At 46.1% G+C, this 121,527-nt stretch overlaps 6 protein-coding genes and 1 long non-coding RNA gene across 11 annotated transcripts in view; 3 read left to right on the forward strand and 4 right to left on the reverse strand.

The window, feature by feature from the left end:
• LOC142560593 (dnaJ homolog subfamily B member 4-like) overlaps positions 1 to 2,475 on the reverse strand; it is an 11,397-nt gene extending 8,922 nt beyond the window's left edge. Inside the window, exon 1 of one of the 2 annotated variants that reach the window (XM_075672803.1) lies at positions 2,250 to 2,475. In XM_075672803.1, coding sequence (XP_075528918.1) covers positions 2,250 to 2,324 — 75 coding nt within the window. In that variant the 5' untranslated portion in view covers positions 2,325 to 2,475. The remainder of the gene's footprint in view (positions 1 to 2,249) is intronic. The other variant, XM_075672804.1, reaches the window with a different exon arrangement.
• Positions 2,476 to 8,569: 6,094 nt separating this feature from the next.
• Positions 8,570 to 18,076, reverse strand: LOC142559560 (dnaJ protein homolog 1-like). Its single transcript, XM_075671140.1, has 4 exons — positions 18,019 to 18,076; positions 11,790 to 11,835; positions 10,016 to 10,356; positions 8,570 to 9,013 (listed from the first exon to the last, which is right to left on the reverse strand). The coding sequence occupies exons 2-4, from the start codon at positions 11,827 to 11,829 to the stop codon at positions 8,777 to 8,779; spliced, it is 618 nt and encodes a 205-aa protein (XP_075527255.1). The 5' UTR covers positions 11,830 to 11,835; positions 18,019 to 18,076; the 3' UTR covers positions 8,570 to 8,776.
• A 2,245-nt stretch (positions 18,077 to 20,321) lies between these two features.
• On the forward strand, positions 20,322 to 27,129 carry LOC142560596 (uncharacterized). Its single transcript, XR_012823399.1, has 2 exons — positions 20,322 to 20,659; positions 26,974 to 27,129. It is a non-coding gene; the product is annotated as an uncharacterized LOC142560596 (long non-coding RNA).
• Positions 24,484 to 28,420, reverse strand: LOC142560594 (dnaJ homolog subfamily B member 4-like). Its single transcript, XM_075672805.1, has 3 exons — positions 27,996 to 28,420; positions 25,760 to 26,635; positions 24,484 to 25,346 (listed from the first exon to the last, which is right to left on the reverse strand). Exons 2-3 carry the CDS (start codon positions 26,627 to 26,629, stop codon positions 25,110 to 25,112), a joined length of 1,107 nt encoding a protein of 368 aa, XP_075528920.1. The 5' UTR covers positions 26,630 to 26,635; positions 27,996 to 28,420; the 3' UTR covers positions 24,484 to 25,109.
• A 393-nt stretch (positions 28,421 to 28,813) lies between these two features.
• Positions 28,814 to 51,188, forward strand: Sc2 (trans-2,3-enoyl-CoA reductase Sc2). Its single transcript, XM_075672806.1, has 12 exons — positions 28,814 to 29,043; positions 30,704 to 30,754; positions 30,893 to 30,944; positions 31,625 to 31,669; positions 32,758 to 32,861; positions 33,821 to 33,933; positions 38,140 to 38,245; positions 40,889 to 40,961; positions 43,159 to 43,202; positions 44,724 to 44,781; positions 45,804 to 45,938; positions 50,455 to 51,188. The coding sequence occupies exons 1-12, from the start codon at positions 29,038 to 29,040 to the stop codon at positions 50,580 to 50,582; spliced, it is 915 nt and encodes a 304-aa protein (XP_075528921.1). The 5' UTR covers positions 28,814 to 29,037; the 3' UTR covers positions 50,583 to 51,188.
• Positions 51,189 to 55,433: 4,245 nt separating this feature from the next.
• Positions 55,434 to 79,813, reverse strand: LOC142560597 (uncharacterized). Of its 2 annotated transcripts, XM_075672808.1 has the most exons (15): positions 79,473 to 79,805; positions 79,223 to 79,331; positions 75,302 to 75,443; positions 74,017 to 74,077; positions 73,041 to 73,153; positions 71,179 to 71,306; positions 70,196 to 70,356; positions 68,748 to 68,988; positions 65,984 to 66,249; positions 65,195 to 65,461; positions 64,354 to 64,462; positions 62,187 to 62,437; positions 60,294 to 60,396; positions 57,749 to 57,809; positions 55,434 to 55,640 (listed from the first exon to the last, which is right to left on the reverse strand). In XM_075672808.1, exons 2-15 carry the CDS (start codon positions 79,314 to 79,316, stop codon positions 55,595 to 55,597), a joined length of 2,043 nt encoding a protein of 680 aa, XP_075528923.1. In that variant the 5' UTR covers positions 79,317 to 79,331; positions 79,473 to 79,805; the 3' UTR covers positions 55,434 to 55,594. The 2 variants fall into 2 exon arrangements, with proteins under 2 accessions (XP_075528923.1, XP_075528922.1); XM_075672807.1 differs by having other exon boundaries at positions 70,196 to 71,306; positions 79,473 to 79,813.
• Positions 79,814 to 79,894: 81 nt separating this feature from the next.
• LOC142560598 (alpha-ketoglutarate-dependent dioxygenase alkB homolog 7, mitochondrial) lies at positions 79,895 to 109,802 on the forward strand. 3 transcript variants are annotated; one of them, XM_075672812.1, is made up of 7 exons: positions 79,895 to 80,221; positions 80,721 to 80,894; positions 83,490 to 83,614; positions 92,155 to 92,256; positions 93,830 to 93,884; positions 94,899 to 94,988; positions 109,355 to 109,802. In XM_075672812.1, exons 1-7 carry the CDS (start codon positions 79,901 to 79,903, stop codon positions 109,361 to 109,363), a joined length of 876 nt encoding a protein of 291 aa, XP_075528927.1. In that variant the 5' UTR covers positions 79,895 to 79,900; the 3' UTR covers positions 109,364 to 109,802. The 3 variants fall into 3 exon arrangements, with proteins under 3 accessions (XP_075528927.1, XP_075528924.1, XP_075528926.1); XM_075672809.1 differs by lacking the exon at positions 109,355 to 109,802 and adding an exon at positions 98,515 to 99,013; XM_075672811.1 differs by lacking the exons at positions 94,899 to 94,988; positions 109,355 to 109,802 and adding an exon at positions 98,515 to 99,007.
• Positions 109,803 to 121,527: the final 11,725 nt, after the last annotated feature.

Consider the following 121,527-nt stretch of genomic DNA (forward strand, 5'->3'; position numbering starts at 1 on the left):
CCTACAATTTCAAAATCAAACGACAACAGGGTCTTCAAAGAACGCCTTATCCGTCCAAACTGATTTGGTGACCCCTTGACGACGACACGCGTTTATCGTTCCCCGGTGACCGCTCTTCCTCGGCTAATAAATGCTAGACGTTATCGCTCGGCGCAGCACGCGCCTGCATGTGTCGGAAGTTTGCCGAGTGTTATCGACGATTCTACCCATTGTCTGTTCTCACCGAATCTCACTGTATGCGCGACGCGAATTGTGCAGTATTTTCTGGAAGGCACGCAGGTACTGCATGCAGCCATTACGCTGGAACGTTCGACGAGTCGTGCATGAAAGCCGAAGCGCTCGGCCGCACATCAGAATTTGGACGACCGTCCACTGTACTCGCCGCTATCGCTGTGCCTCGAGTGACTTGTTTTTAAGGGCCACATGTCGCAAAAAAATCTGGTGTCGGCGTCGTCTCGCGAAAAATCGTTGCGAAGCACAACTACACCACCATTTTCGAAATGTGCGCCATCATAGGCGCCAACCAGGGGGAAGGGGGGGGGAGCTTTGGGGCCCAAACCCCCTCCGATGTTTCCGAGGGAGGGCCGAACCCCTCCCACCGCCAGGTGATGCCGAAGCCTGCGCCCCCTCCCCCACACTGTCATTACAAGAGTTCTGTTATCTATATACATCATTTGAGATTTTTTTTCAGTTGCTTCTGCTTTTTCACTTAAAATTTTATTGCGGCGGGAAGCTTACTGGATCATTGTTGGCGTGAACGTACACGGCTTTTAATTCATACTTGCGCTTTTTTCTGCAAATCCTGGCAATTGGAAGACAAGCGCTGTAGAGGCAGCAGAGGTGGCTACCTCATCCGTATTGTTTCGCGTCTACATTTTCTTTAAATTTCCACTGTGAACGCCATGCACAGATACAATACTTTTAAATATATACAAAGGACAAAGTTGATTATATTTTTTAATTAGAAGGAGGTAGCCAACCAACAATTATTATTAGTGGGAATGAAAGTGGATGAAAAAGAAAGAAACTTGCCGCAGGTGTGGAACGATCCCACATGTGCGGTGCACTTTGATTTCCATTATCATTTCCTTAATTCACTTAGTAATAATAATAATATTTGGGGTTTTACGTGCCAAAACCACTTTCTGATTATGAGGCACGCCGTAGTGGAGGACTCCGGAAATTTTGACCACCTGGGGTTCTTTAACGTGCACCTAAATCTAAGCACACGGGTGTTTTCGCATTTCGCCCCCATCGAAATGCAGCCGCCGTGGCCGGGATTCGATCCCGCGACCTCGTGCTCAGCAGCCCAACACAACTCACTTAGTAAGTACAAGTGATTTACCCTATGGTGTCATTGGTGTCTGTTGGCTTCTTATGACGGGTCCCTCGGTTAAACCCCCTTTTCTCTCTCTCTCTCTCACACACACACACACACACACACACACACACACACACACACACACACACACACACACACACACACACACACACACACACACACACACACACGCACGCACGCACGCACGCACACGCACACACACGCACGCACGCACACACACAGAGAGATGGGTGGGGTTCGAAAAGCTTGTCAGCCCCCCACCTCCCCCTTTTCACACCTTTTCAACAAAACGCCGTTTTATGCATTGGAGCACAACAGTAATTCGATCGCCCATGTATTTCTTCGCAAAGTTAGGGAATTAATATCTCGAAACTGGTGTCAACGTGCGAATTCGTTCCTTGTAGATCCGCCTTGCGAACCACATTATTTGCACTTAGGCAATTAGAAGCCTTATTAATTTGTAAATTCTAGTCAACGAGACGATCATGCGTTTAAATTCCTCGCGCAAATATCGTCCGCCTGTTTGAGCAATCCATCTCAGGAATTAGAATTGTGCTTGCTATCTGCCACGGGTGACGTTTAAAAAAATTCGTAAGCGTCTTAGCCGAAAAAAAAAAAAAAAGCCCCGCATGTTTCAACAGGCGCGGAATCACGCGTCACATAAAGCTTTCATACCGCCCTGCGTCGATAAGCCCAGCCTGTCATTTGTTTTTCATCGATGTTTAATGTCACGTGACGGTCCCTTTTATGCAGCATTCTATGCTCTCCTAATCGCGGTTGCCTATTCCTCGCTTGTTTCCCGTGCACTTGTGCTTCCGATTAAACAAGCAGGGAGCGCATTCAAAAAAGTTCGCCAAGTTTTTTCGCTCTTCTCACGAACAGGCGTCAAAAAAAATACACGACTTACTTTCTTCGGCGTCCAGTGTCTAAGCTGTGTACGAAGCTCCCGAGTCGTTCCCTCCGCCCAGATACGCGTGCGCATGCGCACACGCCGTTTCACAAACGCAAACAATGCGTCCTCTCACGTCAACGAGTTCAGCTGCTTTAAATTGGCCGTCCGTCGCTGGAACGCTCCTTCGCGCAGAGAGAACCTGCAGAACAAACGTATCAGCGCGCCGTTGTTATCAGTCGGAGTCGCGATTCCGTACACCGCGTATTCGCGCACGTTCTTCCCCAGGGGAGGGGGGGGGGAGGGGGAGTGGCGGAAGTGTTACATAGGCGCCGACTACGGGGGGGGGGGGGGGAGGCTCCGGGACCCGAGCCCCTCCCGGAGTTTTCCAGGGTGGGCTGAGCTCCCAGGCGTTGCCAAAGCCCTCTCTCCCAACTCCAACAACCCCCCCCCCCCCCGCACACACAAACAGCTAAAGTGCCATTAGCAGAGCTTTTGTCACTGGCATCATTTGAGGATTGCTTTGACTTGTGTCGACCCTTTCACTTTGAAATTTCATTACGGCTAATAGCTTACTACATTATTGTTGGCGCGGACGTGCACGGCTTTAATTCGTACTTTCGTTTTATTTTTTGCAAATCCCGACAATAGGGGGACACGCGCATTAGAAGCAATAGCGGCCTCTGCCTCATCCTCATTTTCTCACTTCGACATTTAAATTTACACTGTAAACACCATGCACATACACAGGATATTTAAATATACACAGAGGACAGAGTTTATTATATATTTGAAAGAGACCAGAGGTAGACAATTAAAAATTATTTCTATAGGTATGGGTAGCATATGCCTAGAGAATGAATACGTTGCTGTATGTTCACATCGCTTCAAATTGCTTTGTGTGCTTCTTTGACCACGAAAAAGACCTACAGACTTCAGTGACCCCTTGGGCAGAGCCCTTTATCAACGGCGTGTGAAATGCACGTGAATGGTGTGTGTCTCACTATAGCTTCTCTTTCCACTAAGCAATGCTAACGACTGAGGAAAGAAAAAACATTTCTAATAATTTACATTTATTAGGGATGGAAACATCGTCAGTAGCATGCAAAGGTCGTAAATATATACAGGGTGCCCCAATTAACTATCACGCACCAACATTTGAAAAAAGAAGAGCAATGCGTTACTCGAAGAAAACCTAGTGCATATTGTTCACAGTACAGTGGAGTAGCGGCCAGTAACTTTTTCGTTACTCAGATTTAATTAGGTAATTATAATTATGTAATTCGAGACTTCCTATCCTAATTATCGAAGTGTCAATGAGGCGTTTGTAGGCACAGCCAAGGGACATCTACACTGCGGTATTTTCAGCGACATACTAATTACGCACTAATTTTTTTCAGACTGGTAAATAAACCCCGCGAAATATAAGGAGTGCCACGTGACTGCGATCCCACCGCATCATAAAGCAGCGCCCTCGAACAGGCTCTCTCTGAGTTAGCCAGAACGAAATAAAGGGAGAAGCATTGCGATATAGTTAGTGCCTTATCTGCCGCGCCCCGGCCGATGTAGCACGTCGCGTTTGGTGTTAGTTGGAAACAAGCTGTGATAGCTGTTGTCAGCGTATATAAAGCGCACTGATGGTTTTTTTTTTTCTTTTTTCTTTTTTTTTTTGCCGCAAGCATCGGCTGTCATCAGAGATTGTGAAAACCCGAGACAAACCGTCAGCATCAAGCTAGAAACAGTGGCGGAGGACTCCACACTTGAGTCCTAGCCTACGCACGGATGTTCTATAGCATTTATGGCCTCAAACCATCATGCTATAGCGTGCGGGACGTGGCCGCCTAGGTACCAATTTCCGAGGTATCAGTTTGGAGGATTCTAAATGACGGCCTTTCGCCCGTATACCACCTTAGCCAGCATCAGTGCTTGGAATATAGGGACCCGTAGAATCGTCTACGCTTCTCGAATTGGGTCCTCACAAAATCTGATCAGTCACCGGACTCTTCGAGCAACATCGTGTGCAGAGATGAAGTCAATTTTTCGCAGAAACGCATATAGGTAAATTTGCATAATACACACTATTGGTGACACCAGTACCCGTGGTCGCTCAATGTGTGGTTCGTAACTTAGGCCGGTGCTATAATCGGTCCCATCTTCTTCAATGACACACTGAATTGGACAGCGTTACGTGGACGAAATCCCTGAGGGAGTGATGGATGAGTTTCTCAGCGAACTCCCGCTATAACGTCTTCCCCTACTGCGGCATCAGCAAGATGGGGCACCCGCACACAGCAACCGAGCACGAGACTGGCTGTATGCGACTTTTCATGCGCAATAGATTGGAAGCCACGGCCCTGTAAATTGGCCGGCTAGGTCACCTGACCTCTCTCCACTCGATTTCTTTCTTTGAGGTTATGTGAAATATCGTGCTTACATGATCGAGACGGACGTCAGATTAGTTCAAGGCAAGGATAACGGATGTATGCCGTAGAATTCCAGCGTCGGTGATCAAGAAAGCGCCTGAAGATGTGATGAAGCGGACTCAGTACTGCGTAGCTGCAAAAGGAGACCTATTCGAACACGCCCTCTATAGGCAGCAGCTGGTTTTCAACGGAGCGTGCGAATTCATAGATAATACACTCTGAAATGTGGTTTTCTTTTCTTTTTTTTGCAGACAGTTTTGCTCACTTAGAAGTGGTATATTTACTTTCTTAAATACATCGGTTCTGCCTTTTCTCTACCATTGGTCGCTTCCCGGTCTGTTTATTTCGCTTTCATTTCTTTGACACGAACCTGTTTTTGCAGCACGTATACACTTTCATGAAAAATAAAACGGTCACTTTAATCTGGCTTTGGTCCGAAGCAAGTTTCTGCTTCGCGCGCACTCTTTCGATGCGGTGCGAGCAAAGCCGGGATCTTGAAACATTCTGTGCCTATAGTATACCTTGCTTTTCGCATTTCGTGCGCGGTCAGAGTGGCGTTTCGGCAGCGTTGTCAAGGGGCTTTTGTTATCAGTGAGATCAGTTGGCCTTGAGAGACGGATAATAAGTGTGACGCAAAAATGAGAGGAAGGAATAGCTGCGAAGCCGCGGAAGCTGCTGTTGGTGCCCGTTCCGTATACCATTATCAAGGTGACGCGCTGTCTCTTCGGGTTCTACGCGCTGTCTCGAATCCGGCAACATTGATGCCTTCAGGTAGCATATGTGGGTTTATTGACCAGTTGCCTTCACCCTAAAAGATCACGTTCTCGTGACGCCTGCGGCAAAAAAGACGTTCCACGTCCGCCGCCAAGGTCTGTGAGTGGTGGCACTGGCTAACACTCCCAGGGTTCTACTAGGACACATAAATACCCAAGAAAGTGGATGGGAAAACGGCGCCGCGGTAGCTCAATTGGTAGAGCATCGCACGCGAAATGCGAAGGTTGTGGGTTCGGTTCAGTTGTTCTTTCATCCACTTTAATTTCAATGAATTTATCGTTTCTTTATTTCATTTATTAAGCACAAGTAATTTCCCCTATGTTGTCCCTGGTGTCAGTGTTTCTTGGCTTCTTATGACTAATGAAAATCGGGCCCGGCCCTCGGTTAACCCCCTTTCTTCTCGTTATATATATATATATATATATATATATATATATATATATATATATATATATATATATATATATATATATATATATATATATATATGATGAAGGCCGGACCCCGGCCGAAACGTCAATAAACCACTTCATACGCGCGTCTACTTCACGAGTTCACATCTACATTTCGTATATATATACATATATACGAAATAACACTCTGCCGCAACAGGGTCCCTCGTTGAAAAAGAACGGCTGCGAACTGCAGCGAATCTCGCCCAAGAATACGTCAGCCAACGGGGACTAAATTGCTCCCCCGAGAAATATGAGCTTTTGCGAGTCTGGCGAGGCCGAGGTAACCCCACAGACCCAACAAGAAAACTCGCGGTTGGCCTCAACGGGGGCCTCATACCATAGAAGCCATTTCTCAGGGTGCTGGGCATATGGCTGCAGTCCAAGCAGCGGGCCACGCACACCTTTACACTCCTCAAAACCAGTGTCAAGGCGATATCACGCATGATCTCCCGCGTAACATCCAAGAACAGAGGAATGAAGGAAAGGGACACCCTCCGACTGGTCAGTAGCCTGGTGGTGAGCAGAATCACATACTACCACCTCACACAGTTCGAGACGAAGCAGGCCGACACACTTTTGAGGATGGCTTTCAAGACCGCTCTCCGCCTGCCGATGAGTACCTCGGCTGAAAAATTATTGGCGCTAGGGTTGCACAACACCCTCAGCGAACTGACAGAAGCCATTTACGTCTCGCAACAACAGAGACTTGCGCGGACTCGCACGGGCCGGCAGGTCCTACAAACCTCGGGGTTCCAAGCTATAACAACACGAACCCAAGAAACCTGCTCGATATCTCGTCACGTCCAGGACAGGTATTACGTTGCCCCGATACCACGCAACATGGACCCTAACCTACACACCGGCAGGAGGAGAGCAAGGGCCCAGTACATGGAGAAAGCATTCAGGTTAAATACCACGGCCCGTTTTACGGACGCCGCCATGTATGGGACGAACAACAATGGCGCAGTGGCAGTGGTATGCGACCACCGAGGCCACGTTACCTCCGCTGCATCAACCCGCCCCTGCACGATCACGGAAGCCGAAGAGCTGGCCAGCGCGTTAGGCATCCGCGAAGTCTAACACGCAAACAAACCACTGACGATCCTCACGGATTCCCAGCAGGCCTGCCGCAACTTACTACAGGGAAGAATTGGAAGACCTGCTGCACAAGTCCTAGCCGAAAGACTCAAGGAGGACCCCGAGGGCATCACCGCCCAAACCATCATCTGGATACCGGGCCACACTGGCATCACTGGCAACCTGCAGGCCGGCACAGCAGCTCGAGGATTCGTGCATAATCGAGCACTCATCATGCCGGCTGCAGAAGGCCCGGACCCCGTCGACCTCGAGTACTGAGCCATCGTTAACCACTACAGAGGGAGTCGCTTACGATATCCACTACCCCATTGAAATCTAAAGACAGAGGATGGCGCTGCCTGGTGTAGGCTCCAGACAGGCACTTACGCGAACCTACACATATTACGTCGCATATACACCCCATAGCCTACAGGGACGAATGCCCGTGGTGCGGGGCCACACCGACCCTATACCACATTAAGTGGGAGTGCCCGCTACACAACATAGAACACCCCGACCCGAACACCACGAATGAGCAATGGGAGACACTGTCGTCCAGCTCGGCCCTCGACGACCAGCTCAAGCTGATCCAGAGAGCTGAGAAGATGGCAAGAGCCAGCGGAGCCCTGGACTATCTATCTATCTATCTATCTATCTATCTATCTATCTATCTATCTATCTATCTATCTATCTATCTATCTATCTATCTATCTATCTATCTATCTATCTATCTATCTATCTATCTATCTATCTATCTACACAAATAGGGTCATTGGATGTGTTTCTGAATAGACAACTTGGACCCTTAGTAATGTGCAACTGGGCGTGTTTCATTAGGAATTAATTAATTAATTAATTAATTAATTAATTAATTACATCGGATGGTTGGACGGAGCCGTCATTGACGTAAAATATCTTCCAAAAGTTCTCTTCGAAAAGAATTCCGGGATAATCCATGTCTGGATGAATGTCGACGTTGTAATGCGATGGGCATTGAAGAAGTGTAGCGACACTCGACGTATAGCTTCCACCGAAACGCGTCCCGTAGTATGCGGCGTGTATGAAGCCGCATACACGCCTTGTTATTGTGCGAGTACAAGTCGATCGATTCAAGCCCGACGCCAATGTGAATATATATTCAGACAAGACTGCCTCAGTAAATACCGAGCGGGTCAGCTCCCGCCCAGCACCGGATATTTTAAAGGATTTTTTTTGTCATTGACGAGCCGAACACATACCAAAGGCACATACTCGGCGACCCCCCAATTTGGCGTGGAATAGGTTCAACGAAAGCGACACACACCCATTGTCCCCTGGGGAACATACCCATTGGCGCACAGTCTACGCAGTGGCAGTTAAACCCAAGTTGACAAGTTACACCTGACACCAAAGAGGTTTAGCACATATCCACGGGACCTACACCGTTTCCGGGATCGGCCCAGCACTGCGGAGGACTCCAACGCCGCAAAACTGAGTAACAAGCCCATAAAACTTTTTTTTTCTTTAATTTCGTCGACTCAGGTTAGCTGAACAGCTAGCGCAAGGCTATATCAGCACAGGGCGACGGCTATAGGGTGGCCGCCCAGCTTCGGGCATGAACAGCTTGGTCTCCGAAATAAAGTTTATTCACTCGCTCCGATTAGCTTTCCATAAGTGACACACGAGCATGAAATATCACAAATGTTGTCGTTGTACGCAAATGCATTCGCTTTAAAACGTGTTGTGGCTGATCAAAGAGACTTGAATGTCTACATCCGCTAAAATTCTCAACGGACAAGTCAAATTAAACACGAAGTTATCTCCGCATCGACGTTTCTCAGATCAGGAGAGCCATTGTGTTCCAGAGTAGCTTCAGAGCAGCGTCCGTCATCTGGCAAGGATACTCGATGTCGAAACTCAGGATCAGGTCGCCTCGCGTGCTGGGGTCGTCAGGGCGGCGAAGGCCTTGTCCCCGGATGCGGTTGACGGTAGTGGGAGTGACGATATCTGTCAGCGGCACAAGGATCGTGCCGTGAGTGATTGTGGGCACTTCCACCACTGTCCCGCGCAGGGCCTGTGAATCGGTGATGAAAAACAGGGGGGCACGCATTACGCAGAGTATACAGCTGAGAGGTGCGTAAGCAGGCGCTCGAAAACAAGGAGCGCAGTGCGGCTTTGCGCCCTCGGCCCACTTCCTATACAGAAATGGCGCCCTTGCAGGCCGTAGCTACTCGCAACAAGAAAAACAAAAAGACGCAGTTTCGCACGAAAGGCGAAGCGTCGGCTGCGACAGCAAGTTAGTATACAGCTATATGAAGTGTACGGATAGTACTTTTATCTGCCGCGGACAAGCTTCTAAACACATATAGGCATACTAACTAAATCAACAGGCACGGTGTCACGCGCGCACGGGCAAACATGAACGCACCTCACTCGATGACCGCGGAAACACGCTGTCAGAACGCTGGGGTGAGCAAGCGCGGCAGCAGCAGCGAGCGAATACGAGCGAATTGACCTTCGCGCTGCCTGTCGCTTCCACGCGAACGAAAAACACAGCGCACGGCGGACTCTGTCGCCGTCGCAGATGGCTTTCAAGAAACAGCGGTCTGGAGTAGAACGCGCCGCCTGTCCCTCCCCTCCCCCCTGGAGCCTTGCGCTCGACGGACGACGGCGCACTTCCTCCCTGCTTTTCTCCGTTGCGTGGGCGAGACTGAGCCGCGATAGCCGGCTCACCCTCGCACACCTTCAGTCGCGCATGCAGCATACGGCGCACGGCGACGATTTTATCGCCCTTGGACTTGATACGGAGCGCCACGGCGACGGCAAAAACGCGCCTGGAGTGTCCATATAATTGTTATCGCAATAAAGAAAACATCGCCCCCTCCCCGATCCCTCCCTCTTTTTTTACCATCAGTAATCAGTGCCATTGATGATGATCTCATGTTATGGCTCATACCCACACTGGCGGATTCCTTGCTTTTTGCTTTCTTTTTTCTCAGCAAAGGTGGTGGCAGCCCTTGGTGTACTCTGTATAACGAAGCGAGCACACTCACAACGAGAGAAACGTAACACGTGCCTCTTTGAAAGTGATCTTTGCGACGTAGCGGACATCCGCTCCATCCCTCTTGAACTGTCGGTGCGGCTTGTCACGTATGACGAACACGACGTCGGCGGGGATGCTGTTGGGAAGCCGGTCTCCTTCGCGGTGGAATCTGATCTTGGTGCCTTCCTTCCAGCCGGGCTTCACTACGACCTCGAACACCTTGGCTTCCGGCATCGGTGTGTGACCGTCTGGACCCGTCACCATCCTCGTGATCGTAATTTTCTTGGTGCAACCGTTGTACACTTCCTCGAGTGACACGTACACGTCGGAATAAATCGTCGGCTCTTGGAGTCGTTCGGCTGCTCCCGACATACCTTCAATCAATCAATCAATCAATCAATCAATCAATCAATCAATCAATCAATCAATCAATCAATCAATCAATCAATCAATCAATCAATCAATCAATCAATCAATCAATCAATCAATCAATCAATCTTTTACGCGCGCAGGGACAACCGGAGGTCTAAGTACTGGCGCAGAGGAAGGAAAAATGGTAGAAAAGCTAAAACTACAGCCAAAAGTTGTGGGTTAAAAATAGTAGAACGAAAAGCCAAAAAGAAAAGAACGCGATAAAGAGGTACATAATGAGCTACAATCCGGCAAAGGCACAACTGAGAGACAGAGTACAGACACATACAATAAATAGGTCCGACAATAAATAACTGAGCTTAAACACAAGTTGAGCAGCGCTTATTCAATGGGGTGGCCCACGGAAGGACAGATAAACAAAACGGGAGAGTAGTCTGATTGGCTAAAAAATGTCGCCACTACAGAATTTCACAATACGGCGGAATACGGCCAGGTAACAAAAATTGAAGCTGGATTGTCGCGGGGTCAAGACAAATTTAGATACATTGTTTTTTTTTGGGGGGGGGGGGTACTAAAGACACAACAAGTGCACTGGCACAACAAGTGTGGAACCCAGCTGGGCGACTGTAAAGGCGCAACAAGTGCCTGAGAGGCCAAGCCACCCTGTGCAGAAACGGGCAATGTACAGCAGAAATATTTAGGACGCTCTGACGCTTGCTAGCATTCTTCTACGGTGTTTGAAAGGTTTGCACCTTCTATATAAGGCGCCTATGCAAAGGGCGCAATCTCTCGTCCAACCCAGCTGCGAGGCGGGTTCGTCACCAAATATTACAGGTACTTGAGACGCACGTGCTGGCGCTCGAGAACTCTGAAGGTTTACATGCTGTGATGTGTGCGTCCCTGTGTGTCTTCTTTTGTCCCGTCTTTTAATCGCGCTACCCTACACCCCTTGAAGATGCATTACCAACAAGCCCACATTGCAACCCTCGTGTAGGAGAGTTCGGCAAGGACAACACTCCTCTCCCCCTCGTCACCTTCTACTCCCATGGCAACTGCTGGAGAGGAGGACAACACTCGCCTTCCACGCCGGCGCTTGCGATGCTGGAGACGACAGACACGTGAGGAATCTGCTCATATGCAGAACCAGGCGCGGATCCTTTCTTTTTTTTGATGGGGGGGGGGGGGGGGATTTGATTATGTGCTGACTGATGACGATGATTTCTTTTTTTGCACTTGGCGGGTTTTCTTCAAAAAATTAAACATTTCTTGACTCTCCAGAGCAAAATAAGAGCTATGGAAGGATAAGTTTACGAGTTAGTCACGCGCCGTACATACGCTGGCGCTGGGCACAGCGATTTTAGGCCTTTAAGATTTTAAGGGGGATGGGAGGTCAGGGCATCCGGCCATTCCCCTCTGTACCCGCGCATGCGCGTACCATTGCCGATGCCGAGGATCTTGTGGTGGTCTTGACTCATCGTCTCCTGCGAGGATAACAGGAACAAGCTGAACAAGGTGAACAAGCTGAACAAGGTGAACAAGCTGAGAAAGGTGAACAAGCGGCCGCAGGATAAACAGACGTGTTCCAGAGGCCAGGGTTGCACGATAAGTCTAACCTCATAGACGCGACATTGTTTGTAGACTAATTTTGGAGGTATTAGTGCTTTCGCATCATCCGCGATGAGTCGAATAAACTGAAAGTGGCATGACTAAGCCCTTGTCTGCAGCGTTAAAAGAAAACTAGAGAGAGAGAGAGAGAGAGACGATTTCCTCTGTTTCAGTAATTTAGCCTTCTACAGCATAAAAAAGCATCACTCCAACTACGATAAATGTTTGATAAGCCAGAAAAAGCGCAATAACAAAACACGGCTGGCAACGCCTCCTTGAAGTTGTTCCCACACCAGCCGGCTGTGGCGTCATGGAGTTTGATTGCAGCAAGTCGGTTGCGTAAGGGGGTGCGGCAAGTGGCAAGTCGGGTTCGGCGTTCGCCTCGGTGGTTGACGGCCGAGTTGCCCTCGTATCGGCCGCCGCCATTATAGACGCCGCAATACGGAAACAGCTGAAGACTAGTTGCGATAACGCTCGCTTGCGTTGGAACGGAAGCCATTTTCATAATTAGCGATAGCAAAACGGCCATCTGGAATTTTGTGAAGGGTATACGCACGCGGGTAGTCGAAGGCACGCGGATACTGTATGCTGCGATTACGCTGGAACGTTCGACGAGTCATGTATGAAAGCCGAAGTGCTTGACCCGCACATCAGATTTTGGACGATCGCCGACTGTACTCGCCGCTACGCTATGCCTCGAGTGACTTGCTTTTAAGGGCGCCGTGTCGCAAAAAATCTTGCGTCGGACGTCGTCTCACGAAAAATCATAGCGAACCACAACCAAACACCCTTTCCAAATGTGCGCCATCATAGGCGTCGACCAGGGGAAAGGGGGGGAGGGGGATTGGGGCCCAAGCCCCCTCCGATGTTCCCGGGGGAGGGCCGAACCCCCCCCCCCTCCCAAGTGATGCCGACCCCACCCCCAAACTGTCATTACAAGAGTCCTGTTACCTATATACATCATTTGAGGTTTATATTGAGTTGCTTCTACTTTTTCACCTAAATTTTATTGCGGCTGGAAGCTTACTGCACTATTGTTGGCGTGGACGTACACAGCTTTTAATTCATACTTCCACTTTATTTCTGCAAATCCTGGCAATAGGAAGACAAGCGCGGTAGATGCACCAGCGGCTGCTACCTCAGCCGTGTTGTTTCGCATCTACATTTATTTTTTAAATTAGCACTGTGAACGCCATGTACAGATACATTAAATATATACATAGGACGAAGTTGATCATATTCCTTTAATAGAAGGAGGTAGCCAACCAACAATTACTTATTATTAATGAAAATGAAAGTGAATGAAAAAAAAAAACTTGTCCTACCTGTGGAACAATCCCACATCTTCGCGTTGCGCGTGCGATGCACTTTCATTTCCATTAATTTATCATTTCTTTAATTCACTTAGTAAGTACAAGTGATTTACCCTATGGTGTCATTGGTGTCTTTGTTTCCTTCCTATGATATGGTTAATAAAAATCGGGCCCCTCGGTGTTAAACCCCCTTCTCACACACACACACACACACACACACACACACACACACACACACACACACACACACACACACACACACACACACACACACACACACACACACACACACACACACACACACACACACACACACACACACACACACACACACACACACGCGCGCGCGCGCGCGCGCGGCTGGGGTTCGAAAAGCTTGTCAGCCACCCCTTTCCCCTCTCTCCCCTTCCGGAAAATTGAAAACTTTAAGCCTGTGCGCACCGTCAAACTTCCGGTGAGTGTGCACTGTGGTTTCACTTACGTTTTCAACAAGATGCTGTTTTATGGATTGGAGCACAATAGTAATTGGATCGCCAATGTATTTCTTCGCAAAGTTTGGGAATTAATATCTCGAAACTGGTGTCATCCTGAGAATTCGTTCCTTGTAGATGCGGCTTCCGAACTTACCCGGCCAAGTGTCGTAGCCAGAAATGTCGATCGGGTGGGGGGGGGGGGGGGACTCACTTTGCAGCTCGGCCTCCTCCTTAAAGAATTTTTCGAGGGATAAAATACAGTAAACAGTAATAATAACTGAGTTGCCATCGCCAAAGATGCTGCAAACGAATTTTTGAACGCTACGCCCGGTCAAGACAAGCAAAATATTTTTTTTTTCATAAAAGAATGTACTCGTACGTCTCAAAAATTGTGCCCGAAATAACCGATATCAATGCTTCCATGTTTTCTGTATATTTATTAAGTAAAGCAAATATCAGACAAGCTTTAGAACTATAGCAGTTTGAAACCAGCAAAGCAGTGCATGCCGCTGATATGAAAAATGTAAATGCCATAAAATGGACAAGTTGAAGAGAAATATTTTATTAAAACTTTGTTAGCCTCCCTGCCCTACTCTCATTCGCATCTCTCTCTCTCTGTCATTGAAAAACCTTGTTTACATTTTTGTACATATGCAACGACCAGAGAAAAATCTCAATGACGCTGTCCTTTGTTAGAATGTATTGCGCAGGAGCAGCTGTCACCGGTCGTGTATTGTAATTGCTCCGAAATTATAGTCGCAACAGAGAGCACATATAAAAAGCAGGAGTTCTGCAAAATATACAAGGGCGAGTCAAATGAAAGTAAGCCACTGCGAATATATGACAAACGAGGTACTTTATTTAAGAGTAGTCTCCATGAGCTTTTAGACATTCGTCCAACTGACTAACGAGTCGCGTGATTCCCGTCTCATAAAACTCCTTGGGTTGCTGCTTGAAAAAGTCTGTAACTGACTCTTACACGTCATCGTCCGAAACGAATCTGATTCCCTTGAGGTGTTTTTTCAAATGCTACAACATGTGAAAGTCGGAAGGCAACACGTCTGGGCTGTATGGCGGATGCTGCAGCGTTTCCCGTACACATTAACTTTGCCAGTTTTCTATTAACCACATCAGCGACGTGGGGACGGACATTGTCGTGGAGCAAGATGACCCCATTCCTCAATTTTCGACGTCGTTTGTTCTTAATTGCGACATGCAGCCGATCCGACGTTTCACAATATCGGAAACGATTGATAGTCTCTCGTGGTTTAGCAAATTCGATGAATAATGGCCCCTGACGGTCGAAAAAAAAAGTCGACACCTTTCCGGCAGGAATGACGGCCTTTGCTATTCTTGGGGGTGGTGAATTCAAATGTTTCCGCTGTAAGCTTTGCCGTCGTGTTTCAAGCTCGTAGTAGTGGCACCATGATTCGTCCCCGGTCACGATGACAGACAAAATGTCCTCACCTTCATCGTGACACCGGATTAGATGAGTCAAAGCAGCGCCGAAACTCTCCGCCTCTCCATCCATTGCGCAAACTCTCCATCCATTGCGCACAAAAGAGCCGATAGCCGAGATGTTCATGAATTATCGTATGACCCGAACCGTGACTGATGTTCACACGCCCTACCAATTCATCGATGCTTATCTTCCGTTCTTGTCTAATCAGCCTTTGGAATTGTGTTGGGGGTGATTGCACGGTGACTTTGGCCCGGTCTTGAATCGTCTTTGTAACTTTCACGTCCTTCTTTGAACCGTGTGCTCCAACATTTCACCGTGGCCAATGAAATGCAATGTTCACCGTGCACGGCAGCCACACGGCGACGAATTCCTTTTTGGGAAACATCTTCATCTGTCAAAAACCTCACGACACCACGCTGTCCAACTTTTGGAGTGTCCATTATGTCAGACAACCATGTTCACCCCAGTGTATGAGAGCATTAAAGAACCTTGATCCTCAAACCTGCGTGTCCCTTTTGCAAATGAGAGATGCCTGTGTGCTACGCGCATGCCTCGCAGATAATGAACCGAACCATTATTGCGCATGGTGAGTTGGCTCACTTTCATTTGACTGGCCTTCGTACATTAGAAATGCGAAAATACAATAGAATGTACAAATGCGAAGATACAGCTTGATAAAGGGCAAAAAAGTCACTGGAAACAAAGTTCACTGCACATATACACAAAACCTTGCAACAAGATATTTAAGTATACGTATAAGTCTCCACTAAATCTACGTATTTAAGAAAAAAGTCAATATATATGATGCGTCAAACAAGGCAAATAAACATGTTTCGCAACCACAGATTCACAGATCACAGCCCCCACTCCCTCCATTCCCCCTATCTATCGCGCGCGACGGAAGGTGGCGCGCTTTCTCCCTGCTTTTCTCCCTTGCGCACACAAGACTTGGCCACCATCGTCGGTTCACCTATGATCCCCCTGCGACCATGCGACAATTCGCCGCTCCGCAACAATGTCTTTTTTCTTCTTCTTTTGTTGGGCGGGGGGCGCCGAGAAATGAAACAACGCAAAGGAAAGCATGTTGGCTACAACTGAATGCCTACTTTGGGCACCTAGTGTGGTTACCGAAGGAATATCGATGAAAACGTGAGACACTTAGTCCACAGAGAACCACACGCATACTGCTCGGTATTCTACACCGGCGAGACAAAATTTTCCGGAGAGGCTGCGCTCAAGTGAACGCGTTGTAATCCGTCGAGTCCCCACAGTGATGGCGGCGAGCGACCATGCATTGTTTCCTTTTCTCGTCTGCTAGCCACAAAGCGTCCAAAACTCTGCCAGGCGAAAATCCACTTGGCCAGAGAAAAACGAACGCGCATCGAAGTGTGCCGCGCGGTGGTCTATGCAGCACGAGAAAAACGCATGCGCTCTGGCTGGTTCGGCAGCCCGCGGGTAGCGAAAAAAGAAAAAAAGAAAAAGAGGCACAATGTGTCCTCGCGAATAGAAGTCCAAGTAGAACAATAGATAAGAACGTAGTTACCTTTGCTGGCTTTAGTGTCTTCACATAGATGCTTTGGCGCAGGTGACAAAAAAAAAAGTTGATATTCGTTTCTGTGACATGACGGCACGAATGAACCACCACAACGCTTCTTCTCATCGGACCTCGCTGCGTGCTTTGTCAACTTGTCTGATAGTGTGTTCATTTGGCTTGTCTCTTTGTATGGTCCGATGTACGACTTTAGGAAAGTCAATGCGCCTTTGGCGTCAAATATTTGTAACAACATATTAAACCTACATAGTTCCGGAATTGAAAATCTAAAGCACGACTTTGGAAATGTCAATGCACCTTTCGCATCAAACGTTAGAGAACTTTATACGCGTAAAGTGTCAGAATTGAAATCCAAGCGCTCCCTAGATTCCGCGGCCTCCGCGAGATGCCGCAACGCGCAGGTTCGCCATCCAAACGCATTTGAAACTTTGTGCTCGGATGGAGCTCCTTGCGTTACAATATCAGACTCCCGGTGCATGGGCGTTGCCGCGAATTGCATCGCAATGTTCGCGCTAAAGTGTCTTTTCGAGCGTGAAAAGGACATTCCAGAGAAAATCGAGCATGATTTCCGGCGCCGGGGGTGGTTGTTTTGGTTAGCGGCGTATGACAGCACGAAAAATTTCGGGGGGGGGGGGCGGAAGCCCCATACCCCCCTCCCTTGCTGCGCCCTTGACCCGGTCACATTATTTGCACTTAGGTAATCAGAAGCTTTATTAATTAGTCAATTGTAGTCAACGAGCCGATCATGCGTTTAGATTCCTCGTGAAAATAATGTCCGCCTGTTTGAGCAATCCACCTCAAGAATTAGAATTGCGCTTGCTATCTGCCAAGGGCGATTTTTTAAAAAATTCGTAAACGTCATTGCCAAAAAAAAAAAAAATAAGCGCATGTTCCAACAGGCGCGGTGTATCTGCACATCCTTCTTTTTTTTACCTCATAATTTACGCGTCTAACAAAGCTTTCATACCGCGCTGCGTGGATAAGCCCAGCCTAAGAGTAAATGTATCTTCTGATGTCATTCGTTTTTCATCGAGGTTTAAAATCGCGGGACACTCCTATTAGGCAGCATTATATACTCTTGTAATCGCCGTTGCATATTCCCCGCGGGCGTTGGATTTGTATTTGGATTAAACAATTAGGGAGCGCATTCGTAAGTCGGAAAAGTAGAACATAGGGGGCACGTCAGGAAATTCTTCACGACGTTTTTTTTTTTTCTTTTCACGAACAGGCGTCAAAAAAAAAAAAAAAGCGCGACTTACTTTCTTCGGAGTCCGGTGTCTAAGCTGTACCTATATGCTCCCAACACGTTCCCTCCGCGTGCGGATATATATACTGCTTCACAAATGCAAACTATGTCTCGCATCGACAAGTTCAGGGGCTTGTCACCGGCCGTCACTGGAACGCACTCTCGCGGTGAGATAACGGCCCAGACGTATTCGCACACCGTTATCAACCGGAGCCACGTACCTCGCGTGGCGCAATTCCGTATACCGCGTATTCGCACACGTTGCCCGCAGGGGAGGAAGTATGTATAGTCGCTAAGAATGCAGAGAGGTATATGATTTACCTATGTGGTTATTTCTATCTATCTATCTATCTATCTATCTATCTATCTATCTATCTATCTATCTATCTATCTATCTATCTATCTGTCTGTCTGTCTGTCTGTCTGTCTGTCTGTCTGTCTGTCTGTCTGTCTGTCTGTCTGTCTGTCTGTCTGTCTGTCTGTCTGTCTGTCTGTCTGTCTGTCTGTCTCTTTTGTTTCGAGTATGTAAGGCCCGCGTTACAACACTTATTGAAGTCGTAGAGCAGAGAGAACCATGGAAGCGACGACGACAAATTCCGAATTAACTTGTTGCAAGATAGTTGCGCTTTCTGCGCAGGCGCACCTCTTGCAGATTACTTTCTTTTTTTTAAAGCTAAGCTTTCTTTGGGGGGGGGGGGGGGGGGTGGCTCTTTTTTCGACTTTACCGCTGCTGCTGCTGTCCTGCCCGTAAGGGCGTACGGGAGTTCACGGTTCAATTCTGGGGTTTTGTTCCAAAAACATCTATGTTCAGAGGCAAACCGTTGTGGGGAACTCCAAAATTAATTTTGAGTACCTTTAACGTGCACTCATGTATACATGATTGACGGAAACAGTGCGGCGTGTGGTACATCCGTTCAGATATGTGCAAAACGCAGAAATATTTTTTTTATGAAACAACCGCCGGACCGATTTGATTAGGTTGGTCGCATTTGAAAGAGAAAGTGACTGTAGTAATTATAATCTTGATTTGGGGCCTGGGTGTTTTTTAAGCAAAATTTCCGAGAGCTGGAAAGATAAAAGAAAAAGAAATGTTGAAGTTCGAAGTTTACAAATATGTAACGCTGCACCAAAAATACATATATCGCAGTTAACTGCATCTGTTAGAGCGTGTAAGGCGGACTAAGTTTGTATATTAATTTAGAACTTGCGTAAAACTGTTGCAATGTTTACGATGGTTTTGCAAAAGGTCTACTCCCAGATAGAACTCGCCCTGTTTCCAAACAACGGGACATCACTTCGATTGCCCCTCTCATCCGCTGTACCTACAAAGTTGGCGCTGGTCGAAAAAAAATAAAGAAGACATGTTTTCACTGCGTAAGAGCGCTGCTTGTATGTCAGCTGCCGCGAACGTAACTCCGGCATATTGCTTTTTTTGTTTGTTGAAGTGACAGCATCTACGAAAGTTTCGTAAGAGTGTGCCTCTTCCGTAGATCGAACAGCCACAACAATCTATTGCGCTTCGAAAGGTGGGAAAATGTATTGCACTGTCGTGAAGGTACTCATTTTACGCTGTAGCTCTAAACGATACACAAGAATAAATTCGTCTACAATTATCGGCCGTAGACGAATTGCTTCACCGCACAGCAGAACTGTACCAATGCCGGTGCCTAAAAATTTTTGATCAGGGAAGAATGCAGAAACACTTATTAGCGTACTTTAGAAGCACGGTAAGAAACTCCAGGTAGTCCAAAATTAATCCGGAGCTTTCTTAAAAACCAACCTTCTAAAAACCAAGGGTGCGGCCTATACGCTGGTAATCTTTAAACATACTTCACGGGCGATGTTTTTTTGTTTACGAAGTTCTGGGTGCGTCTTTTACACGGGTGCGGCTTTTACACGCGCGTATACGTATGTGCATCACCACAGCATGAAGTCCACGCCATGTAGTTGAGTATAACAATAAATAAGAAAAAAAAACGTTCAGTTCTGCCAGAGTCCCGCGAGATCAGCGGTTTTAGCTTCAGTTGTTTGCCATGCGGGCACTCACCCGTGGTGAAATGTACGCAGGCAGCTTCGGAAGTGGCCAAACACGCTAATAGTGATAACTTTCAGTCGCTAGATTATGCTCAAATTAAGGTTTCTTAATTATTTTTTTCTGCACACAGCGCCGATGGCACCGAGATACATCCGCTCACTATTGGGGCCGAGCTCCACCACTGGAAACGCTGGCGCCACCGTCGGCGTGACGCGGCGTGAGGGATCACGCGGACACAGCGGCCGCGTTGGCTGCTCCGGAATTGCCGATGCGAGCTGAAAACGAAAGTTTAACGTCCCAGCTGCGCTGCGGTTCCGATTAAGTGGTGAGGCTTTACCGCCTGGGGTGTCTGCTTCACAACATTTGAAAGTACTATAATAGGTAGTGGGCTGCCTCTGGAGGCGCGCAGCATGATAGGCTACTGCTCGGTGCCGCAGTGCCGCGGACGTACGCAACGGAGCCCGGTGCCTTATTCACACGTAGCCGCAGGACAAGGAGCTGCGTGAAGCTTGGCTCGCGAAACTTAGAACCAACAAACAGCCATCGGCCACAACTCGGGTATGCAGCAAGCACAGACGCGAGGAACTTTTCTGCTACGGCGCCGCGACTACGATGTTCGGTGAGTAGCATAAAAAGCGCACCGAGACGCTCGCCCGCGCCCGCTGCCCGGCTAATGTCATGATGGTTTGGTCTATGAACCTGTTGATGCTAGATACTGACAAGTTCACTGGAACGGAAAGGGAGCGGTAAGACGCACATTAAAAAAGAAAGGCATGACATATGCTCATGTTTGCGTTATGGATTAATGCACTGCAGATTACGAAATAGAAGCGGAGGGAAATCGCACGCTGAGAAGACCGATAAACAGAGCGCGACGCAACTTGATAAATAATATTGAAACGTCCAAGAATTTAGAAAAAAAAAAAAGATTGAATCGTCGCGACGGCACATCACAGGCGCCGCAGGCATCGAAGTCTCATAACGAAATTATTCATAACGAAAAATATCGTCCACACAACAATGGCTGCTAGTGTACTGTCAAATGCTCATATGCTGCGGCCTCAAGCTCACGGCGCGGTGCGAAAACGCGCTCACAGCGAAAACAAAACATTGTGCGCGAACATGCATGCAGACGCGAAGTCGGTCGCTGCGAACCCGTGCGATCGCTGCATTGAGGCTTCATTCTGTTATGCTCCATTTGGTTATACAGACAGCCCACTATAAGGACATATTTCACATAGCTTGCTCTCGGCGTTTGCCTACCTTTCACGCAAGAATCCGGTTCGGGAGACTCCATCGCGGCGACCGCGTGCAGTGGCGTTCACTGTACATATTCGGTATAGAGATAGCGTCTGTAAACAATTCCGTGCTTTCAGTTTGCCCAAGATTATCGTTTTGACAGTAAAAGCTCCCCTCGTTTTGAGAGTACTTGCAGAAATGTATAGGAGGGCTGCCACGTGGTGTTTTTATTGAGCGCCGTAAGCAAAACCTGTGAGGAGCTCGCTGCGTTATCCCTCGTGCTATACAAGGGAGGCGCTTCCGACAGATGGCGACTCCATAAGTCCTTGCCCCCAATAACCATAGCGTCTCACTCATTACGGCTCCTGACGTTCTATCGGCGCCTGATCACTACGGCTGGCTTATAAGTTACTCGGAACACTCGTGCAGTCTCGCAAACGAAGTGGTAATCGCGTAGAGCGCGCGCGCGCGCGCGCTCGCACGCGCGCACACACACACACACACACACACACACACACACACACACACACACACACACACACACACACACACACACACACACACACACACAGTTGTTCGTTTGCCTACGCAAAGATGAGCCGATATCGTGGCTGCGTTTCCCCCCGCACACTTCACCACAGCAAATGTGGGCACACTTCCATGAAAAGGCCGATATGCTTCACCGCACAGCACATCACAGACGACCACGCGTGGTCCACGTTTGCCAGTAAGAAAAGGCCAGCGTTGCTGCACATTTTCATCGCGCGGCTTACCGCAAGCTAATGTTCCATGACACGCCATAATGCTAATCTGAATGGCTGGCAAGCAAATTTTGAAGGTGCACGCAAAAAAAAAAAGAAAAAAAGAAAAGCACGCGTCCACGTCTTTACAGCACTTTATCGGAGTGGTGTACGAGACACCAATGTTGCCCAATTTAGATATATTATTACATGCATTACAACACTTTGGTATTGTTTGTTATTTATTGCTGAGTTACAGTGTTCTAAACTTGATAGGAGAGTTTATTGGAAATGTTTAATTTTTAAATGTCTCTTAAAAACTTCGATTACCTACATAAATCCTCCCTTTGCTACAGTCTGAAACTATTTTTTTTATAATGCGACAAACCTTAGCAAAATCGTTGCAGTAGTTCACATGATAAACGCTGTATCCGTTCTGCTCATTACATCCGGCCTCGCCACCTGCAAGAATGCAGTGGTTTGAGGCACAAACTACGCCTCTAACCAGGGGTTTCCCCAGGAATCGAATCGAGGGGAGGCTAAACTATACAAACTGTTTCTTCCTTAGTCCACTAGTTAAATAACAGACGTCTTTTAACCAAATGCGCATCCCCGTGACGTACGTTTCCCATTTTCTCTATGTACACCTGGGAGGCAGTGTTTTCTATTTAATCTGAAAAAAAAAAACTTATTTTTTAGAAATTCAGTTTTTACCTAAAAAGGTTGGTATTCAGTTTTTAAATGTTTCACTATTTTTCAAATTATAAGGACACTGTCTAACTTGTTGGCAGGGCCAATGACGAGATTTAAGTTTTTGAAACAATGTTTAGGGAGTACAGGAATTATGCAGTACTTATAAAGCGGGCACCGATTGTCTTTTGACGCTCACAATTTATTAAAACGCCAGGATTAGCTTCCATAGCCCTTCGCCTCGCCAATTTTAAATATAGATGTTTAAAGAACATCTTCAAAGATCAGAGTTGTAAACAAAGAACGGCCCCGAATCAATGAAGAAAGTAAATTATATGTGTGTTTACTACACTCAGTTTAAGTCAAAGGTGGCTTTATTTCGTTATAAAATTTGCTTTAGGTTGTATCACTTGTTTCCAATAACGATTAGCGTTGTTTGTATTTAAAGACATTCTCCATTTATAGTTTTGTGCCTTGAACCACATCCTTTTTCTTTTAACCTGATGTCTACTGCAGCTAAAGCTTTCTACGAGTCTTAATATTCTCAGAGAAATTTGGTCCCTGGTTAGGAGTGAAACCCCTTAAAGTAGACAGGTGCATATTTTCCCTTTGTCTTGCTTTAGATGGTAACATGGTATTCCACTCCTCCTTTTATTGGTGCTTGACCAAGCTGCCCAGACATTTAATACAAGTATTGACAAGAGTAAAATTTAAAGATTCAAGGGGGGGGGGGGTCTACACACCCCTTAGGAGGTGTGTAGGGAAATCACTGCCGCCTCAAAGCATTGCAGTGGACTGGTTGGTATTTCTTGCTCCGACCCTCAATCGCTCTCCTAGTGCTCAGACAACTAAGCCATACTCTTGATTAAAGCCTATTCACTCAAGGCTGGAGCGTGATCACATTCTCTACTTTATTGCACATAGGAGCACATCTTAGGAATATCATCTTGATTATAGTCTATTCAGTTAAGGCTGGAGCATGATCACATTATATTACGCATATTTAAAATATAGGAACGCATCTTTCAAATATAATGAGTGCAGTGTCCTCATGCGGAATCGCAATGAAATCCTGACGAAATCAGTATCTGCCTGCGTTGTTAAATGTTCCTTTCTTCCATGAATTTCGCGCTACTTTTAAGCAGTTCCTGCAGGAGTTCGAAGTTTGCAATTCAATCATATAAGAGATACATAATAAAAAGAAAAGCACCACACTTATGAGGCGACCATATGGAGAAATAAAATTTGCTCTCAGCTGCTGGTTTTTCCAGTGTGTAGCCAAAGTGCCTGCTTGCAGAAGTGTGTCCATATGCACAGAGGGGCAAAAGGCACACTTAGCCTCTATTGTCGTTGCTATCGAGTCCAAGAGCTGCAATCAGGACAAGCTAGCCAATAGTTTCCTACCAAAGTTAAAAGCTGTGGGGCTAGTAGCAGGCAGAGATAAATTTCTCAGCTAGTGTGCAAGCCATCGTTGGTTAAACGCAACTGTGGCCTCCCAAGCTTGCGGCAGTGCATAACGACCTCGAAGGCCACCCTTCCTTGCTCGCTTTGATGTAGGACAGCACTGCTGGCAGATGGAAAAGTTGCTCTACCAAGACTGTCACCATTTTACCCGTTTGCAAAGAGGTTGCAAATCAGGACAGCAATTTGAGACGTTCTTTCCACAACAGCTATGTTCCTAGCCATACGTGTTATACATGTGCGGCAGCAATCAGCAATCACCTATGTTAATAGCGCGGAGGCGTCACACCAGGTTGAAAGAACAGAAAGCAAATCACAATGTAGCAAAGTGTTTATTTACAGCGACAAAGAGTACTCTCTGTACAAAGCATCACTAGTGTGCCACAGATATACTTTGGGCGCCCATATCTGTGCACACAAGTAAAAAAAAAAAAGTGCATGCTATTATTTACATTATGTACAAGGGCAGACGACTGCAGCACATGGGAACTTCACTGGACAAGTGGCTTGACGCACCGTGAAATGCAAATAGGGCTGCAACGTCTGCCAACCTTATAAAAGCATGTGAAGACGAGAGATCCTACAATGCGATGACGCAATGGCACCCACAAGGCATGGGTGCTGTGCAGTCACACTTGGTGCTGACTGCAGTCTTCCAGTCTGCAGCATGGCCAGGCATCCTGTGCAGCGATCCCATGGATCACTACAAGAGTTGCACTCTAGGGCCGGCTTCAGCCTGTGGTGTCCATCAGACTTGCAGAAGACCAGTATGTCCTTGTGGGGGCTCTGTCGAGGCATAAAGCCGTCCAAGCAAAAAATTTGTTCCAGTCCTAATGTTGCACAGAAATACATGTGACAGTCATCCCCAGCTGGCGACCTTAGGAAGGGCTTTACAAAAGTCACGTTATGTCCTCTTGCCAAATATCCATGCGGCTTTGCTCAGACATGGGGAGGCAACGTGTCCCAGAGTATTTGCCGTGCACTTTCCGTTAAGTGCTCAGGGAACTGGATGTCGAAGCCAACAAGCAAGTCACCACGCTTTGTTGGGTCTTTGGGGTACGGCAGGCCTTGGCCCTGGATCCGCTTGACTGTTGTGGGCTTGACGATATCCTTCAGTTGCAGAGATATCTTGCCCTTGGTCAATGTTGGCACCTCTATTGTCACTCCACACAGAGCCTGGAAGAAAACGGGAGCACATACATTCAGTATTGCTGTCGCAAGCGACATGCACCTAGCGAAGTTAGCACAACACTAGTTGGCTATGTAGTGCAAAGGTTAATTAAGATTTATCATTAGCGCTAGGAACTAGAGGCTTAAGCTACAGTCTGTATAGTGTTTACCTGGTCCAGAAAATTGTGCTTATGGAGAAATACCAGCTCAGTTGAGGTTAACAGTAAAGCAAGTAAGCTCACCAGGAAAGCTGATAAAAAACATTGTTAGCCAAGTCTCTACAACGTTATGAGTGCCAAGTACCAGATCAACCTTTGAAAAAATTATCTTGCTATTGCCACCTTAGCATCTAAAGTTACTTCAGGAGGGGCAGATAAAACTGAGAAACCCGTCGCAAAAGAATGGAGTAGAGAACCTACCTGCTTGAGCGTGAGCCTGGCAGTGTAGCGGATGTCAGCGCCTTCCCTCTTGAACTGCGGGTGGGGCTTGTCGCGGATGATGAACACGATGTCCGCCGGGATGGTGCCGGGAAGCTGGTCGCCTTCCCGCTGGAAGGTGATCTTCGTGCCGGCCTTCCAGCCGGGCTTCACGTTGATGGTGAGCACCTTCTCCTCGCGCTTGGGCGTGCGGCCGTCCGGTCCCAGGACTTTCCGGCTGATCTTCATCTTCTTGGTGCAGCCGCGGAGAACCTCCTCGAGTGTCACGTGCAGATCGTGCTCGATGGCAGGGTCCTGCCTGCCCTGAGCCTTTCCGCCACTGCCCGGCCGGGCGCCCGCCGTGAAGCTCTGGGACCGGAACGGGTTCGCGCCGGGTCTCCCGCCGCCCATTGGCACGCCGAAGGGGTCGCCGTCCAGGTCCATGTCGTCGTCGGCGCCCCCACCGGGTCCGCCGAAGAACATGTTCATGCCGCCGGGGCCCCCGGGTCCGCCGCCGAAGTTGAAGAAGCTCTCGAACGGGTTGTCTGTGCCGAAGAACTGGGCGAACGTGGCCCGCGGGTCGCCGTGGAAGGTGTAGGTGAACGACTGGCCTCCAGGCATGTTGGGTCCTCCGCCGCCACCGCCGGCGCTGCCCTTGAGGCCTTCCTCGCCGAAGCGGTCGTACACGTCGCGCTTCTTTTTGTCGCTGAGCACCTCGTACGCCTCGGCAACCTCCTTGAACTTCTCCTCGGCCTCCGAAGACTTGTTCTTGTCGGGATGGTACTTGAGGGCGAGCTTCCGGTAGGCCTTCTTGATGTCATCGTCGCTGGCACCCTTGCTGATGCCGAGGATCTTGTAGTAGTCTTTACCCATCGTCTCCTGCAAAGATGACAGGAACGAGGTAAGCATACACGAGCGGTTTCAGAATGAAAAAAAAGAAAGAAAAAAGAAAAAAAGACATACGTGCTCCGTAGGCCGGAGCTGCACAAGTCTAACCCGACAGCTAAAACCGCTATCTTTTCTCGAAATAGTGTATTTTAGCGTCGAATAAAATTAGGGACGCATGGCCAAGCGGAACTGCAGCCAGGTATACAGAAGTGTTGCTTGTTTGAGTCGATCGAACTTACACTACACATAACGCTGCGATTGAAAAGGCATGGGCCAATTATAAAAACCTACGACATTTACGAGTTCATTGTTATTGTATTTTTGCGCAGGAAATAACCCTGGCGAAAGGGTTAGGCCGCGCCCAGAATGTTCTACGAGAGCAGAGTCCCGACCGAACGCGCTGACCGGGCAAGGAGCCCGGTCTTGCCGCAATGTGCGCATACCGGAGGCGAATGGTGTCAGCGTTGCGCAATGCCCCAAAACTTGCCTTCGGACAAAGAAAAAAAAAAAAAGAAGAACCGCAACCTCCAAGGACAGACTCGCTGCAGACTGCATAACTTTATTCTGACGGACCCAACGCCTCAAGTTTCTCGAAAACTCGCTTGGTGGCACGCGATAAGCCCGACCGAAGACGCCACGTCTGCACGAAGCTGCACTCTCGAAATGTATACGAGGCTGTTGCGAGCGTAGCCGCACTTCCACTGACGGACGGGGCAACTGACAGAGTCGCACTAGCCGAAGGTTCGTGGAAGGCGGCGACTCGTCCAATGTCACGGAGGGCATACGGCACAAACCGCTGAAACTTGACGGCGCGCTAGGTAGCAGCTGTTTACTAGTCGAACTCGCGTACTTAACTGACACAGCCCCGCCAAAGAATTGTTAGGGGTTAACTTGAGAGCCATTAGGCCGCGAGCAATTCGAGCTCATTGCATGTGCGATCACTTTACGAGCCGATGAACTCCGAGCGCGAACGAGACCATGCGAAACGCTTGGACCGCTGCTCGAGCCACCAAAAAACCCCGCGATCACAATGCCTAAAACCATGATAGTGTGATCCCATGAATGCGAAGTAATTAATAATTATGCAAGAATGCTTTAACGCTAACAGAATCGAACTAACGCCTAGGCAAATGGCGGGAGGAATCGCAAAGTGACAATGTAAAGCTAGCTGCACCACTACGTTTCTTTTTGTGGTAAACTGACCGTTAATTGCGAGTTAGACAGCAAGTCATTACATTACCATTCCACCGATTCGGGCCAAGGAACGACAACAGCGTGAACAAGCCTGGGTATACTAATGGGCGAAGAGCCACCGCTAGCAAGGCAGAAAATTCAATAACAACAAGCTTACCTTTGGTGTTGTAGGTAGACTTGTAGGTCAATGAAGGTCGGTACTCTTGCGAGTCCAGTAATCCAAAAAAGCGTATCGATGTGGATACACACAAACGAAGAATCTTTCTTCTATGCCACAGCAACTGCGCGGCCAACGGGTATATACGTTGGAAACGAGCTTCCAGAAACGTCTCGAAAACTCTATCCGTGACGTTGTGTCCGACAAGTGACGTCACGCAGGCAAGTGGCATCCTCCAGTGGCCGGCACGGCAACTACTGTGAAGATATCAGCTGACCGCACTGTCGCTGTGCTGCAGGCAAACCTACTCGGCGCGACACAAGACTCGAACGTTTTGCACACACTGCGTGAGTGAGTGAGGGAATGTCGGCGCATCATATCACGTATATATCGCGATGCTGTGACGCCTCAGAGCAGTTGGCAGGGCTGCCGAACGGTCGCTCCACATCGTGATCACAGGCTCGCCTCGGTTTCTTGGCCGGGCGCAGCTACGGTCGTTTACGGACATCCCACTGACACTATGGGTGGCGCTCTAAACAATGATCCTTCAATGAACCGCGAACATTCCAGTACTTTCTAGAATCTACAGAGCTTGCAAAACTATCCACTTTATGACAAAAACCTAGGCTTTAGGACATTATATTGGCGGAGAGGAGCAATACAAAACCACGAAATCTTTTTTTATAAGCTCTCCTACCCACTCCGTCATCAAAGTTACCACTATTGCCAACAACTTGGTAGGAAAGCAAATAAAACAGGCAACCATAACAAACTAGTGATGATGATAGCTATTACGATGGTAGCGACGTCTGCAGAATTTTGATACGAACTACAAGGTGTTACAAGCTCGTTGTCTACTCCTTTCTCGCACATCTCTCTCCATCGCCTCGACGGCTGATCGCCGCTCTTTTCCACTACTTCAAGATCGGGCACACAAGTCCGACTTGACGCGGCGGCGAGTTTCCTCCAAGAGCATCCTTCGTTACCACTTCACACTTCGCGTTACAGAAGAAACGGTCATCGTCGTCAAAGGACAATCATCATGGAGGTGAGTGAGCGATATTTTTAGTTTTAAGAACACAACTAAACACGGAGAAGCCGGAAAGTTCGTGCATAATTTGTTATCTTCGCAAGATCATTACGCGGCGCTGCTAGGCGCCCTCCGACTGTAGAAAGGATGCATTGTTCGAGCTCAGACGGGCTTTTCAAATTCGAATGGACACTTTTGCGGACAGCTTTTCGAGAGTTGCAGACAATCCGTGTTCGAACGCGGCATTCCGATGCCCTGTGTTTTCGAGTGATCTAACGCGACATCATGTGACCTCGACGCCGGCGATAGTTGTTTTGACAACATGTCGTTTCGAAAGCCGGCAGTATCATGCCACCGATCAAGGGCACCACTATCGCACTGTCTACCCACTCCCGATACTGATGCCGGCATCGCTGTCGGAGCAAGGGCGCATAATATAGCCGGCAGCCAAAAACCGGCGTCCGCTCAGTGTTTGTCAATTCGACATCTCTCGGAATTCGGTGTCGTGCGCCACTATCGCGTCAATGCACTCGCGTGTTTTTGCAGTACGAATTAAAGCGCCAAGCATAGAAGCATAGCGGGGAGGGCTTTTACGCCCAGAGCGACGAACACACTGTTTATTACTTCCCTTTCTTTTGTGACGCACATATCGTATCTTTCTTAGCGATTCTTTCCCACGCGGCTCGGCCTCGAGAAAGGGAAAAAAAAAAAAAAAATCAAGTCCACGAACCACTCGGCGCGTTTACACCCTCTCACACTTTTTCTTACCGCGCGTATTCTTTCCTCAAGCGCTTCTGCTGATTTCCTCGTTCGCCCGTAGCCGCAGGGAAAAAGGAGAGACGCGAGAACGCAACCTGGCGCACGTAATGCCAATCCGGTGAAACCGTGAGCCCCATTACCTAGCGGGGCCGGAAAACTGTTCTCGGGTTGAAAGTACGGCGGTTGCGAACCGACAGCTCGGACGCGAGCTAGAGAGCTGCGAGAAAGGATCACTAGAAAAACATCAAATTTATTTTTTTAACGCTTATCACGTACCTGTGTTCTTGGACAAATTTTGTGCAGCGCTGGGCGCGTTCTCGAGGCCGGCGGTAATTGAGAAAAAAAAAAAAAAAAGCTGAAACCTTTTCGTGTTTCCTTCTTCCGCCCAGACGTCCTTACTCTTAATTTTTGCACGTCTCACAGGAAAAAGCTGGCGCGCTTGCAGATTACAGTCGTTTACACTTGGAACTTGGCTTGTGAAAGCACAGGCTGGGTGTCTGGAGCTTTACATATCAGCTCATCGTTTTGCATGGCTTGGTTCTAAATAAATTTTTCTTTTGGAAAAGCATCAGTAATGAAGACCCATTGTGTTGCTGCACTTTGCTGCCAGCTTTATATTTATTTATTTAATTAAAGAATTACCTACAGTTCCCTAAGCACATGAGAGGCATTGCTGGGGTACGAAATACTTCACTAAAACGGAAATTGGGGCTTGCATAATGTGTAAATTGCAGTGCATTTGGCAAGGGATTACTGCAGAAGCTAGATGGTGCATATCGGTGCTCTGTGTGTCTTGTTTATGCGGTTGTCCCTTGTCTAATGCACTGTGATTTACCTTTTATTATGAGCTTGACGACTGCATCTGAACACTTGCATGATATCCTCTAATCTTATTTGCTTGTGCCATCCACACTTGCAGATTGAGGTTGTTTCAGCCAACTCGAACAAACAGGTCGCCAAGCTTCATGGGGTGAGTGAGAACGCTCGGGACCTTGCCTCTTTTATTATTGATCATCTTGCCATTTTCTTAACAAACTTGATTCTGTGCTTTGATTCCTTTTTGGTGTCGTCTGCTGTGATGGCTTAAGATTCCTTCGTTCTCTTTCAGCTTAACCAAAGTACAACAATCTTGGAAGTCAAGAAACAGGTGCACCGTCTGAGTAAGTAGCCTATCGGATTTGCACACACTTACGCCATGCTTTCTTTCACAAGGACACACCGGGTGAATGTCCAGTTCAAGTAGATTAGCATATGAAACATCTGAAATGCCAATGGTAAATCTTTCTGGACGTGGTTGGTTGGTAAGCTACTAAGGACACAAAACAAAAGATTAATACCCCAGTCAGACTGGAAAACAATTTGGCACATTGAGCAAGTACACTTCGTCAGAGACACTGTCATATTGATGGTGTGCTGCTTAAGGGGAAAGTGTAATATATTTATTAATTTGGCCAATACTTGCAAAATAACATTTGCATGACTAACTACCATGAGTGGAGATGAGACGGCATGGCATTCAGCACCGAAGCGACGCGGCGCATGTTTGATAGCCGCCGTGGTGGTGTAGTGGCTTTGGTGCTGCGCCGCTGAGCCCGAGGGCATGGGATCAAATCCTGGTCGTGGTGGTGTAATGCGATTTTCGCATTGCACCGCCATGTTGCATTAAACCCATGTGCTATGAAGTAGGCACACATCAAAGAACACCAGGTGCTCAAAATTAATACGGAGGCCTCCATTACGGCTGATCCTTGGTGTCTCTTTAATGCATGGTAACCATATAGTTGCGTCCTGCGAGTAGTTGCACATGCAGACATACAAATTATTTCTGCTTTCGTTGCAGAGCCAAAGCTTTACCCTGAGAGGCAGTCAATCAAGACTGACCAAAGTAAGTCATTCATTCAACTTTTCTGTTTTGGCCATCCCTGGCCCTTGCACCAAAAAACCCCCATGTATCATCATCATCATCATCATCATGAACTTTTCTGTTTATGCATTAGCAATTTCAAAGACCTGTCATTGTGTGTCAGTGCCCCTTGGAAATCGTTGTTGAAGGAAATGCTGGATTTCTCTGTGCAGAGAAATGCCATTTTCCTCCTCCTTGTTTGAGATAGTCGTGTCAAGTTAAAGGGCTTACTTTTATTCATGAAATGCTTTCACTTTTCGGTGTGCCATGTGGTTTTCAGAAATTTCGAACGATATATGTTCACAGCAGAGCTGTGGATGTACCCTGAGCAGTGATGACAGTTGTGAAAGAGAAGTAGACCATTCTTGATCACAGTGTGCGATGAAACAGGAGTGTGGAGAAGTTGCAAGAAAAACAACATATATATCGGCGGGTCCTACGCACATGTAGAATTTGTCGATTAGCAAAGCTTTGTTTGATGTTTACTAAAATATCTTCACGTCACTTCATCTTTTTGACTTCTGCCTAGCTTAATGCTCCTCTCTCTCCCAATGCGCGTTCTCATCCTGTTTTTCTCTCCTAATGTCCTTCTTTGCACCTGGCTGCTTTTGTAGCCGACTTTAGTTTTCTGTTGCTGACTTCACCTGTCTCTTGTTCTGCTTACGTATTCAGGCACGTACCAATTCTGGGAGAATGGCCAAGGATGTTCACATACCCAGTGCCCCCTTGTCTGTTTGGGAACATACCCAGTGGCACATCCCACTTGTGCAAAGCGAGTGCCCAATATTAATATGCATGAGCACCCAAACTTGGTCGAACACTGTGAATTGAGGTGCCCCGCTTGTTTCTGGCAAGCAAAGCAAAAGAAGCCGCGGTTGGGACAAGCAAGGCTTGGCATTATCTAAACAAACTGGCAAGATGGATACAGCTTGGGCCTGGGGTTCAAAGGGTTAAAAACCGTGGTACTTGCCATGGTGCACACTTGTGTGGTCCGGTCTTATTTTGGTTGTACTGGCGGACTTGAAGTACAGGCAGCTGCGATTTGTATAGAATGTGCTCGGTGTGTGCAGAGTCGAAAGCACTGAAAGACGAGAGCACTCTCGGAGACCTCAGGCTTCAGTCTGGCGACCGGCTGTACCTCAAGGACCTGGGACCACAGATTGGTTGGAAGACAGTAAGTGAAACTTGCAAATGCATTCCTGCCAACCTGTTAACTTAAAAATTCACAAACTTTAAAGTTCACAAGGGACACAATAGAGTACACAAAGCTTACCTTGTGAGCATGCGCCTTTTATGAGATAAATGAGAACTTTATCAAAGGTGATTTACCTATAGTGCCCCATGTGGAGTGTCGGGTCAGCGGGAGAGCAGAGAGTTAATTGGACGAGCGTTTTGGGGTCATTGAACAGCCATAGCAGAGCATATAGGAGGCTGTGCCCGTGGTGATGCCACAAGAAGGCAGCATACCAACTGTCATAATTTCATGTTTGTGCACTTTTTTTTTCTTTTTGCAATCTTGTGTCGCACCCCATCTTTCCAACACCCTTAAACCTTTTTTGACAGAGCAGAATTTATTTTGTGCAAATTTTACGAAATCTCGGAACGATCCTAAATTTGTAAAGCTTATGGGAACATTGGGAGAGTTGGCAGGTATGCGAAGACTTTCCAGGACATGGCACGAAATTAGGTGGTGTGAAGAAACTGGGAAATGTACAGGTATAGGGTGGAGTCAGCTGACGCAAGACTAAGCCTGCAAGTGCACTTCCCCACTTGCCTCGTTTGACCTAACCAAGGTGACGTACCTCGGGATAGAACTGTAACTGAGGTGTCAACATACGGGCTGCAGTACTATAATTCCTGCCGCTAATGAACCCCAGGTGGTCAAAATGAATCCAGAGTCACCCGCTACGGCGTAACCTCATGGTCAGATTGAGGTTTTTACATGCAAAATGGTGAATTTTGATTAAGGCTGGTGGTGATGATCATGACTGATGATGGAATTGGAGCCCCTGTCAAGCTCTTTGTAGCTTTTTGTTCTTGCTCCCGTTTCTACGACCGAAACAGCAACATCGGTAAATGCTGATTTTAAAAGCTGTTGTGAGGAGTCCCTCTTACATTTTCCGTGCCTGGCAGGTGTTCCTGGTGGAGTACTTTGGACCCTTGGCCCTGTACCTCATCACTGCCACTAGGCCAGCATGGATATACGGGCAGTACGCATCACGCCACCAGGTGGACATTGCCGTCAAGTTGGTACTCCTTTTTTTCTAGAAGTGTGACGGTGTCATTCTTATGCAGTCTGGCATGCTAGTGCATTAAAAGAACCTTGCAACACCGTTTCCACAATCGGTACCTTGAAACATCAAGCTTGGTAGTCAGCGCAGTAGTCATGGGTAGTACATGTATTTTTTCAAAATCTGGCTTGGATTTTTTAGCAAAGCTTCCCGAGTGCTTATTTGTGGCAAAATGTGTAGCATGCTTGTCTTGGAGCGTCTATTTAACAGAGTAACATGTTTTACAGTCACTGTTTGCTTTCTTGCACAATTTTTGTGCACCAATAGATTGCGCCGAGCTAGGTGCTATTAAATCTAGATGACGGTCAAGCAACACCTGCTATTTGCCATTTTTTAAATATTTCAAACAATTATTTTCATTTGTGATGCTGTGCAAGTAACCAAACAGCAGAATACAGGCCAAATTCAATTGTTGCCGTGCAGAGATAATACACCGAAAAATTCCCTTAAAATATTGTCCAACCTCGTGAAGCAAATTCGCAAGACATAAAAATACCTTCATTAAAAGTATATATTTGTTACATGCTTATAACGACAAACTTCTATACTTCCTTCATTATATAAAATAATTCACTGTATTTGTGTTCGTTATAGTATTCGGGTTTGACTGTGTAAGAATCTGCAGCAGTGCCAGCTTTTCTATGAACCACTAAATAACAGTGACCAAAGTATTTACCTCGTCTCTTACTGTATCCTTGTGTAACCCCTTGTACTGCGCTCACGAAATGAAGCGTGACGGGGGAAATTATAATGTAGAACACCCAATAAGTGCAGTTACTCGAGAGTGCTGTCACACCACTACACACCTGGTTGCTAAGGATGGCATGAACTCTGATCTAAGCCAAAGAGCCTGAACTATGCCGATACAACATTTACTATAGACGGCGGAAACCACAGTATGCGCATTAGGCAGGCCTAAATTGGTGCATTTCATTCCACGAGAATAGTATATTATAATGCATGTTGCCTTCAGTCGTCAAAATCAAGCCAGAAGAGAGTACATAAATTATTCTTTCCTGATTTGAAACTGTATGTAATGTATTCTTGCCATCATATTTTCTGAAAATTGGTACCTAATTTGACCAGACCATTGTGTTGTCACAGACAATGAGAGGCACTTCTGAAGTGTGTTTTGAATACCGCGAGTTGACCTGAAAATTCAGGTTGTTGAATCTGTACCTATGACAAAAAATATGAGGAGACAGCTACTCTCTGCACGTACATGGAGACTTTGCCTTCTGCATTGAACACCATGGTAGTTAAAGGCCAACTGCAATGGAATTTTGGAGCGCATAAAAAAACCTGGCTTAAAGTAGCTTATATGTAGAAGAGCTTCCATGGACCCGCCATGGTTGCTCAGTGGCTATGGTGCTGGGCTGCTGAGCACGAGGTCGCGGGATCGAATCCCGGCCACGGTGGACGCATTTTGATGGGGGCGAAATGCGAAAACACCCGTGTACTTTGATTTAGGTGCACATTAAAGAACCCCAGGTGGTCAAAATTACCGGAGTCTTCCACTACGGCGTGCCTCATAATCAGAAAGGGGTCTTGGCACGTAAAACTCCAAAATTTATTTTTTCATTTTGAGCTTCCACGGAAAATTTTATGTATGAAATACGAGTAGAAGCATCAAAAGAAAGATTGCAGAAATAGTCATTTTTGATACCAAAACTGAAAAAAAAGTACTGCCATTACTACTTGCCAGAAGTGACACGTGACCTAGAATGCGTGGTTCGAAGGCGACGTGCAGGGACTTATGTCATAGCTACAATTACCAGCTGCACACGTCGTCTGCTTAGGTGCTGTTTAACGGCTGATAATAAGAAAATTATATAATTACCAGCCCCGTGGATTTGCCAAGATTGTTTCAGTGGCACATTTATGGCCAATTTAGCCAACATGAAATCTTGTTGCAGCTGTCCTTGAAAAAAAAAAAATATTTTTCAAGTTTGTAATGTACCAGTCGATAATTATAGCAGTCTAGAAAAGCGACTGCATTCCTAAGTTTTCTGGAGTGGTTTTGTGCCTTTTCTTACATAATAATAATAATAATAATAATAATAATAATAATAATAATTTTTAAATTTGACACAGATCCCACGCACTGTGGGAATCTGCATGAGCGAAGCTTTGATGAGCCAGCAAGACAAAGCAGTGCATCATGATAAGAAATGGACAGTGGATTTTGGCAGTGGACGCGTCCAGTACCACGGGGAAGGAGGTGGTGGGGTAGTTCTCTTGCGGTGGTATGGCTAGTTTTATTCAGGGCTAATATTCTTAAAGGGACCCTGAAACGCTTTTGACGATTTTCTACAAACGTATTGAGTCGTTAGAGTAGGTCCTTCTGATCATTAATTGACACATCTAAGTGCTCCGCGTAAAGCGTGTAATTTATTATAAGGTTTTAAATATGCACATCGCTGCCGATCGCAGCGCACTGCTCGGCGGAATTTTAAGCCGCCCCTACCCATATGACCGAAATCGCCCATACGACGTCAGTGGGGCGAGCTATCCGATTGGCTGACAAGGGCGCGTGATCGATAATTTTTCCAACTTTATAGTAAACAAATGATCTTCGTAATAGTTGGAATGTTAGTTAATTTGTTTTTATGAAAAGAAAGTAACATAAAGAGAATGCACAAGAATAATTTTTCAGTACACTTAAGCACTTCCGGCACACAGCAAGTGTCGTCTGCTTGTGTTACAACGTACTCCATTTTGAAGAGAGCTCCGCGGTCAGAGTCGGTCTCAGTCTTTTCGCGAGCACTGTGATTCGACTTTGTTGCCTTGTGGACTGCAAACGTAGCGACTGGCAATATGTCAAGCTGCGACATCGTGTCCCACTGCAAGGCAGCGTGCGAGCGAACTGGCTGCTGCGCATCGGACTGCTGCTATCCGATCCGCGCCAGGATTTGCGCGGTTGTGGCCGTCACTCTACACCGGAAGATTACTAACGCAATAGCGTTTCCCGAGTCCAGTATTAGGGAAAACGCAAGCGCAAGGGGACAGAGTCTGGCCGCTTGACTTTGCCGTAACGGGATGAGCCATGAGATGAGCAGAAGGGCAAATGCGAATGGTCTGCACGGTGCAGCCACCTGGTGGCACAGAGCTCAACCATACACAGTAGCAGCAACGAAGTGTATTCTTCTTTGCTGCTGATGTGTATTTTTCGCAGGAGTGTAATCATGAACACGTTGTTTTTATAAATGTTTAAAATGTTTTACGCTTGGTTAGAGCAATATTAGCGCTTTGTTTGGCTGGTTAAACGCTGCACCAACAAGTGTATGGACCGTGCTGACCGATCAGGCCGCTGACGTACGTCTACGCTAAAGTTCCTTCATCAGCTTGAGTTTATGCCTAGTCATTTGCCGAAATGACCAGCTTTCCTGTGGTTACCGGAATACGACAGAATGCTCGCAACGCACGCTGCTTCGATAGCTCTCGCTTGGGGTCGACGGCCAAGCGGCTAGCGGAGCGGTCTCGCGCGGGCGGGGGCGGGCTCCAAAACAACCGGAAGTGGACGATGTGACGTCGCATCGTGACGCTGAACCAGTGAAGGCGGAGCTTAGCCCCACTCGCTCGGCGAACGAGTTGAGGAGGAAAAGCATGGCTAGGGAGGAGGGTAGCTTCTAATCGCTTGTAGCTCCATTAATACGTAACGCTTCACTTAAATTGTGGTGCGAATGTTCTACTTAAGCTGTACCCTACGCGTCTACAAAATTTGTCCGAACCGTTTCAGGGGCCCTTTAAGTGATCACTTTTGGTGATGTACTGTCAGCTTCACAAGATTTCATATGACTCTGCGCCAGACGCATCGAAGGAGACTTGTTCCTGGCACTTTGTAAAAATAGCAAGCTCGGCACCGCGGCAGAAACACTGTCAGCTGTATACGCCGATGCGTCCGTTGCAGAGTCACACGAACGAAACCTCACGGAAGTGGTTGTATCCCCAACAGTGACAGTATGGTGGCTAGGGTAGCAACAGCTTGTACTTGGCGAGACAGTCGAAGAGATGAGTGGCCAAATTGCACTGTGGTGGGCAAGGAAAATTTTGTGTTTTCGGTTCTGCGTTCCATTTAGTACAGGTCGTTTTGTGTCAGCCTTGTAATGCCGGCCTGCATGAATGCGTTCTCACGCTGATGTGTTAAATTTGGCCTTTCAGGGTGGCAGCTGCCTGCTGGACAATCCACTACGTCAAGCGGCTACTGGAGACTCTCTTCGTGCATCGCTTCTCTCATGGCACCATGCCCATCATGAACCTATTTAAGGTATGCGGTCTGTTCAAGAGGCCGATTTCACCACGTTCAGAGTGCACATGTAGCGGCACTTGCCAGCACTAGAACGACAGCAGTCTTTGCAGCTTTTCCTCCGGATTTGGTTTTAAAGCAACATTGACAGCAATGCTGAAGACAATGCCATTCTTACTTTTCTAGAGAATATTTTGGGAAGAAAAGGGGGGGGGGGGGGCTTAATGGGGACAGAGTATCCTCGACTCCTATTGTGGAAACCATTTATTATCACCTCCCTGTCTTCTGATCTCGAGGACCAAGCGGATTTGTGCAGTTCAGGCTGGTAAGGACCGCTACTGTCAGCATGCTTTGCAGCAGTAGTTGTGTAGCGAAACTTGTAAAATTGTTCTCTAGCCTGCCTCAGTGGCTGGGGCATATTGCTCTTTAGCAAAAGGTTGTGGATTCGATTCCCTGCCGCAGTGGCCGCATTTTCATAGGGGCAAAAGGCAACCATGTTTGGATGCTTAGATTTCTGTGGACATTATAGAACCCCAGGTGGTCGAAATTATTCTGCAGTCCCCCTCTACAATGTCTCTCATAGCACCAGTGTTGCTGTGGGACATTCAACCTTGTGAATGAATGAATGTGAATAAATAAATAAATAAATAAATAAATAAAGCGTGTGTACTGAGATTTGCATGTTCTGTATCAAGGCAAATTATAACAACTTGTTCACCTTTTTTTCTGGTCACGGAGAGTAAATTTAATGGGGGCAAGGACTTATGGAGTCGCCATCTGTTGGAAGCGCCTCCCTTGTATAGTATGAGGGATAACGCAGCGCGCTCCTCACAGGTTTTGCTTACGGTGCTCAATAAAAACACCACATGGCAGCCCTCCTATACATTTCTGCAAGTACTCTCAAAACGAGGGGAGCTTTTTACTGTCAAAACGATAATCTTGGGCAAACTGAAAGCACGGAATTGTTTACAGACGCTATCTCTATACCGAATATGTACAGTGAAGGCCACTGCGCGTGGTCGCCGCGATGGAGTCTCCCGAACCGGATTCTTGCGTGAAAGGTAGGCAAACGCCAAGAGCAAGCTATGTGAAATATGTTCTTATAGTGGGCTGTCTGTATAACCAAATGGAGCATAACAGAATGAAGCCTCAATGCAGCAATCGCATGGCTTCGCATTAACTGACTGCGCGTCTGCCTGCATATCCGTGCACAATGTTTCGCTTTCGCTGCGTGCGCGTTTTCACACCGTACCAGGAGCTTTAGGTCGCAGAATATGAGCATTTGACAGTACACAAGCAACCATTGCTGCATGGACGCTATCCCAGCTGTTCAGAAATAATTCCTTTATAGAGACTTCGACGCTACGGTGACTGTGATGTGCTGTCATGACAATTCAATCTTTTTTTTTTCATCTACGTTCTTGGACGTTTCAGTGTTATTTCTGAAGTTGCGTTGCACTGTACGTTTAGCGGTCTTCTCAGTGTGCGATTTCCCTCTGCTTCTTTTTGGTAATCCAGTGCATTAATTCATAACACAAACGTGACCATATGCCATGCCTTTTTTTAATGTGCTTTTTACCGCTCCCTTTCCATTCCAGTGAACTTGTCAGTATCTAGCATCAACAAGTTCATAGACCAAACCGTCATGACATTAGCCGGGCAGTGGGCGCGGGCAAATGTCTCAATGCGCGTTTTCTGCTACTTGCCGAACATTGCACAGTCCCGGCGCCATAGCAGAAATGTCCCTTGCATCTGCGCTTGCTGCATACACGAGTTGTAGCCAATGGCTGTCTGCCAGTTCTAAGTTTCGCGAGCCAAGGTTCACGCAGCTTCTTGTCCTGCTGCTATGTGTGAATAAGCCTGACACCGGACTCTGCTGCGTACATCCGGCACTGCAGCACCAAGCAGTAACCTACCATGCTGCGCGCCTCCAAAGGCAGCCACTACCAATTATTGTACTTTCAAATGTTGTGAAGCAGGCACCTAAGGCGGGAAAGCCTCACCACTTAATCAGAACTGCAGCGCAGGGGGGACTTTAAACTTTTGTTTTCACCTTGGTTTGATGCTTCTGAAGCAGCCGACGTGGCCGCTGTGTCCACGTGATGCCACGTCACGCTGTCGGTGGCACCAGCTTTTCTAGTGGTGGAGCTTGCCCCCAATATTAAAAAAAAGAGCAATGAAGTGTTATTTAAGTAAACATAATTAGCAGAATATTTAATAAGTAAAATTGGTTTGCTGAACTATTCACCTCTAAAAACTCGCACCAGTGTATAAAAAATGCTGCTACGGACTATGCGTCAAGGTTGCCACAAATAAAGATTTTGAGGCATCAAGCTGAGTGTAGAAATAATGGTGTGTTGGGCTTTTCAGGGTTAAAAGAGCCAAGGGTATCAAAGCACCTTACTGTAAAGAAAAAATAAGTTAGTGTTTGTATCTTCACTGAGCCACGCAGGAAGGTTATTTTTGGAATGCGAAGAGCAAAGCTGCAGTGGTTAAGAAGATAAAGTGATTCATAGTCCACATCGTTGTGCTTGCTGTCAATAAATTTTGCACTTGGGACACAACTCCTCACAATTATTACTATCGTACTTTTTATATTTTTGCCTGCTGCTGACAGTTTGTGTTGATTTGTGCATCGAAGTGCCTTTGTTCGTTCATTCACAGAACTGCTCTTACTACTGGCTCTTTGGGCTGTACATTGGCTACTATGTCAACCACCCCCTGTACACTCCACCAGGTAGGTTGCAAGTAATTTACATGTTGAAACAGCACTAAGAGGAAAAGTGTCGAGCGCTTAAAAGGCCCCCCACCAGGTTCAGGCATTGTAAACATACAAGCGCTGCATATAGATCATGCAGTGGCACTTAATTGTGTCTGTAAAGTATCAAGAGGCTGCATGGTGTGAGAACAGCTAAAATTTCAAATGGAATCTTGCGCGCCTGTCTTCTCGAGGGAGCCCCGCTGTCAGCCGGAAAGTCAAGGTAACAAGCATAAACATGTCGACGTTACACACACTGCCTGTAACGGCAACGATTACGCAGCATGACCTCCGTGAAACGTCGGATGCAGAAAGTGCTGGAAAATGCAGAATTCATTGGAAGTGCGCTGCGCAGCGAAAAAAATAAAAAATAAAAACAAAGGATGAGGGGATTGTAATGTAAACCATGGCCTGGCTCCTTGTCACCAGTATGGGAAGAGGTTGGGGGAAAATGAGGCACAAGGAAAGAGTGTCCACGTTGGCAGTTAAGCTCCCCTCTTGGCAACGTGGGAACGCAATATTTCAATTTCTGCTATCTCCTCTAATAGTGAACAAATGTGAAAAATGATTGTAGTAAGGTGCTCCCTAGACACTGCACTGCGCCTTGCAACTTCCAGTGCATAACCGAAATTTCTGTGGAGCCTTGGGAGAGGCCCTTTAAAAAAAATATGACAACAGTGTGCTAGACGTACAGTTAGACTGTGGCATAAGAAATTATCAAAGGTAACAAATTAGATAAAAAAGATTTTTGCTAATATTACCATGTAAAAGATATATAACTACAGATAACCAATATTGAATATACAGTAGTAACAAATGTGGCTTTGTGTCAGATTCATTATGACAAGATTCGACTGCAGAAACTTACTCTCGAAACATTGCATTGTGTGAAAACCACGGCCTTTCATAATGTGGCATGTCACGTTATAGCAGAAGTGGAATGCTAGGATCTCCGAGGGTTACACAAAAACTTTTCAACGTGCACAGCTTCACCGTGAGCAAACTGCGGTTTAGGACAGAGCTGTACCTACTATTGTTGATTCCACATGCCACTGGTTTCCATTACTCTGAGCGAGCTGTTGCAGTTAGCGGGCAGTTTACATGGTTACTGCTGCCTATGCCGGATTGATACCAATTTTGATGGAAACCGACTGGGAAGATGCGGATGCTACTTGCTAGACATGGTCCAGAGTGATGTTAACAAAACTTCCCCAATAAACTTTGTTATTATAGAAATTAACGGTTCTTAATGCTTGTCAGCGCTGTAGAAATGGGTGTGCTGATAACGAATACAACCGGAACGTCAGTGCATTTCACCACAGAATTTCAGGACAAGTTTCTCAAGATTGGTGCTAAGCACAGGATTTCTGCCAGATGGATATTGTATACTCCATTACTACTTGCCTTCATTTCTGCCGTGAGGATGTGAGCTCTAATTGATGAAATACAAAGTTAGTTAGTGAAATTTAAATGCAACTTTAAGAGGTGAGGATATGTTAATTAGCTAACACCAATCACTCTGTAGCTTGTACTGTAGTTTGTCTGCCTCTTCAAGTAATCCAGCTGCGACAGAATTGCACTCTCTACCGCGAGAGTTCTTTTAATAAGACTGTTTCTGTTAAAAATAGATTACCTGGTACATACTATATTTGCTCAATTCTAGCACACCCCCAGTTGTAACGTGCACCTGATACTTACGCATAAATAGTCTAAAAATGCAGTACCCTAAATTGTTCCTTCACCAAATTTTCATGCTTAGAGGTAGAAATAACAACTTCGCACTTGGGAAGACAAAATTTTAAGACCTCTGTCACAATCTGCATCCAAACCACACCTCCAGTGATCGCAAACTTCAGGCGCTAGCAGGCATTGGTTTTGAGTTTGAAATGTACAATTCGAGATTTGCGGCTAAGATTTGGACACCACCTATTGCAGTTTTGTTTTCATATTCATTTTTAACGCACACGCCGCATGTTTGTGAATTTTTATGGGAAAAAGAAAAAGCGCACGCTAGAATAGAGTAAATACGTTATTTGGTTAGCATCACTCTTTCATTTAATCTGTTCAACAGTCCTGTGAACGAAGAACGAACTAGCTAAAAAGGGAGTGATGTGTAGAATGATGATGTGTGCATGAAGAATGCTATTTCCCTCATCTGCCATTTTCTTCTGTGCAGCGCTTGGACCTCTGCAGGTCTATGGTGGCCTGGCTGCATTTATGGTGAGTCATCTGTGAATGCTCTTGAATCTGAAAAAAAGAAAAGAAAAGAAAAAGCTGTGTTATTGCCAGTAGCAATACACCTGTTGCTTTCACTTGATACTACTACAGTTGCGTTATGAAGGCCTGCAATTATTTGCGTAATAGGCTGATTGAAGGTGATGTTCCTTTAATTTGTAATGAAGGATAAAATAGAATTTCACTATATCAAAATAGGGTTTTTTATTGTGAAAAATACAATTGGTTACATTAAGATTGCTTGCTAGCAGATCCTTGGGAAAAAAAGCTGTGACATTATCGTTCATGAGTTGATGAGTGTTGGCCGCAAAAGAAGGTGCAGTTTATTTCAATGTGCCATATCATATGATTTAGAGCAATGATTTTCAAGCTTTTATGCATGAAACTGTAGGTGGCTTCTGTTGTGTCATTGTCTGAAGATGTCGTCTTTCATTACTTGTTTGTGCTTTGTATTAGACTGCATGTTTTCTGCCTCGCGTGTGCGCACACAATGTTCATTGCTCTACTTTTTTTTCTTTATTCAGTGTCAGTAGCATGTTAGTGCCTGCACCGTCTGGTGTTCCTTCTATCATTAAAGAGCGTTCGTTAAAATCGGCTTTGGGAAGGGGGGGATCGTCCACCATTTTTTTCTGCTCCAAAATTGCACCTTCGGCCTAATTTAGAAAACACTCTGCAATTACAGCGAGAGAGAGGTGTAGAGGCATTGTGAAACAATGCGGAGTAATTTTTAATGACATAGTATACCTGCGACGATAAGTCAGTGCTGGATTAGGCACTCGGGTAGTAGTCTCAGTGCTCTGGTTAATGCAGACAAATCTGACAATTCTTGTTTGCCCACTGTGTTTTCTGTGCATTTTGAAGCTCTGTAAGTAAAATAAAACTCAAACTATGAGTGTGGCTAATTCAAGCTATTTGGGTTACCAGGTTCAACGCACAGTTCAAAATGGCAGACTTAAATAGTTGAGAGTGCTACTATACGATGGGTGCCATTTACCCAGTCACCCCAAAGGCGACAGACTTGTACACGTTACCCGTTTGTGCGCTTGTTTTGAACCTTGTATGTTTTTCAATCTGACTGGCTGGTTGAATGATAATTCACCTCGCACTGTTTGCTCCCGGCCTTGGCGGCCACATTCCGATGGGGGCAGAATGCAAAAACACTTGTGCACTGTCTATTAGGTGCATGTTAAAGAATCTCGGATGGTCATAATTAATCTGGAGGCCCCTTTACAACGTGCCTCATAATCAGATTGTCCTTTTGGCACTTAAAACACCAGAATTAAATTTTTTAGCAATAATTTATTTAGCTTTGCATAATTAAAACTTTCGATTTAAACTAAAGCCCATGACCCTTTCTAGTATCGGAACAGTGAAATTCCCTCCTATTTTTTTCGTTTCATATTGAATTTTATAAATTTGCAAACTGCTTGACTCATCCTGTCGTACAGTCAGTGCTTTTGCAAGGCAACATGCTTTTTTTCTTTTTCTTTTGTATTTGCTCTGTAGTTCGCCGAGTTGGGCAACTTGAGCATTCACATCGCCCTGAGGAACCTCAGGCCCCCTGGTGAGAGTTCTATCTTTTTGTTTTGTTTGCAAGTAGCAGGTCAAGGCACGCACACTGTCCACCCACATTGCTGATGGTTTGGTGGTACTGTTTGGCCAGCATTGTCATCTCGAGAAATTCTGGTTGTGTGAAGTGGATTCTCCCAATAAACTTGGTTGCCAGTTCATTTCACGAATCTAACGCTACATACCTTACAGTGACAGTAAGGGCAAGTATGAAGTTGAGCTGGTTGTGATGGCTGAATGCTCCATGGTCTCCAAATTGCCGCTTTTTATTGAGAGAAGAATCTTTAATGCTATATTGTATTTGTAACTTTTCCTGCCACTACTACTGCTGCAGAAAACAGTGCAAATGTATGATAGAACTGATGCTGTCATTGTATAAATACAGGGCCATTATAATGTAATGACTAATTTAGATTGATTCTGTTACTTTCTTTTCATGCACTGTTTATGACTATCTGGGCCATGTAGTAACATGGCTGAAGTGCCATGCAAACCACTGACGATGCGTAAAAAGGAAGAGTTGGAATAGGAATGTTACATCACCCCTGCCAAGCTACCATATTGTCACTCTCGCTTACAGTTTCTAAAGTGTCGTCAACCACTGATAACAAGAAAGTTCAGCTCTCTATGAAATAAAATGCAGTTTGGTCATTCTTATCAAATTATCAAATTGCTCAACTCTCCACAGTGCGCTGTCAATGGGGCGCTGTTTGTTGGCCTGTGGCGACTTCCCTATGTGAACCCCAGAATCAAAGCCAGCAGTAAGGACTGGCAGAGCTTGGCCTCCGAGATTGCTGGCTCTATAACGCACACAGCAGGCAATTGTGAATCTTGGAACTGTGCCTCTGGTGTTCCATGTCATGCCACCAAATAGCTATTCTGCAATTCCCTTGCAGTTTGATGTCAGAAACACGAAAAACAAAAACAAAAAACACACATATCTCGCCAGCTCTTGTTTCAAAAGGTCGTTGCAGGATCAACACTTACAAGCTTGTGATGGGTCTGCTACGTTTGCAGGCACCAAGGAGCGCCGCATCCCGGTACCAACGGGTAACCCGTTCACCCTGCTGTTTGACTTTGTCTCCTGCCCCAACTACACATATGAGGTCATGGCCTGGCTTTCATTCACGTTCATGACCCAGTGTTTGCCAGGTAAGAACAAGTATTACCCATTCTTATCAAAGGCAAGGAGTGGAGCTAGGAGTTAAAACCTACAGGACGGTAGTAGATCGAGAGTGTCTGCAGCTCAACAAGAAGCAATGTAGAAACAATGCACAGGAAATCGGTTTGGCATTTTAACATGGGAACAAACAGTCCAAGAAATTAAAATCTGAACTAGCTGAAATGTGTAGCCTCATATAACATTTGGGCAGGAAAAAAAAAAAAAAAAAAGATACATACATGTCGCATATTTATTTGCACCACTTCCATTGCATACAGCTTGTGTTGATGGCAATGAGGGAACTGCAGAGAGAGAGAAAAAAAAGTAAATGAGTTGAAAATGGAACATTCCTGCAAGTCATTAATTTCATGCATTACAGTACAGTTGAATGCCTTAATAACTCTGAACTCATTTGCTATAAAGGTCTCTTCATTTTAAAGGTACTGCACAACACAGCTCACAAAAGAACTGGGACAGAATTATTCCTTCATTATGCCCATTTATTTTGTCAACAGCACAGACATGCCAGCGATATGCCACGCTTTCCTGACCTGCGCGAGTTACGAGGGAAACATATGGGGACTGTGTCTAGGTACCACGGATGCACACAGATTTCATTCGGTTTTTCCCCAGTTGAAATGCACTATGCGACCGCAGATAAATACTTCGAGATAAGCTCTCCCTCCGTTTGTCTTGCATGGCATAGCAGTCGCAGCGTTGCGCTCATGATTGAGAGGGTTCGTGGTTTGAGTGCATGTTCAAACACATTGATTTCTACTTGAAAAAAAAAAAAAAAAAAAAATACGGCATCATTATATGATTTACCCCTTTCGCTTCTGCAGTAGTTGCCTTTTTTACCTGCATTTCGCCAGCAGGCCCGATGCATAAGGTTCCTGCCAAGGGGAGCAAAGCAACCTGCTGTCATTTGTGCGGGTGGGGCTGTAGGTAGATGTCGCTTTAACGACCGTGGACCATTGAGTAATGATATGTTACTGCAAATTTGTTGTTTTTGCATGCTTCCCCATTACAGACTGTGTATTGGCCGCTGTGATCCCATTTTGAATGGAAGTTAAGCACCGGTTCTCGCTTTGTGCGCATTGCCATCGGTTAGGGACAAACGGAGAAATGCGTGTATTCTGCTGCAGTACCTAGGACACAGTCCACTGATGCCTCTCTCGCAGCTCACACGTGCACACCACAGTCGGGAAAAGGCGGCGCAGCTCTTGCGTGTCTGTATCGTTAACAAAACTCAAATGTGCTCATTGTACAGGTCATTTCGTTGTAGAGGCGATTGACCGTATATACAGTAGAACCTCCTTAAGTTTTGGGAAAGAATGCGATAAGACATACTAACCGGGAAAACGTACGATCAGATGTTACTAAAAAAGTATGACAGACTCAACTGTAGCGGAAATCTACGTAATGCGAGTCATCGCAGCACAAGGTGGAGAAGTGCATTGTCGTACTTGCGGCTTCCGCAAGCTTACGTTTGCGGTTCTCGTATTTAGCCTGCATCAGCAGCTTACTTGGGTGGGAAGTTTTGACATGCCCCCTCGGCGAGAGTTGCTGCGGCATGAGACGTCACTGCAATGCGCTCTGCTTTGCTGTTGCATGGCCATAGTGTTTTGAGACGGCGACGGCAAACCGAAATGAAGTTGAGCTAGAATACGATGCCGTGAGAGCGAAACATGGTGTTCACTTCGCACCACCTGTAGCAAGGAAAGGCAGAATGGCGGCGCATTTGGGTTATTGGCCATTAAAAGTGTGCAGTATAGGCTTCCAACAGCACTACGCCAAATGTGCTCTGAAACAAATAGATGAAGTTCCTTATCACAACAGGGTTGGTGGTGACCGCTCTGAATGTGACGTACCACGACCCACAAGGAGATTCGCTGGTGCTGGGAGAGGAAATTAAGTGCTGCTGGCATTCCCACGTAACAAGTGGGCCAGTACTGTGGGGAGGCTGCTGTGGCAAGCGCCCGTTGCTCTCAATTGCACATGCCCTGCACTTTTTGTTGTTTACACGGAATCTAGTGGCCGGGAAAGATATATTGTGTGATCACAGTTTGGCAATTTACTGAATGTTGTTTTCCGGGAACGCAATAACTGGTAAAAAAACCATAACTGTAGTGAGTAAATTTTTCTATTTGCTATCACAAACGTTGTTCTTTGGAAAATTTATGAAACGGGATTGTATCAAAGAGGTTCTACTGTAGTTGGAATAGACCTCTACTCCATTTCATATGTATGCAATTTAAAAAATGTTATTTATTTATTCTGTTTTTTGAATCGGTTCGCCATTGACTGCGAGCGACTTTTACGTTGTCTGCTCATACTAGCTTATACTGCACTTGTAAGCTTTGAATATTACTTAGCGTTTTGTCTGATTATGCATTGTTACCTCCCCTCTGTAATGCCCTTAAGGACCTCTAGAGTAAATAAAGACAAAAAAAAGAGTAACGGGCAATGCTACAAAGGTTAAATTCTCTCGTTGCTTGCATTTGCAGCCAAATATGTAGTGCATCGCATATGAAAGAAATATGTAGGTATGTGTCATGTAATTCAGCGTAACATCAACCCTTTGATAGCTGGTGCCATAAATATTATACGGTGCTTTGAACAAGTCCCAGATGGTCGATGCCGTATATTTACAGCACCGTCTGTGTGTTCGAAAAATGCACCAATTTTCCAACTTTTTGTTGTCCATCAAGTGCTGCCACCCTGTGTGGATGCAAGGAATTTTTGTTCTTTTGCTTCCAAGTTTCTTGGTTCGCATTCCAAGGTTTCTTCATGCTGGCGTTTCAGTGGCCACTCGTGCGTGGGCACGCGGCAGTTAAGTTTTGGCTTCACCTTGTGGGCTGTTTTCATTCTTTTTTTCACTCGTAAAAACTGATGTCTGTCTAGTTTCTAATCCCTCACAGGGTCCCACTGCTGGGTACTCGCTCGTCTGCTGCTCACAGAGGTGCGATTACATCTGTACACAGGCGGGCGTTGATATATTCAAACGATGCTGCCATACCTGCGCTTAATTTCTTGCGACTAGGCTCGTGAAAACTGATTGCTCCTCGCTGGCAATGGAACGAACAATTACTACAAGTTTCAGGCTCTTTTTTATTTTTCTGACAGGTGCACAACCATGGAGTTTTCTTGCATGCGCTCACGTAACAGTTCGATTACGCTGCGGGTGTGTGCACTGGTTGCCCTGCCGCAAGCTCGTCGAGCTGCAGTTCCTCCGATGTGGGCTACTACGCGAGCGCCGAATCGGACTATGCATCTATTTCAGTGTAGCTAGTTTTTTTATTGTTGCTTTGAGTATTTGTAGAAGCCCATCTGTATGGAAAATGTTTTCTTCTCATTTTATGGTCACTCTAAATAAATAAAAAAAAAACTGCAGTAAATCTTTTTCGAAAGAGGTCAGTCTGAAGGCATTAAATCTCCAATAAAAAAATTTGACCCCTGGGGGGGGGGGTCGCAGTTTGCGAACAAAAATATCTGATCCTCAAAGGGTCGGGTCTCATACTTTTATGTTGTGAAATATGCCTTAATTATTACAGGTAAGCATCTCAACCTATTTACTGCCAAACAAGTGGAGTGATACGTTTCTGTGACTAGCGACCACAGCACACCGCTTGCAACTAAAACATAGCATGTTGCGTTCTGGGAGCACGAAGGTGCACACATAATATGCGAATAGACGTAACCTTGTATCCACAAACTGTAGTTCTAATATATAAAGGAGATATTCAGTAGAAAGCACTGCAGAGCCTTAAAAAGTTCTGGCAGAACCCATCTACGACGATTGCCATAGTTGGGTGAAAGCATTTGCACAACACATCTTGAATGCATTAAAGCCGATTGAGCGGGGCATGATGATGTGGCTCTTAGGCTTCGTAGTTTTTTTTTTTTTTTTTTGCACACAAATGCACTGAGTCTCTGGAGAGCCAACCCTCCACGGGCGAGTTGTGCATGCGCATTGATGTCGCTATATTGCGGTAGCCGTAGTGCTTTATTTATTAGTTGCACCCTGGGCAGCTATCACAAGACAATTCATGCTCAAGTACGATACATATGTAAACGCTGTCAATGATGTCGTTCATAAGCATTGTGATGATGTCTGGTATTGAAGCCTTTTGCAGGTCTCTTCCTCTTTACTGTCACACATATTTTGTGAACCTTCTCAGCTGTTGGCGTTTTTTCAAGGATGGGTGCTTGCTTATTACGCTTGCAGCTCTGGGTTCAATTTCTCGTAGGGGGTCAGACTTTTTAATTTTTTTTTTTACGTGGTCATCATATCGAGGCCAGGCAGACAAACCAGAGTGGGGCAGGGTTGTCAAACACCATGCTCTAACATTTAAAAAATACATTGCGAAATGCGTGAAGTGAGGCTACCATGACCACACTACTTGCTTTTAGCTTCCACAGCGCTGCCTGCTATGCGTGAAACCGGTTATACAAACTCTTCACCAGACTCAAGTCCCTAATGTTCGTTGTTTGTCTTTTCCGCAGCTGGACTGTTTACTGTGGCCGGCTTCTACCAAATGGCAGTCTGGGCTCTGGGCAAGCATCGCCAGTACAAGGCAGAGTTCCCCAACTACCCACGTCAGCGCAAGGCCATTGTACCTTTCCTCATTTGAGCAGACCTAGCATCAAGCATTTTCTTTTTGTGCAGCGTGTGTCTCCTGTTTCGTGGGTTCTTTGTTGTTCTTCCACTTTCTCCATGGTGGTCTTTGTCTGTCTGTTTCGAACACCCATCTTGTTTAATATGATGTACTCGCTGTCCCATCGTCCTGGCATAGTTTTCTACTCCAAGACAACATTCCAATGGCCAAGTATTCAGGACCAAGAAATACTCGACCTAAGTGGTACAGTTTCTGTTTGAGTACTTCTGTGGGAATGTCAATAAAAGTCTTTCTTCATCCAAAAAAAGTTCAATATTGTGTACTGGTGATTGCAAACTTAATTTTGCGTGTCTCCTGTGCTGTGGGTTCTTTGTGGTTCTTCCAGCTTTCTCCTTTGTGGTGGTTCTTGTCTGTCCGTTTCGAACACTCATCTTGTTTGATATAATGTACCCACCATCCTGTCCTAGACGACATACGGTTTCCTACTCCAAGACAACATTCCAATGGCCAAGTATTAGGGATCAAGGAATACTCGACCAGAGTCGTACAGTTTCTGTTCCAGTACTGCTGTGGGAATGTGAATAAAAGTCTTTCTTCATCCACAAAGTGGAATGCTGTGTATTGGTGACTGCGAGCATTTTCTGTTGCTAGCCGATAATGACTAGACGTATCGGAGTCTATTTACACACTGCAAGCAGCACATAAATTTAAAAAGACATCGCACGCAATGCTGCAGAGGCTAGCAAAACTTGTTTTGAAGACAAGGTGTTAGCTGACCTCGTACAAGTTGGTGTATCTGGCTATCTTGTAACCACTTCAAGAAGAAAAAAGAAACTTTGTTAGGTGACTTATAGGTGGCGTATGAACATGAAAATGGTATCAAATGATACCTATCCATGGCGAAAACATTAAGCACATAAGCATATAATCGAGAAGGATTGTAATTGGCCGTAAATGGGATGAGATGCGAGTGCCTCTGTTGCCATCATTCTCTGCCATGCTGCCACCAAATGCTTAACTTTACTGCGATGGCGTGAACAGCCCGAGTTTGGGACTAAGGAGAGCTGGGTTAGATAAAGCAGGGAGAGCCGCTGGCTGTGCGAGTGTGTTGGCCGAGCCTTGGCCGTGTGTTCTGAAGCTGAAAACACTCGGTGCTAATAAGCCCTGTGGCAGTGTGAAGGAGCAACAAGGAAACCGATGCAAGGGGTGCATAACAGTGTCAAATGCTGAAAAAAAGTGTCCATGATAAAGTCAGCATAATTGTGCATGGAATACGACGCAAATATGATAAGAAATGAGTGAATAAACATTAAAAAGAGAGAACAGAAATATATAAACATCATTGGACCATTTGGACCACCATGTGCATGAACCACCGTGTGCATTATCTTTTCTTTAGCGTTGACATTTCGTTGACCCTTCCTTATTTTAAATTTACAGCCACACGTGCTTGCTCGTGCGAACATAAGGAAAAAAGAAAAGAAAATTGACTAGGCGAGGTACAGAACCCACAGCCTTTTGATTCAGAGCTGGATGTCTAAGCGAATTCAATGCAAAATTTGTGGACAACCAAACATCTCGCTTAGCTTCTGCAGCATTGCACAATACGTATTCACCACGAGATAGAGCTAAACGGGGCCGCACAATCGCCGCATTATATGGATAGGCTGTCGGCAGCATACATTGAAATGTGCACGGCGGCAGGCCGCTGTGGATGATTTGGTCGTTTTTTACGATAGCAATTATATGAACACTCCGGGTGCATTTCTACCATCGGCGTCACCGTGATGTTCCATATAAAGTTTAAGGGCGATAACATCCTCACTGTTCATCATATGCTGTAGGTGCAAGTGAAAGAGTGCAAGGGTGAGCCGACGATGCCGGCTCAATCGCGTGCGCCACCTTCTGTCGTTCTGCTCTGGCAGCTCTGGCGGCTGCTGTTGCATATGGCGCTGCCTTTATCTTGAAAGTGATCTGTGATGGGGACAGAGTCCGCACCGCTGCTTGCATCGAAGCGAGAGGCAGCACGAAGGTAAATTCACTCACTGCTGCTGTTGCGCTTCCTCGCTCCAGTGTTTTGCATTTTGACAGCGAGTTTCCACGGTCATCAAGATAGATGTCCTCATGTTTGCTTGTGTGCACGACACCATGCTTGTTAATTTAGTTAGTATGCAAATGTTTGCAAGTTTATACAGTTGATAAAACTACTATCCTTACTTTGTATGGCTGTCTACTAATTTGCTATCACAAACAATGCTTCACCTTTCGGGCAAAACAGACTTTTTTTACAGCAATGAAACATGTTGTGTATATTTCGCTGACATTCTGCCTGCTCTGCTCGAGTTGTGCAACTTAGTTATTAATGCATTTTCTGCAAATCTTGCACTGGTTATAGAAAAATGTAAGCATCCCTGTACAACGAAGTCATTGTAGCACGGTAATGTGCATTTTACAACACCAATTTTAGCAATACACCTTCATTCTTTTTATTTTATTTTAGTATGAAACACAGATTGAGTTAAAAAGTTCAATGAAACATGCTAGGTCACTGCGAGTGACGGCACATTGGAAGGATCACCAGGTTGCTCCAGGCGAGAAAATCCTTATCACACAGACGAGACTGGAAACAGCAAAAAGACTTAAGCAATATTGCTGATAGCAAAGAAGAAATTCCTCAACAGATGCTAGCGCTAAACACGCTGAACCCGTGCCCATGAGATTTACTGGGAGAATGCACGCATCATCGGCACCAAAAGCAGTTGAATGGCTTGTCTTCTGGTATCATTAAATTTTGAAATGACTGTGCAGACCAATAACGGCATCCTACCGACTGCTTATGTGTGCTGCCTGCACCAGCTTTGTGTGACCCATATTCACTATACAAACTTCTGCTGTCACCAGTGTGAACAAGGTTTTTTTTTTGGGTGCCGAAAACGTCTTTTGCACTTTCTTTTAAATGTGGAGAGTTTCATGTGGTCCGTCTTTTTCACTAAAATCTGCCAGGATCATCGCTGACGGGAGCTTTTGTTGAATCTTAGATTTCAGGCACGTAAGACAGTGCCCATCACTTCTAACAAGACTTTCTGTTTGTGCCAATGACACTACAGAATGGACCTGAATGGCTGGAATCGTGAAAGTTTAGAACACAGGGTGTCTACCAAGTTGACATTTCCAAATTCCCTGACTTTTCCAGGTTTTCCCTGAGCACCTTTGCAACATTGCCTCAATGAGCCAGAACTATGTTTTATGTCAAGACAGGCTGACGCCATGTTGCCCGATGCTGTCACTCTCTAGTAAGCATGCTGAAAAAAAAAAAAAGACAATCCAATCTGAATAGTAAGAAGTAATATCTATTTTATTTAAAAACAAAACAGAAGCAAGGTGTTAGTAAAATGTACAGCGAAAGAAATGGTAAAACCCATTCCAAATTGAGTTGAACATTTTCACATACGAATGAAATGGAGATGCATACATGAGTAAATATTTTTGAATATGAGATATTTCTATCAACTGATAGCAAGCTCATCGGTATGAGGTCTGAACTTTGTCACAATTAAGATTCTCTCTCGGCAGCTGGGAAGTCAACCTTAACTGTCCTGACATACTCTCAGCCCGTACACAACATCTCAGTGTTGGGTTTCACTGCTTTAAAGAGTTTATTCTGGTTTGGATCAGGGACACTTGCATCTCGGCATCAGCTAACAGTTTTTTGAGCTCAAGCTCCTTCAAAGAGGCGGCGGCACGCTTCCTTTTCCGTTAATTCCTAAGTGTGTTGGTCCTTTCTGTTCTCGTCCTCCTTCTGCCACCCTTTCACCCCATGGATCATTTGAGGCATCCTCTTGGTCAGTTGTACAGTCAACGTCCCATTTTTCTGACTCGCTAGGGGCCGCAAAAACATCCGAAAACTCTCGCTGCCCGAAAAAAAAAAGAAAAATGAATGCATGTCTTTAACTGCCCTTAAGGGCTAAAATTGCCACAAGCACGTCCGAAAAAACTCTTAAAGCATGTCAGTACACTTATTAGGCACATCGGTGTTCGCACTTTGACATAAGACGGGGGTGCACGCGTGTATAATTAAGGAATACATATTGTGTCCCGTGACAATTGCCCCCTTCCCACCCTTGTTATGCTTCACCGCCTAGCACTACTGTACTGAGACGAAACTAACTTTCGGTGACTGGCATTACGCAACGCGCTGTGCTCTGCGAGCTTCGAAGCCAACCGCGAGGATTACAAAGGCGGAGTCGGTGCCATTGCTGACAGCGGCAAAGTCTTTCAATGAAAAACACGGCACCGCAAGGCAAGAAGCTTAATAGCGAACGTAGAAGCAGCTAGGCTTAACGTTGCCGCGGTAGTGGCTACGGCTGCCAGCGGATCTGCGTGCGAGAGTGCAGATTCGAGGCGGCGAGATAATCAAAATGGCGGCGGAGGTGGCTTTGATTTATGCCATTTCAGACCTGCAGTCAGGGCAATATACATTGACTATATGGAGCACGTGGTGGTGCCGCCAAGTCGTGCGAATTATCGGGCGTCTGGAAAATCGGTCGTTAACTGCTCTGGCAATCTATCGTGCCGATGACACGGCGTCAATGACGATTCTTTGCGATTCCTCTGTTACTGGAGCCAGCATTAACACGACTTTCGTTCCTTTTCACTAAAGTTACAGGTAATTTTCCCTGATAGAAGCACAAATTCCCTATGTTTTCCCTGAGTATTTCCAGACTATTCAAATTCCCTGAGAATTCCCGGTTTTCCCGGTTTTCCTGGTCGGTAGACACCCTGAGAACATCTCTGACAGCATGCTCTTGTCCATGAACATGTGCAGGAGAACTAGATGGGTAATTCTTTGTAAAGTAAAGGAACCTCTGGAAACTATAAAATGGTTTATTGACTAGGCGTATCACATCTCTTGGCCTGTACAGGCTTCGTATAAGTTAAAATATAGCGGTTAAGTCAATAAATAAAAAGCAAAACTGTGCTCATGTGCAAGGGAGAAGAATGTCATTAAACATCACTGTGTGGCTCTGTCACTTCCTATTTCCAGTGTCCAAGGAGCCCACGCCAATCGATCGCCTGGAAAAAAGAAAAGGCAGAACACAAATCAGACACTAAGAAATAGCGAACAAAATCTTTGGTCAGCCATTAACTGAGAATTTAATGATGCAAACTGTGAAAGGTGCGCGTTAGGAAACGTTAACAGAGAAATGGGCAGTATAAATTTTTTTGACATTCAAACAGCTTGCCTAGCATTATATACAAGTATTTAAATGAAAGCATGCAGTCCTGCCCTCCTGGTGCATTAACTGCAGTAGAGGTTTGGCAAACTATCGTATGTGAGCCAACATGCCTATCAAACTGTCTGGAAAACTGTCTGATCTGTTCGTAGCTAGGCAACTTGTAGAATCTTCTTTCGAGTAGGTGTCACTCCCAGGCAGAGCCCCATGGGTAGTGAATGTCTGCTGGTAGATGCTGGAGCAGAGAATTTTGGACAGGCCACGGCGTTTTCAGATGTAGGACTATGGGTGACAAAAGGTGTAAGCGCCATCCCACCCTTAAGTGCGGCTTATTGGGGAAGGGGGCAGACACATGCGCGGATTAAGGTGACTTACGTCCCAGAATTATATGTTAGAACCTCGTTGATATGTTCTAGAAAAAAAAGTATGAGAAACATTGTACGAAGCGGGAGAACATATGATTTGAAGTCACTAAAAAATTTGGCAGAGTCAACTGTAACTGACAGTTGACAAATGACAATTGACAAATGCAAAGCCTTTCATGAATCGTTGCAGCATGAGACACTGGTGCACGCCGGTGGGGCCCGAGCGGCCTGAGACGCGCATTGTCATTTTTTGCCATTTTGGCAAGCTTACGTTTGCACTCCTCGAACTCATCCTGGGTCAGCAGCTTCTTCGGGCACGAAATTTTGTGGGAAGTTTCGATGCGTTCATTCGACGAAAATTGTTGCAACGTGAGATGCTGACACATGTCGAGCTAGCGGGGCGCAGCCTGAGAAGCACTTTGTAGTTTTTCTATTCCGAAGTGTTTTAAGCCAGCAACAGGAAAATGAAATCGAGCTGGCGGGCACGGCCGGAATGTGATGCTGCCAGAGTGAAATATGACTCTCACTTCATGCTGCCTGTAGCAGGGAATGGACGCACGTTCGAGCTATAGACTACGTATTGCCTCCAGTAGCTTTCCGATGGCACTATACCACACGCACCTTGAAACAAATAGGTGAAGATCCTTATTTCAAAAGCATTGGCTGCGATAAATGTGGCTGCGATGTGCGACAGCTCGTGAGGAAATTTGCTGGTACCGGAAAAGGAAACTGAGTGCGTGGCGGCGTTTTCATGTGACACGGGCGGGCAAGTGCTGTGGGGAAGCTACAATTAAAATGGGATTGTATCAACGAGGTTCTACTGTAATTGCACAGTGAAACTTGATTACTTTAGTTAGACCTTTCAGAAACATTCTGCACATTGCATACAAACTTTTTTACCTCTAATTTTGCAATTAGAAATGGCACATAAGAAGTAACTCTTTTTGGTGCCTTCACTTCCTTGAAATGGGTCCACAGCTGATGGATCTGCATGCCAGACCAGACATGCGAGGCAGCGCCCTGCAGCAAGCTTGAGAAAGGCACGCCTCTCCCTCAGTTTATCAAACACATTTGATCTAATAAGACCGACACGTTTACAATATTGTCACGTGATATCAAATAAACGTACAGATTCATATGCCATATTTATATGTGCTCTCTGATTTACGTAGCTGACTTGTGAGGCTATCAAATAGCTCAAAAAATTCCTCATAAAATAATTTATAAGTTGCTAGCTTGGCCATTATCTTTTTTCTTTTTAATCTGTAAAACAAGCTTCTGCTTCTTCACCAGCATTATTGGCCATATCATGCTGAATCTGCCGTTCCTTGGATTGCCAAAACTAAGCAGAGTTGTGTCTAGGCCAGTCGTCGGGTGTCTACCCTGATTGAGACAGTCACAGAGCCCGTGTCAAATGACAGTCGCCATCCCAGCCTCTTAACAGCTATTAGCATTATTCTTTAACAGAAAATATAAAGGCCCTCAGTTGCATTAGCTACAAGAGCCCAGGTGACAAACCAGCAATAAGCCAACAATTTTTCGTCATGCTACACATGGACGCTAACGCAAAAAGTTGGCCTGCCTTAGCTTGCTCTTGATGGCCTCCTTCCACCCCCCTGTGCAGCAATCACCTGCTGTTGTTCCTGGACCACACAAACCAAACAAATGCACAGAATGAGGACAAAAATGGCTGGTTAATTGCACTCAAAATTCAGTGACAATGAAGGGAAAGCCACAGAAACAAAGTGCACGCAAGTAATAGCATTCCCAAAGATAATGCCACATTGTCATACATGTGAGTGTAAGCTGGGGAAAAGAAAACATAGGCATCTTCTTTCATAGCAGCAAAATAGGATGAAATGTACCACTGAGTGTTTCCTTTTTCACTAAGCTTTTATTTTCTGCGCTTGGGCCAATATGAAACCGCCATACATGGAAGCTAGGATGGTTCAGTGTCTGCTTTGAGAAACTGAAAGCGCTGTCAAATTCTGATAGTATACTTGGTACAGTAGTACACGCTCTGCTCCTGTAGCTCTCCGTTCATTGCCACAGAAGGTTATCCGAGAGCGTAAGAACAAGGAGCAAACAAATAGAAAAGAGTAGTGTGGGGGGGAGGGACACACACACACACAATGTTAAGCAGCTAGCCTCAGAGAGCCAACCTCTGACACTGCCCCACCTTTCCTTCAGGGCCCGTCTGCACCTTGACTCTCGGGAAATAGGCCCTACATGGTTGCCAGACCTTTCAAGGCATTAATTTGGTTTGTGGTAGCTTTTAGTGATGCCCTCGTCATGACTGGCACTCGCCACCCAGCTCTCGGCTCTACTCTCCCCCATACTCTCTGCACGCTCAGTGGCTAGAAATTACGACATGCTTATCACATGGTGAGGACCTATTTCCCATCAGCCTTTACTATATATTCTTTTTGTGACTAGGCTTTAAAAATGTCACGTGACGCTGCCACCTAGTCTCTTTTCTTCCTCCGCGACTAAGAAGTAGCATATTGGATTCTGCCTCCTGTAATTTCGCTGGGACAGATCTTGCCCTACCCAGGCCACAAACAAAAATGCAATGGCAATACTTGAATCCCAAGAGGACAGAGCTGAATGTTCAATGAACCATAACTGCAAATATATTACCACAGTTCAAACCCCATTTTTACAAAACATCGTTAGAAGTGTTTTCTATGCCAAAGGCATGACCTGCAGCTCGACAGAGGCTTGGAAGCTTGATACAAAGAAGGGGGTTTATGTCGTGGCATGCAAGTTGCCCAACTGCGATGCACATCGTATCAATTTCAGGTGAACCTGAACAGAAACAAAGCATTACAACACGAACATAGTATGTCGTACGAACATTAATTTATAGCTATTAAACAACTGAGACAACGTTAGAAACAATAAAAAAATTGAAAATTGCGTGGAAGAAATAGTGTGTAACAAAATACCGTCGCTTCAAAGAAATGCACATATGTATCTATAAAATCAGCATTAAGAGAAACTGCACAATATAAAGTTGAAGAAGAGAGGTCATCACAGGAGGATGAAGGCTTGAATTGGCTGAGAGTCATTGAACAAGGGATGTTGCTGGAGTTGACATTTCGACAAGCAAACTTGTCCTTATCAGGGCCACAAATTATGTCACTGTAGCCAACATTTTCATGAGTGCATACCTACCACCCTGAGCACACATCATAGAATTCCAAGCCTATCATGCCCAATTCTATCTTCTCAAATGGCATTCTTTTACAGGAAATTTGCATTTTCGATACTTTAATGCTTACTTTCATTTACATGTAACTGGCTTTTACACCAGCTGTTACATTATGGCACGTGGGTCCTAGTCTTTTGTTTTATTGATAATCCTACGGATGCAGTACAGTAAAGAAAGAGTGTATATAGCACAAACTTTCTTTAATTTTTTTTAACATCTGCCCCGAGGGCAAATCTTTTGTGGTACACAAATGCACTTTATTAATGGTGCTTTATCTATAGCTGCAGCAAACTGACAAGCAACACAGTTTTTTACATTTTTCAGTGACCTTACTGTCGCCGATTTTGCCCGTTTCAGGTTTTTGTTAGAGCAAACTTGCTCTGAGATGGTACCCTTCTGGTTTCCTTTAACAATCTGTAAAATTCCACGTATATGGCTGGAGTTAAGCTTTTCACCAATAGAATTTCTTTTTAATCTTGACAAAACAGTTATAAAATTGTAGAACAAGCCAGAATTAACGAATTTTGTGAAAAAGCAAGGGCAGCATCTGTCAAAGTATGCTGATGTAGATAAGACCCCTTTGCTGAAACGTTGGCTCCAGCGACTTCCCTTGTTCGACCACTGCTCATCACTTCAAGCCTCCATCTTCCTGTGAACATGTCTCGTTTGGTTTTCTTGGCAACGATACATATGTACTTGCACAGTAAAGCCAAAATAATCCTGACAGTTTTTTCATAAGCACATCCCAAAATGACCCCGCCTGTCTGTCGTCAATGGCTAAAGTGATTCCCCCATTGACATAAATAAGCACGCTAGGTGAGAATAAAGAAGAATAGAGCAAAGAAATAATGCTGTGGTACCATTCCAGGAACCAGCACAAAGCTAGTTTTGCAAGCCACTCGTGACCACCCACCTGGCCTTGTCTCCTGCTGCACCGTTTCGTTTGGGTCAGAGCTCGCAGGAGCGGCATTGTCCGTCCAATAAACGTCTGATACACCAAGAAGGCAGTGCATAATCTGTGCAGAAGAATGAGGAGGAAACGCTAACCAAAAGTAATTGCTGCGCGCCCGCGCAGATGCGCAAGCGGTTGCCGACGCACCAGCTTAAAACCACCAGAATTAAACCAAGAGACTATGACATGAAAAAAGAAAAGGGGGAAAGAAAGAAAGAAAGAAAAAGAAAATCTTGCATCTACACAGGGCGGCAGCACTTGCTGGGCAACAGAGAGTTAAAAAATGGGTGCGTTTTTCAAACGTACAGACGGCGCAGTAAACACACAGCATTAACCATTTGGGACGTTTTGCGGTGTCGTATATTTACGTCTTTGAAATTCAAAGATTTAAAGGGGCACCAAATAGCAACATACATTCATTCATACCTGCAAAATATTAGTTTACAACTCTATTTGCAGTTAGTTTGCTGAAAAGGCTAGTTACTAGAGGAAAGACATTAAGACCAAAGTTTTCCTTTTATAATTTCATTCCCAAACTGCAACATTTATGCATGTACAGGCTGTTGTTGTGCAAGAAAAGTCCTGAAGACTTGTTACTGTTCTTCTAGAATGCAATGTAGTTCCTGTTTAACTATAGGTCCGAGTAATCGCTGTCGAAATTCAGGATGTCACGGGGAGATGGCACAGGAACTTGGAATGCAGCAAAACGACTTGGAGCAACTGCCGGCCTCAATTGCCAGACTAAACCACCCTGTTGCTACCATCCACCACAACCACCACTTGTCTGATTTTTTCATCAACTCCAGCTTACCGATCATCCACCCACGAAAAGACCAACCTTTCTTGGTGTTTCCAAAATCGTTTGTTGGGCAGGCCACTTCACCGTAAAGATGGCGCATCGCACCGCCTACAGTAGAGCAGCCTAAGCATGTTAAGCAAAGGAGAACCTTTATTTAAATGAATTCAGGACGCAATTAGGGAAAGAAGTCGCCAATTTTCTCCTGCATTGCTGTCCGATGGAAAGTACGAGTGCGACCAAGCTTGTGGCATTGAGGCACGTAGCCCGCTCTGCAGTGAAACCTAGCATTGATGCATGGCACACATACAAAGTAAGTTATTTCGTAAGCCTCCCAATTGGAGCCGCACAACATAGCTCGCTGTGTCTGCGAACTTCGCTGGAGCATGTGATCACATATTTGAAGAGGTAGCTTAGCGCAAATAAACCCACGGACACAAGGAAGACAGACAAGGACAAGCGACAAGCGCTTGTCCTTGTCTGTCTTCCTTGTGTCCGTGGGTTTATTTGCGCTAAGCTACCTCTTCAAATATGGACGACCAACTAGCCCAACAGTCAACTCTTCTAGAATTCATGTGATCACAGATTTTTCTAGCGTTCCGTTCCCATGGCTAGTTCTTACCACTTGCTGCACTTAGTGGCACCAGTGAATGGAAGTGCGATCATCACTGCGCCCAGTTTTACTTTTTTCTTTTTCCTCTGCAGGCCCCACCAATGCCGCTCGTCAGAGAGTTCGGTCTTTATAAGTGTCAACTGTCACTCACCGCAGCTCAGTGGTGGCACTGCAATGTGCACTCTTTGTAAAACAACAACTGACCCACTGGGGACAATTAAGTTACTTTTTCACACAGGCGAATTCAGCAGAGAGGTCCTTGTTGTAGAGGAGTTCACAATACAAAATAAACATAGAAAATTGCACAGGACATGTGAAATCTTTCGTTATACAGGTCATTTTGTTAAAGAGGCTTACGACTGTACTCCGAAAATGCAATTTGGCAATCCAACTTTCATGTTTCTCACCAGCGTCCCTTTAAAACGGCGCGCAGCGACAATCTCACCAGATCCCGCAGGGGTCTGTCCCGCTCTTGCACCTCGGTGGGCGGGTTGTTTTCAGAACAGCCCACAACCACGGGCGCAAACACAGTTGCCAGCTCGTCGAGGGATCGGCCGTCGCCGCCAAGCGACGTGGCTGACACACTTCTCAGGTGCACCAGCAGCTTTGCCAGCACAGCGCGATTGGCAGCTGGCAGTCGTCGTGTTGCATCCAGGAGCCTCCACGCACGGTTCTCCTTGTCCTCGTCACCTGTCACTACAACAATAATTAGGAACTAATGAGATCTGTTGCACCGCCTAAGTGCTAAGCTTTGGTTTGTGGCATCACAGAGGGCATCAAAGGTCACGGCAGTTACACTAGTCGCACTGGTTAAGGCAGTGCAGCAATCACAATTTCTATTTGTGAAAAATTCAAAAGAAACAGTGTCCGAGTGGAGAACACTGCAGTGCAGTTAGTAATTTCCACTTCAACCAAAGGGTCCAAATTCACTATGTGATTACACTTTCTGCAGCGCTATGATAGATAGCATTCCTAGATGCATCCAGCATTGCATACAGCCAAAAAGGAAGAACCGAAACTGTTTGTGTCCAGTTAACACAATAAAATGCCATTATTTGTATGCCAACGGACACTAACAATCTTGGCTCTTCCTTTACGGCAGACTTAATGCTGGGTCTATCTAGGAACACCATTTGTCAGAATGCCGCAGCATCAAAAAAGAAAAAAAAAGTTTAGCAGCATGTTACACTCTTGTAACACGTGAAGATGAAAGCCTGCTGCACACTTGGTAATGCGCCGTCTCGCATTTTCTCACTGCTGCTTTCACAGTTCGGCTTCTTTGGCTCGTTTTCGACGCTTACCTGCGGCTTCGTGCGCTTGTATAGCGGGGTCAGACTCGCGCCGACGACATTTCTCTTCGACTTTACATTGCATCCGCTCAGCAGGGGATTGAAAAGTAAGCTGTTCCGTGTTTTATATGGGTGATTTCAATTAATGTATGCACTCTCTGCCTCACTTTGCTGAGTGCTTGTAGCCTCAGCCTTAGGGGATATGAGCCATTTAGAAGGTCACGTAACAGTGACAAGAACTTTATTAGAGTGTCCCAAGCAACTTGATTGGGGGGAACCGAAGGCTCCACAATCAAGTTGGTGGCTCCCGCCCACGATCGGACAGGGAGGTGGTGACTCTCCGCGACGTCGCGGGCCCTCTGGACGGCCTGTAGTTGGTTTGTGAAATCCGAGCTGTTCAGCAAGACGTCCCACTTGGATTTGTATTGAAAGTCAGAGCACGTGTTGTACGGGCACAGCCAGAGCACGTGGTCGAAGGAGCAGCACGCGTGACTGCATTTGGAGCATGACTGCGGGAAGTTGGGGTGTATCCAACTAAGCGTTCTGGGGGTGAGGTAAGATCTCGTCTATAAAAGCCTGAAAGTAACAGCCTGACGCATTTTTTTCTCTTTTTTTTTTGTACAACTCGACAAGAGCCGCATTTCTGTAAGTTGTGCGCGCGATTTCAATGAATGTATTCACAGTACACTTCGCTTTGCTGAGTGCTTGTAGTGTCTGCGTTACAAGAGTGATGAGCCATTGAATTTTTCGCTTGTTTAGGAGGTATGAGCCATTGTTGATAATGATAAGTTTTTTTTTACTACTGGATCAGACGACGCATTTCTTTTAAGGTCATCGGGGGATACGAGCCACTTAAGGCATTCACCTTAAAAAGAGGCATAGGCTAACCAAGGACACACAACGTAACACAGTGGTGTTTCTGCACAACCTGGACGGGGCCGACTGCACTGTACTGGCTGTACTGGCTCAGTGGCTGTGGCATTGTGCGGCTGAACATGAGGTCGTGGGTTAGATTCCCAGTCCCGGCAGCCACATTTGGACGGGTGGCCACGAAAACACCCTTGTATCTAGACTTAGGTGCACAGTAACAAACCTCCGGTGGTCAAAATTAATCTGGTGCCCTCGTCAACGGCGTACCTCATAATCCACTGTACAGTTTCAGGGTGTTAAACTCCACAATTTAATTTTGATCATGCTAAGTGCAGTTGATGTGAAGGAGTCTTGGTAGAAGTAACCTGCTGTCGTTGCAGATGTGCTCCGACTGCAAATCACAAAAGCAGTTGGAGAGGCCAAGCATGACGGGGAGGCAGAAGCATCTCTTACCAGCAGCCTCGGCGAGTAACGGCCAGACCGACTTGGTGATAACGGTTTCCCGCAGGGCAGCCAGGAATTTCATCAGAGCTCCACACACCACTGGCAAGCTGTGACCACTCTGAACAGGCAAGGACAAAAGCAAACGAAATAGTCTTGAATATTGGTAGTTAAGCCTTAATTTATAATTGTGGACTGTCCCCAGCATATATCATATTTAAAATACTTTTAATTTCTGGTGGCTCAGTTTGTTCATTATAAATGGTAATGAGTGGCACAAATGGATGGCCCTGAGTTTGTCTTAGATTTTTTTAGTGTTCATGGTAACCTTTAGGTAGTTTGTTCTTTCTTGGACTTCTGTTTCCTTTTCCACATCTAACGTGGAGAGACACAAAGCTCTTGCATGTATCCTTAGGTTATTCAACTAAATATAGCAGTCAAAAAGTCACATTAGTCATAAGTCTTGTGTATGAATAACTAATAAACACGATCTAGTAACTATGGTGATCAAAAAAAGGCATAAGCGAACAAACCACAACACAGTACAACCTAGTCCCACCTTAATGCATCCTTATAGTACGTACAGTCTGTCTGCACAGCTTGTCACTGTTCACTGCATTACATTACGAGCTGTCAAAATGTGTCTGGGTGCCTTTAAACATTTAGTTGACGGTGGTGGTAAACGAACAGGGCATTGGTGAGAGTTTTGTGGCAGAATGATGAATAGGTACATGCTGAGCATACACGCTGAGCGCTGAAGGATCCCATGACATCTGTGCTGCTGCGAACTGTTTTCAATGATGACAACAATGCCTCCGACTTCCTGTTAACAGAATGTACCTCCAGCACTTACAAGAACAGGCACGTCTCGGCCACTCAACAAACGTCCAAGCAGCGTGTCCACTTCCTCGGGTGGCGCTGCTGAACCGTAGAGCCGCCCCCTCTCTTGGAGGCATCTCCGCTCCACCTCATGAATACAGTGAACCACCAGAGGCGGCACAAACGGTGGCTCGGAGGGTGCATAGTCGGTCAGGAAACCCGGGCTGCTCTTTGCCGCTGTACTGTGACTTGCACCTCCGGCCTCCGGAGGTGGTGCTCTAAGACCACAGGGAAGTGGAACCTGTTCAAGGTGGAACAAAGGGATCAGGTCCTTGTGCCAAGTTCCTTCTTTGAATTGGCAAAGGAAAGGCCCACTGTCTTGCTTAAGGGCTACTGACAAGATATTTCGGACTCTTTTATTTCTTCACATTAAATAAACGTCTTAGACTTCTCAGCCCTGGAAAAAATACTGAAAAGCCTCAGGCTGTGATAAATAAATTATAAACAAATAATATCTGCTCTTGTTGAATTTGTTTCTCTATGCCTCAACCTCAGAGTGACAGCGGAAATTTGCTTAAAGTGTCCCAATAATTGCTAGTGCACTAAAAGGTACTCTTCTTTCATGGTTAATACACATTTCAATGCTGCGTACTTGCAAGCTTATTTGTGACTACCTTCACTATGCTAATGAAACTCAGAAACCACATCTTCTGCAGCAACCTAGTTTGGTTCAGAAATAAAAAAAAGACTCCTAAACTCTTATGCTTTGCAGGGAAACACGCAGGTGACATTACAGTTGCGGGCATCATGGAGTTGCACTCACAAGGCTCCTGCACTCCGGGTGGCAGACGATGCCGCAGGCACCGCATTGGAACGAGGCCTTGTAGAAACGGATGCGTTTGTCACACGCGGTGCAGTTCTCGGGGTTGACGGCGGGCCGACTGATGAAGGTGTGTGGCTGTTGCTGCTGGAATGTGTCAGGAACAGGGGTGCTGCTCTTCTGGGGCCCCAAGCGTTCCAGTCTCGAGACAAAACCCGATTCTTCCTCCAGGCCACTCTCCTCCAGCACGGGGTTTGATCGAGGCACAGCTGAGCAGGTGATGCACAAAAGAGAGTAGCTTACAGCACAAAGGAAAAAAAGAAATGGAGAGTAAGAAGCGCGTGTACTTAGACGGGACATGTGCATAAAGAATTGTGTACTCTTCAAGTAACGGCCCCATTCCTTTGAAAGCAGCAACCACAAATTGGCAGCCCAACATTCGGAGTGGAAGAAAGAGAGAGAGAGAGTTAAGTGAGTGCTGCTGCAGCTTTCTTGCGCTTGTAATCTGAGTGCATGACGTTGGGTGCCTTCAGACAGTGTCCTGGACAAACTCTAACATCACAGACATATCTGTAGCCATGGATGGCACACAGGATGACCGCACCTTGTGCAGCGAATTTCAGAATCGAACATATCCCGCAACCCTCCTCGGTCATGTCAGCCAACCTCACAGATTCTTCTGCAGAAACACGACACAGCGCCTCCATAAACACCACTGTCAATGTTTTCCGATGCCACCAAGACTGCTTGACTAAACATGGTCTTCCAACTCCAGCCAGTTTTGTCCCACTGAAAACCGTGGTTCAGCAAATATGGCTGCAAATAAATAACTGTGTGGGCTCCTTTTTCGGGCATAAAATATTAACCTTTGCTGTCAGCTAGCAGAGTGCTGACTAGCAGTGAAATCACCCTCCACTGATGCTATCAGGTGAGACAGACAACAACATGCCCAATCCATAGAAGTAGGCAAAGAAAGCTTTGCTTCACTGAAAGGGAGTTGGGACAGGCCTGTTAACAAACAGCTCATGCATTTCGAATAGCGGTGTGCGAATACATGAAGTTTCAATTACATAAGAAATAGTCCGTTATTTGATTCGCATCCCTTTCGAGATTTCACTATTCGAAAGTCGTATATTTGTTTCTTTTCGAACACGAGATAATAACACTGAGCTGGCACACCACTTCTTGAGTGAACATGCAAAGCAAACAACTTCTGTTCACGAATTTCCAGACATTAAAAAGGATGCCTCGCCTTTAGACAGCCTACAAATTTGTTGCCTTGGTTTAGGCGAACCAAATTATTATTTAACCAGTCTTGCCTCGCTTGCATCCTCTTAAATGACGTGCTACTACTAGACTTCTGTTAATTCAAATCTGGTTCATTTGATTTTTGGGTTAATTCGATGTTGACCGAAGGTCCCATTCAACACCATACATTTATTTGGAATCACTTTTGTTATTTTGATCCTGAAATTACCCTTTGTGGGATAATTCGAACTTGACTAGTCACCACACACACATCTGGTCCGTTCGGTAACCTAAGTGGCAACTTTAACAATGGTAGTGTCTGTTTTGACGGCACTTAGGGTACATGAAATGCGTCAAACATGTGTAATCTACCATAATAATGTCTATTTTCGGCCTGTAGTGGGAAGATGTTAAAGTAAATATGCTCACAATAAATTATTACAGTATTTACCAAAGTCTAACATGCACATTCTTTTACGAAAGAAAATTCATATGAAAACTGCTTGGGCCAGCACTATCTGATACAAAAACAAAACCATGTTCACAGTGGTTGTATGCTTCACCGCATAACGCGGTTGTACTGCGGAAAAGCTGCAACGTGGTTGTACTGCATAAAACATGCGGCGAAGCTGACTTCCGAAATACGACTTCTATTGTGGAACACGTTTTAGACCCTTGCCCATTTTTCTAGCTGAAAGACCGGATGAGCGTTGAATTTCTAATTTTATATATACAGGGCGTTTCAGGGAACACTTTCAAAAATCTTTAAAAGTTGTCTGTGGCGGATATCAGAATTCTATTTCATGAGCTGGTCTACTTGAAGCGGCGGACAATACTTGCGCAAAAAAAATTGAGACTACGTGGCCAGGAACGATTTCGATGCAGCCAACAGACGAATGCGGGCCATTAAGCTGCTTGCAGAACTGTGCCGAATGAGGAGCCAGCAAGCAACATGCGAGCAATCTGTGAGCAGCGAAATTGGTGCGGTCCATTCGCGTTTCGTAGGGTGGGGCGGCGCAGAGCTCTGGGCACAGCCCATTCGTGTTTGGCGGGGAGGAAGGGCAACGGGAGACAGGCGCGCGGAGATGGCTGGAAAATGAGCACGCGGCAGCTGTTGGAGCAGCGGCCCATCGTGCAGCGGCTCGAACTTCTAGTTCACTTTTTTCTTTTCAAGGACTTCGCATTTCACTACCTTTCGGCTCGGACACCCGGCAGCCAGACTTCATCGTTATAACCAATAATGCGGCATTGGGGCATTGTAGTAAGTGGGTTATTTCACCATGGAAAACATACAAAAGTTGACAGTGAAGCAGCTTCTCATTGTTATAACTGACATATTGTTAAAACCGGTATCGTTATAAGTGGGCTCGACTGTATAACGTAAGCCTTCTGTAGGATGAAGGGACCTTAGCTAATCTTTGTCCTTGCTTGCATAACCCCAGTTCTGGGACCCAGGCACACGCACAGGGAGAGATGTGCAAGTGCATGCAAACTTATTGAGCCATGCAGCCTTCCTTACATGCCACCTTCTCCTTGGCTTTCTGGGAGTGCTGAACAAGCAGGGCTGGCCCACTGCGACTGCGCCGAAATCGCTGGTGAGATGAGTTGCTGCTGCTGATGCTACCTTCCATCTGGGATGTGACTGTTGCTACATAACCGGGCTCCCCTGCCACTACAGTCATGGTCGTGGCAAACACCTCACCACGGCCGCCAGTCTCATGGGAACCGCTGCAAGTGCTCGTCTTTTGGGAACCCGACAGCTGCAAGCAAGGAAGAGAGAGAGAGAGAGATGCAGTAAAAACTGAAATTGTCGGCTACTTGTGGAGGCCCCTGTTGAATGAAATAAGTGGGCCAGTCAAGTAACCAAAGCATATTGCCACGAGCGTTTCATTCAGTCTCAATTATCTGCTTTTATTGCGCAACTTTGTTGGTATGTTTCTGTTCTTGTGCAAGAATGTGCTTGTGACATCATACAGTAGGCTTCCATTAATTTGACTCTGGGGAATTAAAAGTTTCGGTTAATTCAATCCCAGCCAAGGGTCCTGGTTAGGACCCCATGCACTTCTTCCTGCTATCGCTGCCACCAGCACGAGTTTGCCTAATAAATGATGTCCTTTTGTCACTGCCTGCCTGCTTGGCTGTCAGCGCACCTCAGCACCACCGTGACAATACTGTAGAGTAGTATCTCAATGATACATATTTCTTGCGAGTTCTCAAGATATGCATATAATCTATCTGATTTTCGCATGATGCATAATAGTAAGTGTTTGCGAACAAAATATACAAGCCACATCGTGTGACTCCAGGCTGAGCAGCATGACTCATAGCGCACCCCCAGTGTTACAAACGTCTGAAATAAATCTTTTTGGCATCTACCAGGGCAATGTAGCACTCCAAATGCCGTGTACATCTGTTTTACACAGAGAGGACAGGAGAGAACTTATGGGCAGAGAGTGTCTACCACCAAGTGACTAGGCTCTGCAGGAAACCATCTAATTGACTGAATATCTCTTTACTCGCATTTATTCTGCATCAATTCTGCATTTGTACAATATCAATGAAAAGTAGAGTAATGAGTTCTGGCATGGCAATCGTTCTGAACATGGGAATGGTAGTACACCGATGTTTTACCTTCATGCTTGTGGCTTTAAATGTTCTGGCCATTTTATTTAATGCCTGTTATCTGCCTTCACAGGCCTAAATTATGCAGCAATCCTATACTTTTTAAGTGCAGAAAACCATTAGATTGCGTAAACATGCAGAATTATTGTAAACTCTCGCAGTTAGAAGTTATTTTGTTGCAAATTAACAATTTACGAAGTCACAAAGCCATTTGAAGCCACAAGAACGAAGTTCGGGCACACCCACGTACTAACCATGCTTGCAGCTCCCACAGACGCTAGCACCAGAATTCCTTCCAGTAGTTCTATGGCTGAGGCATCTTGGTTGCAACACACATATACAAACCTCAAAGTGGACTTTGGCAGGAGCAGGGCCAAGTCCAGAAGAACATCGTTCAGCAGCAGTATGTTTCGAAGGAGTGGGCCCAGGTCTAGAGGGAACTGATCCGCAAGGGTCCGGCCCAGTGCTGGCAGGCCCAGCAGGACCCCATGGAAGAGGAACCGAGCCTGCAGGAGTAGACCCATTGGAAACAAATCGAGCACGGGCAGATCCGGTATAGACGGATCTGGCATTGACGTATCCGGCATGTAAAGCAGGTGTGGCATGAACATGTGCTGCAGAAGAGACAGCTTTGGAAGTGACTGATTCCACAGGTACAGAACTGGAGAGGGCATGTCCAGGGGAAAGAGAGTAAGTAGGAGCAGCTCTAGGAGGGACTAGCTTAAAGGAAAGTGATCCAGGAGTGCCATGTCCAGAAGAGGTCACTCTAGAGGTGACTGGTGCCATTGGTACAGATCCATGTGAGGCTGGTCCATTAGTGACAAGTCCAGAAGAAACAACACCAGAGGACACTGCTTCAGAAGTGGGAGCTCCAGAAGAAATAGCTATAGAAGGGTCTGGTACTATTGGTACTGGTCCAGATAGGGCTGGTCCAGGAGTGACAGAGCCAGAAGAAACAGCAGCAGGGAAGACAGCTCCAGAAGAGTTAGCTTCAGAAGGAGTAGCCTTAGAAGCGACCGGTACTACGGGTGAAGATATAGGCAGGGCCGGTCCTGGAGCGACAGGTCCAGAAGAGACACCAGAGGAGGCAGCTCCAGAAGCCACAGCTTCAGAAGGGATAGCTCCAGAAGGGACTTGTACTACTGGTACGGTTACAGGCAGGGCTGGTCTAGTGGGAACAGATGCAGCAGTAGCTCCAGAATACAGCGGCCCAATAGAGACTGGCCTAAAAGAGACAGATCCAGAAGGCACTGCTCCTGAAAGAGCTTGCCCAGAAGAGAGGTGCCTTGTCCCTGCCAAAGGAAGCGGCGACTGTGTCGCCTGCATACCAAGCAACATGTGGCGAGTGTCCCCGCTAACCTCCCTCGATGCAAGGTCTTCACTGTGATGTGCCAGGCTTGAGAAGGTGGTGCTGGTTGGGGAGAGCACAGACTGCACCGACTTGTCGGCCACGGTGCTGCAGAATAAAGAAGTACAGCTAAGCTTCCATGCTACTTTTGTCTCATGGCCACACATGCCCTAATTTCTCAGCAGCTACATGCAAAAGATTTCTAAAACAATTTTCATTATGCGGCAAAACAAACTGGAAAGGCACAACTGTATGATGTTCTGGCAGATGACAGAAATGCTGTTCAGCAATTCTATCGTCTGCTGCTCCTTTTGTTGTCCTGTTGGCCACACTAATTATTACAGGAATTAGGTGAACCACTTTATTACTGTTTAGAACTGTGTAAGACCACCCAGCACTAATGCACAGCAAGCGTTTGGGACACATCTAGCCGTTTCTTAACTTATGACCAAGCTAAGGATGCCTTATACTGCAATGTCCGAGTTCCTTTAAGGTATAGAGCTATTTGAAGAGACACTAAATATAGGTACAAATAATTTAGGCTGTATTGTTAAAATACCTTTCTACAACACCAAAAATATTCACTTTTACCATGTGTTTTACCATGTAAGCTAAACAAAGACATAAAAACGAAAGTTGAGTGACCCTGTCACCTTGGAAGTTCCCGCACTGGCTCGCTGTGAGGCAATTAATTTTGACAGCATGTCATAGGGCCGAGTTAAATTTTTTTTTATAACAGTACAGGTGGACTATATTATATTCCAATGGAGCCAACGACTGAATTCGTTACAGTTTCAAGAATGTCTACCGAGCTGCAACGGCCCAAATACAAGAAAATAACCTGAAATGTGTGACGTCACACAGATGTACCGGCACCAAAGTTTCCATGCGAAACTGAAACAACTGAAGCATGAGTATTATATGCCCTCTAATAATAAACCTGCGACCGCAGAAATAATTCAAATGAAGTTCTGAAGTAATATCTTTTTCAGTCTGATTCAATGCTCCTCTTTAGTGCCCCTTTAGACTGGTGGTATTGCAGGGCTGTTCAATTTCAGAGGAACTTGGTTTCTGAGTATCACAGCGTAAAATGATGTTATGGGGTTTAATGTTCCGAAACAAACTCAAACAAGAAATGTCATAGTAAGGGGCTCCAGGCAAATTTTTTTGACAATATGGTGCTCTTCTATGTGCACACAAAAAAGAATGGCACATGAACATTTTCCTTTTGCGCTCCTACCAGGGCTGCCACAGGTGGGATCGAACCAACAACCTTGTGCTCAGCAGCAGAATTCCACAGCTACTCAGCCACCGCTACGGGTACAGCTTACTTAAAGATTCAACAGTTAGCAACACCGCTAGGTCGCTGGGCACTAAGAGTCAGATTGTTTAGCAAGTGGACCTTAGTTCCTCTAGACTACTTTCACCTGTTCCACATGGCCACCCTAATGCTGGACCACCTAGCATGAGTTGCAACACTCTTATACATTCAATCTGAACAGATCCTTTGCCTTCTTCACATTTAAGTTCAGTAGCTAGCCCACAAGAAATGCAAAGCAACAGGTGAATCATATTTCAGTTTCAATTTCATTTTACTTTTGAAAAAATATTTGGGGGCTCTCCAGGTGAGAAAATACAATCATTAGTACTTGTTACTGGGCTAGCTAATACATACTTCATGCAATGAAAAAGAGGCAACAACAAGTAAGGAAATGACCTTATATGTAAGAACATCACTCGCAGCTAGCACCAATTCTTCGCCTGCTTCTTAGAAAAAGCATGCATTTTGACAACTCAAAGTCTATTGCTGCCCGGTCTGTTAGTGGTTTGCGAATGGCTTACCTCACAAAATTATCCTGACTGAGAACATTCTTCAAGATCCTGACCATGTGGTGCTCCCTGTTCTCAAAGCTTTGGCCAAAGATGCAGTAGCGGACCTGGTCAAGCTGTGCTTGCTGTACAACGCAGAAGAGAGAACAAGTATATCAAGCGGCGGAGCTGTGGATATCAATCAATCAATCAATCAATCAATCAATCAATCAATCAATCAATCAATCAATCAATCAATCAATCAATCAATCAATCATCAACCAACCAATCAATCAATAAAACAATTGGAGATAGCTTCACACTTATCTCACAGCATCTTACACACCTTTCCATTGAGGCATGGGAACACTTTCCCTCTGGACATTTCTTCTAGTGTGGAACAATGCACATGTGCTGTTAGTGTTTCTAGTGATTCCAAACAGGTGCTCACATGGGCTCACAAAAACGCTGAAGGCATTGTGGTGATTCCCAGAGACTTCTCACAGGAAAGGCCTGAACTACCAGATTTTATAACTCTTTTTGTCAACTGCATGGCACACTGTAAATGTGAGGTGTTCAGTCCAAAGGTAAGACATGCCGTATCATGTGTAAAAATAGATACTACAGTATATGAGGTGTAGGATTTGTTCACCAGCTTTCTGCACCCCAATGTTCACAGATGATACAACAGCATAAGGAAAAAAAAGAAGTAATTGAATTACAGCCAGTGTTCCTGAGCAAAAGAAACATAATCGATCAGTTAAAAAAGTACGAAAAAAAGTAATTGATTGCAGATAACTGATTACATGCAAATTGTTACATTCAGGTCTGCTTATGACAAACTTACATAAGGGTACATTTTCTTGTGCCGAATGAGCACCACTGCACTGGTATTTGAGCAGAAAGTTTACAGAGAAAATAAGTGGCCACGTAATATCAGGTGCCATAGTGCAAACACTCTCCATATTATAGTTGTAGGTGTTTTGGTAATGGACAGATGTCAGCTCACCAGGGCTTCTAGGCGCGCTTCACATTTCAGTTTTCTCTGGACCTCCTTTTCAAGCACATCCCTAGGAAACAAAAACACAAACACAAAAACTCTGCGAAAAAACATATTTTATTCACTTCTTAAAGCAGCAAAGAGTAAAAGGTGATAGAGCGGCAGAACCACCAAGTGAATATCAATGCCATGCCAAGACTGCTTGCACGTATACATTCTGCAACAAACCATTTCATCAGGAGTGAAGAGTTCCAGCAACAATGAAATGCGCCATAGTGATATACTACATTATTTTTAGCCAACTGATGTAGTGTCTGGCTGCCTCACTATTTCTTCATTGACTAAAATGTCTGATGCAGCTAGCATACAATGTATTGTTCTTTGACTATTAAAGGATTACTGACAGAAAAATTTTTGTCTCAATTTTATTGCATTGCTTGATAGCCATTAACTCAGTAATTAGGCTGTGGACCCTCACACCCTTGAGAGTGCAACAAATAATTAATTACGTGACCTTTTAATGTGGCCAGTTTAAAGAGCACGAAGTGCAGCATTCCTTAAGACATGAAAAAGGAGACTCATCACGTCATGAAAACTTATCATGGCTGTCTTAACGTACCAGATATTACCGGCGCGCCCACACAAACTATGGCTGTGCTACCAATAGCTTAGCCTATCCAGCCCTCGACAGGACAAGGGGAGAGAGCATGTCCCCCTGTGAACAATTTGAAGGACAAAATTTTCGAAGCCACATTTTTATGTAGGCGGTCGTTTATACATATTCCGATTTGCCCAATGTAACTGATTGCGCATGAGCGAAATGCATAAAACCTGGATGTGACGCTCAACAAAATGACAAACATGCTTCTTAGAATAGGGCTGGTTATGGTTCGTTCTTGGTTTACTCTCCTGTCTATTCTAGCAAGCTTGTTAAAGGTCTGAAGATTACCCTTTTCCAAGCATTGCAGCAAATTTTATTATGCTGTGGGACATACGGTGTACATGGGAGATAACAGCAGTCCTTGATGTTTTTTTCTTTTTTTTTTACTACATTTAATTTCACTGGCTAATTCTAGTCTAATGCTACGTAGGATGTCGGTCGCATAGCCAGCAGGTTTTAGCCTGTCAACTTGTGCCGAAAAGCTTTGTTCCACAGAGCACTCGAATGAGCGCTTGAGACCAGCTCATAACCATGCTTTTGCGATGCTTCGTGTCCTGTGCTGCACTGTTAAAATTCTGCTGCATAACAAAAGGTGTACCAAACGATCTAAATGAACACGCTCTTTCACTGTACCTTGTGTAACGCAGCTTCGCTTGCAGCTCCGAGTTCACCAGCACCAGGGACTCGTTGTCTTTTGCGAGTCTGTTGCAACACTTTTCGGCTGCTTCCCATCTCTGCCTGCACACTTCCTGGTTCCTCACAAAATCTAACATTGCTACAGAAAGGGGGAAAAAAATTGCACAGTTTTTTCAAGCGCTGGTGTGAAAAAAAAAAAGAAACTATTAGCCAACATAAGATGCCCCTGTGACATTTGACAAGTGTCAGATAAGTGCTTGACAATGCACTCCTGTCATACACGACGGATGTGCAACTCAAATTATTAGAAAATGATGCGCTAAATCAATGTTTATTAGTGTTTCTGGGCAATCCACAACTTCCCCCACTGCTCACTTGATGCATTTTAGCAGAACTTGTTCTTGGGCTAGTTGGTCTATATTTAAAGCAATAACTGTAACAAGAAACACAAGGGTGACAGGACAAATGCTACAAGTGTATTAGCATTCTTAATACTGCAGTTATTGCTTTAAGATTTTTAAATGCACTTCACATCTGTCGCACTTCAGAGCCAACTTGCCTCTTTGTTAATTAAGTAGGGTCTATTCTTAAAGGGAACACCAATTTAGCATTCAATCTTGTATAACTTCATGAAGTCCTTTGCATTATTAAATAAATACTGACAGACATTTTCGAAGTGCTTCTCACAAATGAAAGGATGACACTTAGCAAGCACAAACAATTGCAAACACTTAGATAAGATTTTAGTTTAATACTAAAGTTGGTCTCGAAATGCTGCCCCTGGAGTCCTTGACATTACTGTGACATCATTACATAGAGCTAAGTTTGCTGATGTTGGGTAGCAATAAAAAATATAGGTATGATGGCACTGCTAAAAAAAAAGATGAAAAAAAAAGTATGAAGCACTAGTGCTACAGAAGGGTCTACTAGCTGCGCTCGCCATAAATAATGGTGATCAAGTTACAATTTTCCTTGACATGGAATAGTGGTTTGGCTTTCTGGCATTAAGGATGCACATCAATTAATCCTGAAATCTGATTTTTTTTTAGGAAGGACAGGTACTATAAAAGCTTGTGACAGAAAGTGCAAATCCGGCAAAATGTGCATAAATGTAGAGCAAAGGTGACCAGACAGAGACTGTGGGAATGTGTATCAATATCTTTGAGGCCATCAAATACAATTGCGAAGCTGCAGAATAAAGGCATTTCGCTGTTCCTCTGAAGTCTCTCGCTAGGTCTACTAAGGGGCTTTCAATGCCATAGCTATGAAGCAGGCACGTACCCAGGATTTTTTTCGGGAGGGGGGGGGGGGTGAGGGGGCCCCCCCAATCCAAGGTAACTCTTTCTACGCAAATGAGGGGCGGGGAGGAAGCTTTACTAGTAAAAATGTAAATAATGCCCACCATTCACCATAAAGACGCGTAAATCCGCAAAAGAGAATTGAAATAAGGTGTACCTCACACCTTATTTGTTTGCTTGGCAGACAAGGAACCACATCAAATGGACTTGCGCATGACAGAAGTGCAGGAAGAACGCTGCCAAAAACAACTAAACAAGCGAAAGTATAAAATACAAATTTGTAGTAGCATTTTTTGAATTAGCCCTGCAAGAATTATAGAGAAATATATGTGTTTGCGAAGCAATCACAGTTCTTCTGGATCCCTCATTTACTGCTCCACCAATTTAAGTGCCAAAACCGACACGTGTTGTCATTTCGGAAGTTGTGTAACGACGCGTAGTCACCAGTCCCGTACAACCGCGTAGAGCGCAGACGCTGCAGTTCTAGATGTACTGCGCCCACCGCGGAAGGTTAGAAAAATACGCACATTAGCACAGCTGAGAAGTGACTATGTCAGGTATCTCGACTGATAACTGTAGAAGCGTCATTTAAAACACATGGAATTATTCTCCACTTCCGGCGGTGTTCTCTCTACTTCCTTTTTAAATAAAGAGATGTTGATCTATAAATATTGTCCCAAGCAATGGTTAAATTTGTTACTTTTTGCTTTTCCTTCCTGTTCCCTTAGTAGATGGATTAATTTCTCAACTCCTTGCGACTCTTCTTTCCTGTTGCCAATTTTGCACGAAAAGTGCTGTACGATTAGGGAAAAGCCAGACGAGGTAACAGGTGACAATCATATTGCTTATGGCTTTAATGGTTATTGCAAGGTCTGATGATGGACGCCGTTTCGCATTACTTTATTTTCCACCTTATCTAACCCATATCGTGGGTATATCCATGCGGGAATCTGCCACCATCGCAGCAAGCCGTCACTTGAAGGAATAATGAAGGAAAAGGGAAAGTTAAACGCAACTGGCGTTTTCTCCGGCTGCAACTTGTTCCACAAGCATACAGACAAGCTGACTACGAACCGAACCCCTTTCCTGTTCCTTGGATCAGTCTAAACAAAGAAGGTTGAACTAACAAAGAAACAGCGATGCACGTGATTGTTGAATAGATGGTGACAACTGGACTTCACACCCCTGGAGATGCCGATAACTACCGCCATCCAAAAGGAGTGAAAAAAATTGACGACCATTCCACTCTGTGAAGATGGTATGACAGTGAAAGCTCTCAAACGAAAAGCAAAGTCCTTCACCTCCACTGCGGGTCGGCCCGACCGTAGTGCAATACTGGGCCGACCCACGGCGGAGGTGAAGCAGGCATTAAGCACTCCCCATACGTGGGCTGATCTCGAAGATAGTGCAATACCGGGCCCACCTGCAGTGGAAGTGAAGCAGGCGTTGAGCGCTCCACATACACGGGTCCATCCAAAGGTATTGCTATGCCAGGCCAACCCGCTGCGGAGGTGAAGCAGGCGTTAAGCACTCCCCATATGTGGGCCCATCCTGAAGATTTTGAAGGGTGCGTTTCAGGTGCCCGAGCCCACAGGGGTATGTGCCATTGAGGTTGGATCCTTTTTTGCACTATCACCAGGATTGGCCCACATGATTCTTTCTGTTGACGGATGGCGGAAAAACTATGTAAGGTTAGTCCCATACAGCCCTCCGCAGCAAAATGTTGACCGCCGAATAGACCGATTTGTCAGCACTTTGGGAATGTGTGTGAGGAGTGGTGGCGTGGGGAGGGGGGTATGCCGCTTAATCGGGGGGGGGGGGGGGGGGGTCGGGCCCCCGCGGGCCTCCCACCTCCTGGGTACGTGCCTGCTATGAATACAATAATCCTATGAGTCAAAACTTGTGCACATTTCTTGCACTGATAACGACCCATACAATGCACTTTTAAAAAAAGAACAGTAAATTCTACAAATATTCAAAAAAATCAATTACGGGGTTTACATGCCGGAACCACTTCCGTAGTAAAGGAAGTGGAAATTTCGACCACCTGGGGGTTCTTTAACGTGCACCTAGATCAAAGTACACGGGTGTTTTCGAAATGCGGCCGCCAAGGCGGGGATTCGATCCTGCGACCTTGTGCTCCGCAGCCCAACACCATAGCCAGTGAGCAACCACGGCGGGTTTCTACAAATTCAGTTAAGCTTAGGCAGCATATGCTAGTAGTCGCTTTATTTATGCCATGCGTTTTGAAGGCTCATAAACGAGGAGACGACAAAACCTGAAGAAACATCGCCTGTACTTCATAGGCATATGTCGATCGGGAAGTATTTCGCAAATTAAAGCGTAAACAATAAAATGGGAACATACGGCGCACTGGTCCTCTTTCTACTGAATTCCATTTATTGTTAACCACACATGCTAGTTTTGCGTTCGGACGTGAGTAATTCATGTTTACGTATTTCGTCGGTGCGTATCAGTTGATGTTGTCATTTTGAGCATGGCATATACATATCCACAAGGGGAACTGGCTACACAATAGAGAAATTAAATTAGCTAAATAAATGAAAAATAAAATAAACTAAACGAGCACGGCTTGCATAAAATGGCACACGAAACTCACTGCTCAATACTTCGTCGTCATCGCCAGCGAATCTTCTACAGAAATCGTCGAACTGCGCCGTCACGGACATCTTTGGTACGTCCTTGTGGTTCATTGTGGATACGAGATTCTGGTAAGGAGCAAAAAGTGAGAAGACGTCAATTGTTTCGGCTGTTGACACGGTAGACAGTGACACCGGACATCAACTTGGGACATGCGGCATGCACCATGGAAGTTTCCGTTTTAGTGCCTAACGCAGAGAGAGACTTACCTAAAATGCTAAATTGAGAAGTTAATCCGAAATTCGGTAGGCGAATACAGCGTATGCAGTACCTAAATCGTAACTTTCACTCGCTTAAGCGTACTGAAGAGGTTGCGGCATGTCAATACAAATGCCTCCTGTCCATACGAGCAGGAGTCCAGACAAGCACATGTGGAGTTAATGTGGAGGCGATGCTGGCGACACGACAATGGACACTTATGTGGACACCGCACCGACTCCACAGCCTCTTATATTTATCTATGGTACGGCTATGAGCATTGCCTACTACGGCTTACACTTATGTAAAACAGCTCCCGTGCGGACAGTACTCCGCAAATATGTAAATTACTTATCACAACGTTTGACAAGCACGTGGTCTTCAAAACATGAGAACGAAACCGAAAGTGGTGGAGGATGCGTGAAAAGACAGATTCAAAATGGCCGCCTTCGCGGTGACCCGTGTTTTGTTGCCGGCGTCAAAAATACGCTCAAATTATTTAACAGCAGCGTTAAAACTATCACGGCGATTGTATTCTGCTCAGGTGGACTTCAGCGATGCGTCGAAACCGCGGGCAGCGCTGACGGAAGAATACGTGAAGGCTCACTTTGAAGGTTCTGACACCGACACACTCGCCGAGGTGACCCAAAGTATGACCGTCTACGACGATTTTGTGACGCCCGAAGAAGAGACCACTCTGATCGCCGAAATCGAGCCTCAGTACAAGAGGTTGCGGTACGAAAGCAGCCACTGGGATGACGTTAGTGGACGAAAAGTCACAGTTTTCCTCCGTTTTATTTCTTTTCTAGCGTGGCGTAATGATGACATTCGGCGCGACTCGACGTTTCAGTTTGCTCATCGGATTGTGTCAAGCGTGTTTAAATTACGTACAGTCTACTCTGGAAACGATCTTATAATTTTTTACGCAGGAAAGGTGCTCGGATAGTGGGAGCTGCCCCGAAACCGTTGGTAGGATGGGCTGTTCGTTCTCCAAGAAATGGGTGGTGACTGGGCCATTTATTCGCTCAGCATTGCCTTACCGCAGAACGTCCTGTTACAAGAAAACACTGTTCATAACTAGACGTTACGTAATTAGCGCTGTAGTTCCTGCCGTGATAGATTTCGTACGCCCTTGTTTTCGTATGACCAGCTGAGTACCAGCTTCATGCAGAGTTAAGCGTCGCGCAGGTACAAATGTTTGCCGCGACATCCGATATTCGATGTTGTTCGTTTATGACGTCCCTCTTCATTATTTGCAGGCAATTCACGGTTACCGGGAGATCGAGCGGAACACGTGGTCCCCTCCATGCGAAGCCATATTGGGCCGAATCAGAGCGCTTGCGTTCACTCCCGAAGTGAACCAGATACAGCACGTTCACTGTCTCGACCTCCTCGAAGACGGCCACATCAAGCCACATGTGGACAGTGTTCGGGTGAGGCGTTTTGTGGTTGTTTACGTTCGTCAGGGCAGTTTACTCGGCTTCTTAGCAAGTGAGATATTGGGGGGTATTGAAGAAACGTAAGGAACACCTATTGACATCTTACTTTTTCTGGCCATTAACAGAGCCTCTAGTCTCCTGTACTGTTTAACGTGTGTATGGGACTACTCTTTTAGCCTATCTTAGCACTTGTCTACTTGTTTACTTTTGAGCACTTGATGTCAGGCGACAAGTTTCACAAGGTTTCAGAAAGTGCACGTTTTTACTACTTATCACAGCGACTCACAATGATGTGAAGTGAGTTTGGCCTTGACGGCAATGTAAAATATGTCTAGTTGGTTTAGTGTTTCAATCTTGAATTTTCTGTGCATGTCCATTGTTCCTATGCTCCGTTTCATACGTACTTAGCAGTCAATGCTCCGACAATTTTCTGTGACAGCACAGCCAAAGCTACAGAGCCGAAGCACACATCTTTTTTACCACACAACTGCATGTAGTGCACAAATGCAAGCAACTGGAACCTATGTAGCATAAAAGAAATTGTACCAATTGTTATTTTAATATTTTGTTCAAGTTTGATCTCAAAACAAATAAAAAACTTGATTAGGAAAAGTGTTTGCATTACCTGCTGTTCTTAGTTTTGGCATTTTGTTGTCCGTGTCTGGTTTTCTTACTCGTGTAAACTGCAAGCAAAACATCGGAACTACTTGGCATAGTAATACAGAAGCAGAATCTCCGAATGTGTGAGCGCGTGCGCAAAGCTTTGGCTGTGCTCTCACAGAAAGTTGTTGTTGGGTGTAGTACAGTCGTAGAAGTCTAACTCTGCATATTTCACTGTGCCGTTGTTTTCGATCATTGATGCCTCGTATGGAGCAATTACTTCATAAATTACGACTATGTCTTGTTCACATAAGGTTACATCAAATCACTTATTTTTTTGTGCACTTTTGTGCTTCCAATATTTGATGGTTTGCCAGGTTACAAGTGCAAATGGTGTGCTGTGGCCACCGTGTGCCATTCTGCTCATGTGATGGCAAAAGCATTTAGTTCCAAGGCGCCTACCTCATGAAAATTGCATATTATTTTGCGACATGAAAGTGAAATTTAATGTTACGTACAATACATGGCACATACAGATTTATTTCTTTCATGAGTGACGCACTATTTTTCCATTGTGAATGGAAAACTGAGAGATGTCTCTGTGGTTTTAGCAGCATTAGCTGCTATGTATGAAATGAAGTATGGTTATGAAGGTACAACTGTCATGGTTATAGAAGTAATTTAGTTGAGAGGACCTGTCGAAAACTGAATTCTTGTACTGCACATTCTCCTCAAAAACGGGAGCTACACTGGGATCCGAAATTCGAGCCAAGAGATGAGCAAATGAGAAGTGAGGGATGGTTTTGTCATGTCTGTAAACAGAAGGAATTGCCACTAATTACTGTAGTCAGTTATTACTTCAGTTTGAGGCCTTGTTGTTTAATGTCTTTTGGCAAAATGTGAAAAATAATTCACGAGCATCAAATTTTGTGATACAGGGGGACAGACTCAGCTGTGAAATGAAATGTGATGTTCCGTGTGTGCCGTCTGCTGGAACGCATATTTGCAGACTGCGCAGTTGACTAAAGTACATAGATCTGTGGTTATGCAAACAACGGCAAAAAAAGCAGAGTTAATGTGCAGTTTTCCATGTGAAGCATAATGCAGTTTAGCATTGGTGTAATGAATGTAGGATATAAGGAAGGGCATTTTCAAATTGAGTGCAGCTTTCTTATAACGAAAACCAACCATGTTGAGGTGCAGGCCTAACTTGGAAAGGCATGAGACGAAAAGACACCACACTGCAGCCAACCAAGTATTTTGCACTTTTTTATCTCAGCTTCGTCTTAGACCGTGTCTGAGGAAAAAAGAGTAAAAGAAGCTGAAAAGAACAATTCGAAGCCGAGGCCTTGTTGTCAACATTTTAGGTATAGTGAACCACCACGGAACAGATGCCTAATTCTTTACCACTTCATCAATAGAGCCATCTTGTTTTTTTTTATTTTCACATCTAGGGCAAAGAATGGTATGCTCATGTTTTAGAGGAGTACCTAAACTTTGTACTGCCACTCTACAGCACGTTGAAGTAGATGAGAGTTAAAAGGACTTTTGCAGGGAATACAGCCTATACATATTCACAAAGGATTCAAACAGATGCCATACTGCCAATAAGGAATTCAGGAGTGACTAGGAGCCATGTCTGCTGCATACAAGATTAATGCCATTGTGTCTGTGAACTGAAATCAAGCCACTACCTTGGATTCTGCATTACGTTACGTGACAACCAATAGTTGCACCCTTTGGATTTTATGTCACTGCACATTGCGTGTTACACAGCGTGTTTGCAGCATGTTGTTACGTGTTAGACCTGTATGTCTCATTAGTGAGACATCCTGAGTGTTGAGGGTAAATAATTTTTGCTGGTGTTCTGTAATATATATATATATATATATATATATATATATATATATATATATATATATATATATATATATATATATATATATATACACACACACATGCTTAATTGCGAATTTTTTTTGCTTTCAGTTCTGTGGGGACACAATTACTGGGCTGTCCCTCCTGTCACCGAGCATCATGAAGCTGGTGCATGAAAAAATGCCAGACAAGTGGGTTAAGATACTTCTGAGGAGACGATCACTATACATAATGAGGTGTGTGAAGAGTTATTATGTTAATCCTTAATACAGTCAAATTTCGATATAACAAACGTTAATATAACAAATTTTTGTATATAACGAAGGAAATCGACAGAAATTCTTGACAATGTTAGCGTGTAATGAACATATCTTTATAGGCATAGTGTGTAGTATTTATAATTATTTACATTGCAATAAAACAATAAGCAGCTTCGACGAATACAAAGCCTTAGCGTGCCTCTGCGCACTTTGTCGCGGTCGTCATAGTCCACCTGACGGTACCAGTCCTTCTGTCCCGCCACACTACACCCCTGGGGCTAGAGCACTAGCCGTGACCTTGTCAGGATATGACACAGGTAACTTCGAGCTGTGGTTTAAGTTTCATGATGTGCGTGATAGTGGACAATGGTCGTGTAGACTGCACTGGATTGATGACTGGTTCGATTCCGTGTGTAACATCACTGAATTCGCATAGGAAGATAAAAAAAATTTTCAAGGAGACCACCACGGCTGAACAGAGACCACAGCAGCATGTGGGAACCTGTAAAGTAGTAAACATCTCTGTGGCGGTGATCATGCAGGGCTTTTTGGGAAGTCTGGGACACTATGAGCTGCTTACGAGCAATCTGACGATATGTTTATGACAAACCTCGACTATAACAAAGGTATCCTGACGGCATACATTCTACGGATGATCTTTCTTCCACCTGCAGTAATCTGGTGAAGGTACAAATGCAGGTTTGTCAAGAGTAAGGAACATTGTAAGATGCAAGGATGCCTTTAATGATGCCAGGGAGAGCTGATTTCAATTTTGTATGCGTGGATGAAATGCACACGAGTGAACATTATGCATGCACAAACATATACACATCAGCTTCACATATAGTCTGTGAAAAAAAAAAAGAAAAAAAAATTCCGCCACTAACAGTGTGTTTGATTAAACACCCGATAAACCATACAATCGTCAACACTACAAAATATGGGAATTCAGATGTTGAATTGAACCAGAAAATGTTTAATAGGATGTGAAAAAGATTCTGTTTGAACAAATATGTTGGTAGTTAATGTAACTGCAATGAAATTCTACGTTTATGGTTGGGCGGCTGGCCACTCACTGATTACAGTGCATGTAGGTCTGGCTTTCTTTAAGCACTTTTGATCACTCCTGAATTTGCATTCAAAGCATATGCCATGACTAGATCATCTTACCATACATGTTACTGATATTTGCACCATCCATGTGGCTCTTAGACACACAGACAGATCTCAGAGACAGAAAAAAAAAAATTGATGCAAGAGTACTCATTAAGTGACTGTTTGATTGCATAGCTATCTTATTCACTGGTGAATTTATTGATTCATCAACAGGCAGTAAGGCCTGCGTGCAGTAAGGCCTGCGTGCAAATCTTTTGTGACAGTTAATTTGTAGTGGTTAAGGCATCTTTTTCTTTAAGTGCTGCAGGCCATAATGAACATGCCCAGTTTCAGTGTATTGGTTGACCTGCTGAATTAAGTGAATGAGTAAAAATAATTTTCTTGAACTGTTAATCGATGTTAATGAAATTTGAAAATAACATGGCTTTAAAGCTCAAAGAACTGTATTTCAAATGAGGGCATAGATTTGGCAGCCAGTTTCACTTGTGCTCTGCGGCCACATTTTGACAACAGCACTCACGGCACTTTCAACAGCAAGTGCGCGTCGCCGTCATGTGGAAAAGGTCATTTTCCTCTTTTATATATTGCAGATAGCAACCAAACTTGATGAGGAGCTTCTTTATTAGTCAACAAATCTGAAGCAATTCAAACCTAAAAATGTGTTTTTTGGTGAAAGTTGTGATTTTAGTCCTACATCCCTCCTTAAAGCATGAATACAAAAAACAGGGCCTGCTAGAAGAAATTGTTGCGGCTTTAAAATGTTCACTGAAAAGGAAAGATTTGAGATATACAAAAAGAGCTTTGACTTCTGTCATTTAGTGCAATGCCTATGCTATGCATAGGAACAATTGTTATGAACAGGTGAACTACGAGTGCGCTTCATTTATAGCTGTATGTTTTGGCAGGAAATGTTTGTCGTCCTCTTCATATCTGATTTTGACAGAAAGCTTATGGTGTTAGGTAAGGTCTGTGACCTTCCCCAGATTGGCTGTCTTCTGGGTATGTACGTACTCAGTATCCACTGGGTGTCTTCTGAACATTCAGTCACGTCCACATTTGTGGATGTGAATTGTTTTTGTCGGTTTTTGTCAGAAGTGTTTTGTCAGCCAGTCAGTCCTCGCTTATTGGGAATTGTCTCTATAGGGTAAAAATCAGAAGATGGCATCATGTCTGTCTGTATATATAGCCAGTTTCTTGTTGTTCTTGGCACTGACAGAGGAACAGCAAGGTATGACTACACCCATGAGATACTGGCCAATCAGCATTCAGTCTTCAGGTCCACTCCTGTGCACAAGTCAAGAAGGATATCCGTCATGTGTCGCAACGAGCCCAGCTGACAGTGATGCAAAAGTGTAGTTTCCAATAAATGTGTCTTTATTTGAAAACGTTAGAGCACTGTGATACAGTATTCCTTTTGTTTCGATGTGGTCACATTGATGTCCTCAAAGACAACTTTGGCCTCTGCGCATCTGCAACTGGCTTCTGTGACAAGGTGTATATAGAAGCCTTGGATGTACTCAAATATGTGTTGTGCTTCTCTGTGCGTACGCCTTTTGCCAACACGCTTCCTCCAACAAGCATCATATGTTGCTTTCGTCCTTGTGATGCATGCAGCTACAGGCGGCGAGGCTGCACTCTTGTCATCTGTTACTGCTGCTGCATCACCAACTCAGGCAAGCTTCGCACCATTTAGATTACGACAGTCCGATGGACCTGTCAATTTTTAAAAATATTGTCATGAACTTGTGCTCGAATTCACGTGCTAGAGAGGTTCCGGAATTTTCTGGCTCCACCCATTGATGATCCTACTGCTATTTTGTGCAAACGGTGGGAAGGTGCCACTGAGTAAGATTGCCAACCGTCCTTAATTTCGCAAGACTGTTCCAAATTTTGTGAAAAAGTCCCAAGTCATTGCTCTATCATTATGGGACAAAATATTTGTCCCGCATTCAGGCCTTTGAAATGTAGGGCCGTCTTTCTCCTTGCAAGCATATTGAATGGCGTATGTCTCAGTATTACCAGAATTTGCTGAAAATTACTCCACTTTGTAGTGAGTGTTCTTTCTGTCCGTCTTCGCAATATTCCAGCGAAAACTTATTCTGAAGATGCTGCCTACAGGTGACAAAATCGAATGTGTCTGGAACTTGTACGCTTGGCATAGCTTAAAGGTCGTCTCGATTGTGACAAATTTAATGATTAAATTTGTAACAACGATTGCAGAATGCAGCATTGCAGGCAGGAACTATAGCAAATATGTTTATCCTCTGCCCACTCCCCTACCTTCATTGCGAGCTTTCATGAAGGGGAGTTCTCCCTGTTGCTGCAAGAATGCCGATGCGTTGCGTGGCCATAGGGTGCTCGAACACGAGCGATGGCTGCACAGTGTGCAACGCTGAGTAGAGGAAGGCCGTATACATCTTTCCTGTCGCAGCTTTCTGAGCGAAAGTGCTCACCGCGGTGCAACAGGCAAGTGGGACGTGGACCAGCCAATGCGCACAAAGCAAGTAGACTGCAGTTGACGAAGCTGCATTTCAACAGCAACGTCAAGACCTGTTTGGAAACGCTTAGTCGGGATGACTATACGTACTATATGCCGCGATGGCGCGGGAAAACCAAAGGTGTGTTGAATTCGTGGGCTCCATTCTAGAGCGGCCATTTCAGGTAGTGAATTATCTCCTAGATTTTTCGTGCGCCTCTACATCGGACGCTTTGAAGTACACGAACGAAAGCCTGACAAAGTACCAGAAACGAGCATGTACCGAATGTTGCATTTGTCAGGAAGGAGAACGCGACGCAGTGGCCATGGTGTAGGTGCGGCGGCAAGTCAATGCAATGCTGCCAGAGCGAAATGGGGGGGGGGGGGGGAGGAGGTGCTTTGGCCGCAGTGGACGCTAGTTAACGCGCACTTAGCACCGAGCCCTTTGATATTTACGCCTGCCAGCCGACGCGCGCAAAATTTGGAGGCCATACATGTAGGTGTTCTGTGGCCATACCACGCCTCAGATACTTATAATCGCTTACTACACATGGCAACAATTGTCGGCACGCTCAAATTTTGGAGGAGGTGCCGCACCTCAGCTACTTATCGTTTACTGCATATGGCAAGATGGCAGCAGTTGACGGCGAGCGCAAATTTTGGAGGCTATACTAGCCACTATAGCTATACTGCGCCTCAGCTACTTATCGGTCACTACAGATAGCAGTAGTTGCCGGCCAGCAGGATTTCGGAGGCCATGCCACGCCTCAGCTACTTATTAGCGTTTACTACAGGTGGCAATAGTTGTCGGTGCGCGCAAATTTTGGAGGCCATACTGCACCTCAGTTACCTATCACCATTTACTACAGGTGGCGACAGTTGACGGCAAGCGCAAGTTTTAGAGGCCATATTGAGTTTCAGCTACTTATCATCGTCTACTACAGGTGGCAATAGTTGCTGGCGCGCAAATTTTGGAGGCCATACTGCGCCTTAGCTACTTATCATTCTTTACTACAGAGGGCAGAAGTTGTTAGCGGGCGCAAATTTCGAAGGCCATATTGAGCTTCAGCTACTTATCATCATTTAGTACAGGTAGCAATAGTTGTCGGCGCGCGCAAATTTTGGAGGCCATATCACACGTCCGTTACTTATCCTCGTTAACTACAGATGGCGGCAGTTGTGGGCGCGCGCAAATTTCGGAGGCCATGCCACGCTTCTGCCACTTATCACAATTTCTTTTGAAAGAAAAAAGCGACCACCAGAAAAAGAAAAGAAAGAAAAAGAAGAGAGAAAAAATGACAAGCGTGGTAAGGGAAAGCATTTAAGCACATCGGCAACTCACTCGCCAGTAGAGTAAAGGATGGCGGTAGTTGTCAGCGCGCGCAAATTTCGGAGGCCATGCCGCGTCCCAGATACTTATAGTTATGTTTTACAGATGGCGGTAGTTGTCTAATCGGTTCTGGAGTTACTAGTAGGGTGCATTAGGCGTAGCAGACAACGATCAAGTGGGCCGAACGGCGCTGTCCCGCTGAGGCGCCATACATGCGCCATATGTGGAAAAATTCTGCGAGGGCGCTGCGAGCGAACTAGATTGGGGCGGACGCACGCTTCGCGGCAGACTCAACGTAATTTCGCTGCGGGCGCTGAGACCGATTGCGCGCACACGCTCTTATAATGGCGCTTTTTTTTCTTCTTAACTGCAAATTTATATTGACGCAAATTTATATTGCAATTTATATTGCAATTTATATTGGCATGGGTTATACAACATAACGTCTTCAATTTTGCTGTCGTTATCAAGCGCGTCGTCTGCTGGCGAGCGCGCGTTCGTTGCGCGGATGCTGGCGGACGCCCAATTTTTCTCGCAGAAAGTCCGTGCAGCAAATTTTTTTTAATGATTTTACTTGCCTTGGTGCGCCCGCGACTCTTGTCGGCCGGCATTAATTGTAGTTTTAGCCAGGTGAACTGCTACTTTTAACATTGTTTTCTAAAAGTAACACGTAATTTTTGCCAAAGAAGACGCCTATCTGCAACATGAAGGTACGAAAGAAAGATTTTGTTGATATCGTGTCATTCTACACACGTTTCTTGTTGATGGAATATTGATCAGGGGCAATGACCAGAATGTACTAACTTGGATAACCAATTACTTGTTCGAGAGGCGTCAATGCGTGCTTTTAAATGGGGGGTGTTCATCCTATGTTGGTGTATCGTCAGGCGTGCCACAAGGCTCCGTCCTTGGACCGCTCTTATTCCTCATTTTTGTTAATGATATTTCTGTGGGTATTTCATCGCGCATGCGTTTATTTGCCGACGATTGTGTTTTATATCGGCAGATTAGGGCAGATTTGCTAGAAGTGGCAAATGACGTTGAATCCAAGAAAGTGTGTGCAGACGCGTGTTTCCCCCCCCAAAAAAAAGAAACAAATTGAAACATCTTACAGCCTGAATATGTACGTGATTGCTACTGAACCGACATGCAAATATGTTGGTGTTGTTTTATCGCATGATCGCTCATGGAATGCCAATATTGATTATGTTGTTGGTAAAGCAGCAAGGGCTCTTAACTTTATCCAACGGAACCTAAGATGGGCACCCCAAAATTTAAAGAACACAGCCTACCTCACCTGTATTAGGCCGATTTTGGAGTACGCATGCCCTGTATGGGACCCGATGCAGGCCAGGTCTATAGATAAGCTTGAAAAAAATCAGAATAGAGCTGCGCGGTTTGTTTTAGGGCGGTACAAGCGGACAGACAGCTGTACCGCTATGACAACGGAATTGGGCTGGGAATCGCTTTCTTTGCGCAGAAAAAAACTGCAGTTGAAGTTTTCCTTTTGTATTTTTCATGGTAACACTGGTATTGCTTGTAATAACTACTTTTATCAACCCAATTACATATCCAGTAAAAATGATCACCGACACAAAGTGAAAAAGTACCGTGCAAGGACAACTATGTTTTACAATTCCTTCTTTGTGATGACTATCAGAGATTGGAACCAGCTGCAAGAGACGCAAGTGTGCTGTATAGATGAAGAAGTGTTTTGTTAAAGTCTGTAACCCCCCTGCTGTAACGCCTTTCTGGCAAAGCGGGGTACTCACTGAATAAAGAATAAAACAATATTATAGTGAAATAACCAGGTTTATTAACTGCGTGGCGCGCGAAGATGCAGATGACCAATGCACTTCTAGGTAAATCTAAGGGTACATAGACAGACATGTCCACGACATATGCTTAAGATAAATATTATCAAATATTCTAAATGCATATATTAAAAAAGTGAGAGGAAAACCTTTTTTTTTGTCTCAACTATGTCTGCAACCCATTCAAACCTCGTGGTTGCCCAATGTGATACCACGCTTATCTTCAACGAACACAACAAATCTACAAATATATCTACGTGTATGTGAGGCATGCCGTTCCTTTAATTGCTTATTTATTTATTTATTTCAAAGTACCTTACAGGCCGCAAGGGGAGCATTGAGTAAGGGCGGCGTCATTGAACAAATGGCAAGAGAAAAACAGATATATGAGCGCTAATAAAACGTGAGAGTCAAAAAAAGTTTATACTGATAACGCGCTTGCAAAACAGTGTAACAAATATCTTTATAACAAATATCCTTATGTCCTTATATGATAGCACGCCGGATAACTGAAGGCAGCCGTTTATAATGCAGAAGTTGCTTAGTTGAGCGGACGTAGTTGGGAACGGCATTACATTTACGTATGAAATATAAAAGCGTAACATGGTTTTTCTCATAAATCAGACTCGAGAATAATTTCTTTCGTTTACACCCATAGAAAAAAAACCTGAAGGACGCAGCTACCTCCCTTATTTAAAAAAAAAATTGTTTAAAGTAAACAAATTCTGGCATTTTACGTCCGGCGACATGATTATTAGGCACCCTGTTCAGTCCTCACCACCTGGGGTTCTTCAAAGGGACACTAAAGTGAAAAAACGATTTCTTCTGCCTCAGTAAATTACCGTTCTACAACACCAAAAACACCACTCGATAACGATAAGATGTTTGGTAAGCCAGAAGAAGCGCGAGAACGAAATACGGGTGGCGACGCCTACTTAAGTTCCCGCATCTGGGGGCAGTGACGTCTTGGGTTTAGATGGCATCTTCTAGGGGCTACTATACTAGCGGTACATATATACTACTATATATAGCGGTACAGATTGACTACATTGTTTTCTAAAGGAACCAAATATTCAACATGGTGAGTTTCGGGAACCTTTATTCAGCCAACGCGGCCCAAATGCGAAAACATACTTTGGAATCCCTGGCGTCACGCTGACGTACCGGCGCTGGGGTTTCGGCGCGAAATTCAAATACTGATACTTGGACCTTCATTTCCTCATCTAATAAGCAAACTATTTTTTTGAAATGACTACCCGCAGGGTTCTCAAGCAATGCTTCATTAGTCTAAACTGATTTATTGTTTCGCTTTAGTGTCCCTTTAACGTGCACCTAAACAAAAGTACACGATTGTCTTTCCACTGTGAGGTCGAGTTTAGCGGCGCCAACGCCATACCCACGTTCGTTGACCTCGGAACGCGTGGCGTTCCGAGGTCTACGAACGGCATAATGCTTTCGCATTCCCACACGCAAGCAGTCTTAAGCGTCTCTGTCGACTTCTTGCTTTTATGTTGCCCACTGTGTGGTCGTGCACTTTCCCTGGAGGAAAAAAATGTCTTCGCTTCTGGCGCGCCCCGTAGGTCTTCACACCTTCTTCATTTGATTTTAAATTTCAGCTTTACCCTCATATACAGTTTTTCTCTCAAGGTTTATCTTCCCCCATCCGTTTAACCACCGGCTTCCTGGCCGATGCCGGTAATGGGCACGCGCCGTGATACAGGGGGTAAACAAGCCAACCTATCTCACGTGCGCGTGGTTGTATCTATTTGTCTATATACAGATGCCGAGGAGAAGAAGACGGCGACGAAGGCGTGTCAGGCATGGCTCTGCAGCAGGGCTTTAGGGCGGCGAAAAATTTCAAGCGCCTGGCTTGCTGCATAAGGTGAGAATGCGGTTCGATGCAGCGCTAATGTCATTGTATACGTCCGGAATCGCGTCCCAATGTTGATCCGTTCATGCTGCCTTGTTTGAGCACGTCTTTCTTTCACTTTGACAACTCCGCAGTTTATAAGACGACCAGTTTCGGTTCACGGGCGCAATGCAAACTGGACGGACTGCAGCGCAAACTCTTTCTCTCACATTTGCGTGGCGCGACTCCAACTCGCTCCTCAATTCGTAGCGCGCTTGTGAAGTATACTCGTAAGATATACATGCCACAGCGTTTATGCAAGCACGTTTTGGGGTCACTTGACGCTACAATTGCCGAATTTCCTTTAATTCTATTGTAGGGCGTACTCAAATGCCCGCGCAACATGCTCAAATCGAAAGAACGGCAACATGCTTGAGGGGATGGAAAAGTTGGGAGCCGATACTAGAGGGAGGATCCGTTAATATTGCGCAAGAGTTGTGTTGCGTACTTGCGCGCTAGGTATACCGCGTGCGCTTTGCCACACTGCCGAATATGAACCCGACGCCCACCGGTACTCGTCCGCCGCTATGCCAGTACTGCGTCATTACCCTTTTCCAAAAGCTGATGCACTGTCGTATGTATACGGTAAAAACTAGAGTCTTTGTGACGCATTTGTGACTGCGTCTGGTCGCCCAGCGATCACCGAGCACCTGCCGGAGGTGCGAAAAGCGCTGGAAGCCATGCACTTCCGAGTGTCGCGTCTCAATCGCGGAGCAGTGCACCTATGTAGAGTCTTATACTTTCGGCGTGCCGTAAGCCAGCGTCGAACTGCTGTAGTATAAATGGTGCCGTTGACGTCACGCGATCGTTGTCACCATCGTCACCGTCGCCTTGCTGCTGTCGTCAGTGGTGTAATCAGTAGATGGCACACTGGGCACGTGGTTCGCCCCCCCCCCCTTTCCCACCCTTCACTAAAAAAAAAAAAAGAACTGTTAGCACGTGGCCTGTCCAGCCCCCCTTCCTCCCTCCTTTCCCCACCCCGTCCCTGTCATGTGTATCAAGTGTATGTCCACCCGCCTTCCTCCCCTCCCCCCAAAAAAAAGAAAGAAAAGAAAATTCTGGCTACGTCACTGGTTGTCGTCACACATACGCTGACGTCAGACATATAACTGTAACTGATCGTCTCACACAAACACGCGGTCCACCTGCTAACGCTTGGCGTAATCCCCAAACAATGCTGGGTAGCCAGCTACCAGCAAAATCCTTCGCATAACATTGATTCCTACAGTGCGTGAGGTCTGCTTCGTTTTTTTTTTTTTTTTTACATTTCCAGTGGTTTTAGGACTTGAACTATGTTAGGCAAACCATGTAAAAAAGAGTTGTTTCGGTTTTTGCGGTGTCTGTCTATCGGTTTGTAGCGTTTGGATTAATCGCACGTGCGGTTTAGTTCCGTATGCTTTCACGTACAAGCAGCGTTTACTGCCCGTATAGTCATCGCTCATTACAACGGGAGATTCAGTCATCTTTAATACATTTAAAACTTATGTTCTTATTCTTGCGAACATCCTTTTTCTTGCGCCTAATTTCTCTAACTTGATTTCTTCAGCCCTCTGCGGCCGAAGTCGTCATCTCCTGCCGACTGGAGCGGTGGCGCAGGCAAGGTAAGTGACGCAGGCCTTCACGTTACAATCCTTCCAACAGAGAACTCGCTCATTCTGTCACTCAGTCAACCCACAAATTGATCGGTCGGGCGGTCGGTCAAAGATGACCACTCGGGTTTCCTCAACGTGCACGCGAAGCACGATACACGAGCTGTTGGCTGCTGCTGCGACCGGGGATCGAACTCGCAACCTCGCACTCAGCAGCGCCATGCCATAGCCAACAAAGAGGTTAGCTGAAGCTATAGAAGAAAGCGCCATCACGCTTCGGGCTTCTCGTCATTACGGTTTCATCTCATTATGGCTTGCGAAAGTGCAGGTTTTACGGCGATGATCACGGCTGACATCGTATAGGGTTCTTCACAGACGTACACCCAACCTTCCGGTAAACGAAAATATAAAGTTACGGTGTTTAATGTCCGGACACTGCGCAATGGCTTATGAACGACGCCGCATAGTGAAGGACACCGGATCAACTTTTTTTTTTTTTTTTTTACCGTGTGTGTAGTCTTGAATTTTGGTCCAAACGACGCTACACGATGTTCTTTCTTTTTTTTTCCCTTGCATTTCACTCTGATCAGAATGAGGCCGCTCGGCGGCCTGCCGCGATCATACTCGCGATCTCTTACATAGTATGCACGTACGTCATTCAACGATACTCCGCGACTTCCGGTTTACGGCAGCGCCATCTTGGGGAACCTATAGGCCTATGCGCGCGCCTGTTGATAAGGTACCCCAAGATGGCGGAAGGTGGCAGAAGCAGACGACAGCAGCGGATGTGACGTCACATGCATACTATGTATACTCAGCAGCACAAGGAAGGCCATAGCCAACAGTGAGTCACCACGGCGGGCTCAGCTACGTATACCGGCAACTACACAGCTGAGGTTAAAACTAAACAGGCGTCTATTTCGCCTGTCCGTGTCATTGTAGTAACATATGACACGGCTATATATATATAGTCAGAATGCTGGTTTCGACGATGATACTATGTCTTTGCGCCCGACCGATGCGCAGGGCGGAGGCGCTGGCGGAAGCATCCGTGAGGCCGGCGGCGGCTTCGCCAAGATGGAGCTGGCTCGCGAGGAGCAGTACTTCCGGCAGCTGGTGAGCGGCCCACCGTGCGCAGTGGTGGCACAACCATAGAGTTCGTATAGCCGTCATCTCAAACGTAAGCGCGCAGCGGTGGCGTTGAGTTCGTGTAGCCCTCACCTAAAGTAAGCGGCCGGGTATGACGGTTACAATCTGTACGGGGATAGTCGGGTCGTTCTTAACTCCCTGAGAGACACCTTGTACGTTACATTGCACGTTGAAACGAATCCTTCTCAAAAGTTGACGCGGGAGCGATTGAGTAGAACAGTCGTCCCGAATATACGGAGCGTGCGGATGGCAGCGGTTTAATGGCATTCTTGCCGTCAGCCGCGGTCAAGTTTCGAGAGAATGTACACTTCTCCGAGCGGGACCACCGCGTCGTGTTGGAGAAAGAAAAAAAAATATCAACCTCGAAGTGCGTTTTGAATACGGTGCGATGACTAGAAAATTTAGAATGCAGCATCAACGTGGCAACCTATAATGGCACGATGTTACATATTTATATGTGTATTTAGGCCAGGCACGTACCCAGGACATCTTTTCGGGAAGGGGGGGGGGAGGGGGCAACCCAAAGTAACTTTTCTATGCAAGAGAGAGGGGGTACATTTACTATAGTGCAAATATGAATAACGCCCACCATTCGCCATAGAGACGCGTAAACCAGCCAAAGAGAAATGAAATTAGGTGTATCTCATCGGTAGGCCTGTGAGATACATCATCATCATCATCATCCTGGTTACGCCCACTGCAGGGCAAAGGCCTCTCCCATACTTCTCCAACTGCCCCGGTCATATACTAATTGTGGCCATGTTGTCCCTGCAAACTTCTTAATCTCATCCGCCCACCTAACTTTCTGCCGCCCCCTGCTACGCTTCCCTTCCCTTGGAATCCAGTCCGTAACCCTTAATGACCATCGGTTATCTTCCCTCCTCATTACATGTCTTGCCCATGCCCATTTCTTTTTCTTGATTTCAACTAAGATGTCATTAAGTCGCATTTGTTCCCTCACCCCAATCTGCTCTTTTCTTATCCCTTAACGTTACACCCATCATTCTTCTTTCCATAGCTCGTTGCATCGTCCTCAATTTACGTAGAGCCCTTTTCGTAAGCCTCCAGGTTTCTGCCCCGTACGTGAGTACTGGTAAGATACAGCTGTCATACACTTTTCTCTTGAGGGATAATGGCAACCTACTCTTCATGATCTGAGAATGCCTGCCAAACGCACTCCAGCCCATTCTTATCCTTCTGATTATTTCAGTCTCATGATCCGGACCCGCGGTCACTACCTGTCCTAAGTAGATGTATTCCCTTACCACTTCCAGTGCCTCGCTACCTATCGTAAATCGCTGTTCTCTTCCGAGACTGTTAAACATTACCTTACTTTTCTGCAGATTAATTTTTAGACCCACCCTTCGGCTTTGCTTCTCCAGGTCAGTGAGCATGCATTGCAATTGGTCCCCTGAGTTACTTAGCAAGGCAATATCACCAGCGAATCGCAGGTTACCAAGGTATTCTATACACCTCTCCTTTACTTGGCAAACAAGAAACCACATCAAATGGACTCGAGCAGGAAGAACACTGCCAAGAACAAGTAAATAAACGAAAGTGTAAAATATAGATTTCTATAGTACAAGACAAGTAAAAAAAGACAGCACTTATCAACTAAGGCACACGGACCGCGCGGGGTTGTGTTACTCCACCAGCCAGTCATATATAGAAGCAAGCAAAATCGTCGTCATGCGGCCTTTTCAAAATGGCGTCGTACTTGATAGCTCTGTAGTGCCCGCTATTCTTGAAAAGTCGTTTCATCGGTGTAAGAGGTGAGGTGTGCAAGTCATGGACAAAGTGTATGGAGTCTGAGCATTTCACTGTTCAAAAGTCTGCGGTACAGTTCATTTCACTGCTGAGCCCGTTTTACTCATGAAATTGCACTGGCAACTAAAGTGACACTTGACAATAAATAGTTGCAGCGAAGCAATAATTTAATTTCAGTTCAATAAAGAATAATGCTTTCGCCATTCCACTATAACAGGCGAGTGAAAACGTATAAAATGACGGGCTAATAACTTTATTTTTGTGGTTACCGCCTCATTTGGGTAACAGGAAAAGTTTGAAGTACGAATGATCTGCAGCCTCGCGGATATGAACAGTGGCTGGCGGTTATGAGGGCGTGGGCGGAGCTTCGCTGCAGAATTAAGTTGTATCCGACTTAGTAGCGTTTTTCGAATTTGCTCGGGAAGAATTATAGAGAAATATCGGTTTGCGGAACAATCACAGTTATTTTGGACGAGGATAGCGAGATGGGCTTGTTGGTCGGTCATCATTGAAAGCTATCTGTGTAGCGCAACAAAACAAGCTCTAACAAGTGCCAAAACCGACTGATATTTATTTGGGAAGTTACGTAACGATGCGTGGCCGCCAGTCCTGTACAACCGTGTAGATCGCAGGACGCTGCGGTTCTAGACGTATTGCGGCCACCGCGAAAGGTCAGAAAAACACCCATATAAGCACAGCAGAGAAATGGCTACTTCAGGCAGTTCGACTGATAACTCTAGAAGCGTCATTCAAAACACAAGGAATTGCTCTCCACTTCCGGCGGCATTTTCTCTGCTTCATTTATCAATACAAGAGCGATGCGCGTGAGCGTTGCAACAGATGGTGACAACTGAACGCATCTCGAGTTAATCGCGCGCGCACCGAATCCATGAGCAATGTGGCCTTCACACCCCAGAAGATGCCGATAGCTGCCGCCATCCAAACGGAGTGAAGCAGGCAACAAAATGTTGGCCGCTGAATAGCTGTCAAGTCTCAACATCGATTTGGTGGCGCTTTAGGAATGTAGGAGGAGTGGTGGCGTGGGCGGGGAGGAAGGGTGGGGGGTATTCCGCTTAATTTCGGGGGGGGGGGAGCATCGTTAGGCCATCGTTTTTATCCACCAATAATCAAAAGTCTTCCGCAAGATGAATTAATATATAGTTTTGAAGAAATAATGTGCAAGTGGAATCTGACCCAGTTTTTGTCTGAATAGATCATCTTTTAATTGTTTGTTGTTGCGTGGCTTACTGTTCACAAACGTGGGGGAAGGAAGGAAACAGACCAGGAGGCAGCGTGACGTCACGAAGCTAGACTCAACAAGGCAACTTTCTCTGACGCTGCCGCTCCGATATACCTCGGCGCCTATCTGCTCGTTGATTCTTGGGAATCAGGCCATCCAAGGTTGCCGGACCTCTGGAGGCTTTTTGTTCGAGTGGCGGTAACAATTAGTGGCGCCCTCGACGCGAGCTGCCCTCGCTACCCGCTCTGTTCGCCGACGTGCTATCCGCTCGCTCGGCGACTAGAAAATACCGCTTGCCTGCATGACGTCGCGTGGTGAGGGCGTACTTTCCACGAGCCTTTCCTTTCTACATTTTTTTCCTTTTATGAATGCGGGATTCAAAGTTGTCACGTGACGCTCCGCCTTCTTTCTCTCCTCCGAGTTCGCAGGTTCGTATACTTTGCGTCAACGTGTTCTGTGTTGCTTTTGCCTCTCACTGTGACGCAGCAACAGGACCAGATCAAGATGCTTCGCGACCACATCGTGAGTGAGATCAAGGAGCGCGAGTCGCTCATCAAGGAGCTGAAGAGTCAGATTGATAAGAACAAGAAGATGCTTGAAGACCTGAAGCCCCGCAACTGACCTCCTTCCCGGCTCGGGAAACTACTCGGCTGGGTCAACCTGGAGTACCCGGATCACACTGAAATGTCGTTTCGGGTTAACTCATTCCTCTATTGACCGGTGATTCGCGGAGGTGGAAAGAATCAAACGAAATTTGAGACGCTTTCGTATGCTGTTGTGGTGAAGTAAAACATGCGCAGTGCCTGCAGCCTCATTCTCGGGAGCATTGCTTTTACAACGGATAGGAGCCCTCGAGCAATGTGCAATGGAACGCTTAAATTACTTTCAAGAGCCCGTAGCGGCTAAACCCATATGCCTATAACATAAAAGTGTTCAATGAGATTAAATATACCATGGGAAAACTACTTGTTATATGCTGACAAGCAGGATTCACATCCACACATTACGAGTAATCGTGGCTTAACCCTGAAATACCCAAACACAGTTCCACATAAAGGAACATTACGACAACGCGTTCACTTTTACTTCTCACCACTGAGAGTGCACTTGTGCAAAAAAAATGGAATGAAAAATAAATAAACCTTTGAGTTAGAACATAATTACTATAGTAATTACGTATTAGTTGGTTTGATGAGCTATTCCTAATTGAAAACTTGCTTCAACATTCAAATACACTACCATATATGCTATGCGCAAATTTTGTCGTGCTTAAACAAGGAATTTCAAGGCGTCAAACTCAGCACAGAATGTATGTATATGATACGCTCGGGGATACTTAGTTCAAAGTCAATTGCACTTTCTTTCTCGCATCGCTCACGGCTGCAGCGCGGCTTGCTCTATGAATCACGTCAATCGCATTTCCGGGATGTCCCTGTTCGTGGCTTTCCGGTATTGTGCAAGCTGTGTACGGCTGAAATACTCTGTTGCAATGACAAAGCGGTCGCGAATGCAGGCTGGTTTGGCATCGTTCGAAAGGTTGACGTAACGCGACAGCCCATCGCCAACCTTTACTGCCAGACGATCAGTTAAGCGGCTGCGACATGAAATCTAGCTTGGGGTACTACTATGGACATGCTCGAATTCCGCCGTACTGTAAAATTCGCCATCTTGGCAGGTCTTGGCCTACAGGGCGGCAAGGGCCTCTCTGATTGGCTCAAGACGCCAAGACGGCGAAATTTGACAGTTTCTCCACACAATGCCCTGCAGAAGGAAGGTGCGGTGCTCCCGTGTGGGAGCCGAAACACATTTCCTTCTATAAGCTTTCGTGGTCGCTGTCCGCTTTTAACTGTTGTCGTTGCAGATGGATATAAGCAGACGGATATAATCAAAAGGAAAGCGTTCAGAAAAACGCTGAAGCATCTGATAGAGTCAAGTTGTGCGATTCTGTGCGGATTCCACTGCTCGCCGTATCTGGAGCCACTTATCGCAGCTCTTCACGTCTTATAAAGCTTTTTCTTGTCGCCTGTGCTGCTCGCGCAGGGAGGCCTACACACCAGCTTCGTCTTGTAGCGTTTTTGCCTGAAGGTCCGTTTGAACTACAGCGACCATAGACAAGATCTGGAACCCCGTGGTGCCTTCGTGGATGACTTTGCTGAATGTTTGACAACAGAACGTTGAACTTGCTTCCACCATTGTGCATTCCTCGTTCTATGACGTCATCATCCCTCATCACACCTTTACGGTCGATGGCGCTGAGCTAAGCACAGCGGTATCTAGGATTCCATAGTCCAATGACGCGTTGCAGCTGGCAAGCATGTCTGGAAATCATTATCATCATCACAATCGCTTTAGATTGTGAAGCGCAGTGATACATTGTGTCGCGACGTGAGACCAAGAAATGGACGTGAGGAATATGACGCATGTGGCAGAAAAGCTCGCTGGTTGTGACGCGGGCATCTTATGTTCAATGTGCCTCATTCTTCAGTGCAGTTCTCGGTGAACCATCGCAGCCACAGCGTTGAATGGGTGAGTCTAAATAATTTAAAAAATAAGTAAGTCAGCACCAGTGAGAACAGCGTCGTCGTAACACCTCCAATCCTGGCGCGAGCGGTTTGGCCTATACTTTTGCGTGGTATGTCCTTACGTCTTGTATTTGGCGTGCACCTGAAAGCCGTTGAATCAGTACTATCGGAACTGCCAGACTGTATGAATCGAGCGAGAATTAAATGAAACGCGCGCGTTATTGGATTTGATTGGAAAACTCTGTGGTCGAAATTGGAGGCTCTCTGAAGGCCACGGATGAAACGAGCACATAAGCATTGACAAAAGTCAGAATAGTGAGTGTCTCCAGAGCTTTGTGGCTTGGAGTAATCTGATTTTCTTTCCCAGTGATTTGCTATAAAGGAGAAGACCCTGGAATTAAAGTGTGAAGCCCTGGCTTCGTTAAGCATGAGAAACTAAAATTATAGCTTGTGCCTTAGAGCATTCATGACAGACTGGTGCCTGGTAAAGGCCGCAGTGTTTGTCTATGGAAGAAAACGAGGTTGTTGTTGTTGTTGTTGTTGTCCTGAGTGGCCGTGGCACATACCCACAGTGGGGGATTGGCCAAGAATCGGGTGGCTCAATTAGGCGCATAAAAATAATAATACTAACAAGGTTGTAGCGTCCATACTTAAGTGGTCCCTCTACGGGGCAGTCTGCTCTGCCGTCGTTTTCCTCTGCGTTAGAAGCTACCAGTGTATTTCATATACGGTAATTGACCTTTGAACTCTTGATAGCACAGAGTTTTCTACTAAAATTACTAGAGGGGACTGTGGCACACTGCTATAGTTCAGCTACATATACGTACACCACGATAATAATCGCTATGATACATGCGTTTGCGTGATCTTCGTGTTTGTGGCTTTAGTCAATATTGTAGCTTTATTTTGTTACGCGTTATCAGCCTCTATAATTTTTCAGATCTTTCGAAGCAATGCTGTCATTATCAAGCAGAAAGCATTAGACTGCACACTTGCATCATCACTGCGAATCGTTGCGTTTAGAGAGCAATATCTTGCGGAAAATTCTCAACTTGCAAGGACACAAATCCCTTTGAAGCCAGCAGGATGACGTTTAGGTATATCCATCTAGTAACCACTGTTACGATCAACCAAACATAAAACAGGGCTAAGCCGCGGGCAGCGCTACCGGCTCGCTTTCCAATTTAATTACCCTCAACAGCAAATTGCCCTCAACAGCCTCGTTATGCCTGCTCCCCGGCGGGCAAACCAGATTCGAAGAATGTTTACGGTGAAGCTACAACCAGCGGCAAGGCCAGCTTTTGTCCTGCGTATCTTTTTTTGTGCAGAGTCGTTGATCCCACCGCGAGACGGGCTCAGGTTTTCCGATGCCAGCGGTGGCGAGTCCGCCGGTCGGGGTGATTCCGAAGTAAGGGGCACGATGCTTATCCTGTCGCACTGCCATTGCGAGTGAACCATGGCCGAACCCGTGCTATTGTGCGAGAGGAGTAACTGAGACGGGCAACCTGTAGGGGCGCAGAGGACAGCCGGCCATCTGCGTCGCATGCCGACAAAGGACCGGGCCCACTCTTTGAGTGACTGCCGTACACCGCCGGAAATGCCCGCTGATTGTCTGCGTCGCGCACGGGTCTCTAAGAACGTGAAGGTCCGACTCGTTAGACCACAAAGATCAGACATCAGAGAGACTCTGGCAAACTTTCATCCTGCGAGTAACACGAGTCTATATTCCTTTGTTTTTTTTCGTCATCACGACGCGCACGTCGTCGTCTCCTTCATCCTTCCGCGAGGGCCACTGCACCCAGTCGAGTTCGCATCACCATTTCCACGCTGGCTGAATCGCCCCATGCCTGCAGCTCCCGTAAAAACTGGTGCCAGAGTTTCTTCTGTAGTTCTTGTATGAAATTCTGCGCTGGATAGAACATAAACGTGGGATTAGGGCGCATAATTTGTTCGTCATTTGCCATCGACGTCGCCTGCGACGAGTTCCTGTCGACAGCGTGTTTAACTTTGCCATATGTTCTGGGCGAGCCTGTAGCCTTCGTGCTATTTGGTCTTGTCACGTGTTTTAAGCCAGCCTAGCCAACGATCACAACTAGGCTCCTGCGTGGAGCAATCAAACAGAAGTGGCCCTCCATCACGTTCCTAAAAAATTAAATTATGGCGTTTCACGTACCAAAACCACTTTCTGATTATGAGGCACGCCGTGGTGGAGGACTCCGGAAATTTCGAACACCTGGGGATCTTTAACGTGCACCTAAATCTAAGTACACGGGTGTTTTCGCATTTCGCCTCCATCGAAATGCGGCCGCCACGGCCGGGATCCGATCCCGCGACCTCGTGCTCAGCAGCCCCATCACGTTCCTGCTAATGCATCAACACCGACGTATATGCGTTTTATTTCTGCCTGCGTAATGCCTGTTTGACGTGCTGCGATTTCGCACTGCGACTTCGCATTTCCGTCTTGCATGCACCGATCGCGTTGGCGGCGAATTTCGGTCGTGCGAGCCCGCAGGGGACGACAAGAATTATTCTTGGCGCAGCCTTGTTAAGTCTGTTTCGCTGTAGACGAAGTAAAACAAACCAGAGACTGTTTTTATGAAACACTTTTCGTATTTGAACTCCCCACTCTACCAAAACAAAGATATACAATACCTTCGCAGATGTGTACCCAACCTGAACAACTGATACAACGAAGACAGCGAAGCTGTACGTGCGAGTTGAGGCATATGAGCAAGCGCAGAGGCCATAACTATTTGCGAGGACGGTTGGCTCGTGCGGTGCAGGGATGTGTAAGGAATACCAATAGTAAGGAATACAAGTAGGGACTCCAGTAAGGAATACCAACAGGGACGCCAACCCTTCGCCCTAGAATACCCAAATACCCTCTGCAAATCAAACGGGCCCACCACTGATCTGCACTCGCAAAGTTAGCCCAAGACCTCCACTCGCTGTAATACAAGTTAGGCATGTAAGCTTTTTGACGCCAGGATAAATGTAACTTGTGCATTTGGTTACGTCATTTCTGCCCTAGTGCCCGTACGTCGGCTCTCTGCAGCAAGCAGAAAAATTGTCGCGTACCCCACTGTGGCTGCGTCCCTGATACAGCTTACCCGATTTTTGGAATTTAAAGTTTGCAACTGCCTTGTCTCCAAGTGGGTTTTAAATATCCTTCGTTGTCTCCTTGTCTAACTCTTACAGCCCTAGAGAGGTTGGAATGAATTATTATGTCAATCTGGTCAAGTTTTACAGAATAATCGACAAAATTCAGGAGAGCCGGTGGTATAGTGGCAACTGCGGGCTCAGGCATCGTCTTAAACACGTCATACACGACAAGGCGTCATGTTGTGTGCACGTCCTATTGTATATAACGCTCCTCGCCGCAGTCTCCTATATATAAATGAATCTCTTCAATTTCTTTATTAAACGTCCACCGCTGTCACTTCAGGCCCAGCAATAATCGCATAATCAGCGAAACTGGCACGGATGTTATCACTACGAAGATTATTTTTATTATTGCTTGTTTTGAAAACATATATGTATACACTTGACAGGAAAGGGAAAGCTAGGAGCTGGCTGGCGACTGCCACCGGAAGGGGCACGACGCCTGCCTGCTCTTCAGAAAGGAGGGGAGAGAAACATAGAAATGGAAGATAGGAAGAAGGGGAGGAAAGGAAGAGCAAGATGACAAATCTCAAGGAATAAAGCATAAAACACACAGCACAGGTCACGCACAGTAGGGCCGGTCACTGTAGGTCACGCTACCAAAGAATCCTAAAATAGAAGAAATAGTGTCTGAGGTCCTGACATTTGAAAACAGAAATAAGCTACAAACGTGAACATACGTCAGTTACTTTTAGAAAAGTAAGTAGAGCGCGATCGAGCCTGATCGCGTCGAGACGCACAACCGCTGGGGTACAAACATTGGTCGAGCGTCGTACACCGCAGGCTAAGGAGATGGTAGTCCCTCACTAGCGACGTTCTCTGCGCAGTGAAAACGGGACACTCCAATATTAGAGGGTTTAAGATTAGGCACGGGTTTGGGTACGGGCTAGTTGGTATTCCATGGTATCAATCGTCACTTACAGCGCATACATAGACGAGGGACAAAAAGGACGACGAAGACAAGCGCAGACACAGACGTTAGGGTCTGCGCATGCGCAGTAGCCTGTCCCCTAGTTCTTGCGCACGCAAGCTGCTTGCGTCCCCTAATCTAAAACCCTCTATTAGGGACTGAAGTGTCTCGCAGCAACTGTAAGACGTACGCGGTGGACTGGCCACACGACGTTGTCGGCATAAATGTTCGCACCCGTTCACACAGCAAAACCTTAGCTTGAGTAGTTGTGCTCTAGCGCGACGAGGCAAGCCACGACCGCGAACGCGGGGTGGGAACGTTCCATTTGCGACGCGTTGGTCTAGATGCTGCTTGGGTAGGTGTCGACGAATCAGCAGGCGGGCGTCACCAAGCTTGCACAAAATTTCAGAGCAGACGGGTCATGCAGGTGAGTGACAAACACACCCAGCGCGCACATGCACAGTAGTTTATTGCAAGTTCTATTTCAGTTTACTTTTACCAAAGGTAATGTCGGCCATCAAGAACAATGCGCGCCAGATTCAGTTAGAGTTTGGGTCTGTTCTTAATCGGAACTACAAGCCTTCGAATGAATTGGGTAGTCGGCAAAGTAGCAGTGACAACACAAACTTGCAATAAGCCGCGCAAGAGAGAGAGAAAGACAGAAAAAGGAACAGGACACAGCTATAAGATTAACGATAACGGCGAACCTGACATGACAATGTAGTAGCAGTCACTGGTTGTTTATTCAAACTGAATATTACTGCTGACTGCACTGTAACTGTCTCGCTACATGTGCTGACACCTGAAAGGCGGTCAGCAATGTGTGGAGTTGAGGGGAAGGAGGCAATGGGAGAGGGACAGAACATATTCTAGAAGGAAGGAAACTGTATAGATATTGTACGGTTGGGTGAAAAAGAAATAAATGAATAAATAAAAACGACTACAAAAAAGCCTTAGTTCGCTTGACAACGTGCTGGTCACTCGCCTGCTACATCCTTTGCGATATTCCCCTCAAGGATGTTGCCTTACCAACAGTCCTGGATCCATAAACTAAGCGCACATCGGGCGGCCGCAGCCGTCATATATAAGTGCGAAAATGTGCACCTTCCGAAGAGTCTGCCATAATAAGAGCGTAGGCCTACATAATACAGTTTGGATCAACAGGCGGGCTATGTGCGTCGTCGCCACCCATAAACACTCAGGTGTGGCTGCGCGCCGCGGCGTCATGACGTCTCCGCATCATAACACACACACACACACACACACACACACACACACACACACACACACACACACACACACACACACACACACACACACACACACACACACACACACACACACACACACACACACACACACACACACACACACACACACACACACACACACACACACACACACACACACACACACACACCGTATCCTTCTCCCTCTAACTCCTCCCTTGATACCTGCCAGGGAGGCTATAAACACTTCCGGCAACGAAATGGGAGGCAGCATACATCTTCGTGCCAGACAGCGCAGCGCGTTCGTTCTACCTGCCCGGGCCTGTCATTGCACGGAAGGAGGCGACATGCGTTTGTTAAGGCGAGTACAACGGACGCCCAAACGAGCCGCCGTTTTGTGGCTTGTGCACGTGCGAGTTTGCGTGCAGCGCGTGCTGTATCTACACGCGACATCTGGCGGCGAAAGGCGCGGGACTCCGCAAGAATGGAGACCGCGCGATTAACTTCGGCCTGACTCGAAGAGACGAACGCGAGGGAAAGACGTGCGGAGAGTGAGGGCCCCAATGAGACAAAAGGTAAAAAGAAAGCCGCCGGCTTGGCTATTACGCGAACAGCCTGCGCTGGAGCTCGGGGCTCGAGGTCGAGGAAAGGTTGAGGAAAGGGACCGGCCGGGCAGGTCTGGTTACGTTGCGTTTTCGACTGTGCGTGTACGCTGCGCATTAACCTGGTTAGTGTCCGAGACAGGCATGGTCTACACTGCCTTCGCTTTCGCCCTGCTGGCGCTCGCAATGACTTTGGCGGTGCTCGTTGAACGCACAGAGGCGGTACCCGGTACGTATTGCACGGCACTGCAGTGACCGCATTTAGTGCATGCATATGTGACGCTGGAATTCGAGAAGGGCTTGACTAACCATTATTTTATAAACGCAGTTTTTTTTTTGCCACGTGGTAGCGTCCGTTCCTTGGAGCCAGTCAGCCTTAATTCAGCTTAATTTCTGCTGATTCCATTTAGTACGGCAGCCCTGCTCTGCCGCAGAACCCGCCATATACACTTTTTCTTCCAACTCCGCTATGCCCATGAAATGTGTTGGACAAACTGTGTGGTATACGTTGAAAAAAAAAAAAAGAAAAACCTCAAGGGTGTCATGACCGGGCTTGCAGAAGTTACAGCGCTACTCAGTGTTTGAGAGATGTAGAGTTGTTACCAGGTTGTGCAGAGCGTGGTGTAAATGGTCTCTCAAGCAACATTTCATGACATGGATCACCGCGAACAGCTTCACTGAGACAGTGGCAGCTTCGCACGGCAGGCATCGCAGCTGCTGTCTACTTACACCGAGCACTGAAGCAAGGACTCCACCGAGGACTTAAGCAACAATGTCCTCTGCTTTCACAGTTCACGCTTTATGCAGAGGACATGCAGAAAGACGACTGGAAGTCAATGAATTAGGTTTTGATCTACCTTACATCCTTAATGGACAAAAGGTGCAGCGAAAGGTCTGTGGGCTGATGTATGCGGCCGATGTAGTGCTACTAGCGTACAATGCAAGGCACTTCCAGAGACTTGGGGGTATAAGTGGTAATGCAGCGACGAATCTAGGCCTTAAGTTTAGCACAAAGAAATTGGGAATTATGATTGTTTTTGGTCTAGATGGTAGATGTGTATGAATTCACAAAACTTACCCGTTTACTCCGTGAAAGTGTGACGTGCTATTTTTATTTTATTTTATCTTATGTCACAAGAGAGCTGCAAAGTTGCGGAAACAGGGTACAGACCCCGACAAGCCCTGATGGCTTTTGTCGGCGCCCCAGCATATGTACGTGTTCTTTTTGTATCTATGCTGAAATAAATTTGAATTTAATTGAATTTAATGAATAGACTAGTAATGACGTGGTATAAATTCAAGAGGAAGTAATACCCACAGTCAAACAGTTGAAATACCTGGACGCATACATAAACGAAGGCAAGACCTGCTCAAGCGTCCACCAAGATAATCTAAAAATGAAGGGGAGGCGGTATGCGGCAACAATGAAGCATAGACCACCTTGGGGTTACAGTAAATACGAGGTGGCGCGAAGAATCTGAAAAAAAAAGTAATTGTGCCAACGCTAATTTGCAAGTGCAATTCTGTGCTTTGAATCAGAAAGATTGTCGGGGTTGGACATTAACGAGAGGTCAGTGAACCGACTGGCTTTGGGGGCCCACGGTAAAACCAAAATGAGGCCGCGCAAGGCGACATGGGTCGGACTTTTTCTGTCGTAACAGACGCGCCGAGCAAAATTACTTTCGAAGAATGGTTAAAGTGCACAAATATCTGTACTTCAGAAGCGTGGACACGGAATGAAGGCAGAGGTCAAGAAAGTTGGCAGCCAAGTACAGGGTAATTGAAAGTGTACTCAGACAACCATCGGGGAGCCATAAAGGAGAAATTGAGAGAAACAAAGACGGGCAACTTGGATGCAAAGAATGGAAACAAGGAACACCATGGAAATTTACAGGCATTTCAAGGAAAATCTGCACGATAACACAAAGCCAGGCCACCGCCTTGCCATTAGAAGACCTAGATTGTGGCTCGAGGACAAAAACATACCGGACCAAATATGCGCCACATGATGAGGACACGTGTGCGCTGCAACGAAAACCCGAAAGTGGGCTACCAAAATTGGATAAAGCATGAGTAAGGTGCCTCTGACCGAGTTATTGAATAATTGTGCTTTTTTTTAAAATTTATACATAGAAAAAAAAATGGGAAGGTAGGCCTGCTAAGAGGCCGGTTATCCCGAAAATGCACACGAGTCCTTTCATGCATACCTATATCTGTAGCATCCATCATCCTCATTCTCATCATAATTTATGTCTGCAGGAGGACGAAGGGTTCTTCCAGTGATTCCCAATTACCCCTTTCTTACGCCAGCGGACCCCGTCTTATCCCTGTAACGTTCTTTTACAACAGCGCGTCCTCGTCAACAGTCTCATCCTATAGTCCTTTGCGCTGTTGTAAAAGAATGTCACACCAACTTGCCCAAGTTTCAACAGTTATGCCTGTAAATTTCCTGGTTTGATCACACCTCCCACCTTATGCCTGTAATGTCCTTTTACAACAGCGCAAAGCAGTAGGTAGTCATTTGCGCTGTTGTAAAAGAATGTCACACCAACTTGGCCAAGCTTCAACAGTTATGCCTGTAAATTTCCTAGTTTGATGACACCTCCCATCTTATGCCTGTAACGTACTTTTACAACAGCGCAAATGACTAGGGCTAAACGAGTGCAGATACACAGCGCTGTGTATCTGCACTCGTCTCGTCCTAGTCCTTTGCGCTGTTGCAAAAGAATGTCACACCAACTTGCCCAAGCTTCAACAGTTATGCCTGTAAATTTACTAGTTTGATCACACCTCGTTTATAGTCGTCTGCCATATCATCGACTGCGCTTCCGTTCTCTTGGCACCCATCCATATACGCACGTGAGCGATGAGTGCATTCTCCGGCTCTTCTCTCTCCCGCAGAAATCGTGACGGACAGAAGGTGCAACGTAGCCGGCGAGACCTACAGGGTGGCGAGGGCTGGCTGTGCCGAGACCGCATGTGACCAGCGCCCCGCGAAGGGCGCCTGCGGAGGCAGGATCGTGCGAGGTTGTTTCTGCAGACCGGGACTGCGCCGCAACCGACAGAAAGTTTGCGTACTGCCCGTCGAGTGTCCCTGAACGGTATAGCGCATGAAAGACAGTCGGCAGATGAACGGCAGGAAATGAAATCAACGAGACGCGCAGCCCGTGTGCTACCCTGAGCAAAGGCCGGAACGAAAGGATGGCGAGACCGACTATACACGAGCCCTGCGCGCGCGGACGTATATGCTGGCCAGATCGAAGTAAACCTCATTACCACGACAGATGAGCGTCGAGTCCATTTTATGGTGCTCAAGAAAAATACATACGTACATGCATGAACGAAACAACGTGTGCCGTTTCATTCTTGCTGTTATTTCGTACTGTAACCAAGCAGTTTAGTAGGTTTGGTAAAAAGGACAAAGTGCAACGAAGTGCAATACAAAATATATTCACTGACGATTACGATACTCCCTAACGTGAAATTTCACCGCAGATCTATAGGTGTTTTCATTTCGCGGTGTATTGGCTGGCGCGGAAAATCTGTCTCGTGCGGCACTTTGTAAACGGGGCGAATTGTGGCGCGACTGCCACACCAATCGGGAGGTTGCGAGAGGCAGCGCGTGGATGACGCGTGGGCGCGATTCAGAGCAGCCGCCGCAGACAGACCTCCGCTCATGCAGCGCTTTGTTTCCATACAGACGACGCGCGCTACTCTGGCGCCAACTCGTAGCCATCTTCACCGCAGAGCCCGTCTTGCGTGGCAATATACTCTTCTCACGCTTTCGCCATGCCCTCCTCCTCCCCTTTACGCGTCATGGTTCCCCTGCACCCTGTTCCTCCACTTTCCCCCTCGCGCTCTCTTAGCTACCGCCGTCTCATCCGCAAGGGACAGGATGAAAGGCGCGTTCGCTCTTTCATCATTCGCTCGGTTACGCCGACGACGACGACCCTCGCCACAGGAACGGGTGCCTAAGAGCTGCGCTCTAAAATAAAAAGATTGCACTGGCTTCGTGATGGAGTACCCCCTTTTGCTTCGCCGTCCTACATACTGGCCAAAAAGTGAACGGCACGTTGCGTCATTTCCGCCTCCTTAGCGGACGAGTGCGTCTAGGTTAAGCACTATGTCTAAACTCAGGCACAACAAGGAGGAGGAGGAGGAATAAACATTTATTGTAGAACCAGCACTTTATGATGGCCGGGCCTAAGCCTCCCACGAAGGGACGTCGAGGGCTTGCCTCGCCGCCGCCTCGCGGGCGTGCTGGGTCGCCCAGGTTTGGTCGTCGAGGGCGGAGCTCCGCAGAGCCTCATGCAACCTCGACGATGTCGGTCGGGATCAGGCACAACAACAGTTCCTCTTTTTTTTTTGCCCCATAGGCGCATTTTCTGAAAACGTGGGACTCAAATGGAATTCGCCGGAAGTGCATACATCGACGCTGCGTAATCACAGAAACGTAGGGACTCAGAAACGCATAAACCTTATGCCGCTTTTCGGAACCGCGGCCTCGCACACATGGCGACTTCCGCGGCAATCCGTAACGGATCCGTTTATTGCCCACCTGGACATACGTATGTACATCCGGATTTGGGAAAGTCCGAGCGCTCGCTCGAAGAATCGGACAACATCCGCAGATCGACCATCACATAAGCCGCAGTGCAGGCACATCATTCGCCCAACTGTAGTCTACGCGTGACAGCATGATAGTCACGCAGCCTTCGACCCTACGACACAGGAAAAAGATGTCGCGGAGCATTTCGGACGTTAGGTACAAGTTGAGCATATTGCGGTTTACCGCCCTCGAGCGTTATCGAGCGCATATATTCTTCTGCGCTAATGGTGCCGCTTCAAAGAGCGCTTGTTCTAGAGTCCGCTTGCCAAAGCAAGGCTTGCGTAACGCTATTGACGTGATTCAGGTTGCGAAGCTTCGCTTTGGATCTAGGATGATATGTGCGCTTGAGTAACCGCCGGCGTATATCTTATTGTTGTCTTCGACAGGGCAATCGGCTGGGGAGGCGAGGGGGCGCCGTACCTTTTGCTCTGGGCGCGACCGGTTTATCTGCTTCAGATAAGTGACGTCTCTACAGACGTCCCATCTGTCTGCGAATCCTCGCCGCCATTTCAGCGTAAACACCGAAAGACGGCTGAATCAGTCGGAACGAAAACAAACGGCCGGGGATATTGCTGTTCGATGACAGAGAACGGAGAATGATCTTCAAATCCACGCTCTCGCCTATTGGTCAAGGCGGCAGGCGTGGGTTGTCCAGCGCTATAGGTATGTATACGTGTAGTAAATCGAAATGACTTGTGCATTTACCTCACGGAGGGAATGCAAAATTTTATCTTGCAGCTAATCATTATTACTGTCCTTAATTTTTGTTTCTTTCCCTTTTCGTTTCGTCCATTCCGTTTTTTTAGTCATGTTCAAGATAAGACATTCGCAAAGACGCTTCTGTCTCATAAGAAAAATGCATACTTATTTTGTAAATTATTATTATTTATCACGTTGACATAGTAAGCACTACACATGTACATACACAAAGACAATACAATGGCCATAGGGATAACAGCTGAAGTTTTCTAGAAACACATAAAGGAAAAAAGAGTTCGAGTTTGCATCCCTGACGTGCTCGCACTGGCGCAGCACGCGTCTATGTCTGATTCAGAATGATGGTCTAGCGCTGCTCTGAGTTGGCTGATAATGAGAAAATAAAGGCAATTTGACGAAGGTCCATGCCCTCCCACATTAATCACACACAGCTCACATGGGAACTCAAAGCGCACGTGCGCTTACCTGGCATCATGAGATGAGGCAAGGCACATGGAGGGAATAACCAGTGAAGCTGGCCAAAAAGAACACCGTGTAAAGAGTTAACGGCACTCAACATCGCATCGCATAGGTATTGCTGGCAGGACGAGATAGAATGAAGTCTGAATCCAGGGTGCTGCAAAGGTATGCCGATTCATTCGTAAGTTTCCAAACAGTGATAGCGAGAAGTCTTGTCGACTGTCTGTTGACTGTGCTCGGAAGAGAGCCTTTGCTCAGAGACGATTTCCGAGAAGTTCTCTATCACGTGAGCTCGATATATTCGAGCAAAGAACGACGCGCTCGTTCGTGTGTCATTTCGCAACTGATTTCGTGTTGCTCGATCGTTATCTCGAGGGGCTTCCGGGGGAACGCCGCTGCCTTTCGAATTGTACGCGTCCTTGCTTCAGCTGTGTCGAGTGTTTTCGAGGTGTCTGTGCCGGAAAAAAAGTGTCGCGCGTGCAATTGCAGCTGCATTACACATCTCCTCGTAGGGGATGAATAACAATAAACAGAGATAGCAGCGTGAACACGCATTATCCAGGCGTTTGTCAGAGTAGACGACGTCACCACCACCCATTGTGCTTAGATGGCGGCTCTCGGCAAAGTTGTCTGGATGAAAGGCACATTCGGGCTGCATGTTCAACGCATGTTGACGCTTTATGTTACGTATAGGAGCTCTGCGCCGTCGTTTATACAAAAGTGCATTTTACTCACCGATCGCGCTGAAACTTTGCGAGAAAAAAATATTGGCGAGGCATTCAAAGCGATAGCAAGGTTTCACGTTACGCCGAAGGTCGAACATCCTTGGAAGGCGTTCTAACAATGCGCAGGGCCGATATGCTGGCGCGACGAAGCGCGCGAGGCAACTTCAGCTGCGCATGTATAGCATAAACATCGCCCTGGCAGTTACCAGGCGTCTCACGACGCTGACATCATGAGGAGTGCCGCCAGAGGTGTTGCAGATGTAGCATGGTGCACTAGATGACGAAAACGTCGGGAGCAGACCGTAGACGTTGGTAGCTTTAATTTTACTGCCTGTTCCACTCAGACTAATGCATGCAGACAATTGAATAGCACGGACGCCTCTGTTTGTTTGTGCCTACAACACTCATGCTAGGCCGCGGCTTATGCTGGAAACGGAAGGCGGAGCGGTGCTCTGACTCCGCTTCAGTTTGCTTTGAACATAACGTGGCGGTGTGTCCACTTGGCTTCCTCCTTTTCGCAGCCAAACGCTGTGCGCGTCTGTCTTCCATCCGCGACTCGCGCATCTACCATGACAGCATGGCGCCGACGACGGCGACGGCGAAAACACGCCTTGAACGTCAAAAAAGTACTTTAAAAGAAAATCTAGGGACCGTGCAACGATGGAACGAAAGATGGCCTGGGTGAAACGTTAAGAGATAGGAAGAGGTCAGTATGGAGTGGTGAGCGTGGAGTTGATAACCAGTTGTCAGTTCGGGTTACGTAAAAGGTGCCAACGGAAGGGCAATCCACTCGTTGACGGTATATATTTCTAGCACGACGAGATTAGACATTAACAGGCTTTGGATAGACTTGGCTGACGGCACAAAGGCGTAATTGGTGATGCTTGGGAAGGGTGCTTTTGTCCTGTAATAGGCACGAAATGCGGCAATGATAAAGGTTACACAGCGTACCAAACAACAACGACGACGACGACGATGAATCTCGCGTTTCATATGGAAATTTTACAAGGTTGCATCATCTCGCTTAAGCACCGAAACTCGCGGAACGTTCTCGAAATACACTTACACTGAAGTAAGGAACACGCGTGGGCATATATTTTACCTGTACACTCGCAACAGCTCGTTTCGTTGTCATGCCCGCCAACCGAAACACTCTTGTGACAGCAAAGTTCCGCCTGTTGTCTTAACGTGCTAATGGCGTCGTTTTAACGAGCCACCCGTGATTGTATTTTATTTACGTCCCCGTCTTCGCCAGCAAATGTCCCGACATATACCGTGGTAAGTTTTTGACCGTGCATTTTTTTTTTTGCACACAACTGTACGACCTCCCTTCGAGCCGGCAACATACGTCGTGTTTTATGTCGTGATTTATTCGTCTCATTACGCGAAATAGAGGTGCGCTCATTGACGTTACAGCATACAGGGCGTAACACCAGCTATGTTGCGGGAGTTAGCACCAAACGCGCGCGCTAGCGCACGCGCACGCGCATTGGAAGAAAGCATGCATAAACGAGCAATTAGAAGGAAGCAATTCTCTAACCACGTGTCGAGGGCATCGTGAAGGCAGGCTACACCCGGTAGACGCCATGGCGACGAGAAAAGACGCCACACGGGCATAGCGACGCCAACGACGTGCTAAATGAGCGTGACATGTTGAACTTCCCGAGCTGGCGATTCGCTCTCAGGGCACCGCAACCATAGAGTTAGTATAACCAACTCTAGAGGAAAAACTGCGCCGAAAAAGTGGGAACCGCTAGGGCGCCGCCCTGTTGCTACTGGTCAATGTGGCCAGCGCAGTTACTACTGAAAGGGCTGAAAACAAGTACAGGTCACCTTATATGCTTTGTCATTTAAAAACGCATATCCGATGCTTTATGAAGGTGATGCGTTAATATTTATTATACAGAAAGCGCTTGCTAAGTGCGTGACTTATGTAAATCACGATGTACGCATTCATGCAATAAAGGTTGTCGCGAATTTCGGTTTCTAGTCTCTGTTTTTTGGATGTGTAGTACTTTCGTACAGTTTACGTTTGACATGCCATCGCGCGTCAACATCGGACGCTATGGCACATTCGTGCCTTTTGTGCCACCCAAGCCCAGAAGTGCTCTGTTTTGCTCTGTTACTGTGTTTTGTTAGAAGTGCTCTGCTCTGTTACCTTCACATGTGAGTAAACGACTGTATCTTCTTGTTCAGAACATCACGCGAGTAGACAGCTCTTGTGGTGCATCATGATCGTTTGAGAAGCGTCACAGTAGAGCAGTTTTTGCATGCGGAGCGGTGTTTTTATTTGCAGGTTTCCTTTCAGTAGGAAATTGCCGGACAGGCGGGCCAGGTAGCGCACCGGAATTGTACTTGCGAATCCACAAGCAAGTCATAGAATCTATCTGTTTAATTGTTGCACTTTGAACAATCATGCCTCTACAGAGGCCACAGCAGAAAAACAGCCTGATGCCGAGTATTTCTGTACCACGAAGCAATCGAGAGGCCAGTGCCTTATACGAACGAAATCGAGTGCATGAACCCACATATTAATAGCGTAGGCGTTTTATTAACTGTGCAATATTTTCAACACTTCCTTGCATGCCATTTCATGTGGCATATCTTTTCTGGTCACAAATGTGTGCAGCGAATCTATTTGCATGATCGACTCCGGGCTTGTGGGACCGTTCACTTGCACTTGATGCTGACTCATTTAGCTGTATCCATAAACTGCAGATATGCACATCAGATTCCTACGAGCATTTTCAAAATTCAATTATTTTAGACAACACGCACAAATGCAATACTGACATAATCTCAAATACCACTAAGCAGCTGCGACACATTTTTGTTGAGTATACTCGCAGATAGAATAAGTAGATCATGTGGACAACTCCAGCTCATTTTCTTTAAATCAATGTGTAAAGGGGTATCCAAAAATTATTTTTTTCTCGCGCACCGATTATTTTGCTGTATAAGCAAGAGAACCCACCACGTTAGTGTAACATATGTTGTACATCACACTAATATGTGCTTTAATTTACCAAGTGAGATGAGTTACTTTTATGACTCATTCACTCAAATTACACTGCAAGCTGCATTCATCAATCTTCTATTGGATTTTGCAAATGTTTAATGAAACATGTTTCCCTGTTATGCAGATATGCAACGGCAAGCGCTTCTGTGTGTTTCAAAGGTAAGATTTAAGCTCTAAATTAAAGAAGACAGTTCTAGTCAGAAACAACCAGCAAAAATAGTGAATGCGTAGTAACAGAAGGCCAAAGTACAGAAATTATGAGAAGTGTCGAATGATTTTAAGGAAAGAATGGTATTTGAAAATGCAACTATTTAGTGGAGGTCAAGCAAGTCAATATAGGTAGAATACTCTGCAAAATTATGCGAGTAATTGTATAGCAAACAATGGAACATCAGATGCATTGTTTTTCTGCGAAACAAAAGCTGATGATTGTCATTACGTGAGTCACTTTAGCATCATGAGACTGCTGCTTGATAAATTCAGAAACAAACCAAACAACAAGCCATGCAAAAATAAAAAAAATTTTTAATAATGCTCTCTCCACACTGCGATAAATAAAAAGAAACGGATCACATCTAATGTGGACATGTCAGACACCTTGTGAAACACTAAAGGAAAAATTCCGTTTCGAGCTATGGCACTTGCCGCATAGATGTGGAGGGCCTTGCACCAATACTGACAGTTACCACTGCATTTAGAAATTGAAAGCATTCATGCAGACAAGCATGATTCTTTATATTTTTGGCTACCACTTCAAATGCCTCCACCAAGTGTTACAATGCTGCACACAGTCATACTAAGGATCTCACAGCAACAGCTGCAGGTAAAAAGCAAAACCAGTCAAAGTGCTGGTGTATTCTGAACACTATCTTTGAAAACATTTAGGCAAGAACAGTGCAAGAAGCACACATATAAGAACTGCATTTATATTCATAGTATTCTGTTCTGGTAGCTTGATCCGGAATTCCTCTATTTTCCCTCTTACCGCTAACTCATTGATCGGCTTCTTGTGTACCTGTTTCTTCCGTTCCCTCCTCAAGTCTAGGCTAGCTATGCATGGGCCTGGCTAGCTTTGCATAATGGGCGCTCAGGACGAGGCCCCGATTGTCCTCGCCTTGCGACGCATGTTGCCCTGCCAGAGCTATGGCGCACAGCTCCGTTGTGTTGCGTCAGTGGGAGAGAGAGAAAGGGAACAGAGCCGTTATATCGTCCCAAAAAAAAAAATAAGCTTCAAAAATAAATTCAGAATAGAAACATCTCGCAGGCCTGAGCCCACAAATTGGTCAGTCTCGCCTGGAGGGCGAAGACCTGGAAGTTGTAGCAAGGCTCAGCGTTGTGAGGAAGTTCCTCGTACGGTGTTCCAAAGATACGTGGGCACGACACCCTGGCGGGGTGCCGCCCACTTGCAGAAACCTATCCGCTTTATTAAATTAATTGTGCAGATATTTAAGTTGCCTTTACTATTTCATTGAGCAATTCCGCCGAGAGCAGAGTCGTTAACTGGCACACGTGTACGAAGCGACAGTGTTACGTTGGCTAAACATTCAAGGCGGCTTTGTCATGTGCGTGTGTTCGCATCAACAGCGCGGGCGCTGGCGAAGTGGTCGACTGCCATAACTTTTCTCGCACCGTCCCAGCCCTCTCCCCCCTCCCCGCAACCACCCCAACAAAGAGAGAGGGCGCAGAGGAGAGCGCTCCTTCGCGGGCGCTTCGCCGCAGAATTTAAACCTTCCTTCTCTCCGAAGTTCTCGCGCTAGAGCGCGTGGGTCTCAAAGAGCTAAAAATAGTTGGAGTTCGGCGGCGAACGCGCCCCTCAACTCGGTTGGGCGAGAGCACGTGCAATTTGCATCGGCGCCTTTGTACGAGAAAATCCGACTACCAGTGGTCATAGTAAATACGGGCGAAAGACACTGGTTTAAAGCGCGCTTTGTCTGACGTCGTGGAGGGCCGAAAGTTAAGTCCAGATGTTTACTTTGATGCCGGGACCGCCGTGTAACGACACCTGTCCGTCAAGGCTCGCACGACTACTGTGTTTCGCGCAGCTTTAACGACGCGCGTTACGTAGTCGTGCTTCGTTCGAGCGGCTTCGATGTTCGTGGCAAGGTGACCTGTCGAGTTTCACATTTGGGTCGTCGCCAGCCTCCATGTCGGAAGGCTCCTCGGCGTTTTCCGCAGCTTTAGCTTCCGCTTTCTAGTGCGAAGCATTCTTTGCCTCATTCCTGGCACCTTGCGGTTAGGTAGGTTCCCGCTTCGCCTCGCTTTAATCGGAAGAAGAAAAAAAAATGGACAGCCATTTAAGAATCCTTACGTGATTTGAATACGAAACCATTAGGGCAAGTCTGAGTTATTAGCTTAAATTAAAGCTCCACCTTAACCCACCTAGCTCTAATTTGTAACAACGTTAATCTACCCCAATCCAATTTTGGGAGTGGGCCACGGCGTCTGTCCGATGCCGTAGCCCACTGTTCTCCGTGGGATTTCGCAGTGCGAACCGCCGCAGGTCCAGCGCCGGGAACGTGACGTCATTAGTTGGTCAACTGGGTTTTGGCAACATCGGATGCCAGATTCTCCGCTTCATGGGGCACGCAATGCTTTGCCATTAATAACGTGTGACCGACGGTGGAATCGAACCTCTGCCGTGGAGCATAGCAGCAGGCTGCCCCTACCATTAGGCCGCGACCACGCGCACGATTCTCTATAGCTGCAAATCCAGCCATCTATTGTCTTGTTGCCAAACACTAGCGCATCTTTTTGATCACTTCTTTACCAATCCCCCACAGTGGGCACACACACCATGGGAGATAGCTAAGAAGCAGGCAGTTTCCAGTATGTCTAGAACCAAAACAAACCTAAATTTGAATAGTACAGCGTGGGAGCAAAGTAATGTGATATATATATATATATATATATATATATATATATATATATATATATATATATATATATATATATATATATAATGTTAGCACTTTTGAGACGAAATAATCTAGCCATCTCTTTAAAACGCTAGGCGAGCGCGCCCCATTCCACTTCCTCGTCTTCGTTCCACGTGACAGCTCGCGCCCAGAGGCGCCGTATTTGACTGAACCACCTCTACAATGTCGGTCTACTTTCCTCAATACTTTCCTCGTAGACCGCTACGTAGAAATCATGCAACCTTGTAGGGACTTCACGATCGCCCAAGCCAATCGTGCTTAAAATTTTATTTTTCGCCGCAGTACAAATGTCATCGTCGCTTTACGTACACATGACAAAGCCACAGTTAGGTATGATTGCACAATACTTAGTCGCTGATGACGTCACGATCTGTGTTTCTCTCGTTTACGCTCGTCCACTAGCTATCTAGAAACCAACAAGTGCGATGTTGCAAGCTCGCGTCGAACGGCTGGTGTAGAAATCAAGACGTTGCTGCCACACGATCGTCTTCAATGTTGGTCGTCGTCGGGCTGTTGTCGTCACAGGCTCGTACGCTCGCGACCCACACGCACTACTACTCAATTTACATAACGTTGGTCCACCTGGTAATTCTTTGCGGAACACCAAAGAGAGAGAGAGAGAGAGAGCAAGGACAGGAAAGGCAGGGAGGTCAACCAGACGAGCACCCGGTTTACTACCCTACAGGGGGGGAGGGAAATAGAAAGAGGCGGAACCTCTAGCCTGGCTATCTATATAGCGGAACCCCAAACAATACTAGATAGCCAGGCACCTGCAAAACGCATCGCGTAATGTCGATTCCCGCAGTGACTGAGATCTGCACAATTCTTTTTTCGTTTTGCTTGCTACCACGGATTCTTCATCTTTTCCAGGTTTTGTCGTTCGACGGGCGCTACGTGGACTGGATCGACGATTCGCGGGAATGGAAACAGTGAGAATGATTCATTTCTCTAAAGCTATATACAGTATAGAAGGCGCTGGCTGCAGGCAAACTCAGACGAAGCGGCGACAGCGGGGGGCCCCAGCACAGAGACAATGCCTTAAACCCGATACGTCGTGCGCGGGGCGCAAGTGGTGGTGAGAGACAGCCTCGCCGGACCGCCGTCTCTGCTTTCTCTGGGTCGCGGTGCCTACGGACGCAAGCGACGCCTTCCTCGCGGTGAACTCGCTCCGGCGCCGGCTAGCGAAAACGACGCGTGCGATTTTTTTTTTTCTTCCGGAGCCGTACACAAAGACGACGTCGCGACCTTAATCTTACAAGCTCCGTCGTACTGTCTGGGGCCGCTCTCCAAGTCGCTCGCTATCTCGTGCAGTGTTTGCCGTGACTGTGTGTGTGTGCGCGCGCGTGCTTGTCGGATGTGGCGGCGGATGAAAAAGAGAAGAAATGGAAGCCCGGCTCCCAAGCTGTCGGATGTCCTGTCCGAAGACCTGCGGCATCTGCGCGCTAAAAGCGTCGGGGCGAGCGCCTCGTAGTCTCTTTCGCAACAAAAGCGACGCCTGATACTGGAACTACACGAGTGGGCTCTCCCGCGGAAATGCCGTTGGCCCATCGTTGAAACGCCGTTGGTCCACTCTGTGTTTGGGGTTAGTGCAGGCCATGCGAAGTGTCAGTGTTTACCTATAGCATCGAGATACACGCGTCGCCGAAAGTTTATCTTCCTTTTTTTCTTTCTTCCTTCGCTTAACAAGAAAACGATTTCCGAGACCCGAACTTATGGTGGAAGATAACAGTTTTTAAACGCGCACAGGTAGCGCTACCGATAGAGCTGATGCGGCGCCTGATATCGTGCTGTTGGGGTCACTGGCGCGCTGATAAATTCCGAGAGGTGAAGGAACAACGTGTGTTCTACCGAGATTTTGCGTTGAAGTTCTGGTACAGGTGTTGGTGATGTGAGGTATCGATGAGGGAACTTTCGCTACCGATGACGCACCTAGCAACGTGCGTCGGTTGGACAGTATAAGGAAGCTACTTTGAGATCGCGAATTGAAATGAAAAAAAAAAAAAAAAAGAAACGGCAACGAATTCTGCAAGGCCCGAACACGAGCGAATGATGCTGTTTTTCGTTACTTCCTTTACGTCCCGGCCTGTGTGCGGGTGCCTCATTTCGCACTTTGTCACTAACGTTCGCTGTAAGGAGAGCTATAGCCCTCGCGACAACTCGCATCATCAGTACTTCTGTACTTGTACTGTTTTCGAACTTGGAGCATCGGATGTGAGTAGGGGCTCGGAAACGTTCCGGAGGAGTCCCCTCTTCCCATAGTTAGTCGAGATGTCCTGTACTTGAACGAAGCATATGTGTGCCTCTAAGAGGTGAACAAGTATAGGAAGTTCACAAATGTCGTCCGAAAAAAAAAAAGGAAAACCTTCGAGGTATACCTCACGTAACTGGTTAGCGAAACGAATTTTAGTCAAGTGAAACGTAGGTACGGGAACCTTGCGATTGTTCTTTGATCCGAATGGTTTGTTAGAGTAGTGCTTGATGGAGCTCTGCATTACCGTGACGCGGAAATCATTCCCATGGATAGTCCTCAGAGATGCAATCTACAACTGTTCTTCCACTCAGCCATCCGACGCATATTTAGACATACAGAAGCGGGAATAATGAGTGGA

The sequence above is a fragment of the Dermacentor variabilis genome, chromosome 10, assembly GCF_050947875.1.
Source record: "Dermacentor variabilis isolate Ectoservices chromosome 10, ASM5094787v1, whole genome shotgun sequence".
In the NCBI taxonomy this organism is placed as follows: Eukaryota; Metazoa; Arthropoda; class Arachnida; order Ixodida; family Ixodidae; genus Dermacentor; species Dermacentor variabilis.

Bases quoted from the DNA above. Each gene is read 5' to 3' on its own strand.
- LOC142559560 (XM_075671140.1), bottom strand. From the start codon at position 11,829: ATGAGTCAAGACCACCACAAGATCCTCGGCATCGGCAATG. The intron at 10,357-11,789 runs GTACGCGCATGC...GATTGATTGAAG, and splicing joins GATCCTCGGCATCGGCAATG to GTATGTCGGGAGCAGCCGAA. The intron at 9,014-10,015 runs GCACGTGTTACG...ACCGATTCACAG, and splicing joins CAAAGATCACTTTCAAAGAG to GCCCTGCGCGGGACAGTGGT.
- LOC142560594 (XM_075672805.1), bottom strand. From the start codon at position 26,629: ATGGGTAAAGACTACTACAAGATCCTCGGCATCAGCAAGGGTGCCAGC. The intron at 25,347-25,759 runs GTAGGTTCTCTA...GTTTTCTTCCAG, and splicing joins CCAGGCTCACGCTCAAGCAG to GCTCTGTGTGGAGTGACAAT.
- Sc2 (XM_075672806.1), top strand. The intron at 30,945-31,624 runs GTAAGTAGCCTA...CTTTCGTTGCAG, and splicing joins GAAACAGGTGCACCGTCTGA to AGCCAAAGCTTTACCCTGAG. The intron at 38,246-40,888 runs GTATGCGGTCTG...GTTCATTCACAG, and splicing joins CCATCATGAACCTATTTAAG to AACTGCTCTTACTACTGGCT.
- LOC142560597 (XM_075672807.1), bottom strand. From the start codon at position 79,316: ATGAACCACAAGGACGTACCAAAGATGTCCGTGACGGCGCAGTTCGAC. The intron at 71,307-73,040 runs GTAAGCCATTCG...TTTATTCTGCAG, and splicing joins AGTCAGGATAATTTTGTGAG to CACCGTGGCCGACAAGTCGG. The intron at 64,463-65,194 runs GTAAGTGCTGGA...TTGCCTGTTCAG, and splicing joins GCCGAGACGTGCCTGTTCTT to AGTGGTCACAGCTTGCCAGT.
- LOC142560598 (XM_075672809.1), top strand. From the start codon at position 79,901: ATGGCCGCCTTCGCGGTGACCCGTGTTTTGTTGCCGGCGTCAAAAATA. The intron at 83,615-92,154 runs GTGTGTGAAGAG...GTCTATATACAG, and splicing joins CGATCACTATACATAATGAG to ATGCCGAGGAGAAGAAGACG. The intron at 93,885-94,898 runs GTAAGTGACGCA...ACCGATGCGCAG, and splicing joins GGAGCGGTGGCGCAGGCAAG to GGCGGAGGCGCTGGCGGAAG.